The sequence below is a fragment of the Rhododendron vialii genome, chromosome 1a, assembly GCF_030253575.1.
Source record: "Rhododendron vialii isolate Sample 1 chromosome 1a, ASM3025357v1".
In the NCBI taxonomy this organism is placed as follows: domain Eukaryota; kingdom Viridiplantae; phylum Streptophyta; class Magnoliopsida; order Ericales; family Ericaceae; genus Rhododendron; species Rhododendron vialii.
The window spans coordinates 10,031,533-10,175,711 of record NC_080557.1 but is presented as its reverse complement, the minus strand read 5'-3'; the positions used below and the strand labels follow the sequence as shown (position 1 = coordinate 10,175,711).

Sequence of the window (144,179 nt, the reverse complement as noted above, 5' to 3'; positions counted from 1 at the left end):
ACTAACATTAATGGATATATAATCTGATGGGTTATATTATCCCTTCCAATTCGTAGTAATCGGATTATTGGTACCACATACACATTGTATTGTAAATGCACACTTTCGGGATTACGTGTCTGACTGACCCAGTCAAACAAACAGACCCTTTGTGGTTAGCGCAAAAACTGACATACTCCTGTTCAATTAAAAAGCTAGCACCATAACCCCTTGTGATCCAGGACAGAGTGTAACCAACTTCTTCAAGAAAATAATAGAGAGTGTGTCTCATGCGCCCAAAGCAATTTTACTTCTTCAACAAAATACAGAGACGAATTAATTAACAATAAGTAGGAAGAAGAAAAATTTATTCAGATAGGTCAAATAAAGTCAAGAAAGTCAACTCTGACCTCAGGTTCGGTCAACGACCAAGGTACACCAGGTATTGAGATCCTCAATTCCGACCTCAAGCTCGGCCAAAGTTCACCTCGGACATTGTCAAACATGAGGAGAGGACTATGTTCTCAGGCCATCAGTATTGTCACAACATTCAGGTTAGGGATCTCGGATGTTGTCCGAGGAGGTTGAAGGTTTAGACGGGAGTATTCTTGTTTAGCAGAAGGTCCGTAGTAACCACTGATATTACTTCCGTGAGGAATCACGCATATGCATCTCCGAAATGATTGTCAAACGTCCCGTCAGTCATCAGATGATTGAGGCATGTAGGTATCCGCATGTGCAAGTCAGACCCATGAGCTGAGAACTTTTGATAAAGATTGCAATGATGGCACTTAACCACAGTGAGGGGTCTGGTAACCGGGGGTAGCGGCTTAACTTCGACTAAAACTACCAGAAGTATACACACACCAACGATATTGGAAATCATATACTGTGAGTACTGTAAGCAATTCTACCGCTACATCTTCTTACTTTAAGAGTTCTCAGACTAGTGCCTGTAGTCCATTGTTTGCCCTTGAGTGAAAACTAACTTGATTGTGGAGGGCATTTTAGGCTGCCAACATCAGCTGGAGTGTCGCTAACGACCTCTTGTTTTGCAGAGTCAACAGGTCAGCATAGAGGTTCTGATCTTCAAAGCACGAGCTCAAGAAGTAAATCCCATCATAAAAAGGGAGTCCCAAACCCGGCCTCCACAATAGGCTACTACATTGGGAGAAACTTTTTAGTTGCCAACAAACGACATGAAAGATAAATTATAGCCAACACTTAACCTACGAACAAGGTTTCTGATGAAAGTAACCTTAGGCCCGGACGTTGTTTGAGGAGGTTCAAGGTTTGGCAGGAGGATTCTCGTTCAACAGAAGGTTGAAAGTAACCCCTGCTAATCACTTCCGAGAGGAGTCATGAACATGCATCTCCGAGGTGATTATCAAACGTCCCGTCAATGGTTATATGAATGGGGCAAGTAGGTAGCCGCATTGTTAAGTGAGGCCCATGCGCAAAGATCTCTTGATAAAGATTGCCATGATGGCACTTAACCACGGATGGGTCTGGTAATCGGGGGTAGTTGGCCAAACTTCGCCTATAAGTACCAGAAGTATGCACACAAGGGAGGTATCGGAAATCATATAAGCAATTCTACTGTTCTATTGCCTTTGAGAGTTCTCGAACTAGTGCCTCTAGTCCACTGTTTGTCCATGACTGGAAACTTACTTCGCTATCGGAAGGCATTTCTGGCTGCCAACACCAGCCCGAGTGTTGCTAATGATTTCTTCTTTTGCAGAGTCAACACTTCAGCAGAGTGATTTTCATCTTCTAAGTAGGAGCTCAAGGAGTAAATCCCATTATAAAGAGGAGTCCTAAACCCGGCCTCCAAAGTTTAGAAGGCTGAAAAGTCATTCATACCCTCATAAGTTTATCATAATGAACTACTAGAAAGAATCGAAGTTATAAGGCTACCTTGTGTTCTCTCACTCTTCCTTGATCTTCTGTAGGTGGTATGATAATTAGGTGGCAATGATACCTATTTCCCCGCTCGAACCATTTTATTTATTGTGCGGCTTTCTCTAAGTGGGAAACTATATGATAGATGGTTCTCTCCTTCCTATGGGAAAAGGCATTTTTTTTAACCCAATGGTTGATTTCAAGTTTTCAACCATCTTGGAGGTGCATTTGAGAGCAGTTAAAATTTGTGTGCTTGTATTAAGCATGTATTCTGCTAGTATATCTGCATGAGTGTGGTGTGTATTTTGTGTGTGGGAGATAACAATTTGGACATATTATGATTAATCAGGTAAAAGGACTTCTGAACGAAAAGAAGTTCGAAATGCTAGTTGACCCGGATATGCAGGGTAATTATGTCCATGAAGAGGTGGAAGAACTTATCCAGATGGTATTGCTTTGCACACAGGAATCCCCTAACGAACGTCCCAAGATGTCAGAAGTTGTCAGAATGCTCGAAGGTGATGGCTTGGCAGAGAGGTGGGAAGCATGGCAGAAAGAGGAGGTGTTCCGCCTAGAGTTTAGCAATACCTTACACGCAACTGCTAATTGGATCGTTGCTGATTCGACTTCCAACCTCCGCCCAGTTGAATTGTCTGGTCCGAGATGACCCTTCATGTTTTTGCTATCGCCTATTGCCACATAGGCAATTCTCTTTGTTTTGGTAATATCTTTATGGATATGATTCCCTTCCCTTCACTTCTGCTTTTTTTCTTTTTTTCTCGTTATCATTTTGTATATACAACAATTTTCAGGCGGTGGAGGCACTGAATACCTTACTTCAGTAAAATCAAGTAGACTCTGCACACTAATCATTAGTACTAGTACTGATCAATTATCACAAAGCTATTTTTATTTTATCCCAATCCTTTTTCCATTTATTTTAGTTTTGAGGAGATGCAAAAGGTCGAATTTACTTCCATTATAGGGCATGCTGAGGCAGTGTTGGTCTGCAGTTTCCTGGAAAAAGGAAGAAGCTTCATAATGTATGAGAAGTGAAAATTAATTTGCCGAAAAAACAGGGGGTTCCTGTGTACAGGAAGTTTGGAGTAGATTGGACCTTGTGTCATCTTATTTAAGAAAAAAAACATATAATAATGTGGTTGACTAGAGATGGTTAGGCTGCTGTTATTGGATTCTTATGATCATCTAGTCCAGCTAGTTACTAGTATAACTGCCAAATCAAGTGCTTGAGCTCTGGTGCAAGCTCTTCTACACTCTCTAATATGTATGCTTAAACAGCCCAACAGCAAGGCATCCGCCCTTTGCATCAAAAACAGAAAAAAAAAACACAGCGAAACAGATCACATAGCTACAAATGCGAACAAACAGTGAGCGAAGATCTCCGTGTGATTGTGAACTGCGATTTTTTCTATCATCAAAGAAGTTGCTCATAAATTTGTATGGAATTGAACATATTCATCTCATGGTTATTTTTTCAGGTAAGAATATCAGACATGTGGACATGAAAATTTTTGAATCTCGAACCTTTCCTGTAAAAGTGTCTCAGATGTCATCTTTTTTACACTGAATTTTTTGCATTCGACTATTTTCACTTTTTTAAGCATTTTCTTTTGCCCACAGGGTTAGGAGGTTGATCTTGATAAAAGCAAATATTAATTATATATTTTCCTGAATGTGGATTGTTAATTTAGTTAATTATTTGTTCCTTTAACATATTTGTATTCTTCTAACTCTTGTGATAAATAAAAAGAAATAAAGAAACGGATATACCTACACCATTTTGCCCGTTGTTGATAGAATTCTGTATTTGACAGAATTCACATCCCGTAAAACCCCCCCATCACTACAAGAAAAATTCAATTAGGTGACGAATGAAAATCGTCACAAATTGCATGTTTTTCGTCACAAATAATATAGGTGACGAAAAAAAATTTGTCGACTAAAGGTTGTTGAGGATCCCTACCTGGTGACGAAATATATTTTTCGTCAACTATAGTGCCTTTTGATGACGAAATATTTCGTCACCAAAAAGTGAATAATTGGTGACGAAATTTTTTTCCTCACTTATTGTGCTTTTTGACGACGAAAAAATTCGTCACCAATGGGTCACATTGGTGACGAAATTTTTTGTCACTAATATAAGAAATCGGTGATGAAATTTTTCGTTGCGAAAGATGTTTTCATATGGGAAAAGAAATCCATCTTTCTTGCTCCTGCTGGGTTTCGAACCCGAGTTCCTTGAATTTTTCGCGCAAGCTCCAACCAACTGCACTACACACACTTTTCAGTAAATATTTGAAATATCTAATATATAACACATATGTTTAACATGAACATATATTTCGAATGTAATTTTGGACCTTTAAACATTAAAATTATCAATTTTGATAAACATAAAAGTTGTAGGCAATTGAGTTATTGTTCAAACTCAATTTGAATTATCTCAATCGGAGATTTTAGTAAAGAGTTATGTTCGAAATACATTTAGTGACAAAGCGCAATTCATAAATTTCGTCACGAAATGTACCCATTTGACAACGAAATATATTTTTTGTCGTTGAAAGCGTTAAAATAGTGACGAAATTATTTTTCGTCACCAAAGTTAAGCATTTGGTGACGAAAAAAATATTTCGTTACTAAATTGCTCACATTTGGCGACGAAATATATTTTTTGTCACCAAATGATTATCTTTGGCGACAAAAAATAATTTTGTCACATTTTTTAAGTTTTCGGTGACGAAAAATGTATTTTATCGCCAAATGGGTACCTTTAGTGACGAAATATTTTTTTCGTCGCTAAACAGGCATAATTGGTGACGAAATTATTTCGTCACGAAAGTTATCAAAATAGTGACGAATTTATTTTTTCGTCGCCAAATATACTCATTTAGTGACAAAATTAAATTTCATCGCCACTTTTTCGTCACTAATTTTTATTTTTCTTGTAGTGCATATTTGACAAAATTCACACTCCCTAAAAACAGAATTCACCCATATTTGATAGAATTCAAATGCCACACAATTCACACCCCCTAAAAGCAGAATTCATATGCTGATAGAATTCACACCCTCTAAAAAAAGAATTCACCCCCCTAAAAATAAAATTCACATGCCCATAATTCACTCCTAAAAACAGAATTCACCGACCAGGACTTTGAACTTGAGATCCATGAGGACATCCAACTTAAAACTTTCCATCCACCAACTTCCAACTTGAGATCCACTAGGACTTCCAACATGAGATATAACAGGATCATCAGCAGAACTGATTATCAACAATAATAATTTGAATCACAACTCAATGATTATAATTTGCTCACCACTGCTTGGATTATAAAATATTTTGTTCGATCACCATTTCAATCGCCGTCGCTCCTCCTTGAGAGCCGTTGTAAATGAAGTGATCTAGAGCCAGCCGTCATCAACAAACGAAGTGATCCAGTAGAACAAAAATATTAAAATGAGGGCAAAATTATAAAAGCAACATTAAAAAGGGGCCGGACGAGATACTCTTACAAAACGGGTCCGCAAGGAATGACAACAAAAAAATAGGACCAGCCGGTAATTTCCCCCTATTTTTATCCACTTCCATCAAATATACAAAATTTGCAACAAGATACCATACAATGATTGTATTGAAGCATTTCCCAGAGCATAGAAATCATCAAAAAATACCAAGTAGAGGAAATAATGGGGTATGTGGTTAAGTGTATATATCGAATAGAGGAAATACGAGGCCTAAATTTTTCGTGACATTTTGGCACAGTATTTTTGGTTGGTTTCTCTTAATTTTTATACTAAACTTAGATGTATTACATCTTATTGTTTGTCTTGATGAAAGTTATAATCAGAAAAGTTATAATCGAGGAAGGCTGTCATTGATCCTATGGACTTTTAAACTTTTTCAATTCTTCTCTTTCGAAACAAACGGTCATATGCATGTAATGTAAAAATTGACCCAAATCTAGTAAAAAAATAAGATATAACAACAAAAAATACTGTGCCAAAAAATAAGAAAATTAAAGTTAGCCCAAGGGGCCCTAAATGCATGACATAGAAGTTAAATTGGAAGTCTAAACGTCCACCCCAAACACCACGGTATGCAATCCTCTCCTTCCACGAAGGGGAAAAAATATATATACTTCCTTATTGTCTTACTTTTGTGGCCTTTATTTTCTGAGAATATATATATATATATATATATATGAATTTTAAGACTGCTATATGATATATGAATTTTTCGCTCAGCAGAAGGTATGTCAGGCGATGCCTGGGTTGGGGATGAAAGACATCCATCGCCTCGTTCTTTTTCATTATGTATCAGTTAGATGATTAGTTTGGTTTTGTCTAAATTATCTGTAATGAATTCCGTTGTGTAAGTGCCATTGGGCTTTATCAATGCCGTACATCTCACTTTTGTAAAAAAAAAAAAAGAGGAGAAAAATGCATACCGTGGTATTTGGGGTAGACTTAAACTTACAAATATTGTACTTATTCTATATCATGCATTTTCGGCCCCTTTGGCCTAATATTTTCCTGACATTTTGGTACAGGATTTTAAGTTATTTTCTCTAAACTTTTACTAGAATTGGGTAGAATATTTACTTACATCACTACAAGAAATTTGAGATCTCCTAACGCTTTTTCTACGCATGGCTCGAAAGAGCACTACAATAGGAGATCTACACCCGCACTATTTCTAGCCACTGCTAGAATGGGACTTTCCCAATGACCTAAGCAAAAGCACTGGAATAGACTGACCATTTCCCAACGGCTCAAAAAAAGCGCTAGAATTGACCGGACATTTACCAATGACCCAAAAAAAGCGCTGGAATAGATCACCCCCCATTCCCCATAATAAGCAATATGGTAGACAATGTTACACTTTTTTACAGAGGAAAATGGATTGTGAAATTTTATATATATATATATATATATCAGAGCGGTTCCAAGGACACTCAAAAAAATACTTAAAAAAACACCTCATAGTTCCCGATCAAATTTTGATGATCCGAGCCGCTCAATGTGATCAGAATGTGATTTTAAGGGTACCCGCGAGAAATCAGCAAAAAAAATGACCGAGACAAAAAAAATGACCGTTCAATAAAAAACTGTTCGAAACTGTTCGGATCAAGCCCTTCCCGGTCATTTTTTTTGCTGATTTCTTGCGAGTACCCTTAAAATCACGTTCTGATCACATTGAGCGACTCGGATCATCAAAATTTGATTGGAAACTATGAAGTGTTTACCTGAACAATTGATTATCATAAAAAGAGAGAGTTATCTAACAAGCAATTAATATTGACGGAAAGAGTACTATTTAAGTTTGCCGCTGTGCAAAACACATTTCTATATAATGCATTTTGATAAAAAAATAAATGGAAACTTTTTTCTAGAAGTTAGTAGATAATATTGAGTCCTTTTAGTTTGTAGATAAATTTGAAATCTTTTCGCCAAAAATACATTATTTATTAAATTATCTATTTGTGTACTAGAGGCGAAGGGAGTAATAGACATGACAACCACTAAAACATAGACTAATCGTCAGGAAAGAACCAAACCTGACATGGACAGCCACTATACTTGAATCAATAGACTATAGAGAATCTAAGTTACGGTATACAGTAATTACCAATCACTAACACATGATACTACCACGTGTACTTCCTTCCAGAGAAAAATTATGATCCGAACTGTTCACATCGTAGAACATGCATGGAACTATAAGAGTACAAAACGATAAGTATAATCAAATTTTGAGAGATATATGAAAAGTATTACCTTTAATTATGAAAATTGTAAGGAACATATTTACCGTTTCATTTTGCATGACAATTTTCCATGTGTTTATGCGTCTATAAATATCCAATCATACTACTGTTTTGTAGATGTATAGTTCTTTGCGTGTTCTACGAGGTGAATAGTTCAGATCATAGTTTTGGGTTCGAGATGAAATAAAAAAATTGAGAGTTTGGAGGAGTATGGAGGGATAGAGTATAGAGAGGAGCTTGATCCCTGATGGAATTGACGCAAACAACTTTTTCCACGGCCAGGAGGCTTCCAAATTAATATTGACTTGACTTGAAAGTCTTGAGTCAATGAGGGAGTATTTGCTTATGCATTCAGTATTCTCCTTCTAAAGGGCAAGCTAGAGTACTACTCCCCTCAATGCCATAATCACCCAAAGCCAGTGCTCATCTTTCCTCTTTTTCTCAATCTGTTGTTTCTTCTTCATTTTGACGAAGGATGGGTGCATTACCTTGGCTATTTCTATTCCTTCTCTGTTTCTCGCAATATCTGCTTGCTTTTTCCTCATCATCTCTCCAGTCTTTTTCTTCTTCTGCATACCATTTGTGTCGTCGTGACCAGAGGTCTGCACTACTGCAATTTAAGCATATGTTTACAATAAACAGCAGCGGTTCTTCCGAATGTGATGATCAATATTTTTCTGGTGTTCCTTCTTATCCAAAGACCCTGTCTTGGGATGAGAATGCAACTGATTGTTGCAATTGGGATGGGGTCACGTGTGATGGGTTGACCGGTCATGTGGTTGGGCTTGATCTCAGTTGTAGCCGGCTTTATGGCAAAATCCATTCCAATAGCAGCCTTTCCCGACTCTCTCACTTGCAACGGCTTAATCTGGCTTACAATGACTTCAACGGCTCTCGCATTTCATATGTGTTTGGCAGCTTTGCAAGATTGACACATCTAAACCTATCCAATTCTGCTTTATCAGGTTCTATCCCATCTAAAATCTCCCACATGTCCAAATTGATTTCACTTGATCTTTCTATTTCTCAATTGAGACTTGAACCCCTCCATTTTGAAATTCTCCTGAAAAACCTGACCCAATTACAAGAACTCGCCCTTTCTAGGGTAAATATATCTTCTGGTTTACCTGATTCAATTGGCTATCTCAAGTCTTTGAAATTCTTGGATCTCACCTGGACGGGTTTATCTGGAAAACTACCTGACTCAATTGGTTATCTCAAGTCTTTGAATTACTTGTTGGTTAGATATTGCAAATTACGAGGTTCCATTCCTAAATCTCTAGGGAACCTTACGCAGATCCGTGTACTAGCTTTAGCGGAAAATGGTTTTACCGGTGAAGTCCCATCTACTCTCTCAAATCTCAATCAACTTAATGAGTTAGATCTTTCCGCCAACAACTTCCAAGGTAGAATTCCCGTTCTTGCTGAGCTCACAAACCTGGAGTATTTAGCTCTGGATGATAACAATTTCACTAGTGGGTTTCCACTCTGGGTTGCAAACTTGAAGCCCCTTGTTGTTTTATGTATATATAGTAATCAGCTCACGGGTCCCATCCCCTTCAATTTAAGTGGTCTTCAAAACCTACAATATCTCTACCTATATCGCAACTCTCTCAATGGGGTAATACCTCCATCTTTGTTTACTCTTCCGTCATTGCTATATATAGACTTGAGTTTCAATCATTTAACTGGTCAAATTCCTGAATTCCAGCATCATTTACCATTGTACTCCATTGACTTGAGTGACAATAAACTTTGTGGCCCCATTCCACAGTCAATTTCAACTCTTGTAAATTTGACTGAGCTCGATCTTGCATCAAATGATCTGAGCGGTGTTGTGGATCTGCAAATACCAAAAAATATTGAGGGCCTTTCTCTTTCCAACACTAATCTTTCGGTGGTCGCTAGAAGCAATGTCAACAATACCCTTCCCAACCTTAGGATTTTTCGTATGTCCTCTTGCAACATTGAGGTGTTCCCTTATTTCTTAAGAGCCTCAAAGAATCTTGAAGAACTAGATCTTTCACAAAACAAAATTCATGGACAGATTCCAAATTGGGTTGGGTTTGTCGGAAAGGCTTCAATGGAGCATTTGAATCTTTCACACAACTTTTTAAGAGGCATAAAGCAACTTCCTTGGGAGAAATTAGATACTCTTGATCTGCGTTCCAATTTGCTTGAAGGACCACTTCCCATTCCACCCCCGCTCGTACGATACTTTTTCATCTCAAACAACAGTCTTAGTGGAGAGATTCCTTCATTGATTTGCAATGCAAGTTCCCTTGAGATTCTTGATTTGTCTCACAACAAATTGAGCGGTGCGGTTCCACAATGTTTGGGAAATTTTAGTAGTATTCTCAAGGTGTTAAATCTGCACTCTAATGGATTTAAGGGAATCCTTCCCTTGGCATTTGCAAAGTCCAACGAATTACGAAGTCTCGATTTGAGTGAAAATCATTTTGAAGGACCACTTCCAAGATCTTTGACAAATTGTACGAGCTTGGAGTTTCTAAACATTGGAAACAACAAGATTAATGACACATTTCCATATTGGTTGGAAACTCTTCCTGAGTTGCAGGTTCTTGCCGTTCGATCCAACCAATTTCATGGTCCCATAAACACTTTGATGAGTAAATTTTCCTTTCCAAAGCTTCGAATTGTTGACCTCTCCTACAATGAGTTCACTGGCCATTTGCCAAGGAGGTACTTCGAAAATTTCCAAGCTATGAAGAACAAAATTATGCCGAGCAAACAATACATGAGTTGGGAGAGAAGTTATTATCATGATTCTCTCATAGTGACACTGAAGGGGTGTGAGCGTGAATTGGGGCAATTTTTAATTTTCGTCACAACAATCGACTTTTCATCCAACAATTTCAGTTGAGAGATTCCAAGTGCCATTGGAAAGCTCAATTCCCTCATACTGCTTAATTTTTCTCATAATAGTCTTACAGGCCATATTCCAGCATCTTTGGGGGACTTGAAGAATATTGAATCATTAGACATCTCTTCTAACCACCTCACTGGGAGAATTCCAAGCCAATTAACAAGTTTACTATTTCTTGAAATCTTGAACGTTTCGTGGAACTGTCTCGATGGACCCATACCCACGGGTAACCAATTTGATACATTTGAGAATAGTTCATATGCCGGGGACTCACGATCATGCAGGTTTCCATTGCAACCGGTGTTACAACATGAGGAAGATGATTCAGATTTTGATGGATTTACTTGGAAAATTGTGGTGATAGGGTACGGGTGTGGAATGACATTGGGACTCTTTCTAGGATCTCTCATGTTCTTAATTGGTAGACCTAGATTCTTTGTCAAACTTGCTGAAAGAAAATTGCCTAAGAAGGTTATAAGATTGAGAACGGTTGCGGACGCAGTGGCTAGAAGAAACTAGCAAACATCGATCGCAATGTCAGGTATGAGCTGTTGATGCTCTTGCATTTCATGACTTCTGAATTAGGAAACAGCTTTATTGTCGTGAATACTGTTTGTAATCTAGTATATAACTTTGCGGTACTTAGGGTATTTTTTTTCCGTAATTATAACTTACACATGGTATAAACTCTGTTGTGAATCTTCTGACAATCCTAAAACTTTTATCTATGTTAATCCTACTAGTTTTAGCTTAGTTTTGCGATGCAGCGATCCAGTAAAGTAGGAGTTCTGTGAAGTTTTGAAAATTTTGAATAGAAACATTTATCTCATATAGTACTTATTGTGGTCTAGGAAATTGAGAGCACATCATTGTCCCCTTGTTGTGAGATACACTTAGGCCCCGTTCCGCTAAGTTTCTTATTTTTTAAGTACTTATTTTCCGCTTTACAAGATAGGTCACTCTTATCTGTGGCTTTTTATTTCTTTCTTTAGCTTTTCCCATGAAATAAAGAGAGGAGGAATGAAATTATGCCACTCTCTTTGAACTTCAATACCTGATATTTGGGGTTTAGAATTCTGATATTATGTTGATTGTGCTTGTGAATTTGGTTCATCCATTTTGCCTTCATATTGATTCAAGTCCACTAAATATTATTGCTTGCTCACGAAAAACAAGACTCGCAGCAATTTACGACAAATAAACCGTACCTGTCAACTTATTTTTCACCAGGTAGGTATTACGTCAATAAGACATTAGATCATGTTTGATTGCTTTGGTTAAAAATTCCTTACTCTTCGATTCTGGCATGGATTGCTGCAATTGTTAGAGGAATCAAACCCCATCCCACAAAATTTGTGATTACAAATAACTAGGACAAGTGCTATTAGTAATTACCCTGATCATAAGCCGGCCCAATCGAATGGGCTCGTCACGTGTCAACAGGATTAGTCGGCATTTGTACTTACGTGTTTTTTTCCACCCTTGTAAATTCCCATTGCAGGTACAAGCTAGGAAGGAAGCTTTGTTGCTACATGAGATATCGTTGGAATTTAGGATGGGAAGATGAGCAAGAAACTGACAAGTTTGGGCTGCATTTCGTAGAATCGTATTACTGTAGTAGAGTGGGTGTTTGCTTAGGTAGCTTGTGGTTATTTGTGATTTTGCTTTGATTGTGGTATATGTACCCTTCTGCTCTAATGTTGCTCGTGGTGGGTTTTTCTTCACTCTTATCAAGAAAATCTATTAGAGCATCTCCATTAGACCCCTTTTGTAACAAATGTCGGAAACTTTTAAGAGATCATATATATTTTCTGGTACATCCCTCGAATTTTCTCTCTGTAAAATTTGTTGAATGCCTCTCACCCATCGAATATAACATTTGTCCTCTAGAGGAGAAATTATAGTTGAATCACAACTATAATCTCTTTTTGTAGACACCCCAATACGAAGGCATCATACAGAATCCTGGAAAAGCCATATTTCAGTTGAGCGATCAATTCTTAGGATTTTCATTCTTCTGTCTCGTAATACAAGCCATATTTCACTAATACCACTACTACCGGCTTTTTGCTGGAAATCTCATCCAGAATTACCAGTTCCTATTCTTCATTCCAACCTTTTCCATTGTCCTATATGCCTAAGAAGACTAAATTTTGTTTCCCTAAACCTCGCATCATAGACCTCTCCCGAAATGAGTTCACTGGGCTTTTGTCCGAAAGATAATCTCTGAATTTCAAAGGCATGAGGGACAAGCATGTAAGTAAAATAGACTTGAAATATATGCGGCAAAGCTGTTAGGGAGATTCAGTGGCAGTAGTCGTCAAGGGGGTGAAGGTTGAATAAATGTAAACTCTAAACCTTCTTCCCTACAATGGACTGAATTAAACGAAGTATTTCTAGGTAATGCCTAACTAATAGGTAAAAACTTGAAGGAAAAAAAAAATCGATGGAGTACTGAAGGTTAAATTAATGAAGTACCAACGCCTAAGTATTGTCACCTCTGTAATATTTGATTGTCTTTCAATTATTGAGGTTCTCCTTGAGTCGACCTGAACATTGTTTAAACTCGTTTTCCTTTTCCTTTTCCTTTTCTATAACTCAGGATGTCGGAGCTAGTCTATGCACATCTCGACTATTCCGTGATACAATTTACTGTATGGGCTGGCACCATAAGAGTTGATAGCACCTAAGATATTTTGAACCAGAGACCTTAAGAGGAAGCAAACTCTAAGTCCGCATTCATCACAAGGCCAACCCTTTGTTGTTTTTAAACTCGTTTTCGTTACAAATGGCAATTACGAACAATGGTGACTTTGTGAAATGAAAGAGGAAACCAATTACCAAATGAGGAGTAATTATATCGCCTTCTTCTATGGATGATTCTAAAGGGTTCAATGAATTGTTTCCACTGTGGCTTTTTATCAAACAGGTGGTGGCTAGTGAGGTATTGGACCCCTGTTTAGAAGGGAAAAAAACACTTCCTCGTTCTTTCTTTAGCACTCATTTTCTCTCTGCTTGTTATTCCAATGATTGAAAACTGTGACCTTCCATTCAAATCAGAAGAACTAGTCGACAACAACATTGTATGGTATCGATTTGTTTGAATGAAAGACATTAAGTGCTTGATTTAAAACTCCAATTATTGGCTCTTTAAAATCTTTACCAACATGCTAGGTCCCGAAACAATTCCATTTACATAAGAGAACAAACTCTCTCTCTCTCTCTCTCTCTCTCTCTCTCTCTGAACAGAACGAGTTTATTTCATGATTCAAACCGTTCATTTTGTAATCTTTTATGTTCGTCATCCATCCAATTCAAAGTAGCAAATTGTCGAATTGTATTTGTCGGAAGACAAATAAATTGTATCAGAGCATAATGGTCCACTTCTCTAATGGCAACAAATTAACGAATTATCTGTGCATATGACTCTCCAAAAAACTAATTCAAACAATGTCAAATAATACAGAACACCTTCTTAAAAAATAAGTACTTATTTCACATTTTCAAACTCAAAAATAATGTAAATGAAAAAATAAATTTTCAATTTTTTTTTACACCGTATTAAAAATCTCAATGAGATCTTTAAAACAATATTCATATTGATAGAAAAATATTTGCATAAGCACATGATTTTTGAGCTTAAAATATCCCGGAAAGGGAAATAAGTACTTATTTTTTAAGAAGACAATTTCAAGCTCAAAAATCATGTGCTTATGCAAATATTTTTTCTATCAATATGAATCTTGTTTGATAGATCTCATTGAGATCTTTAATACAGTGCAAAAAAAATTGAAAATTTATTTTTCATTTACACTATTTTTAAGTTTGAAAATGTGAAATAAATAGTTACTCCCTCCGTCCCAAAAAGGACGGCAATTTTTGAAATTCGTGTCATTTTTTATCGCTTATATCTTTCAATCTATAATATTTTTCATGAGTTTAAATTAAAACTTTGTATAATAGAACTAATAGAAAACTTATCAAACAATATCCATATTGCATATTTTTTGAGATCCATATTGAAACATATAAGGAATTGAAATTGGCAATGATATCAAAAATTGACATCCAATTTGAAATAGAGGGAGTATTTTTTAAGAAAGTGTTCTAGAACGGGGCAAGAAATCCTATAGTGGCAATTTATCATTTGCCTATTTCCAAAAATTTTGAATGAATATTAATTGTTCGTTGTTTAGGTGAATAGATTTAAACCAAAAGTTGTGTCTATTCGATTCAAATGAATCAATAGAACCAAAACAAAAGGTGCGATTGTTTTAGAGTCAACTAAATAAACACGACTATTGGAATAGGCATAACACAATCAATCGAACTCTCTCACTAAAACTTTTTATCTTAATCTCGTTCTTCGCGGCTTGAAAAATCCGAAGGTGTTCTAGTTCTTCATTTATTCAAAATTAACTTTTTGTCTAAGCAACTTAATTTTTGCATGAGCGATAAAAACAGGACTTGTACTTTGTTAGTCTACCGCAGCTTTAGGGGTGATGTGACCGACACATCGGGGCATAAATCAAATTACTTGAACACTTGATTATGATCGTAATGGATCTTATTTTTTGTCACAAGAGGAATGACCACCTTACAAGATTGATTAGTATGAACAAGATATTAAAACACTAAAATTTATTGATTAGTGTGAGTTGTTGCCCAAAAATCTCAGTGGGAACGCCCCCTAAGACTACATCTCTTGAAAGTTGAACCAAGGAGAATGACTACGACCTTATTCGGGTTCAGGTTTTAAAGCGTAATGAATGAAAAGAGATAAACAGAGAAAATTGGTTGGAAACCCTGCGGCAAGAATTTTGAGTCCCCCAAACGACAAGCTCACATCTCTTGAAAGTTGGACGAAGGAGAATGAATAGTCAAAGTCAACAAACAAAACCACCAAATTCAAAATGGAATATTTCTTCTCTAGATAGAGCTAAAATAATCAACGGTATGAAAGTTCCTGTCAGTTGCCAGCTTGTGAGTGAATAGCACTCCTTAATTGTAGTTTTGATGCCTACATCGGCTTTGGCCCATTAGGAGCATCTCCAATCAAGCTCATCTCCATTTTGGAGATGAAATGTCTACACTGAGGGAAGATTTTGTGATTTATTTCAACTTTAATTTTTTCAACCTTTTTGTACTTTAAATGAGAAATTTTAGAGGGATACATTATCATTTTTAAAGATTTGGAGACCCAAAAGTGTCTTTAGGTCTCCAAATCTCTAAAAAAAGACGATAGATCTCTCCAAAATTATCTACAAAGTAAAAAAGTTGATGACAAATTACAAAAAGAATCTTCAATATAGCAATTTGATCTCCCAAATGGACATATCGTGCTTGATTGGAAATGCTCTAATGTATCACAAATTTTTGGGTGCATTTATGGTTTTTTTTTTTTTTGTCTTTAGCCTAATGTCAAAGTGTCATTTATATCCACTTAAAATAACAAAAATACTATCTAGTTCATTTAGATAAAGAAAATGAGTTGTCTTGAATAGTGACTATTTTTTGAGTTATCTTGAATAGTCACTATTTTTTTACCTAAAATACCAAAAATACTATCTAGTCCATAGCGCGCGTGAACTCACCCTCACAATGATTACAAATAATATACTAGTGTGACGAAATTTATTCTCCTAACCTCCATAGTAATCATTCTACACCAAAAACAATATATTAAATAGTTTTTATTTAAAATGTACTTTATACTCTGATAAGCCAAAAATACTCTTGAGTTAACTGTTTTTATATAACTCAGATATCTTGGTTAACTTACACGTACATCAACTAATTGTGAGAGACCCATCTAATTGTCTACTCTTGAGGGCCCATAAAAATTGGAGCAAAACCTATACGAACAGGACTAAAGGAGTTGGTAGCAGCGGGTGAGACTTTAGAATTAATTTAGGAGGGAGTAACCCCAAATCCGAAAGCTAAACTGCCAGACAAATCCCCTTGGATTCTCTGAGTTAACTGTTGATTTCTATCAACCCAACCACTTGGGGTGGTGGCCTGGTGGTCGCTGGTCAGCGTGTCTTTGGTGGGATTAGTAGGTCACGGGTTCGAGGCGTGATATCGACCCCTGAATCATGGGGCAGTGGCCTTACAACTCAAGTCTTTGGACCCCTCTGATTCCACCCCCCCCCCCCCCCCCCCAGTGTTTTGGTCCCAAGCTGTGCAGTGCTCACCTTTGTGTTCAATCCTCTTCCGAGAACTCACTACGGTGACTTCTATTCGAATAAACCATATGTATACATTGCAAAAAAGAAATTTCTTCAATTTCCTAAACAAATACGTGCATACGACACACCTAAGGAATGTCGTAGTGGTTTGGGCGGATGTCCAAGCTTTGTGAGTACTCATCAAGAAGTGGGGTTCGATTTTCCACCGGATGAGTACCAGTAAGTGGGAAGCCATGACTAGTGTGGCCACGCTAACTCCCTCAAAGATTTGAATTGCGTAGTCGGATCATATAGTGGATTGATTGTAGGGTTAAGTTGTTCCTAAGTTATGCAAAAAAAATAATAATAATTGCGTAAGAAAATGGGACCTAATTATAAACAGAAATTTCTTCTTTTTCCTAAACAAATTTCTTCTTTTTTGTCGAGCCTTGTTTTGTCATCTAGTATGAACTTTTCCAACATGAGTAATGCTATGAGGACCGATAACTTGAACCGACCATATATTGGCTGAGCTGGCAAATGAGGGGCCCAATCCCACTCTCTCTCCCACACGAGAGATTTTTTAGTGCCGAACGGATATATTCTATGTGGTACCCGCTCGGCGTATCTGAATTGTCCGATACACTTTTGAATGACTCGAATTAAAACCCCATCTCTCTCCTCACCACAACACTTTCTCTCTCTTTTTTCTCTCCCCAAATCTGAGCTGTTCAAACACGAAATCGACGGCTCGGATACGCGAATGGACACTACATGATATCCGCTCGGCACTGAAATTTTTTCCTCTCACACCCCTCTCATCCCAGATTTGGCCCCAAAAACGCGGGTAAAATTTAGAAAAATTCAAACAAATTGTGTTTTGGAAATTCTGGGCCCACAATCCCATCCTTTCGGTTCTAAAAGATTCCTGCTCTCTCTCCCCTGCACTTTTTTCTCTCCAATTGAAGAGATTTTTCAGTGCCAAGCGAGTATATCCTACATGATATCCGCTCGGCACATTTGAGCAGTCGAATATAATTTTGGACAGCTCAGATTGAAACCATCTTTCTTCTCTCACCCTAACACTTTCTCCCTCATTTTCTCTCTCCAAATCTGGGCCATTCAAACACAGAATAGATAGCTCGGATGCACGAGCGAACACCACGTGGTATCTATTAAAGCATCTAACTCCAAACCAATTGTCAAAGTGTGGAGAAGCCGCCCAGGCTCATATACTAATTTTGGAGAAGATAATTAACCAATGTGGGACAAGTTCCAACACTCCCCCACACGTGCGACCCCCGACTCGCATGTGGAGAGGTAAACAAATGATCCATATAACACTTGGATCACAACAAATAACGGTGCACTTATGGCACAAACAAGGGAAATAAATTCTCCGAAACTCTAGCTTTGAAACCATGTTAAAACATCCAACTCCAAACCAATTGGCAAGGAATAGAGAGGCCGCCCAGACTCATACGCTAGTTTTGGAGAAGATAATTAACCAATTTGGGACAAATTCCAACCGTATCCGCTCAGCACTAATTTTTTTTTCCTGCAATTAGTTCTGCAGCTTCTCTTCTTCACCCCTAAAATCGACGCCCTCCCCCGCTCACCGCCGCCGTCACACCATCGCGGCCAGTGTCTCGTTATCCCTCTGGTAACGAAATCCCCAACCAATTTTGAAGGAAAGAGAATACACCCTGCAACTGTATTAGCCTTCAATCTTCATTGCTACTGAACTCTGTTACTCTCCCCACACCTCTGTTTCTACTGCCTATGTTTCCTTCTAGTGTATTAATCCAGAAGCGTCTTCTTTACGTCTCACTCGCCTATTTATTTCATTTTCTTCTATCTGCCTTTGAATGCAAACTTGGTCTTGAAAGAAACAAAGAACCGAAGTTCATTGGGGGAAAAAACAGAGCACATGCCATTGGAAAGAAAAAAAAAAAAAAACAGAGTACATATATATAAAGAGAGAATGCAGGTAAACTACCACCACAATGGCCCAAATTAAAACGCATACAAAAAATCAACAGGAAGCCGGAAACGCGACCAACACCCAGGGCTCCGACCAAACAATAGGGGGGGAAATTTGGAAGTTTTTGTTTCAAAATTTTGTGAGATGTTAGCAACAAATTTGGTGTTCTCCATTCTATTTCTTGAATAGCAGCTCTTTTGTTTGAAATGAAGAACACCGGTAAGCAAGCAAAATGGAACAGAACTAGTAGAGTAGTACCAATTAATATTTGGTTTGCGAATGGAATCAAAATTCAAGTGAAAAGGTAAATATACTGCAGAAGACATGTCTTGAATGGTAAATGTCATAATCTGTACTCTGAAATAATAGCAACAATAAAAGGGGGCTGCCGAGCAAAAACAAGATCAATGAAACTGGGTTTGGAAAGGCATGATTCCAGTAATGCTAGAAGACCTTCAAATCTAATTACCCATTTTGGGACTACCACTTATGCTTGTTCTGGCATGTGTTCTCAACTAAACTTAAAATGAGAAGTGGTCTGCAATTGCAAAACCTTATCTGGCGAGTCAAGCTGCATTTTTTTCACAACGTAATCAACTGTTTAATTGATAGCTCAAAAAAAAAAAAAAAGCTGTAATCATTAAGAAACCATTATTCACCCATCAAAAAATGGATGGTGTTAGAAATGTTTAAAATACAAATGATTGTTACATCCATGAAATCCGTAAAGTTTCACAAACAATAACGCAGACTAATGTTGAAACTTTGTTCTTGTCTTTTGCAATTGAATCAAGGCGGTTCTCCCGATTAAGACCACATTTAAAAATCCAGCTAAGCTTCAAACTTCACCAGGACCATTTGTTTCTACCCTTGGATGTCACTGCACTTTCGGCACTTCGATTTGGGTCAAGCAGAGCTCGGATCTGTGATGCTACAATATGCCCTAGTAGAAACAAAGCACGGACTTGTGTTAGTTTTGGTAGAAATTGGGAGGTTCCACTCTTTGATTGCGGTCATAACAACGAAATGGGAGGTGATTTCACATTCTAAGTAGATCGAAAGGGGTAGAGCGAGAGATGAATAGAGAGGAAGTGGGTAGAAATTTGGACATAATAGAATTTTATTTCATTCCCGTGCATAGAACTAGCATGATGCTTGTTTTGTTGTATTTAATTGTATGTTTCCTTAGAAAATTATGTTCTCGGTACCCGATTCGCATCCAAAAATTTCTCGAGGAAAAGGGTAAAATTCAAAATAGGTAAGGAAATGGATATGAAATTGAAGATGAGTTTTAGGCTTTTTACTCAAATTTTGGGTATGAATAATAAAATAGGTAAGGATTAGAGATGCTCTAACAAGTTGGATTAAAAAGTTGATAGTGACTTTTTTTTGTTCAGTTAAAATCCTTCCTATCTTAGGTGGAAACCCATTCCACCCCATGGGGTTTCCACCATGCATTGTGGACTCCACCATGCATTTTTTCAAAAAGAAGTGTTATCCAACAAGCAACATTGGAGTCCGCACCGCAAAACACATTTCTATTAGTAGAGTTGACTAGTTCTTTTAATTTGTAGATACAATTTGAAATCTTTTTGCCAAAAGTACATTACATGGACAAACGAAAGGACCAAAATGCGGAGGGATTATTAAGTGCTTTTGGAGCAATGCTTCACACTAATAATCGCAAACGAGATGCCATTTTGTTTCCTATATATTTTATCAATTAAAAAGTTATAGGTATGCAGTATTTACCAATCACAACACATTTGGAGTACCACATGTAATTGCTTTAAGAGCAAAATTATGATCCGAACCGTTCATCTCGTAGATTGCAAGGTTAAATTGTAGAAAATATTTACCGTTCATTTTAATTACATGACAATTTTCCATGTGTCTGCGCGTCTATAAACATCAAACCACACTAATATTTTGTAAACTCATATGTTCTACTAGATGAATAATTCGGTTCTAGATATAACAAAAAATCGAGTTTATTTGGAGGAGTACAGAGAGATGGAGTATGAAGGGGAGCTGATCCCCGATGGAATTGATGAAAATATCTTTTCCCATTGCCAAGAGTTTTGTTCAACATATTGACTTGACTTGGAAGTATGAGAAAATGCCATAATCCCACCAATGCCATAACCCCCTAATGCACGAGTCCATCAATGGTACACAAATCTCTTTTTGTGTATGATATTCAAAAGGTTAATTTACTGGTAAGTATTTTAAATTGAGTGGTAAATACTCTACTGTCTTTGCTCTTTTTCTCAACTTGTTACTCCCTCTGTCCAATAAAGTTAGTCCCCTAAAAACTACGTGCAATTTTAATCTTAGAAATAATGTATTTATCGAAATAATTTTTTTTACAACATAAATCTTATTTGATAGATTTGATGAGATCTTTTGAATAGTGTAAAAAAATCAAAAACTTATTTTAGTAAATATATTATTTTTAAATTTAAAAATTACACGTAATTTTGTAGGGTCTAACTTTACGGGATGAAGGGAGTATTTCTTTTTATTTTAACACATGATGGGGGCATTAACCTTGGCTATTTCAAATCCTTCACCACTACATTTCGTATTCAAACACCATAAAATTCGTAAGTTTGACCAAAAAAATTCAATAACGTCTGCGCCAATCTTTCTTGATTTGTGCCTTTTTTGAACCGCAAAATTCGTTAGTTGGACCGTCAACATTTATGAATTGGACTACAAAATTCTGAAATTGGACCACAAAAATTTACATGGAGGGCCACAAAAGTTCGGTTTAAGTGAATAGTCATGACCAAACCAAAAGTTATGACTACTATGATCAAATGAACAGACATCGCTATTGAAATAGACATGACTATTACCTTTAAACGAATAGGTGTGCGACCATTGGCCAACGTTGGGTCACACATCCATGCCTATATAAAGGGTAGGGGTTCCACCCAAAACGTAGGGAAGAAAACATAATCAATCGATCTCTTAGAGTTTTTTTCCTATTCTCATACTTGGAGACTCAAAACTTCGTCAGTACATGACGCAATTGGCCAAATAGTTAATCGGGATTGGGCTTAATTTATTGTATTGTGGACGCGAATTCGCAGTTAACTCGGTTCACACCAAATTTAATTAAATAGGACAGGGTGAATATCGTCTTAAGGATAACGTTGTGATCGAGGTGCCTTGAAGCTACCATTTATTTCCTCTATTTTTAACAACTTCCATCATATATACAGAGTTTGCACCCATATAACATACACCCCAACCAAGAAAGTGTGTATTGAAGTATTTTCCAGGTCATAGAAATCGTCAAAGGAAAATACCGACGAGAGAAAATATTGGGGTATGTTGTCAAGTGAAAATATCTGGCCTAACTTTTACATTAAATCGTTCGTCTCGATGTATGCCTAAGTATACTTTTTTCTTGTCTTGTCTGAGTTTGTGGCCTTTTATTTTCTGAGGATATATAATTTCACAGTCTATTGTGCACAGCGTAACTTTGTCTATCATTCTTAAAAAACAAAAAAAAAAAAAGGCGTAACTTTGTCCACTGAGTAGACAAAGTTGAAAAGCGCATTTCAACCATTAATTGTCGAAATGAATAACTTAGATTGTACAAAACTGTGAATTAGCTATTCACGGCTCCTTTCTCTCATGCAATTAAGCTACAAGCTGTAATTGCAGCTATCATCTGTATTAAAAGGGGTGAGCATCAGCACTCCCATCATCACCAAAATCCACTCATCATTTCTCTCTCTCTCTCTTCCGTTGTTTCTCTCTTGATTTTAAAAGAATGGGGGCATTAACTTGGCTATTTCAATTCCTTCTCTATTTCTTGCAATATCAAGTTTCTGCTTCTTTTATCGGATGTCCTCGAAGGGACCAAGTTTCTGCTTCTTCATCATCACCTCTTTCTTCTTTTGCTTCTTCTGCACACCCCTTGTGCCGTCCTGATCAGAGGTCCGCACTACTGCAATTTAAGCATATGTTTACTCTAAACAACGATGCTTCATCCGAATGTTTTGATTCTGCTATTCCTTCATATCCAAAGACCCTATCTTGGGATGAGAAAGCAACTGATTGTTGCAATTGGGATGGTATCACGTGCGATGGGTTGACTGGTCATGTGGTCGGGATTGATCTCAGTTGTAGCCAGCTCTATGGTACAATCCATCCCAATAGCAGCCTTTTCCTGCTTTCTCACCTACAACGGCTTAATCTGGCAAACAATTACTTCAACAAATCTCGCATTTCAGTCGCATTTGGAAACTTTGCAAGTTTGACACATCTAAACCTATCATTTTCTGCCTTTTCAGGTTCGATCCCTTCTGAACTCTCCCTCCTGCCCAAACTAATTTTACTTGATCTTTCAAATGATGATTATTCTCGACTGAGAATTGAACCCCTCCATTTCAAAATTCTCCTAAAAAACCTGACCCAGATACAAGAACTCATCCTTGTTGGGGTAAATATATCTTCTGGTTTACCCGAGTCCTTGACGAATTTGTCTTCGTTAACAGCTTTAGACCTGTCATCGACCGGGTTGCAAGGGTACTTACCTGAAAGCATTTTCGACCTACCAAACTTGCAGAGGCTCGTTTTATATGGCAACAATGATCTTGATATCAATTTACCAAAATCAACTTGGCGTAGTGGTAGTTCTCTAAGGGAGTTGGATCTTTCTTATACGAATTTGTCTGGAAAATTACCTGACTCAATTGGCTATCTCAACTCTTTGAATTTCTTGATTCTCGACGGGTGCAAATTACAGGGTTCCATTCCTAAATCTCTAGGGAACCTTACGCAACTCACTCTGTTACAACTTTCCAACAACCATTTCAGTATTGGTGGATTTCCGTTTGGGTTGCGAACTTGAAGCCACTTGTTTATTTAACTATAGCTCGTAATCAGCTCTCCGGTCCCATCCCCTTCAATTTAAGTGGTCTTCAAAACCTAGAAGTGCTCCACTTATATGGCAACTCTCTCAGTGGGGCAATACCTCCCTTGTTGTTTACTCTTCCATCATTGGAAGATTTAGTCTTGAGTTCTAATCGTTTAACTGGCCAAATTCCTGAGTTCCAACATGATTTACCATTGCGCTTCATTTACTTGAATGACAATAAACTTCGTGGCTCCATTCCACAGTCAATTTCAACTCTTGTAAATCTGACCAAGCTCTCGCTTTCATCAAATGATCTGAGTGGTGTTCTGGACCTACAAATACTCAAAAATGTTGAGTACCTTTCAGTTTCCAACACTAATCTAATGGTGGTCGCTAGAAGCAATGTCAACAATACCCTTCCCAATCTTAGGTATTTCTATATGTCAACTTGCAACATCGAGGTGTTCCCTTATTTCTTAAGAGCCTTAGAGAATCTTGAAGTGCTAGATCTTTCTAACAATAGAATTTATGGACAAATTCCAAAATGGGTTGGGTTGATCGGAAAAGCTTCACTGCGGTATTTGAATCTTTCTCACAAACGCCATAAAGCAACTTCCTTGGGAGAAACTAGATACTCTTGATCTGCGTTCCAATTTGCTTCAAGGACCACTTCCCATTCCACCCCCGCTCATACAATACTTTTTCATCTCATACAACAGTCTTAGTGGAGAGATTCCTTCATTGATTTGCAATGCGAGTTCCCTTAAGATTCTTGATTTGTCACACAACAAATTGAGCGGTGCGGTTCCACAATGTATGGGAAATTTTAGCAGTGCTATCTCGGTTTTGAATCTTCGCTCCAATGGATTTAAGGGAACCCTTCCCTTGGCATTTGCAAAGCCCAACCAATTACGAAGTCTTGATTTGAGTGAAAACCATTTTGAAGGACCACTTCCAAGATCTTTGACAAATTGTAGAAGCTTGGAGGTTCTAAACGTCGGAAACAACAAGGTTAATGACACATTTCCAAATTGGTTGGGGACTCTTCCTGAGTTGCAGGTTCTTGTCGTACGATCCAACCGATTTCATGGCCCTATAAACACTATGATGAGTGAACTATCCTTTCCAAAGCTTCGAATTGTTGACCTCTCCAACAATGAGTTCACTGGCCAATTGCCATGGAGGTACTTCGAAAATTTCCAAGCTATGAAGAACAAAACTATGCCGGACAAACAATACATGAGTGGGGAGAGTAGTTATTATCATGATTCTCTCGTAGTGACAATAAAGGGGCTTAAGATCGAATTGGTAAGAATTTTGACTATCTTCACAACGATTGACTTTTCATCCAACAATTTCAGTGGAGATATTCCAAATGCTATTGGAAACCTCAATTCCCTCATACTACTTAATTTTTCTCATAATAGTCTTACTGGTCATATTCCAGCATCTTTGGGGGGCTTGACAAACCTTGAATCATTTGACATATCTTTTAACCAGCTCATAGGGAAAATTCCAAGCCAATTAACAAGTTTGACGTTTCTTGCGGTCTTGAACCTTTCATGGAACCATCTCCATGGACCCATACCCAAGGGTAAACAATTTACTACATTTGAGAATGGTTCATACGCTGGGAACTTGGGATTATGTGGGTTTCCCTTGTTGAAGGAATGTCAAGATAATCGAACAGAAGTACAGACTCCGGTGTTACAACATGAGGAAGATGATTTAGATTTTGATGGATTTACTTGGAAAATTGTGGTGATTGGGTACGGGTGTGGAATGACACTAGGACTCTTTCTAGGATCTCTCATGTTCTTATTTGGTAGACCTAGATTCTTTGTCAAACTTGCTGAAAGAAAATTGCCTAAGAAGGTGATAAGATTGAGGTGAATGGTTGCAGACACAGTGGCTAGAAGAAACTAGCAAACAACGGTCGCATTGTCAGGTATGAGCTGTTGATGCTCCTGCATTTCATGACTTCTGAATTAGGAAATAGTTTTATAGTTTGTGGAGTATCTAGTTTGTAACTTCGTGGAACTTATAGTATTTTATCTGGTGTTATAACATACACATTGTATAAACTCCGTTGTGAATCTTTTGACAATCCTAAAACATTTACATATGTTTGTCCTACCAGGTTTTAGCTTGGTTTTGCGATTCAGCGATCCAGTAAACTAGGAGTTCTGTGAATTTTTTAAAAATTTGAACATATCTATCTGTGGAGGTTTGTCAATAAAAAGTAACTAAAAAAGCAGAGACTTCTTATTTTGGAGAGAAACAAAAAAACGAACTCTTTAATTATCTGTGGCTTTTTATTTCTTTCTTTAGACTTTTCCCATGTAATATAGAGAGGAGGAATAAAATTTTGTGTCTCTCTTTGAACTTCAATACCTGATATTTGGGAGTTAGAATTCCGATGTCACATCATCTTCAAAATTCCGTTTGGAAATCTGTTGCTCGCTATCCCATTCCGATATTATGTTGATTGTGCTTGTGAATTTGGTTCATCCATTTCGCATTCATATTGATTCAAGTCCTCTTAATCTCTTAATTTTATTGCTCGATCATGAAAAATATAAGACTTAAAGCAGTTTACAACGAATAAACCGTACTTGTCGACTAATTTTTCACCTGGTCGTAGCTAGGTATTATGTCAATTTGACATTAGATCGTGTTTGATTGCTTTGGTTAAAAATTCCATAAACTTCAATTCTGACATGGATATATTGCTGCAATTGGTAGAGGAATCAAACCCAATTCCACAAAATTTGTGATTACAATAGTAATTCCTGATCATAAGCCGGCCCAATCGAATAGGCTTTTCATGTATTTAACGTGTTTTCTTCGCCCTCGCTCATAAATTCCTGTTGCAGGTATAATAAGGAAGGAAGCTTTGATGCTAGTGAGATATCGTTGGAAGAAACTGAGCATGAAACTGACGAGTTTGGGCTGCATAATTCGTATTACTGTCGGACAAGTAGCAGTTTGGTGGTTTGGGAATAAATTTCGAAACTTGGAGAAACATATCTGGGAGGTATGCCTTTTTGCAACGCTCTGGTCTATTTGGCTAACGAGGAATGGTTGTATCTTCAACGGTGCAACAACATGGGCTTCGGAAGTGGTGGATTTGATCAAAACCAGAGTAGCCATGTGGATGAAGACTAAGTTTGACATCAAGATCTACACAATGGAGGATTTCAAAGGGTATTTGGATGGGATTCGAAAAGTGAAGTTGTGAAGTGGTTAAGTAAGTAAGTGAGGTGTTCTTATCCAACCTTGGTTGGAGGTTGGATATAGTGCCAGAGTATAACTCTCTGTAGTAGCTGTGTTCTAACGTCAAGATTGTATTCGATGTACCCCTTCGAAATCAATAAAAAGTTTCGTTTGCTGACCAAAAAAAAAAAAACTTCTTATAGTATAGTGGGTGTTTGTTTAGGTAGCTAGTGGTTATTCATGATTTTACTTTGATTGTGGTGTATGTTCCCTTCTGTTTTGATGCTTTGCGGTTTGCTTTTTCTTCATTCTTATCAAGTAAATCTATTAGAGCATCTCCAACCAACCCCTTAGAGTAACAAATGTAAGAAACTTTTAAGAGATCAGGTATGATGTATGTTTTTCGGTAAATCCCTCAAATTTTATCTCTCTGTAAAATTTTGAGAATGCCTCTCACCCATCGAATATCAACATTTGTTCTCTAGAAGAGAAACTATAGTTGATTCACTGCTATATTCTCTTTTTTTAGACACCCCGATATGAAGGCATCATACGGAATGCTGGAAAAGTCATATTTCAGTAGCGCGATTCTAGGATTTTCATTCTTCCATCTCCTAATACAAGCAATATTTTCCCCAGGGACCACAACCGTGCAACTAGATTGCCCTTGTCACTCTTACCACAAGCCAAACAAACTAAGCATTCAAGCACCAAGGACTTTGAAGCTATATATTAAGGTCCAGGATTTATTCCATTGTTCAGAATTGGACGCCACAGCCGATCCAAGAGTTCCTGCATCTCCATCATCTTAGTCGATTTAGTAAATTCATTGACAACAATGCCCAGACTTTTCGTTGAAATGCAGCAGTTCCATGAGAAATATATTCATCTTAGACCGTATATAAGAAATTTGTTCTAGATGTTTCTTTGTAGGCAATTCCGGTCACGAAGTCCCAATACTTGGGACACAATGGCCACGATTATTGAAGCCCTAGAATATACTTTTGCAACTAATCGGCATATTTATCCTTCACAAACACAAACAAAGTGCAATACGATCGATGATGCAGGAGGCGTTACATTTAAAGGGTCATGTAACCATAGCTCAAAATTGTCCTGCCAAGCTAAATGAAAACAGGTTTCAAAGGAAATCATCGATCTTACAGAAAGAGAAACAACGGAAGAAAAAAAATGTAAATAAAAACAGAGAGTAGTGAGTACCAATTTGATTACTGGTTGCAAGTTGCAATAGAAAGTTACTCAAAACTCTTGGAGTATACTCCCTCCCCTCATAAAACATGTGGGTCTCACACGGGACCTACATGTAGACCCCACATTAATTCAAAGCAGCGAGTTGTCGAATTGTATTTGTCGGAAGAAAAATAAATTGTATCATAGCATAATCGTCCACTTCTCTAATGGTAACAAACTAACGAATTATCTGTGTCTATGGCTCTCCAAAAAATTAATTCAAACAACGTCAAATAATACAGATTATATATGTATCATGTTGCATAAGTACAATCTAAATTCAACCACTAATGTAGACAATGTTGATCCATGGAAAATACAATTGGAAAATTTGAGAAACGAAGTTGGAAGGGACGAACCCCGGGGACCCTGTTGTCCCCATCTGGACCATCCAATTTTGGCAATGGACGGTTTAGATTTCAAATTGGTAATGTACGGGATGGATGACACAGTTGCCACTATCGCACACATCTCTTAAAAGGAGCATAGGGTATGCACTTTTGTAACTAGATTGCCCTTTTCACTCAAGACCACAACTCAAACAAACTAAGCATTCAAGCACCAAGGACTCTGAAGCTATTAGTACAATTAAACTCCTCTTCCATAGAGAAAGGTCCAGGATTTATTCCATTGTTCAAAATTGGTCGCCACAGCCGGTCCAAGAGTTCCTGCATCTCCATTATCTTAGTCGATTCAGTAAACACTACAAGAAAATTTCAATTGGGTGATGAATGAAAATCGTCACAAATTATATGTGCTTCGTCACAAATAATATAGGTGACGAAAAAAAATTTGTCGACTAAAGGTTGTCGAGGATTCCTACATGATGACGAAATCTATTTTTCGTCACCTATAGTGTCTTTTGATGACGAAATATTTCGTCACCAAAAAGTGAATAGTTGGTGATGAAATTTTTTTCCTCACTTATTGTGCTTTTTGATGACGAAATTTTTTGTCATCAATTATTCCTTTTGGCGATGAAAAAATTCGTCACTGATGGGTCACATCGGTAACGAAATTTTTCGGTGACGAAATTTTTCGTTGCAAAAGATGTTTTCATATGGGGAAAACGGTGACAAAATTTTTAGTTGCAAAAGATGTTTTCATATGGGGAAAAAAATATTTCTTTCTTACTCCTACTGGGTTTCGTACCCGAGTCACTTGAGTTTTTCGTACAAGTTCCGACCAATTGCACCACACACACTTTTTAGTAAATAGTTGAAATATCTGTTATATAACACATGTTTAACATGAAAATATATTTTGAATGTAATTTTGAACCTTTAAACATTAAAATTAGCAATTTTGATAAACATGAAAGTTGTAGGCAAATGAGTTATTGTTCAAACCCAATTTGAATTATTTCAATCGGAGTTTTAGTAAAGAGATATGTCCGAAATACATTTAGTGACAGCGCAATTCATAAATTTCGTTACAAAAGGTACCCATTTGACAACGAAATATATTTTTCGTCGCTAAAAGCGTTAAAATGGTGACGAAAAATAAAATGGTGACGAAATTATTTTTCGTCACAAAAGTTAAGCATTTGGTGACGAAATAAATATTTAGTTACTAAATTGCTCTCATTTGGAGGCAATATATTTTTTTTGTCACAAAATGATTATCTTTGGCGACGAAAAATAATTTCGTCACCTTTTTCAAGCTTTCGGCGACGAAAAATATTTTTTCGTATTTTTCGTCGCTAAACAGGTATAAAGGGTCACGTAAGAATGGCTCAAAATTGTCCTGCCAAGCTAAATGAAAACAGGTTTTCGGAAGGAAATCATCGATCTTGTAGAAGAGAAACAAAACAAAACAAAACAAAACAAAAAAGTAAATCAAAAAGAGTAAAGTTGATTACTTCTTGCAAGTTGCAAGAGGAAAATTATTTAACAGTCTGGGATACTCCCTGCCCTCATATAACATGTGGGGCTCACACGAAGCCCACAAGTTAGGGGGGAGTATATCCCCGGAGTATACGTGGATTGGAAACCAAACATATTTTCCTTCTTCATGCTATTAATTTTACAATAGTTGGTTAATTGTACTATTTCTCTTAGTAGTTGGTTGGAAGTTCTTCTCATTAAGGGAAGGGATTTGTTTCGCATATTTTTGGTAGCATTGAGATATGTGACCGAACGGTCAAGATCAAATCAACACTGGTGAGACCGAGTTGAAATCGACTCCCTATGGCTATGTGGCTTAATATTTTCCTTTTTCTCAAACTTTTGCAGGAAAAAATCATAAGTTGGATGCTACAACAAGTACTGCAATAACGTCTCGCCCTATTGAACTCATGTATCATAAGTCTTCAAATAACTTCTTGGACAATGAGGCCAATCGGTCAATGATCGTTTAGCAAAGAATGTATGTATAGATCAAGCGAGTTGATAGCACCTGGGCCTACCTAAGTATTGTCACCTCTGTAGTATTTTTATTGTCTTTCAATTCTTTGCGGTTCTCCTTGAGTCGACCTGAACATTGTTTAAACTCAATTTCGTTTTTCTTTTCTATAACTCAGGGCGTCCGAGCCATTCTACTCACACCTCGACTAATCCATGAGACAAAGAACCGTATGGGTTGGCACCATCGGAGTTGATAGCATCTGGGAGATTTCGAATCAGAGACCTTAGGAGGGACCAAACTCTAAGTCCGCATTCACCACAAAGGCCAACCCTTTTGTTGTCTTTAAACTCATTTTCTTTACTAATGGCAGCTACGAACAACAGCGATTTTGTGAAATGAAAGAGGAAACTAACTGAGTAAATATATCTGGGTAGTCCTATGGTACACACCCCTTATTAGGGGGTGTACCGTACGCACCATGATTTTAAGCCATTGGATTTCAAAATGAATAATCCGGACCACCCATTTATTAAATCAATTAATAAAATAAAAAAAGGGCTTAGCAGGTAACAAGTTGTTCTCTCCTCCTTAATTTTCTCTCTCTCCCCCTCATATCTAAAATACTACAAATTATATAACATAACCATAATTGTTATGACAACACAAAAAATTGGCAATTTCTTACGATAATGTGTCGTACCAAAAGAAATCGATCAAAAGATACTAGATACAAGACCAAAATACGTCGTAACACAATCAATAATTATTATACCTCCTCATCGGCTCCCTAATTCAATAAAAAAAGAATATTTTCATCCGATTAATGGTCTAACGATAAGCGATGAACTTCATTCTTGGTACATTTGATCGAATTCATATTCTATAAAAGATAGACGGGTCCGATCGAACAAAAACGGCTTACATGAGGCTCAGTTGGTACATTATTAGATATTAATATGCATTTGGATACATTAAAAGTCTTTCGATTACGTAGTTGTCAATATCCGATAATCTCTAATTTTGGTGACAATGCTGAATATCGTATAACTTGACATCCTAACAGTCCTGATCGATCATTCTAAAAATACACTCACTAACGACATTTAGATTGTACGTTCAATTTCTATTTGATATGAAACCTAATCATCTGTTGTAGTTGAATGTAAGGTAGCCATGTGACCGTGACACAATAATGACGATTAATTTGGGTATAGTTCTTACTTTTTGGTGAATTTCTTGGATGAAAAATTTGAGCGAGAACATCATTTTTACTTTAAATTATTGAGGCATTGTGTAGGGACAAATAAAAATTTGAAAAAATAGTGTGGAGGGAATCGAAAATTAAGATAATATGGTGGAAAGTTTAAAATTTGAAAAAATAATGTGGCAGGAAGTGAAAATAAATAGTGGTATGGTATTTTGTTGATTATAACTATCATTAACTGAACATTTCGAATTGAATTTTTTTTTATATGATACGTTATGAGTATGAAAACGTCAATTTATGGTATTGTCATAACAAATTTGATTATATTACTGAATTTGTGGTTTGATATTTTGCTGATTATAACTATCGTTAACTAAACATTCCGATTGAATTTTTTTATACGACACGTTGTGAGTATGAAAGCGTCAATTTATGGTGTTATCATAACAAATTTGGTTATATTACAGAATTTGTGGTATGGTATTTTGCTCATTATAACTATCATTAATTGAACATTTCGATTGAATTTTTTTATACGACACGTTGTGGGTATGAAAACGTCAATTTATGGTGTTGTCATAACAAATTTGGTTATATTACAGAATTTGTGGTTTGGTATTTTGCTGATAATAACTATAGTTAATTAAATATTCCGATTGAATTTTTTTTATATAATACGTTGTGGGTATGAAAACGTAAATTTATGATGTTGTCATAACAAATTTGGTTATATTACAGAATTTGTGGTTTGGTATTTTACTGATTATAACTATCGTTAATTGAACATTCCGATTGAATTTTTTTTATACGACACGTTGTGGGTATGAAAACATCAATTTATGATGTTGTCATAACAAATTTGGTTATGTTACTGGATTTGTGGTATTTTACAAATGTTTTTTGTTTAGGTATAACAATTGTTGATTCCGGTACGACATATTTTGATTTTATTACGGAATATCATACGTGTCAAAGAATTTTTTGTACGACTCATTGTGGTAAGATTATGCCAATTTATGGTGTTGTTATAATATTTGTGGGTAGCGTTATTTAATTTGTGATATTGTACACATATATTTGGTTGGAATACAAGTATTATGGTTTCTGGTACGAATAATTATGGTTTTATAATAACAATATTTTTTAATTATGGATAACTTGCTAATGACCTGTTCAACAGGTAAATTTTAAAGTAAAAGTCGTACCTACAATCAAAAATATGCATTAGAAAACCACAAATCGTCATAATAAAAATCACAAATTGTCATAACTTAGACATACGGTATACCCTGTGTACCATAGCTTCCTCCAATATATCTGCTTCTTCTATGGATGATTCTAAAGGGTTCAAGGAATTGTTTCCACTGTGGCTTTTTATCGAACAGGTAGTGGCTGGTAAGGTATTGGACCCCTGTTTACAAGGGAAAAAAAACACTTCTTCGTTCTTTCGTTAGTACTCATTTTATCTCTCATTGCTACTCCTATTATAGAAAATTGTGACTTCCCATTCGAATAAAGCATAATTATACATTGCAAAAATGAAATTTCTTTTTTTCCTAAACAAATTAATACTTGCATACGACACACCCAAGAGTTGCCGTAGTAGTTCAGGTGGACGCCCCGGCTTTGGGAGAGTACTCTTCAAGATTTGAGGTTCGATTCCCCACCAGATGAGTATCCTACAGAAAGTGGGGGGTCATAACGGGTGTGGTCGTACTAGCTCCATTGGAGGTTTGGGTTGTGTAGTTGGGTTCACATAATAGCTTGACTGTAAGATTGTTCCTACGTTACCCAAAAAAAAATTACTTGCATACGAAAAGGGGACCTAAACAGAAAATATTTCTTCTTTTAACAAGCCTTGTTTTGCCATTTTTTATGAACTTTTTCAACATTGGTCTATATTTTTTAATTTTTTTTAATTTTAACTTCCTTCGAGACTAATAATGTGATGTAAAAAATTAATCCAAGTCTATATCCCTCTCTCTCTGTCTCTCTGATTTATCCTTCCTGATTTTGGCGTGCCCCTACGTTGACGGAGCCGATTGTCGTCAGAGCAGTCTGCCTGTGTACTCCTTTGTCTGATCTTCCTCACCGTGTGCTCTTCTTTCCGATCATCCTACAGTTCCATCGACGTTATCAGGCTGGCCCCATTCTTGTCGTTTTGGGCATCGCATAAGTTTGCACCCTGATGAGGGCGTAGTCTCTTGGGACGGAGATAGCAGTTGGAGGTGCTGTATGGTGGAATGTGGTTGCTATGGTGATCAAGGTTCCGTTCTGTGGTCTTTACTGTGTCTTGGCCGCCCTTGTGGCAGTGAGGGTCTTGATCAAAGTTTTTGGGTGTAGTCGACCCTTATGAGTGTACGTAGATCTGTTGTTTGAGGTTTTGCTTTAGTTTTTATTTGCTATTTTTTAATGATTTTCTTTTCCTGCATGAGATTTTTTCTCACTCCTTGAGGATGATTTTGTGGTGGGTTTTCTATGCCGTCTTGATGACTTTTCGTGGTCAAAGACGAAACTTTTCTGTGTGAGGTCCTAGATGTTCGTTTGTGAGTTTAGGCCTCATTTGTTGTTGCTTTCCTCCGCGGTGGCTACCCATTTTTTTATGTATGGTTTTCGTATTATAACACTTCTAAACTTTGACCAAAAAAAAAACAACCAAAATTACTGTGCCGAAATGTCGGGTTAAAATTAGACAAAGGGGACCTAAATATGCATGATATAGAAGTTATATTGGAAGTCAAAGTCTACTCCAAACACCACCGTATGCATTTCTCTCCTTCCAAAAAAATATACTTCTATCTTGTCTGGCTTTTGTGGCCTTTATTTTTTGAGAATATAAATGCATGATATAGAAGTTCAATTGTAAGTCTAAGTCCATCCCAAACAACACGGTATGCATTTCTCTCCTTTCATGTGGAAAACAAAAATATACTTATATCTTGTCTAGATGCCATTTTGTTTCCTAGCTAGCTAGTCTATCAATTCAAAAGTTATGGGAATGCAGTATTTACCAATCACAATACATGTACATGGAGTACCACATGTAATCGCTTCAAGAGAAAAATTATATATGATCCAAATCTTACATCTCGTAAATTGTAAGGTTAAATTGTAAGGTTAAACTGTAGAATATATTTACCGTTCATTTTGAATGACAATTTTCCATGTGTCTACGAGTCTATTAACATCAAATCACACAAATATTTTTTAACTCTTATATATTTGCATGTTCTACAAGAGGAATACTTCATATCATAGTAGTTTTGGGCTCGTGATATGGTAAAAAATTGGGAGTTTGGAAGAGTACGGAGGGATGGAGTATGGAGGGGAGCTGGCATGATCCCTGGTGGAATGAGAAAAAATTTCAGTATCCGGTGGGTATATTCCACGTGGTACCCACTCAGCACATCCGGGCCGTCCAATAAATCTTTGGACGGCTCAAAAAGAAACCCTAGTCTCTCTTCTCTCACTCCAACACTTTTTTTCTTCTTTTTTTCTCTCCAAATTCGAGCTGTTCAAAAATGTAATGAACGGCTCGGATGCGCCGAGTGGACACCACATAGTACCCACCCGCCACTCAAAATTTTCCTCGTGGAATTGTCGAAAATATCTTTATTCTTGGCCGAGAGATTTCCACGTATTGACTTGACTTGGAAGTCTGAGTCAATGAGGGGTATTGTTAGACTACCCCACTGGAGTGAAATAAATTTATGCGAGAGAGAGAGAGAGAGACAGAGACAGAGAAACGTACTCGGTAACTTCCACCAATGCCATAATCACCCTAAGCCACTGGTCATCTTTTCTCTTTTTCTCAAACCTGTTACTCCTATTTCTTTTCATCGTGACAAATTATGGGGCATTAACTTGGCTATTTCAAATCCTTCACGTACCACAACAATTTGTACTCAAACACCATAAAAATCATAAGTCAGACCACAAAAATTCGACAACTTTTGGACCATCAGCATTTATGAATAGGACTAGAAATTGGAGTACAAAATTTATATGGAGGGCCATAAAAGTTTCAGACAAATTTACTTTGTTTTAACCGTAAAAATCTAATAACACGAGTCTTAAAAATTCATATGTCGGACCACAAATATCAATATCATGTTGGATATTTCAAAAATATCTAATGACTACTAAATGCTATTATTTGTGAAAAGGTTTAAATCAAAACGTGTGTCTATTCAGTTTAAATGAATAGACATGACAAAATCAAAAGCTATAACTATTATGGTCAAATTAACAAACATCACTATTGAAATAGAGATTGTATAGACATCCGAATTTGGTTTAACAAGTATTTAAGATCTACCTTGGGCATTTTCTGATGATGAACATGTTGTTGTGACATATTTGGCTAAGAGTATGAAGTCCCGTTTGAATAGTTGTAAACCCAAGTTGTTGGAACATCTTCCAAAACTCCTTTCTAAGCTTAATCACACTCATTCATTATGTTCGCTTTCTGAACTGATTGCCACTTTTAAAAGTGACGATCACCACTAACTTCTGTCGATCGCTAGATATACAGTTTGATCACCATTTTCCTTCTCTGCCTTAACTATGTCGATAGCTAGATAAACAGTTAGTGTCACCATAAATATTTTTATGAAGGATTTGGAGATGTAATAGGATATGTAATCTTGTGGGGTCGGTGAATCCGATGTTTGGGTCACCAACTGAGAAAGAAAATAAAAAATCCCTACCTATTGTTAATTGGTTGTAGAATGAAATCCTTCAAGCAGTCTAATATGGTATCAAAGCTAGGTTTTGAGTGGCTTCATCACACGTGGTTGAGTCTCTGACGCCAGAGTCAAATCTCATGGTCTTCTCAGTTCGTACCTCCACGTTCATCCGGGCTGCATGTGAGGGGGAGTGATAGACTTTATCTCATATCGTTTATCTAAGCCCCCAAGCTTGGGTTAATAAAATCTAGAGGCTACTTCACCTATTGTCGATTGGTTTTAGGTTGGAACCCTCTAAGAAATCTAATAGCTATTTGGTCATTTTGAAGAAGCTAAATTGTGGAAATGGTGTCCCCAAGTTAGAATTCTATGTCCAAAAAAAATTAAGCTACTTAGATTCTAATTGGGGGACCTACTGGGATGCATAAATGAGCCCATCTCCAATTCGTAATAGCCGTGCCAAAAATCACACTGATCCGAGACAGGGTAGAGGCACGAACGACACATTATTGATTATCTTGAAGTTTTGTCTCAAATGCATAATAGTCTTTAAAAAAATTTCAAGACAAACATTGTTCAATCATGCCTATATTGATGTCTAATTAGTGTGATTTTATACACTTGCACCACAAACCAAACAAAATGAACGGCTTGACTCACTTTTTCAGATCCAGAATAGGGCCCATTTGTGCCGCTGCTCAGAAAAGACCCAGGTCAACTCACAAAAACCTAATTCAATAACTCATTGCTTGACTCTCAGGTCGATTTCAGTCGTTCACAGCTGCTTGGTTGAATCCAATCTCCAACAAAGCCAAACGGTACAGGGCAAAAATTAAAAAAAAAAAAGAAGAGACATCCAAAAAAACTTATGCATGTGAAGGATTCATACAAGGTCCACAATCCACCCCAAATAACACGGTATGCATTTCTCTCTTTCCATGAAGGAAAAAAATATCTCTTTCTTGTCAAACTAATTTGTGGCCTTCATTTTCTTAGAATATAAATGCAGGACATAGAAGTTCAATTGTAAGACTAAGTCCACTCCAAACAACGCGGTTGCATTTCTCTCTTTCCATGCATGAGGGGGGAAAAAATACCTCTTTCTTGTCAGACTAATTTGTGACCTTAATTTTCTTAGAATATATAGTTTCACAATCCATTTTCCTCAATGAAAAAGTGTTACATTTTCTACAATATTGCTTATTATGAGAATAATTTCGTTGTATTTAATTATTTGTTTCCTTAAGAAATATGTTCTCCGAACACCTAGTGGGCGAAAATTGACTCAAATACCTAATTGTCAATAAAAATAAGAGTTATCCAACAAGCAATATTGGACGGAGGGGGTACAATTTATATTTGTCCGCTCTGCAAAACGCATTGCTATGTGATACATTAAATTTGGCAAGAAGCTAAATTGAAACATTTTTTTTCCATGTTAGTAGATAATACCGACTTCTTTTAATTTGTAGATAAATTTTGAAATCTTTTTTGCAAAAAGTATATTATTTATTACTCATAAATTTGCCTACGAGAGACTGAGGGAGTAATACACATGGACAACCAATTAGATGTACCCTAAATGTGACATGGACAACCACCATACTTTGGATGTGTTGGGAATTAAAGACCCTAAATGTGAAGGGATTATATATTGAGTGCTTTTTGAGCAATGCTCCACACTAATATTAACTGTTTGGAATCCAGAAAATTCAAACCAAAGAAGTAAGCAGACATTAAGCGTGGAATGTATTACTCCAATTGAAGTCTACATCTCAAATTCCATTGGAGGAGATTTTAATAAGAGGCTGGGAGGGCTAAGAGATGGCAGGGTTATTGACGGTCTCAGCATGTTTTACCTTTCAACAGCTGAGGTTCCTGGTGGTTTTGGACATGAATGACCAATAAGTTGCTGCAATATTGATGATTCTTGCTGGAAACTAGTTTGTTGGGTTCACGATTTAATGGGACTGTTTTTGAGGCTTTTGCTGCTAATGGGTCTGAGCTGAATGAGGAGCTGATCTATTGATATTCAGGTGTGTTTTACTATCTCTTTCCAACTCCCAAGCGTGGGGAGGGCTAAGAGATGTTGGGTTATTGTCGTTCTGAGCTTGTCTATTTGTTTTCCAAATGCTAAAGCTTCTGTTGCTATTGGACATGGCTGCATTATGAGATGAGCTCTTACTGCTATTTTGATGAATCTTGCTGCAAATCTGCCGATGGAAATGAGCTGGATGAGGAGCAGATCTCGACAAAGTTTTTGGAAGATCCTCTTGTTAAGTTTCATGTTATAATGAGGATGCTCTGAAATGAGTTAATCTGACTGGTGGATGCCATTCAATTTTCATAGAATATTTTTTTCTTTTCTTTTCTTTTCTTTTCCTTCAGTCCTATACAGTACTTCTTCCTCAGTGGTCTGTATTTGGTCTCTCCTTGATATACCCCCTTGTCGAGTTTTTAATAAAATTTTGTTGCCTATAAAAAAAATAACAAATTAGATGCCATTTTGTTTCCTAGTTTATCAACAATAGTTATGGGTATGAAGGATTACCAATCAAAACACATGTGGCATACCACATGTAATTGCTTCAAGACCAAAATTATGATCCAAACCGTTAATCTCTTGAAAATTGTAAGGTTCAAACTTTAGAATATATACCGTTCATTTTGCATGACAACTTAATTTCTATGTGTTTGTGCGTCTACGTACAAACATCAAATCACACTCATATTTTGTAAACTCATATATTTTTGTTTTGGGTTCGCAATATGGTCAAAAATTGAGAGTTTGGAGGAGTAGAGTATGGAGGGGAGCTTTTCAAAAAAAAAAAAATTATGGAGGGGAGTTGATCCCTGATGGAAGTGACGAAAATATCTTTTTTCGTGGCCAAGAGTTTTCCACATATTGACTTGACTTGGAAGTTTGAATCAATGATGGGGTAATGCTAGAGTACTTAGTTATAAAGAGCAAAATATTATAATTTTCTTAATATTATTATTAAGAAATAAGTTTTTTCGTCACAAATAGTATGAGTGAGAAAAAGTTATTTGTTGATTAAAGGTTGTCAAGGATACCTAGTGACGAAATCTGTTTTTCCTCACCAATAGTGCCTTTTGATGACAACATTTCGTCGCAAAAACTAAATAATTGATAACGGAAAAAATTTCCCCCACCTATTAATGCTTTTTGACAAGGAATTTTGTTGTCACCAATTTCTACTTTTGGCGACGAAGCGGTGAAAAAATTCGTCGCTAATATAAAGAATTGCTTCGTCCCAACCTAACCATTGAAATAGGTTGATTTACCCCGAGCGTAGGGCTAGGTTGTTGTCAGCATAATATCCGGAAGTCCGGTATCGTTCCCACAGGAATGGTCTTTAAAGCTAGCTGGGATTTTAAGATGTAAGGGTTTGCAGTGTTTAGACGGCCAACTTTTGATTTTGCTTTGAAAGGTGGAAAATGCTCTTATGAAAAAGACTAGAAATGAGTTTTAACTAGATTAAACAAGCGGCAAGGCGTAGAAGTTCATAATGCCCGTAACTTAGGCCAACTAACCATTCTCAACGAAAACACGGTTGAATTGCACGGCATAGGCTATCAACCGGAAGATTTTGCTATGAAACCATTAAAGACTAGAAATTAAGTATGGAGAACAAGCGAGCTCTTTTATTCTCTTGGTAAACACGAGGCGAGACATAGCTCACGGAACCATATGTGCAAGCATATGGTCACCGGAGGTTAACATCGACAAGTTTTGTTACTTAAAAAGTGAACCACGCTCATTTTCCATACCGAACCTCAAGTATTTAGTTGAGAAAGGTAAGATTAACATAAGTCACATGACGTTAATCACTCCGTGGCCAAGCCTAATCAACTACTCATGCATATTAAGAAGACTAGAAAGCATGCTAGACTTGACAAACATTTTTTTAACCAATAGAACCGGAAATAAACTTGATTTTATAAAGGATCCAAAGCATACGAACAACTTTAATACACGAGAAATTAACGTAACGTAAATACCTTAATGGTTCTTGAGAATTTACAACTTGAAAAGCTTAAGAAGACATTAATGGAGAAAACCTAAAAGTAGTAATGTCCTAGATGATAAAAGAGGGAGAGAGGTAGTCCTATTTATACACAAAGGACTTTCTCTCTCCTCAAAAGTCAGGAAAACCCCCAAAAAGTAACCCATAAAAAGAAAGTTTCCATAAGTGGAAAGTCTGAAAAAGTAAGAAAAATATCTGCAAGGACAAAAGGTTATCGATAACATTGAGATTGTTATCGATAACATTACTTTAATAGGCACCCAAGGAAACAATGTTATCGATAACATTGATCAAAAGTTATCGCTCTCCTTGCTTCTGGACAAATTCTGGACCAAAATGGTGAAAAGGTATCGATTACTTGAAAAGAGTAATCGATAACTCAGGGTCAAGAGTGCTTGGTAGAACAGGAATGGGGCAATGTTATCGATAACTTCACTCTAGTGATCGATAACATTCTGCAAAAATGAAGATCTAGCTTGCTGAACTGGTTGAGCTTCATATAAGACTTTGTCTCAAGGTCCAAGGATTTGGCGGCACCACTTCTATGGCCTCGAGTGGTTGGACACCAATGTACTACCCGAACATCCTTTGGCACGCAAAACCGCCTTAATCGCTCGTTTTACCTGAAAGGCTTAGCAAAACACCTTACGTGCAAAATTTAACTTTAGCGATCAAATGAGCATAGAAACGTTGCAAATCGAAGGATTTGAGCACCCAAGATCTTACAATCTTGTGTGCGTATCACACCCCCCAACTTAAACATTGCTACGTCCCGAGCAATACAAACGAAACAGTAACATAACTAACAATCCTTTCGACAAAATAGCTAAAGCACATGCTCCCCAACTAAACAACTTAGCAAGAGTTCCAAAAACAAATTTTATTCAAACTTGCAACTAACAGCTAAAAACCAAAGTAAATTACTAGCACCGAGCACGTTCAGAGCAAATTACAAAAGACCGCATCCAAATTCAAAAGAGAGGACACGGCTATCACGAATGCAATCACATGCTACGAACCACATCCCAAGGAATAGTGCTCGAAAATGGGCAAAGGGGGAACAAAAAATACCCTGCCTTTTACGAGGAGAGCACCTTGAATAGAATTTTCACAATCATAATGTCAAAAGCTAAAGTACCGAAAGAAAGCATGCTATGAACTAACTATGCACAACGTCACAAAACGAATCAAGACGAAATAAAGGCGTACTACGGATCAACTAAGGACTTAATAGCATATATTGACCTTGGTTTAAAGAAAGAACGGTTAGCAAAATGGGGTTGCGGCCATATACTAGCATGGTTCAACTACCCTTTTCGCCGCCACCAACTCAAACCACCAAGTCAAAGCCACAACACGGCCTAAACAAAAACTTAACAACTCCTAAATAAAAGTTCAACTACTTAAGACAATAAAAAGATAGAAAGGTGGGCTGTCAACCACCAAGCACCCCGACCAAATAGAGGGATTTCAACCTACTACTACGATCATCGACGCTCAACAACCTCCTTACTGCCCGCCGGGATCAACGCCCGGTCCAAACAACACCTCTTCCTCACTCTCGACTTCCGCAGCCCTAGGTGGTGCCTCATACTTCTCATCCGTTGTACTTTCAATGTACTGAGTGTGCCAACGCAGCTCGTGCTTGAGTTCCCCAACCTCTCTTGCCAACTTTCTCCTCTCTTTCTTCTCCTTCTGAATGCAATTCCAAATGGCTGTGTTCTGGCAGCAAAGCTTCCGCCAGATACTCTCCTTTGATGCCTTAGGATCAGGAACCGACCATAGAGATGGCTCGGGCGGAGCAGAAACCGACTGCCCTGTTGATGTTCCTGCTGCAACTGCCTTGGATTGAGACTTGCTCTTCACAAGCACAGCCTTGGTGATGATGCCAGGAGATGGTTCTTCGAGTTTCTTATAGACCCCTTTAGAAATTCCTTTCTGCCTTAGGAAGGCGGTGATCATGGATGGAAAAGGACAACGGGCCGTGCCGAAAGAATCCCCCTTGAAATCCACAATCTGCCCAAAAATGAACTTCGCCCAATCCGCTATATAATCAGCATCATTCATGAACACATACATCACCTCCGCACTTTTCCTCGAAGGTTTATTCTCTGCCCCACGGGGAAAAAGATTGTAATGCACCACTTGATTCAAAACCCGATAAGTATCTCTAAACTTCCCCGGTTTGTGCGGAGGGACCCTAACATTAGGAACGGTAGGATAAAGATCTCCGATAACCACATCCGAATCAATCGGATCAGTACGAGGGTAGTTGACCATATCTCCATCGGGCCTCTCGTAGCGCAAGTACGTAGCTATGTCAGCAACATCAACCAAAATAGTCTTACCGTTTACTTTAGACTTAATTCTCTCTTTGGTCAACGCCTCACTAGTATCCAATTTCTGGTAGAATTCGATGACACCTTTGGTATTATAACCCTCAAGAGCTCTAGTCCAGAAATGCAAACCTTGATTTTCTAGTTGAATGATGATATTGCTGTCATTGCCAAAACTTCTCCGGCTAACTTGCCGCTCACTCTTGAAACCTCTGCCTGGTATTGACTCCACCCAATCTAACTTAGCATCCGCCTCCATCTCCTCCGGCATCCTACGCTTGCGACGTTTCTCACGCTGGCTCGTTCGGCTCTCCAAAGGAGCAGAGTCTTCCTCACTAGTATCCTCCTCCATCGAATCATGTTCACTCTCTTCCACAATGTCATCCTCATTCTCCTGGCGAGATGTGGAAGCAACATTTTTGCCCTTAGCACTTGCGCTCACCTGCTTTGTTCTTGCCATCGAAACAGACAGCCCCTACAATAAACAGAGTTTCGGATCTGTACAACACAACTTCAGTATCCAAGATTCAGTACAACAGGGGTAACAAAACAGTGCCTTACCAGTACCCAATGCAACCGAAAATTCAAAAATCCAGGATAAGAGTCATGGGTGATTTCAAACTGGGGGTTAAGTAGTATGGTGAACTGGTTCCAATTGAAAATGGATGGAGGTATAAGGTGGGAAGAATTGAAAGAAAATGAGAGGAAGAGAAAAGTATATTTCGGATTTTATCTTGGTCTGGAAGATTCGGAACCGGCAAAACTTGTAAATTCTTCAAAACCCTTGATTAGATGGAGAAATCATGTTGAATGTGGAAGGGGATGAGAGAATTTACAAGTTTATGGAGGAAATGGAAGATATTGGGAGAGGTGTGAGAGTTTGGGATTGCAAAGGGTGGGAATAGGAACGGTTATGGCCGTGTAGAGAGAGAGTGGGTATGTATCAGTATGTTTTTATTCGTGCCTTTTCAAATTTTAAAACCACCCGTAATGCACAGGTATCGATAACTCCAGTGTAGTTATCGATAACAATGATCCTGGGACCCCACTGAACTCAGAGTTATCGATAACTTAGTAATTGTTATCGATAACTAAAGGCATTTTCTGGGTAAACAGCAGCTCTTCACATGTTTTCCATTTCCAAACACCAGACACATCCCATATTCTCCAAAACAGCTTCTTAACATTGAACACAACCTCCAACAGCCCTCCAAGCATCCAGTTTCCTAGGTTAATGAACAAAAAGGGAGGACACGAACTAGGATACAAGATAGGACAAGGGAACAAATAAGTGGTATAATCACGCAAAGAATGCCTTGTATCACCTCCTAAGTACGCCATATATTCCTTAACGATTCAATAAAGACATCAAAGCACACTTAGGCATGACATGAGATTATTTACCTAAACTAAGAATGTAAGGAATGAGGATGGGATATGGACAAAACTTGATCAAAACATACTCAGATATCGTGAATTCCACCCTAGTCCATTCATGCAAGTTGCAAAACACAAAATTTCCGTAAAACGAACTCTTGCCAAATACCACTTAATGAGCATGCGCCAAGCTATTTCAATCCACTAACTTTGTAATAACGGAAGGATTGCACTACTAAGAAAATGAAAAATTTAAACAAAAAGCATAAAACATAAATATCCGATTTATGTCCCTCCCCCCAACTTGGAATATGCTATGCCCTCATAGCATGGAGAACAACAGTAGGGAAAAAGGAACAAAAATCGTACCTACGGGGGAATGTCAACCCCCTTATACCTCGACCAAGTTGGAGGCTTTTGCGTCACTGCCTTCTTTCGTCATCCGAACTGCTTCCAAGGTCAACTCCTTCGGCTCTTCCAACGGAACCATAGCTAGTCACACAGGATCATGGCCAAAGCTTTATTGGACTAACAACCGCGACGCGTAATCGCACCCATGCTTAGGGCTCCTGAATGCCTCAATCACTCCGACGTTAGATCCAAACCACCAAGGCTGGTGTGGTAGCATGTACCCCTGTAAAAGACTGAAGCTCGAACTACCTACTAAGGAACAAATGACATTAGAACCGCCCGGCTTGTGTTATCCGGGCGCCAACAATAGGTAAACACAGGAGAACAATCAGAGAACACCACCCGATTTTTACGCAATCTCACAAGTCATACTTTTCTCCCCGTGTCGCACCAAGTAGACAAGACACGGGTGGCTATACTAGACTGTCGAAACTTGTTACATCATGCCCGAAGTAAAATTCACCGCTTGACCTCGCCAAGCAATTAAGCCCAGCGTTCCCTATGATCGAAACAAAGTGAGGCAAGACAGAGCCTTGTGCCAAAGCACGAGAATATCAAGCCTCACCCAAAGACCTAAATTGCCCCCGATAGGGACATATCTGGTGAGCATGGATCATTAACGGCGAACTACGACAAAGAAGGACTAACAAAAGCCCGATACAATGATGTATTAGTGAAATCTCTTGGTGTGAAAATCCCAAAACTAAACAAGCATGCAAATATGTACAACAAACGAAACATTGCCCTTACTAACCGGAGCTGGGCACACGATCCTTTTTTCAGTAGCGGTGTGCGAAGCTACAAATACCCAAGTCAATGGATGGTACCCCCTACCTGGGGGCCGGGTCCGACAAACAGTTAAGTTCAGCGGTTACGCTTTCGCTCCCCGTGCAAACATAAATAAAACAGCCAAATCAAATAACAAGGTCAACCGGATACACTGGTGCTACCAATTCTTCTTCAATTTCCACTACCGAAAAGTTTTCCAAAAATGGCTTAAGCCTTCGCCCATTGACCGTAAAAATATTTCCATTCACGGGATTAACAACTTCAATGGCCCTATGCGGGAAAATGTGATGCACAATGTACGGGCCAATCCAACGGGAATGCAACTTGCCCGGAAAAAGATGAAGTTTTGAATTATACAAAAGAACTTTTTGGCCAACTTCAAAATTTTTCCGTTGAATGTGCTTATCATGAAAATCCTTTACCTTAGACTTGTAAACGTTAGTGTTATCATATGCATCTCTACGGATTTCCTCAAGCTCATTCAATTGGAGTTTACGGTGAACTCTGGCGTCGGGCAAACGATAATTTAATTGCTTAATTGCCCAATATGCCTTATGCTCTAATTCCACCGGAAGGTGGCATGCCTTACCATATACAAGCCGATAGGGCGAAGCGCCCAAAACGGTCTTGTATGCGGTACGATACGCGTAAAGAGCATCAGTCAATCTTAAAGACCAATCCTTCCGATTGGGATTTACCGTTTTCTCAAGAATACGTTTTACCTCAAGGTTGGCGAGCTCGGCTTGACCGCTGGTTTGAGGATGATATGCGAGGGAGACCTTGTGTGTTATACCATATTTCATCATCAAGGCGGCGAATGGCCGGTTGCAAAAATGAGAACCTTGGTCGCTAATAATGGCACGAGGGACTCCAAACCGAGACAAGATATGCTCCTTAAGAAACTCAAGCATTACTTTGTGATCATTTGTACGAGTTGCAATGGCCTCAACCCATCTTGACACATAATCCACCGCCAAGAGAATATGCAAGTTGCCAAAAGACATCGGAAACGGCCCCATAAAGTCGATACCCCAACAGTCAAATACCTCTACAACAAGAAACTTGGCTTGGGGCATTTCATTCCTTCGGGTCACACTGCCCAACTATTGGCAACGGTCACACAATTTGCAGAAGGCATAAGCATCTTGGTTCAAAGTTGGCCAATAAAAACCACATTGTTGGATCTTGGCGGTGGTCTTCCTTGCAGAAAAATGTCCTCCACATGCTTCGGTATGGCAAAATTGTAGGATTCCACGTTGGTCAGAATCAGGAACACACCGGCGGATGATCTGGTCAGGACAGTACTTGAACAAATATGGATCATCATAAGAAAAGTGTTTCACTTCGGCAAGGAATCGTCGGCGCTCATGAGAGGACCAATGGATTGGAATCAAGCCCGTAACCAAGTAATTGACAATGTCAGCAAACCACGGGGCTTGGGATACACTGAAGAGTTGCTCATCGGGAAAAGTGTCTACAATGGGTATGTGAGAAGTACGGTCTTCAAAATCCAAGCGTGACAAATGATCGGCCACCACGTTTTCTACCCCTTTCTTATCTTTGATGGTGATGTCAAATTCTTGCAACAGAAGGATCCACCGAATCAAACGTGCCTTTGCATCCTGCTTAGTGAACAAGTATTTCAGTGCCGAGTGGTCAGTGTAAATTGTGATTGGGGCACCAACTAAGTAAGAACGGAATTTATCCAAGGCAAACACTATGGCAAGAAGTTCCTTCTTCGTAGTGGAGTAGTTCATTTGAGCATCATTCAGTGTCTTGCTTGCATAATAAATCACCCACGGATGCTTGTCCTTCCTTTGGCCAAGAACGGCCCCGACGGCATAATCACTTGCATCGCACATCAATTCAAATTGAAAATTCCAATCGGGCGTTTGAACAATGGGCGGCATGGTGAGACTAGCTTTGAGCTTAGTGAACGCCAGCTCACATGCAGCAGTCCATTCAAAGGGAACATCTTTGGATAAAAGGTGGCAAAGCAGTCTTAAGATTGCACTAAAGTCCTTGATGAAGCGCCGATAGAGACCGGCATGGCCAAGGAAGGAGCGAATGTCTTTAATGCACTTCGGAGTAGGGAGATTGGAAATAAGGTCAATCTTGGTTTTGTCTACCTCGATACCCTTGGCCGATACGATATGCCCGAGCACAATCCCCTGAGTAACCATAAAATGGCACTTCTCCCAGTTGAGAACCAAAATTTTCTCCTCGCATCTTGTTAAGACCTTCTCCAAGTTGGCAAGACATGACTCAAAAGAGTCGCCAAACACAGAGAAGTCATCCATGAAGACTTCAACAATTTTCTCGACCATATTGCTGAAAATTCCCATCATACATCTTGAAAAGGTGCCGGGAGCATTACACAAGCCGAATGGCATGCGTCTATAAGCAAAGGTCCCGAATGGGCATGTGAACGTCGTTTTCTCTTGGTCGGACAAGGCCACTTCTATTTGGTTATAGCCTGAATAACCATCAAGGAAGCAGTAAAAGGCATGACCGGCTACTCTCTCCAAAATTTGATCAATGAAGGGGAGAGGAAAGTGATCTTTGCGTGTGCTTGCATTCAACTTGCGATAGTCTATGCATACCCGCCACTTTGTAGTCACACGAGTCGGGGCAAGCTCACCTTTGTCATTTTGCACCATGGTTACCCCCGCCTTTTTAGGGACAACCTGAATGGGGCTCACCCATTTAGAATCGGCGATGGGATAGATAATCCCAACGTCAAGCTATTTAAGAATTTCCGTCCGGACAACATCTTTCATAATTGGATTGAGCCGGCGTTGAGGTTGGCGCGATGGTTTAACATCCTCCTCCAAGTAAATGTGATGAGAGCATAGAGAAGGAGAGATGCCTTGAATATTCGCGATAGTCCATCCTATGGCTTTTTTATGCCTCCGCAAAATTTTCAACAATTTCTCTTCTTGGAGTTTCTTAAGGAAAGACGAAATGACCACTAGAAATGTATTACTCTCGCCAAGGAACGCATATTTCAAAGTATCCGGTAGTGCTTTCAACTCAAGTTTAGGCGGTTCGACGCTAGAGGTACTGTTTTACGCTCAAGAGGAGGCAACTCTTCAAACTTTGGAAGCCACGGTGCAACTCCGCAAATTCCCTCATCGCCATCTTCTCCATTGAGCAAGGAAAAGAGAGACTCCATCTCCTCGGATTCAAGAAAGGCGGCCTCTTCAAAGGTCAGAGCTACCTCCAAAGAGTCCGTATACAAGAATTCACCTACATGCTCTTGAACCAATGTATCCATAAGATGGACATTTTGACAATCGTCATCGTCACCCATTTGAACTCCAACGTGGAACATATTAACCTCCATCTTCATGTTACCAAAAGACATGTTCAATAGTCCATTCCGACAGTTGATTACGACATCCGAGGTTGCTAGAAACGGCCGACCAAGGATAACAGGAGTAGACAATGGTGATGAAGACGACGGACAAGTATCCAAGACAACAAAGTCTACAGGGTATACAAATTGATCAACTTGGACCAGTACATCTTCCACCATACCACGAGGAATTCGGACACTCCTATCCGCCAATTGTAGAGTAACTCGCGTAGGTTTCATCCCCCCCAGCCCGAGTTCTTGGTATACCGAGTACGGTAGCAAATTCACACTCGCTCCCAAATCCAAAAGAGCTTGCTCCACTCTCTTACCCCCAATAGTAATTGCAATTGTAGGACATCCGGGGTCTTTGTATTTAGGTGCAAGACCTGTTTGGAAAATTTGGCTAACTTGCTCGGTGAGAAGCACCTTCTTGTGCACATTGAGCTTGCGCTTCTGAGTGCATAGATCTTTCAAGAACTTAGCATAATAAGGAATTTGCTTGATAGCATCCATCAACGGGATGTTCACATTGACCTTTTTGAACACGTTAAGTATATCGGCTTCCTTGGATGGAGAAACCGGTTTTTTCAATCGGAAAGGATAGGGTGCCGGAATGGGAGAGTCCTGTGGGCTTGTAGTGGGCTCAGCTTCCTTTGAACCTTGCACGGGAGATTCCCCGTCTTCCTCAACAGCTTGCTCGATATGTTCCTCCGTTGAAGTAGAACCTGTTGATGTCGATGATGGCTCGAGAATAGGTGTAGCCGGCGGATTGACAACTAGATTGTCAACCGCCTTGCCACTCCTCAAAGTGATGATCGCTTGAGCTTGCTCAGGCAGAGGTCCCGAAGAACTACCAATGAGAAGTTGACCTTGTGGATTAGCTTGTGGCTGGGTCGGAAACTTGCCCCTTTCTTATTGGAGAAGCCCTATAGATGTGGTTATCTTTCCCATTTGGTTCTTCAACTCCCCCATCATCTGGGTGTTATTTTCATTGTAATTCGATTGAGCTTCCATGAAGGATTGGAGAGTATCCTCCAAAGATCGCCTTGGCGGGGGTTGATATTGGTTAGATCCTTGAAACGGGCCGGACGGTGCGAAACCTGGCGGTCCTTGTGGAAAACGAGGCTGCCCTTGGCCTTGAGCAGGCCGCCATGGTTGCATTTGAGAACCGGGAGGTGCTTGAGATGGTCTGCCTTCAATCTGATTGTTCCAACGGAATCCCGGATGTTGTCGTTGACTTTGGTTGAAGTTTTGGGGAAAAGATTCAAATCGTTGGTTTACCGCACTAACTTCTTCGAGCGGAAGGTTGAGGTTACTGTAATGTTGCCTGAGAGTGGGAATAGACAAGCAATTGTCGGTGGAATGGCCCGATGTTTCACATATAGCACACATCTCCTCTACCGCTCGCAATGCCTTAACTTCCTTTACCCCTTTCAACTCCAACTTCTCCAACTTTTGTGCTAGTTGCTCCATCCGTGTTTCGATAGCATTGTGCTCATTTATGGAGAACTTTACGGAGCCACCAGGACCTTGGGCTAGCCATAGCTCTATCACCAGCATCCTCATAATTCCAAGTCAAAGACTTCTTGGCCAACTCATCTAAGTAATCCCAACCATCATCGGGTGACTTATTCATGAATACTCCGGAGCACATGGTGTCGAGCAGTTGCTTGCTTTGTTGCGTGCAGCCCATATGGAAGTAGTGAATCAGTTGATACAAGGCAAAATTGTGGTGAGGAACCGCAGAAAGCAAATCCTTGTAACGCTCCTAATACTGGTGGAAAGCTTCTCCCTCACGTTGCTTGAAACCCTGGATTTGATCCATCAAGACCTTTGTTCGGCTTGCTGGGAAGAATTTCTTATGAAATACATCTTGCACTTCCCCCCATGTGTTCAAAGATTGAGGCTTCAAAGAGTGAAACCATGTCTTAGCCTTATCTTTCAAAGTGAAAGGGAAAAGCCTCAATCTTGCTTGGTTGAGAAGCACCTCCTCGCTAATGAACGATTGGAGAACTTCCTCAAATTCCCGAATATGTTGGTACGGATCCTCACGCTCCATACCGTGGAAGAATGGAATGCAACGATGATAGTCTGATTTGAACACGAATGTGTTTGCAACAGTGGTGGGCCGTGGAAAAACTATCGGTGACAATTGAGTGACCCATTCCGGATTCAAATAGTCTTGAAGAGTCCTAACCGGAGCAGCTTCCTCATCTGCCATTGATGTTCTTGATGGAGAATACGGCCGAGAATATCTACTTGGTGGAGAGTAAGCTCGGAGATTTCTGTTTCTTACGCGAGGTGGTGAGCTAGAGCGATGCAGTCGGTTTGAGCGAGGACTACGATAAACCACAAGCATGAACCTCTGCTTTTAACGATTAAGGACTATGGAACCGCTCTGCAATAAGAAAAACAGACTGGAGGGGCTATGCCGCCACCTCTCTCTCAAGACAATTTTGAAGGGCTATGCCGCCGCCTCCATATACATGCACAAGAAAAGAAAACAAAAGGCAGTAGATACCAACACTAGCTTCGTTACACCTCAAATTGATAGTATGATCGGTTAGAGGTATCCACTAGAATTAGTATGCAATGCACAAAGGAAAATTAAATGGAATACTTACAATGGTTTGTCGAACCTCCCAATAAACTATATAAGAAAAATCCCCGGCAACGGCGCCAAAATATGCTTCGTCCCAACCTAACCATTGAAATAGGTTGATTTACCCCGAGCGTAGGGCTACGTCGTTGTCAGCATAATATCCGGAAGTCCGGTATCGTTCCCACAGGGATGGTCTTTAAAGCTTGCTAGGATTTTTAGATGTAAGAGTTTGCAGCGTTTAGACGGCCAACTTTTGGTTTTGCTTTGAAAGGTGGAAAATGCTCTTATGAAAAAGACTAGAAATGAGTTTTAACTAGATTAAACAAGCGGCAAGGCGTAGAAGTTCATAATGCCCGTAACTTAGGCCAACTAACCATTCTCAACGAAAACACGGTTGAATCGCACGGCATAGGCTATCAACCGGAAGATTTTTTGCTATGAAACCATTAAAGACTAGAAATTAAGTATGGAGAACAAGCGAGCTTTTTTATTCTCTTGGCAAATACGAGGCGAGACATAGCTCACAGAACCATATGTGCAAGCATATGGTCACCGGAGGTTAACATCGACAAGTTTTGTTACTTAAAAAGTGAACCACACTCATTTTCCATACCGAACCTCAAGTATTTAGTTGAGAAAGGTAAGATTAACATAAGTCACATGACGTTAATCACTCCGTGGCCAAGCCTAATCAACTACTCATGCATATTAAGAAGACTAGAAAGTATGCTAGACTTGACAAACATTTTTTTAACCAATAGAACCGGAAATAAACTTGATTTTATAAAGGATCCAAAGCATACGAACAACTTTAATACACGAGAAATTAACGTAACGTAAATACCTTAATGGTTCTTGAGAATTTACAACTTGAAAAGCTTAAGAAGACATTAATGGAGAAAACCTAAAAGTAGTAATGTCCTAGATGATAAAAGAGGGAGAGAGGTAGTCCTATTTATACACAAAGGACTTTCTCTCTCCTCAAAAGTCAGGAAAAACCCCAAAAAGTAACCCATAAAAAGAAAGTTTCCATAAGTGGAAAGTCTGAAAAAGTAAGAAAAATATCTGCACGGACAAAAGGTTATCGATAACATTGAGATTGTTATCGATAACATTACTTTAATAGGCACCCAAGGAAACAATGTTATCGATAACATTGATCAAAAGTTATCGCTCTTATTGCTTCTGGACAAATTCTGGACCAAAATGGTGAAAAGGTATCGATTACTTGAAAAGAGTAATCGATAACTCAGGGTCAAGAGTGCTTGGTAGAACAGGAATGGGGCAATGTTATCGATAACTTCACTCTAGTGATCGATAACATTCTGCAGAAATGAAGATCTACCTTGCTGAACTGGTTGAGCTTCATATAAGACTTTGTCTCAAGGTCCAAGGATTTGGCGGCACCACTTCTATGGCCTCGAGTGGTTGGACACCAATGTACTACCCGAACATCCTTTGGCATGCTAAACCGCCTTAATCGCTCGTTTTACCTGAAAGGCTCAGCAAAACACCTTACGTGCAAAATTTGACTTTAGCGATCAAATGAGCATAGAAACGTTGCAAATCGAAGGATTTGAGCACCCAAGATCTTACAATCTTGTGTGCGTATCAAGAATCGGTGGCGAATGTTTTTGTCACATTAGCCATTTTCATATTAGAAAAAAAAATTACAGTTCCTTGCTCTTGTTGCGTTTCGAACCCAGGTCAGTGCAAGCTTCGACCAATTGCCAATATTGTATACATCAATGAGAGTTAGTAGGGTGTTAGGTACACGCTTTTCAGTATATATTTTAAATATCTAATATATAGTAATATATACGTTTAACATTAAAATGTATTCCAAACGTCATTTTGAACATTTAATAGCATAACATATATATACGTCATTATGGTAGAACATAGACAATATATCCATATAGATAGTTTTTTTTTTTCGAACGGAAATTTGCCTTCTCGGCAGCTCCCTTCAAATTGAAATACTAGCTCCATTTTCCGATTTTAAACTCTTAAGTTGAGTCATAAATGAGTGGTGCGGAAGAGTAATTTCAAGTTTTTTTATGTCAAGTCAACTTTGAAAAACCAATTTCAAGGTATTTTTTTTATTGTTTTTGAAAAAGGAAATCCAATTCAACTTGAGAAACCCTTATTCAGAAGTACTAGTTGTACACTGACTCACTTGTATACCAGTTTATATAACCAAAGGCACCCATCACTTTTCCACTCTCAATCCAAAAACCAAATGGAGAGGTTGATATGGCTCTTCCATTTTCTCTTCCTTTTTTTTCAGTATCAATCTGCTTCTTCATCCCCTCTCTCTTCATCTCCTTCGTCGACTAGGAGGATGACAGCCTTTTTTTTGTCGTCATATATATATATATATATCGGGGCGGTTCCGATGACACCCAAAAAACACCTAAAAAAATTATCTCATAGTTGCTGATCAAATTTTGATGATCCGAGCCGCTCAATGTGATCAGAACGTGATTTTAAGGGTACTCGCGAGAAATCAACAAAAAAAAATTACCAGAATGGGCTTGATCCGAACAGTTTCGAATAGTTTTTTATTGAACAGTTCAAATAAAAACTCCTCAAATCAAGCCTTTCCCGGTCTTTTTTTTTGCTAATTTCTTGCGAGCACCCTTAAAATCACGTTCTGCACACATTGAATGGTTCGGATCATAAAAATTTGATCGGGAACTATGAGATTGAGATTTTGGGTGTCCCTTGAACCGTTCCGTATATATATATATATATATAGAATGAGATTCTAATAAGGGCGCCCTTACCGTATTACGGTAAGGGCTTCCCTTTCCCGATCAATTTGCGATGATCCGAGTCGCTCAATGTATTCAGAATGTGATTTTACGGGTACTCGCGAGAAATCAGAAAAAAAAAAGACCGAAAAGGGCTTGATCCGAGTAGTTTTTTTTTGTATTTTATCTAACGGTTCAATTAAAAACTGCTCAAATAAAGTCCTTCCAGGTCATTTTTTATTGCTGATTTTTCACAAGTATCCTTAAAATCACGTTCTGAACACATTAATCAGCTCGGATTATCAAAATTTGATCAGAAAATGGGAGAAAAGGAGAAGCCCTTACCGTAATACGGTAAGGGCGCCCTTATTAGAAGCCTACTAATATATATATATATATATATATATATATATATATATATATATATATATATATATATATATATATATGAACTTTTTCAACATTGGTATACATTTTTTATTTTTTATTTTAACTTCATTCAAGATGAACAATTTGATGTAAAAAATTTATCCAAGTCTAGTAAAATTTAAGAGAAAACAACCAAAATATTGTGCCGAAATGTCAGGTTACAATTAGGCAAAGGGGCCCTAAATATGTATGATATAGAAGTTAAATTGGAAGTCTAAGTCGTCCACCCCCAACACCACGGTATGCATTTCTCTCCTTCCATTAAGGGAAAAAAATATATACTTTTTTATTGTCGGACTTTTGTTGCCTTTGTTTTCTGAGAATATAAATGCATGATATAGAAGTTCAATTGTAAGTCTAAGTCCGCCCCAAACACCACGGTATATATGCATTTCTCTCTTTCCATGAGGGGGAAAAAATATACCTCTTTCTTGTCAGACTAATTTGTAGCCTTTATTTTCATAGAATATATAGTTTCACAATCCATTTTCCTCAGTGAAAAAGTGTAACATTTTCTATAATATTGCTTATGATGAGAATAATTTTGTTGTATTTAATTGTACGTTTCCTTCAAAAAATATGTTCTCCGAACACCTGGTGGGCGAAAGTTGACTCGAATACTTGATTGTCAATGAAAAGAAGAGTTATCCAACAAGCAACACATTGCTATGTGATGCATTAAATTTGGTAAGAAACTAAATTGAAACTTTTTTCTACAAGTTAATAGATAATACCGAGTTCTTTTAATTTGTAAATAAAATTTGAAACCTTCTTGCCAAAAATACAATATTAATAACTTTAAATTTGCATACTAGAGACAAAGGGAGTAATAGACATGGACAAACACTAAAACTTAGACGTACCCGTCAGGAAAGACCAAACATGAAATGGATAGGCACCATACTTGGATGTGTTAGGAAAGATCCTAAATGCGAAGAGTTTATTGAGTACTTTTGGAGCAATACTGATTTATGGGTATGTAGTATTTACCAATCACAACACATAGAACTACTATATGTACTTGCTTCAAGAGCGAAACTTTGATAAGTTATGGGTATGCAGTATTTACCAATCACAACACATTTGGAACTACTACATGTACTTGCTTCAAGAGCGAAACTTTGATCTGAACTGTTCATGTTGTGGAATACACATATTTACCGATCATTTTGCATGACAATTTTCCATGTGTTTATGCTAGCTTCTATAAATATCCAATCATAATAATATTTTGTTGATGTATAGTTCTTTTCGTGTTCTACGAGGTGAATAGTTCAAATCATAGTTTTGGATTCGAGATGGGATAAAAATTGAGAGTTTGGAGGAGTATGGAGGGATAGAGTATAGAGAGGAGCTTGAGGCTTCCAAATTAATATTGACTTGACTTGAAAGTCTTGAGTCAATGAGGGAGTATTTGCTTATGCAATCAGTAATCCCCTTATAAAGGGCAAGCTAGAATACTACTCCCCTCAATGCCATAATCACCCAAAGTCACTGCTCATCTTTCCTCTTTTTCTCAATCGGTTGTTTCTTCATTTTGACGAAGGATGGGTCCATTACCTTGGCTATTTCTATTCCTTCTCTGTTTCTCGCAATATCTACTTGCTTTTTCCTCATCGTCTCTCCCGTCTTTTTCTTCTTCTTCTTCTGCACGCCCTTTGTGTCGCCATGACCAGAGGTCTGCACTCTTGCAATTTAAGCATATATTTACTATAAACAGCCGTGCTTCTTCCGAATGTGATGATCATTATTGTTCTGGTGTTCCTTCTTATCCAAAGACCCTGTCTTGGGATGAGAATGCAACTGATTGTTGCAATTGGGATGGGATCACGTGCGATGGATTGACCGGTCACGTGATTGGGCTTGATCTCAGTTGTAGCCGGCTCTATGGCAAAATCCATCCCAATAATAGCCTTTCCCAACTCTCTAACCTGCAACAGCTTAATCTGGCTTACAATGACTTCAACGGCTCACGCATTTCATATGCATTTGGCAGCTTTGCCAGATTGACACATCTAAACCTATCCAATTCTGCTTTATCAGGTTCTATCCCATCTGAAATCTCCTGTCACGCCCTCAATTTTCGACATAAATAATAAACACTTTTAATAAATAAAGTCCTCACTGTAATACAAATAATACCCCAAAAGACCTTTCTGTTCACTGTTCTCAAATAAAATTCAATGAGTACATCCCTAGCTCGAGGCCCCAAGTTATCGAAATACCAATGTCCGAAGAAAATAATATTACAGTTCTAACAAATGTCTTTCCAAAAATACTCCTTTCGAATCAAATGCAAATAATCGCCTCTTTTATACCTTTGAAAGACATGATCAATAAGCACGATATGCACGCCATGCCAACTTCCTTATTTTTTTGTACCTGAAAATGATAGGGTTTGAGCATATACGTGCCCAGTAGAGAAATCTATACGCAAGTTATATGCAAATGCGATGAATCATACACCTAGACTGAGTGATGCGACGAGATACCACAAAGAAACGTGAGTTTTCCATCACAAAAGAGCATACTACAACCAGGGGATCATAATTTCATAAAGGTATTCCTAACAGCTCATACGTCAAACTAGAAGCATAAACCAACTCGAATTATCCTAATTAGACCACAACTTATCCTCAACCGTCACTTGTCCATCGCTATGCAATTACTCCATTTTGCGTCGATCTATACGAATATGTGATGATCATGCACCAACAGTGGTAGGTGAGCAACATTATATATGTACAACGAACCCCAAGAAGCTAATGACAATGAGTATATCTATCAGCAGGAACAACACAAACATATCATTGGATTTCCTTTTTGAACATAATTGATTTATCTTTCATTTCTCAAGTATTAGCCACTCCATGCAACAAGAACTAGTTTCCTTGATTTGTACCGAACAAGAGGCTCAATGAGAAAGGATAGTAATCCAAGATACAGTTCAAAGTCGAACGACAAGCCAAACATTAGACCAACAACTTTATCTCTCTTTTCATTTCTCAAGCAACACAGGTCATAAGTCTAGCTCAACCAATCAACAATGCGTGATATGTGATGCAAAGCAATGCACCGGTCAATGTTGGGCCCCGTAACCCTCGCCAAGGTCCCACCAAGAAGGTGAACCGGGCTCCGTCCATATTGACATGAATTCCGGGCGGTGCTGGGTCCCGTAACCCTCGCCAAGGTCCCACCAAGAAGGTGAACCGGGCTCCGTCCATATTGACGTGAATTCCGGGCAGTGCTGGGTCCCGTAACCCTCGCCAAGGTCCCACCAAGAAGGTGAACCGGGCTCCGTCCATATTGACGTGAATTCGGGGCGGTGTTGGGCCCCGTAACCCTCGCCAAGGTCCCACCAAGAAGGTGAACCGGGCTCCGTCCATATTGACGTGAATTCCGGGCAGTGTTGGGCCCCGTAGCCCTCGCCAAGGTCCCACCAAGAAGGTGAACCGGGCTCCGTCCATATTGACGTGAATTCCAGGCGGTGTTGGACCCCGTAACCCTCGCCAAGGTCCCACCAAGAAGGTGAACCGGGCTCCGTCCATATTGACGTGAATTCCAGGCGGTGTTGGGCCCCGTAACCCTCGTCGACATCCGAAGTTGGATACGACTCCATCCATTGTCCATATGCTATGACATGCCACACCACGATACATACAAAGTTCAATGTCACACGTAGCCGTAACACTCGAATCATAGGTCCATAAACATCCTTCATTATGCGCAATCCATCCATAATCAATCTCACACCCACTATCGAGTTAAAACGATTTTACAACATCATTAAAAATTGCATACTCAATATTTTTCAATGATTCCAACGCCAAATTATCACCAACTTACTAATCTTTAAAACCTACAAGGACCCATAACCAATAGCGTCATTTAGCCATAACAAACAATAAATAAACAAAACGCAGCCCGATACCCTGCCCAGATTTTCAGATTTTCGTTCAATCTTCTAAAAATTACAATAAATTGAGTTCTTAATATTTTTGAGTGATTCCAGTCCCAATAGTTGCGCGATTGAACGAAGCTTAAAAGTCACGAGGGAACCCTTGTCAAATCTGCCCTCAAAGGGTGGTTAAACAGGGGTTTTCCCAGGCTACACGAATCTGTCGCGCAGCATGACAGATTGATACACCTCCACTCAAACGAACATAACTTTCTGTGTACTAAGAGTGTTAAGACGATTCTAGTGGCAAATGAAAGCTGACTTCAAGACCTTCGAATTGATATAAAGTTTGCATGAAACGGACATCGGACGAGGAAGTTATGGCCATTCGAAGTGGGCTGAAATCCAGAACACGAGACAGATTGCAGACCAGTATTCTAGATATCACCATAAATTCAATTCTCAACGGTTTCGAGTGATCCCAGCGGCATTAGAACGGGCTCTAAGTCTACTCTATTTCATACGAAGGAACCAAAATTCAATCATGAGTTTAAGAAGGCGTAAAACCCCAAAAACAAAGACCCTGTTTCTGCAGAATTTCGGAAATGGAACAAACAACCTCAAACAACGAAACAAAGCACGATCTAGGTACATAAACACCGTATAAACGCATAACAAGAGTAAGAGATCCCTACCTCATGGGTTTTGAGCAAAACCCGAACCTTTGACCAAGTCAACCAAGCTCCCACGCGGTCCGATCAAGATTTTTCTTGGATATTCGGAAAGCCCGTGCTCCGTATAGCAATTTTAATTCTTGGACTTCGTCCGGAATCATGCTCTAAAGTGTTGAGATCGAAGAGAGAAGGGAGGAGAGAGTTTCGGAGGAGAGGAGAGAGTTTGGCCGAGAGGGTGAGAAAAAAAGAAATGGGAGAAAGTAGTCTCCTGGGGAAATTATTGGCATGGGGAGTAATCCCATGCTCCCACCCCACACACACACATGCGCACCTCTCGCACAATTACCCTTATATCCTCCCACGAGGACGTCACACCGAATATCCGAACCGTCTATCTCAACGGGCGGTACATTAACAAAGGAAAAAAAAAATACAGCCTAAAAAAAAAAAAAAAATCACGGGTCTCTACATCTCCTACTTGTCCAAATTGATTTCACTTGATCTTTCTTCTTTTCAACTGAGACTTGAGCCCCTCCATTTCGAAGTTCTTCTGAAAAACCTGACCCAATTACAAGAACTCGCCCTTTCTGGGATAAATATATCTTCTGGTTTACTTGATTCAATTGGCTATCTCAAGTCTTTGAAATTCTTGGATCTCACCTGGACGGGTTTATCTGGAAAACTACCTGACTCAATTGGTTATCTCAAGTCTTTGAATTACTTGTCTGTCGGAGGTTGCAAATTACGAGGTTCCATTCCTAAATCTCTAGGGAACCTTACGCAGATCTATGTACTAGGTTTAGCAGAAAATAGTTTTACCGGTGAAGTCCCATCTACTCTCTCAAATCTCAAGCAACTTATTGCGTTAGATCTTTCCGACAACAACTTCCAAGGTAGAATTCCCGTTCTTGCTAAGCTCATAAACCTGGAGGAATTAGCTCTAGAGGATAACAATTTCATTGGTGGATTTCCGCTTTGGGTTGCAAACTTGAAGCCACTTGTTTCTTTAAGCATGTATAGTAATCAGCTCGCAGGTCCCATCCCCTTCAATTTAAGTGGTCTTCAAAACCTAGAATTTCTCTACATAGAGAGTAACTCTTTCAGTGGGGTAATACCTCCATTGTTGTTTACTCTTCCGTCATTGCTATATATAAGCTTGAGTTTCAATCATTTAACTGGTCAAATTCCTGAATTCCAGCATCATTTACCATTGTTCTCCATTGACTTGAGTGACAATAAACTTCGTGGCCCCATTCCACAGTCAATTTCAACTCTTGTAAATCTGACCAGTCTCTCTCTTGCATCAAATGATCTGAGCGGTGTTGTGGATCTGCAAATACTAAAAAATATTGAGGAACTTTCTCTTTCCAACACTAATCTATCGGTGGTCGCTAGAAGCAATGTCAACAATACCCTTCCCAACCTTAGGATTTTCCGTATGTCCTCTTGCAACATCGAGGTGTTCCCTTATTTCTTAAGAGCCTCAGAGAATCTTGAAAAGCTAGATCTTTCTCAAAACAAAATTCATGGACAGATTCCAAATTGGGTTGGGTTTATCGGAAAGGCTTCATTGGGGAATTTGAATCTTTCACACAACTTTCTAACAGACATAAAGCAACTTCCTTGGGAGAAACTAGATACTCTTGATCTTCGTTCCAATTTGCTTCAAGGACCACTTCCCATTCCACCCCCGCTCATACGAAACTTTTTCATCTCAAACAACAGTCTTAGTGGAGAGATTCCTTCATTGATTTGCAATGCGAGTTCTATTGAGATTCTTGATTTGTCTCACAACAAATTGGGCGGTGTGGTTCCACAATGTTTGGAAAATTTTAGTAGTGTTCTCTCGGTTTTGAATCTGCGCTCCAATGGATTTACGGGAACCATTCCCTTGGCATTTGCAAAGCCCAACCTATTACGAAGTCTCGATTTGAGTGGAAATCAATTTGAAGGACCACTGCCAAGATCTTTGGCAAATTGTACAAGCTTGGAAGTTCTAAACGTCGGAAACAACAAGATTGATGACACATTTCCAAATTGGTTGGAGACTCTCCCTGAGTTACAGGTTCTTGTTGCACGATCCAACCGATTTCATGGTCCCATAAATAGTTCGCAGAGTAAATTTTCTTTTCCTAAGCTTCGAGTCGTTGACCTATCCTACAATGAGTTCACTGGCCATTTGCCAGGGAGATACTTCGAATATTTTCAAGCAATGAAGAACAATACCAAGCCTTACAGACAATACATGAGTGATTTTGGGAGTAGCTATCATGATTCTATCGTATTGACAATAAAGGGGCATGAAATGGAACTGGTGAGAATTTTGACTATCTTCACAACAATCGACTTTTCATCCAACAATTTCAGTGGAGAGATTCCAAATGTCGTTGGAAAGCTCAATTCCCTCATATTGCTTAATTTTTCTCATAATAGTCTTACTAGTTATATTCCAACATCTTTGGGGAACTTGACCAACCTTGAATCATTAGACATGTCTTTTAACCAACTCACGGGGAAAATTCCAAGCCGATTAACAAGTTTGACGTTTCTTGCGATCTTGAACCTTTCGTGGAACCATCTCCATGGGCCCATACCCAAGGGTAAACAATTTGCTACATTTGAGAATGGTTCATATGCCGGGAACTCAGGATTATGTGGGTTTCCATTGTCGAAGGAATGTGAAGATAATCGAACAAAAGTACAGATGCCGGTGTTACAACATGAGGAAGATGATTCCGATTTTGATGGATTTTTTTGGAAAGTTGTGGTGATAGGGTACGGGTGTGGAATGACACTGGAACTCTTTCTAGGATCTCTCATGTTCTTAATTGGTAGACCTAGATTCTTTGTCAAACTTGCTGAAAGAAAATTGCCTAAGAAGGTGATACGATTGAGGAGAAGGGTTGCGGACACAGTGGCTAGAAGAAACTAGCAAACATCGATCGCATTGTTAGGTTTGAGCTGTTAATGCTCTTGCATTTCATGACTTCTGAATTAGGAAAAAGCTTTACTGTGGTGACTACTGTTTGCAACCTAGTCTATAAGTCCGTGGTACTTGTAATATATTATGTAATATATTATCCGGTATTATAACATACACATGGTATAATCTCTATTGTGAATCTTCTGACAATTAATCCTAAAACATATGTAAATCTTAAAACATTTACATATGTTTTGCGATTCAACGATCCAGTAAACTAGGAGTTCTGTGAATTTTTGAAAAATTTAAACATATCTATCTGTGGAGGTTTGTCAATAAAAAGTAACTAAAAAAGCAGAGACTTCTTATTTTGTAGAGAAACAAAAAAATTCCGTGTCTCTCTTTGAACTTCAATACCTGATACGTTGGTGATAAGCACCCGAGAATGTAATGCAGGGTGCGCTAGTATTTAGTTTTAGTTAAATTTAGTTACTTATTAGTTATTATTAACGTTGTTTGCTCGTATAGTGTCTAGTCCTATTTTGTAGGTAAATCGCCAAAAAGGGAGCTTTCGTTGCACTAGACAAGGTTTTGCCCGAGCAGAAGTTGACTTGCCAAGGCGGAACCTGTCATCGCCCGAGCCGAAGCAGATTTGCCCGAGCAGAAGCCCGATGGCCAGAGCAGAAGTTGAAGTTGCCAAGGCAGGAACTCATTTGCCCGAGCAGAAACCCGATGGCCAAGGCAGAGGCAGAGTTGCCCGAGCAGAACCCATCATTGCCCGAGCAAGAAGCAGATTTGCCCGAGCAAGAGGAAGGCGGCCAAGGCAATGACCCACTATTGGCCTCGGCAGCGATGTAAACTTTTACATCCCATCGATGCCGAGCCCCTTAGTGGCAAATACCCCTTAACCACTTCGGCAGCGATGGGACAAATCATCTTCCATCGATGCCGAACCCCATAGTAGAGCATTCTAAGGCCGTTGCCATCGATGCCGAGGGGCTTAAGAGCGGATTTTCTGAGCATCTTGGGAATATTCCAGGCGCGGACCTTCGGAGTATAAAAGCCTTTGTTATTATTTTGTACAAAAAAGTAGACTTAGATTTGCTTACCTAATTTTAGATCTAGAATTAGATTCAATTTGCATTTTGAATTGTTCTTGCTGTTCTTCATTTTTCCAGCACTTATATTTTAATTTTCTGCCCTTAGTTGTTAATTTTTGTTATTGTTGCCTTAATTAAAGTTGTTTATTTTCTCCCGATCTATCTTAGTCTCTAGTTTAATTCAAGTCTTGTTATTTCATTATGGTAGCTAGATTTTTGCTTGCTCCTATCTCTCTAGATATGGGTGAGTAGTTTCAAGGGTTAGGTCATGGGATGATTAGCATCTCATGGCCCGGGCGAAAATTGCATTTTACACCCAATAAAGCTTCAAACTTTGATTTGAAAATTGATGTGGGGTTCGGGTTTGTTTGATAAATCACCGAGGTGTTAACCTCTTTGATCTTGTGTAGGTGGGAGCGTCGACTACCCACCACATAAGATGCTTAGAGCTCTTTCGCACGAGGTATTTGTCAAATGAATTCTAGAGCTAGCTTGGTTCTCAAATCATTCGATTTTCCGACTTGAGAACTTTAATCAAGTATCTTAAATTGTGTAATTGGGTGAAGAGTGTAGTTTAGCTCGAGTCTTGGGTGTTAATAATTCCTAGACCTAGCCTATCTTTTCCCTAGTTAATTCGCTTTAATTTAGCCCTTTTATTTCCACCTTTCAAAGTAAAACAAAGTTGGCCGTCTAAAGGCCGAAAGCCCTTACTTGCATCTACAAATCCGACCAAGCCATATAATATTTCCCTTGGGTACGATCCCGGATTTCCGGTTTATTATGCTTCAACCGACGTGTTAAGCCCTACGCTTGGGGTATTATTCCGCATTATTATTATCATCGGAGCGAACGAAGCAGTTGGTTGTTAGAATTCCAATGGCACGTCACCTTCAAAATTCCCTTTGGAAATCTGTTGCTATCCCATTCCAATATTATGTTGATTGTGCTTGTGAATTTGGTTCATCCATTTCTCATTCATAATGATTCAAGTCCTCTTAATTTCTTAATATTATTGCTCGCTCATGAAAAATATAAGACTTAAAGCAGTTTACAACGAATAAACCGTCCTTGTCGACTAATTTTTCACCTGGTCGTAGCTAGGTATTATGTCAATTTGACATTAGATCATGTTTGATTGCTTTGGTTAAAAATTCCATAAACTTCAATTCTGACATGGATTGCTACAATTGGTAGAGGGATCAAACCCAATCCCACAAAATTTGTGATTACAATAACTAATTAAGATACGTGGTATTAGTAATTCCTGATCATAAGCCGGCCCAATCGAATGGGCTTTTCATGTACACGTGGTATTGATATATGTTTTTCGGTAAATCCCTCAAATTTTATCTCTCTGTAAAATTTAGAGGATGTCTCTCACCCATTGAATATCAACATTTGTTCTCTAGAAGAGAAACTAAAGTTGATTCACTGCTATATTCTCTTTTTTTAGACACCCCGATATGAAGGCATCATACGGAATGCTGGAAAAGTCATATTTCAGTAGCGCGATTCTAGGATTTTCATTCTTCCGTCTCCTAATACAAGCAATATTTTCCCCAGGGACCACAACCGTGCAACTAGATTGCCCTTGTCACTCTTGCCACAAGCCAAACAAACTAAGCATTCAAGCACCAAGGACTTTGAAGCTATATATTAAGGTCCAGGATTTATTCCATTGTTCAGAAGTAAGGAAAATTCACTAGCCGATCCAAGAGTTCATGCATCACCATCATCTTAGTCGATTTTGTAAATTCATTGACAACAATGCCCAGACTTGATGGACCCTTCAAAAGTAAGGAAAATTCACTAGTCGCCATCTTCATTTAGGCAGATTTTTTTGTCCAAGTGGTGCCAGAAACCACCGCTTGACACATGGAAGCTAACCCATTTTTAACTCGAACCAATATATTTTGTGAAATTTAACCATGAGAATTGTACATTTTTTGGTAAGCCTGTTTATTGCAATACACCGTTTAAAACGTCTATTTGTAACGATTCGCGCCAGCTGACCTGCTAACCTTTAACTTAACCACGTGGCTTAAAAGGTTAACCTAAGGTTATACAGTAGCTAGTCAGGATTTGTTATAGATTTGTTATATTATTAACTTTACTTTTCCTTTCTCCCCGATGTGGGACTCCAAACTATCAAACTTCGATACAACTCCACCTAAAACTAAAACTACTTTATTACCAATTCAAGTTAGAATACTACATCTGTAAAGGATGAGTTAGATCACCACTACCGGCTTTTGGCTGGAAATCTCATCCAGAATTACGAGTTCCTATTCTTCATTCCAACCTTTTCCATTGTTCCATATGCCTAAGAAGACTAAATTTTGTTTCCCTAAATCTCGCATCATAGTCCTCTCCCGAAATGAGTTCACAGGCATAGTTTTAAATATCGGCCGGTTCGTACCGGAATTTGAGGGTTCCGGTTCGGATATAGGCCGGTATAACGGGGAGACTGAAAATCACAGGTGATAGCACCATAGGAGTTGATAGCACCTAAGATATTTTGAACCAGAGACCTTAGGAGAGAGCAAACTCTAAGTCCGCATTCATCACAAGCCCAACGGTGACTTTGTGAAATGAAAATATCATACCAATTACCAAATGAGGAGTAATTATATCGGCTTCTTCTATGGATGATTCTAAAGGGTTCAATGAATTGTTTCCACTGTGGCTTTTTATCAAACAGGTAGTGGCTAGTGAGGTATTGGACCTCTGTTTAGAAGGGAAAAAAACATTTCCTCGTTCTTTCGTTAGTACTCATTTTATCTCTCCTTGTTATTCCAATGATAGAAAACTGTGACCTTTCCATTCAAATCAGAAGAACTAGTCGACAACAACATTGTATAGTATCGATTTGTTTGAATGAAAGACATTAAGTGCTTGATTTAAAACTCCAATTTTTGGCTCTATAAAATCTTTACCAACATGCTAGGTCCCGATCGAAACAATTCCATTTACACAAGAGAACAAACCGTTCATTTTGTAATCTTTTGTGTTTTTCATCCGTCCAAACTACGCCAAATAGCCCACATTAATTCAAAGCAGCAAATTGTCGAATTGTATTTGTCGGAAGAAAAATAAATTGTATCATAGCATAATCGTCCACTTCTCTAATGGTAACAAACTAACGAATTATCTGTGCCTATGGCTCTCCAAAAAATTAATTCAAACAACGTCAAATAATACAGATTATATATGTATCATGTTGCATAAGTACAATCTAAATTCAACCGCTAATGTAGACAATGTTGATCCATGGAAAATACAATTGGAAAATTTGAGAAACGAAGTTGGAAGGGACGAACCCCGGGGACCCTGTTGTCCCCATCTGGACCATCCAATTTTGGCAATGGACGGTTTAGATTTCAAATTGGTAATGTACGGGATGGATGACACGTACAGTGGCCACGATCGCACACATCTCTTAAAAGGAGCATAGGGTATGCACTTTTGTACCTAAAGGCTAGAGCCACAAAATTGATGTTTCAACACGAAAAAATTTGTAATCCAACACCATAAAATTCGAGTTAGACCACTAAAGTAATAAATTTTCTGCCCCCTTTTTTTTTAGCTGCGCCATTTTTTTAACCACAAAATAATACATTGGACTACAAAAATTGAAAAATGAACCGAACAAATTAAATGTTAGACCATAAAAGTTCAGATAAATATTTATATGCTTTTGCCCACAAAAATCTCATAATACGAGCCACAAAAATTTCATATGTTGAACTAGTAAACTTCATATTTATATCATGTTGGAATATTTCCAAGGGAGGAGATAACGCCACAACACATTACATTAGTGCCACTACAACTTTTGGGGTTCTGACTTTTGTGCACCTCCACGAAAGAAGTTCTTCTCTCTCTCCCTTCTGATTTTTCTTTCTTTAGATCTCTCTTACCAGACATTAACCATAACCGGAATTATCATCAGATGCCAATTACAAGAGCTTCAGAACTGACATAGACCGAGATCTTTCTCTTGTGGAGCTTTAATAGTATTGGCGCACAGTTAGGCGGTGGTATTTCGACTTCGTTAAGGTCATCAATTGTAGAATTTTGGTTGATGTACTCAAGAAGAAAAATTAATTGGTAGTCTTTGGGCCTTATATATATTCACCATATATTTTTGTGAGTTTCAGTACTCAACGTATGGACTCCACGAATATGGATGGTGATAAGAGTATTGAGGCACCATGTGGTGGTGCCTATGGAGTCCATATGCTGAGTAATGAAACTCATAGAAATATATGGTGGATATAAATAAGACCCAAAGACTGTCAATTAATTACTAAGGAAGTGAGAACCCGTCGAAAGGAGATGATTGGGTTTCAATTTTCTGTTCAACTTCTGGGTGTTGGCAATTTGTTCTTGAATTTAGGTGTAATTTGAAAACTGAGATTATATGGTACAATAATTAAAAAATTTAGATAGTGATCATGGGTCCATTGAGAGAGAGAAAGGCTGGAGCTTTGCTATTTTTTGACAGTTCTTCAATTCATTTATGGTGTCGTCTACAAAAATTTGGTTGTTTGGAGATTTCAGCAAGGACGACAATTCATCGTGGGACTGTGGTAGAGAGTGAACGTTGTGTGGATTGAAGGGTAAAAATGTAACATGGTTACAATCTTCGTGGCACTAAGGCCCTGTTCCAGAACACCTTCGTAAAAAATAAGTACTTATTTTATATTTTCAAACTAAAAAATAATGTAAATGAAAAATAATTTTTTAATTTTTTTTGCACCATATTAAAGATCTCAATGAGATCTATCAAACAAGATCCATATTGATAGAAAAAATATTTGCGTAAGTTCCCGAAAGGAAAATAAGTACTTATTTTTTAAGATGATAATTTCAAACTCAAAAATTATGTGTACGCAAATATTTTTTCTACTAATATGGATCTTGTTTACTGTAATAGTACACCTCTTTACAAGTCTATCAGAACTCCTTAACTCAACCCAAAACTAAAACTACTTTATTACCAGTTCAAGTTACAAACTACTATGAGTTAGATCACTTATACCATTGTCCTATATGCCCTGTTTACCTAAACATCGAATTATAGACCTCTCTCACAATGGGTTCACTAGGCTTTTTACCACCTCCAAGATATTCTCTGAGTTTCAAGGCCGTGAGGAATGGGCGTGGAAGTGAAATGGACTTGAAATACTTCAAAACCTTCTTCAGAACAATCTACTTCTCAGAAATCAGCCACTACAAATGAATTACAAGAAGTACAACTCTGTAATGCCTAACTAAACTTGAAGTCAAGCATACCCAAAAAGAAACTGAACGGAATGAAGGTTAAATGAAGTACCAAAGCCTACCTCAGTATTGTCAACTCTGTGTCGACCTAAACTTTGTTAAAACTCGTTTTCGTTTTTCCTGATATATAACTCAGGGTGTCCGGGTCTGTCTACGCACACCTCAAGAGTAATCTGTTGGACAAAGTCTTGTATGGACTGGCCTCATAAGAGTTAATAGCACCTAAGAGATTTCAAACCTATGACCTTAGCAGGAAGCATACCTTAACTCCGCGCGCATTGACTACCACGCCAACCCAAGCGGTTTCTAAACTCGTTTTTCGCTACTAATGGCAATTACGAACAACGGAGACTGAGAACCGAAAGAGGAGAGTAAACGAGGAGTGATTGCATCTGCTTCTTCTATGGATGATTCTAAAGGGTTCAATGAATTACTTTTTTTCACTGTGGCTTTTTATCAAACAGGTTGTGACTAGTGAGGTATTGGAGGACTCCTATTTAGAAACTAACACTTCCTCCCTTCCGTTAGTACCCATTTTATAACTGCTGTTCAAATTCTTGAAAATTGTGACATACAACTTATACATTCAAATCTCTACTAGCAGAATATTCGAATAAAGCATATTTATACATTCCAATTTCCAGTGTTACCATTTCCCAAACATAAGTCTTCTTCTAAATTAGAATTCCCACTGTTGAGATTCAGCCTTCCTTATTAACACAACACTAAGAAGGTCCTCCTTATTCGTTATCACTCTGAATAAGCTATAGATGCACATGCACTCATCCACCTAATGAAATGGGTTCTCCTTTACGTCGATATAACCCGAAAATCCTTTTTCATTTATTTTTTACCACTCAGGTTTCCGGGAAAAATACTTTCTCATTTACTTGTACATATCATGGGATCTAGGGACCTTGTTACACTACAGGGGAGTAGAGTGCCATCTTAGCCGTGTAAATTTGAATCATTGGTCGGAGAGATGGACGGCTTAGACCGTGAGCTACAGGGTCCAGTTTCCGATATCATGAAACTTGATTTTATGCTTTACCCAGGCAAAGGGAATGTGTAATCTGCAGAATAAACAACCATGCATCTTCCTAGTTTGATCCAAGTCATGTTTTCTAACGTCTCTAGTTATGTACAGTGGTGGTGAAGCAAAACAAAGACTACTCGAGCTCGACTTCTTTTTGGGTCGTTGAAAATTCGTCCATGGTCGTTCGTTATCTGAACAAACCATGCTGGAATGCAGTATGAAACACATTAATTTTCTGGCCTTTTGCTTCATAAGCTTAATTATTCCGTGTGAAAAAAAAATCAAGCTACTTAAAATTCCAACTGGGGACCTGCTATATATGGGTAGGATATTGCAAGCCCTGCTGTGATACACAAATGAGCTCCATCTCAAATTCATAATAGCCGTGCAAAAAATCACACTGATCAGATATAGGACTGAGACACGAATGAAACACGCTCCATAATTCGTGTACATACCAACACATGCAATACTAGTTCTTCAGATTTTTCGGGCCCTGCTCCCCTAATCTCACCCATGAGACACAACCGAAGTGTATCCCATGAGCGGAGGGAGGGTGTGACCTTAATCTTAGATATCACTAATTAACCTTATTCCGCCTTTTTTTTCATTTGATGTTCGTGTTGAAGACGATTGCCAAAAAGTAAAAATTTGAAAGCTCAAAACATTGAGAGTAGGGGAAAAAGATCGAAAGCAAAGCTAGATCACGACTCAGACTTTTGAGATTGCAACCATAGAAAACAGACAAAAATGAGAAAAATGTTTAACTACCATAAATAATTTAACATTTCTCAACAACTTATTCACTATCGAAAACAGCCCTTAACAGCCAGGTCTTCATTCGTACACTGAGGTATATATCATCCACTAACTTGGCTATGGATAGCCTCTAAACCCCCGTTGACTAACATACTAACACCTCATTAACCCCCACCAACGTATATCATCGGGAAAAAGAAGAAGAAAGAACCCCATATCCTTGTCCCAATTAGCATGTAAATTCATGTCTCAAAGCAAATACTTTTGCTTGTGGTTTCAAAAAAAAAATTAAAGACCAAACCATGTATCCCTTAAAAAAATCTAACAGAGTGGTTGATTTCACTCTTTTCTAAAAAAAAAAAAAAAAAGCATGGGAAGTTCAGAATCGAAAAATTCATATAAGCTATTGAAATGTAAGGTTCATTAAATCTAGAACCAATTGATGGACCCTTCAAACGTAAGAAAAAATTCACTAGTCATGATCCTCATTTAGGCGGGGGTTTTTCCCCAGTAGTGCTTGAAACCACCATCATCTCCTCAACCGATAACTGTTCTAGCACCACTTGACAAAAATAATACTCCAAAAGAAATATTTCATGGAATTTATCAGGATTGAGAATAGTACATTTATCGGTAAGCCTTGGTTATTGCAATACACAACTTTACAAGTCTACGAGACAGTCCAGTACGTACCTCGTTACGACTCAACCTAAAACTACTTCATTATCGGTTCAATTTACAATACTACATCTATAAATAATGAGTTTGATCATTAATAGCATTACTATCCAATTTTTTGGTTGGAATCTTATCCAGAACTACAGGCACTTATTCTGCATTACAACCTTTTCCATCGCCCTATATGCCCTCGGATGACTAAAGTTTGCTTCCCTAAACATCGAATCACAGACATCTCTTTCAATGAGTATGCTTGGGATTTTGGTCGCAAGATATTCTCGAAATTTCAAAGCCATGAGAACTGGGTATCAAAGTAAATGACCTTTCACGTACAGGTCATCTCTTTTTATGGTCCTGCAAGGACAATTCAGTTGTGCCAATATATTTAGAGGTTTCAGGCCTTTTCTCCTTGGGTTAGGGACAACTCTAGTGATTTGTTTTTTTTTTTTTTTTGGTGTCGTCCTCTGGCCCAATTGTAGTTCAACTTTTGGGTCCAAAAAAATTTGAAAAGTCTGTAAACATGCACTGATCTCAATGTGGGGCCCATTACAGGTCCCACAAAAATGATCCAATCCGTACATTAAATTTAAAATATTTTTTCAGGAGCCCCCACACAAAATTAGCTCAATTCGATATCAAAAAGTACTCGATTTAATCATCTAATTTTTCATTCAGTTCCGAAACAAAATGAAAAATTAGATGGTTAAATCAAGTATATATAGATATCGGATTGATCTGATTTTTCATAAGGCCTCCTGAAAGAATATTTTAAATTTAATGGACGGATCGGATCGTTTGTGTAAGACCTGTAGTGGGCCCCACATCGAGTTCAGTGCACAATCAGTGCACGTTTTATCTGTGTCTAGCAAAGTTGAAAAAAAATCAAGCTACTTAAATTCTAACTAGGGGACCTGCTGTATGATGCATACATGAGCCCCATGTCGAATTCGTAATAGCCGTGCCAAAAATTACTCTGATCCGAGCTAGATAGGGTAGGAACACGAACGACACATGATTGATTATCTTGATCGAAGTTTTGTCTCAAATGCAAAATAGTCTTTAAAAAATTCTCGAGACAAGCATGGTTCGTTCATGCCTATATCGATGTCTAATCAGTGTGATTTTACACACTTGCACAACAAACCAAACAAAATGAACGACTTGACTCACTTTTTTCAGATGCAGAATATGGCCATTTATACCGCTGCTCAAAAAAGAACCATGTCAGCTCACAAAAACCTAATTCAATAATTCATTGCTTGATTCTGGTCGTTCATAGCTGCCTGCTAGAATCCAATCTCCAACAAAGCCAAATGGTACTGGAAAAAAATTCACAAAATCACAAAACAGAGACGTCCAAAAACGTATACATGTGAAGGATTCATACAGGGTCCACAATCCACCCCAAACAGCATAGTATGCATTTCTCTCTTTCCATGAGGGAAAAAAATATCTCTTTCTTGTCAAACTAATTTGTGTTCTCTATTTTCTTATCTTAGAATATAAATGTGTGATATAGAAGTTCAATTGTAAGACTAAGCCCACCCCAAACAACACGGTATGCATTTCTCTCTTTCCAGGAGGGAAAAAAAATATCTCTTTCCTGTCAGACTAATTTATGGTCTCCATTTTCTTATCTTAGAATATAAATGCATGATATAGAAGTTCAATTGTAAGACTAAGTCCACCCCAAATGACACGGTATGCATTTCTCTCTTCCATGAGGGAAAAAAATATCTCTTTCTTGTCATACTAATTTGTGGTCTCTATTTTGTTATCTTAGATTATAAATGCATGATATAGAAGTTCAATTGTAAGACTGAGTCCATCCCAAACAACACGGTATGCATTTCTCTCTTTCCATGCAAGAGGGGAAAAAATATACCTTTTTCTTGTGAGACTAATTTGTGGCCTTAATTTTCTTAGAATATATAGTTTCACAATCTATTTTCCTCAATGAAAAAGTGTAACATTTTCAACAATATTGCATATTATGAGAATAATTTCATTGTATTTAATTGTTTGTTTCCCTAAAAAAATATATTCTCCGAACACCTGGTGGGCAAAAGTTGACTGGAATACCTAATTGTCAATAAAAAGAAGAGTTATCCAACAAGCAAATTGGACAGAAGGGGTACAATTTATACTTGTCTGCTTCGCAAAACGCAATGCTATGTGATGCATTAAGTTTGGTAAGAAACTAAATTGGAACTTTTTTCCCCACGTTAGTAGATAATACCGAGTTCTTTTAATTTGTAGATAAAATTTGAAATCTTTTTTTGCCAAAAGCACATTTTTTATTAGTCATAAATTTGCCAGTAATAGACATAGACAATCAATTAGACGTACCCCTCCAGAAAAGAACCAATCATGACATGAACAACCACCATACTTTGGATGTACTGTTGGGAAAGACCCTAAACGTGGAGGGATTATATATTGAGTGCTTTGGAAGCAATGTTCCACGCTAATAATAACAAACTAGATGTCATTTTGTTTCCTAGTTTATCAATATAATAGTTATGGGTATGCAGTATATTATCAATCACAACACATGTGGCATACCACTAGTAATTGCTTCAAGACCAAAATTATGATCCAAACCGTTAATCTTGTAAAATGTAAGGTTAAACTTTAGAATATATTTACCGTTCATTTTGCATGACAACTTAATTTCCATGTGTTTTTGCGTCTATAAACATCAAATTAAATCACACTCATATTTGGTAAAGTCATATATTTTTGTGTGTTCTACTAGATGAATAGTTCAGATCATAGTTCTGGGCTCAAGATTAGGTAAAAAATAGAGAGTTTTGAGGAATACGGAGCAATGTAGTGTGGAGGGGAGCTGGTCCTTGATGGAAGTGACGAAAACATCTTTTTCCGTGGCCAAGAATTTTCCACATATTGACTTGACTTGGAAGTCTGAGTCAATGAGTGGTAATGCTAGAGCACTTCGTTATAAAGAGCAAAATATTAATATTTATTAATATTATTACGAAACATTTTTTTTCGTCACAAATTATATGAGTGAGGAAAAATTATTTATCGACTAAAGGTTGTCAATGATTTCCGCCTAGTGACGAAATCTATTTTTCGTCACCAATAGTGGCTTTTGATGACGAAATATTTCATTGCAAAAAATGAATAATTTGTCACGAAATTTTTTCCCTCGCCTATTAATGCTTTTCGACTATGAAATTTTTTGTCACCAATTAATACTTCTAACCACGACAAAATTCATCGCCAAAGCCCAAAGGTGATCCATCACTGAAAAAGTTTATGTTGCCAATATAAGGAATCGGTGACGAATTTTTTCGTCACAATAGACATTTTCATATGGGAAAAAAATCCTAGTTTCTAGCTCTTGCTGCATTTCGAACCCAGGTCAGTGCAAGCTTCGACCAACTGCCACTATTGTATATACATTAACGAGGATTAGCAGGGTGTTAGCCACACACACTTTTCAGTATATATTTCAAATAGCTAACATATACGTTTAACATTAAAATGTATTCCAAACGTCATTTTGAACCTTTAATATAACATATACGTCATTATGGTAGAACGTAGACAGTATATCCATATAGATAGGGTTCTGACCAAATAAAAAATGGAGAGACAGAGTTGAAATTGATTCTCTAATGCTTTTTTAATATTTTTCTTTCTTCTGAAATTTTGCAGGAAGAAACAATAAGTGGGATGGTTACAACGAGTACTCCTATAATGTCTTGCCCTATAGGACACATGTTTCATAGTTTCCAAATAACTTATCGGTACAGAGGGAGTTCCTCTAGTTCATACGTGTTCGTGATTGTCCTTGTTACACGTTCTTCTTTTTCGACACACCTTCCTGCATCAGTTTCTAGAAGGAAAATAAAAGCTAATGGCAACTACTATCAAGATCCTTTTCGTTAATCTAAGATGCAACACAATTTTAAAGAAACAGATTTAATGCTTTCACCATGTTCAGCTTGAAACTTCGACCTACGCTCAGGCTTAACACTTCCCATATGACTCCTAATTCCCGGTGGTGACCAAGGTTTGAGTCATATGGGGAGCAAGTTTGGGGTTTCAAGGTTATGGATAACTTCTGAACCCCCCGTTGACTAACATACTAACACCCCGCTAACTTCCACCGATGTATATCATCTGGAAAAAAGAAGAAGAAAGAACCCCATATCCTTGTCCCAATTAGCATGTAAATTCTTGTCTTAATGCAAATACTTTTGCTTCTGGGATTCAAAAAGAAAAATAAAGACCAAATCATGTATCCTTTAAAAAAAATCTAACAGAGTGGCTGATTTCACTCTTTTTTAAAAAAAGGCATGAGAAATTCAGATAGATATATCGAAAGATTCATATAAGCTAATGGCTGTGTCCTTGAAACGTAAGGTTCATTATATCTAGTACCACTTGATGGACCCTTCAAACGTAAGAAAAAATTCACTAGTCGTGATTCTCATTTAGACGGATTCTGGTCGTTCACAGCTGCCTGTTTGAATCCAATCTCCAACAAAGCCAAACGGTATTGTGAAAAATTTTACAAAATAGAGACGTCCAAAAATGTATACATGTGAAGGACTCATACAGGGTCCACAATCCACCCCAAACAACATGGTATGCATTTCTCTCTTTCCATGAGGGAAAAACTTATCTTTTTCTTATCAGATTAATTTGTGGCCTTTATTTTATTAGAATATAAATGCATGATATAGAAGTTGAATTGTAAGACTAAGTCCACCACAAATAACATAGTATGCATTTCTCTTTTTTGGTACCCGCTCGGCGCATCCGAGCTATCCGATATACTTTTGAATGGCTCAGATTGAAACCCTCTCTCTCCTCTCACCCCAACACTTTCTCTCTCTTTTTTCTCTCCAAATCTGGGCCATTCAAACATGGAATGGACGGCTCGGATGCGCGAGCGGACACCATGCGGTACCCGCTCAGCACTGAAATTTTTTTCCTCCAATTGGTTCTGCAGCATCTCTTCTTCACCCCCAAAATCGACGCCCTCCCCCACCTCACCGCCGCGGGTCCGACACACAACCATTGCTGCCGTCACACCATCGCAGCCAGTGTCTCGCCATCCCTCTGGTAACGAAAGCCCCAACCAATTTTGAAGGAAAGAGATTACACCCTGCAATTGTATTAGCCTTCAATCTTCATTGCTACTGAACTCTGTTTCTACTACTTATGTTAATCCAGAAGCGTCTTCTTTACATCTCACTCGCCTATTTATTTCATTTTCTTCTATCTGCCTTTGAATGCAAACTTGGTCTTGAAAGAAACAAAGAACCGAAGTTCATTGGGGAAAAAACAGAACACATGCCATTGGAAAGAAAAAGAAAGAAAAAAACACAGACTACATATAAAGAGAGAATGCAGGTAAACTACCACCACAATGGCCCAAATTGAAACGCATACTCCGACCAAACAATCGGGGGGGGGGGGGGGGGGGGGGGGGGAAGCAGGAATTTGGAATTTGGAAGTTGAAATTTTGCGAGACGTTAACAAATTTGGTGTTCTCCATTCTATTTCTTCAATTGCAGCTCTTTTGTTTGAAATGAAGAACAAGGGTAGTACCAATTAATATTTGGTTTGTGAATGGAATCAAAATTCAAGTGAAAAGATGAATATACTACAGAAGACATGTCTTGAATGGTAAATGTCATAATCTGCACTCTGAAGTAATAGCAACAATGAAAGGGGGCTGCCGAGCAAAAACAAAAACAATGAAACTAGGTTTGGAAAGGCATGATTCTAGAAGACCTTCAAATCTAATTACAACTAAACTTTAAAATGAGAAGTGGTCTGCAATTGCAAAACCTTATCTGGCGAGTCAAGCTGCATTTTTTTCACAACGTAATCAACTGTTTAATTGATAGCCCAAAAAAAAAAAAAAACTGTAATCATTGAAATCTGAATCATTGAAAACTGTACTCATGAAAAAATGGATGGTGTTACAAATGTTTAAAATACAAATGATTGTTACATCCGTGAAATCTGTAAAGTTTCACAAACAATAACGCAGACTAATGTTGAAACTTTCTATTAGTTGAGTTGACGAGTTCTTTAATTTGTAGACACAATTTGAAATCTTTTTGCCAAAAGTACATTACATGGACAAAACGAAAGAACCAAAATGCATAGGGATTATTGAGTGCTTTTGGAGCAATGCCATTTTGTTTCCTAGTTTATCAATTCAAAAGTTATGGGTATACAGTATTTACCAATCACAACACAGGTGGAGTACCACATGTTAAGAGCAAAATTATGATCCGAACTATTCATCTTGTTAATTGTAAGGTTAAACTGTAGAAAATATTTACCGTTCATTTTGCATGACAATATTTCCATATGTCTGTGCGTCTATAAAACTCAAACCACACTAATATTTTTTGTAAACTCATATTTTTGCGTGTTCTACTAGATAAATAGTTCAGATCATAGTTTTGGGCTCAAGATATGGTAAAAAATTGGAAGTTTAGAGGAGTACGGAGAGATGGAGTACGGAGGGGAGCTGATCCCCGATGGAATTGGCGAAAATATCTTTTCCCGTGGCCAAGAGTTTTGATCAACATATTGACTTGACTTGGAAGTATGAGACAATGCCATAATCCCACCAATGCCATAATCCCCCTAATCAACGAGTGCATCTATGGTATACAAATATCTTTTCTTATATATCATCAATTTTTCTATTTTTGTTGCCCTTGCCCAAGGTTGCCCAAGCCCAAGGGCTTGCTGGACTCACCCCTGGGCCGGCCCATAATACTAACTTCTAACACTCCCACTAACTCCCGCTGTTATGTACAATATTGACAAAACCCCTGGGCCGGCCCATAATACTAACTTCTAACACTCCCACTAACTCCCGCTGTTATGTACAATATTGACAAAAAAAAAAAAAGAACTCCGTCCCTTAGCCCAGTCAACAGTTTCGGTCAATTTTTACATTACAGCATTAGTTTCGATGAGAGAAATTGAAAAGAATAAAAATATGCACCGAAGTTTTAAAAAATCCATATAAAGCCAGTCTTTTTTTAGTCATTTTCGTCATCTTAAATGAACTTTTTCCAACTTTAGTTTTATTTTTGGGAGCTGCTAATGCCGCGAGACTTTTGTTTAATGCCACGACTAATTAGTTGTAATCGCCATTATACCCTTGAAAAGTCAGAGCCAAGAAAGCCTCTCTCTCACCTCACTTCACATCTCTCTCTCTCTCAAGTTACCACTTTCCTGACAACCCACTTTCGCCCTTCCCTTTCACCCACTTCTCTCTCTTTTTTTGATCTGCACTTTTCTCTCGTGTCTCCCTCTCTTTGCTATAACCAAGGGAACATTCAGAATTTCAATTTCTATACTCCAATTGATACATAGAAGAGATTGATACGGATTGTGCTTGATTCCCCATCAGCGTTGCAGTAATTGTTAAATCTAGTCGGGCAAAGAGGTTGGGTTTGAGACTCCGAATCCGACAATGGTCTCAAATAGCATACCTGCAATTTCAAGCCCATCACTTTCCGATGGTCTCTTGTGGAAATAGAAGAGAGGACTTGAATTAATTCGATGTGGTGAAAGATGAGAGTGAGAGGAGAAGAATTCAGCCACGCAGAGAGAGAGAGAGGGGCGAAGAATACAGACCCCTATGGCTGAGGGCAATATTGCCACACTATATGACTTGTCGTGGCATTAGAAAAACCCCTCGTGGCATTATCCCCACCCTTATTTTTATGCTTTTCTAATTGTTTTCATCGAGGCGAAAAATGTGATGTAAATATTCTACCCAATTCTAACAAAAGTTAAGAGAAAATAATTTAATGAGTGAGTATTTGCTTATGCAATCAGTACTCCGGCCGTTATAAAGGGCAAGCTAGAGAGTACTCCCATAATCACCCAAAGCCCCTTCTCATCTTTTCTCTTTCTTCTCAACCTGTTAGGCGTATTTCTTTTCATTTTAACAAATGATGGGGGCATTAACTTGGCTATTTCAAATCCTTCTCTGTTTCTCGCAATATCAGGTTGCTTTTTCCTCATTGTCTCTCCGGCCGTCTTTTGCTTCTTCTGCAAACAACCCCTTGTGTCGTCATGATCAGAGGTCTGCGCTGCTGCAATTTAAGCATATGTTTACTATAAATAGCAGTGCTTCTTACTATTGTGATTATATTGGTATTCCTTCATATCCAAAGACCCTGTCTTGGGATGAGAATGCAGCTCATGATTGTTGCGAGTGGGATGGGGTCACGTGCAATGGGTTGACTGGTCACGTGATTGGGCTTGATCTCAGTTGTAGCCAGCTATATGGTACTATCCAACCCAATAGCAGCCTTTTCCAGCTTTCTCACCTCCAACGGCTCAATCTGGCTCTCAATCACTTCAATTTCTCTCGCATTTCATATGCATTTGGCAGCTTTGCAAGTTTGACGCACCTCAACCTATCCCGGTCTGCTTTTTCAGGTTCAATCCCATCTGAACTCTCCCTCCTGTCCAAACTGATTTCACTTGATCTCTCTTCTTATCGGCTGAAACTTGAACCGCTCCATTTCAAAATTCTCGTAAGAAACCTAACCCAGTTACAAGAACTCGTCCTAAATGAGGTAAATATATCTTCTAGTTTACCCGAGTCCTTGACGAATTTGTCTTCTTTAACAGCTCTAGACCTGTCATGGACCAAATTGTTAGGGAACTTACCTGATAGCATTTTCCACCTTCCAAACTTGCAGAGGCTCTTGTTACAAAACAACGAAGATCTTATTGTCAATTTACCAAAATCAACTTGGGGTAGTGGTAGTTCTCTAAAGGAGTTGGATCTTTCTTATACTAATTTGTCCGGAGAACTACCTGATTCAATTGGCAATCTCAAGTCTTTGAAATCCTTGCATCTCTATGAGACGAGTTTATCTGGAAAACTACCTAATTCAATTGGCAATCTCAAGTCTTTGAAATCCTTGGATCTCCATTGGACGAGTTTATCTAGAAAACTACCTAATTCCATTGGTTTTCTCAAGTCTTTGAATTACTTGAATCTTGCTTTGTGCAAATTACGGGGTTCCATTCCTAAATCTCTGGGGAACCTTACGCAGATCCGTGAACTAGATTTGTCGGGAAATGGTTTTGACGGTGAAGTCCTATCTACTCTCTCAAATCTCAAGCAACTCACTCTGTTAGGACTTTCCTCCATCAACCTCGAAGGCAGAATTCCTCTTTTTGCCGAGTTCACAAAGCTGGAGACTTTATATCTAGGGGATAACAATTTGATTGGTGGATTTCCACTCTGGCTTGCGAACTTGAAACAACTTAGTCTTCTATATATATCTTACAATCAACTCACAGGTCCCATCCCTTTCAATTTAAGTGGTTTTCAAAACCTGCGAGCGCTCTACTCATCTTATAACTCTTTTAGTGGGGTAATACCTCCATCGTTGTTTACTCTTCCGTCATTGATTGATTTAGACTTGAGTTCCAATAATTTAACTGGCGAAATCCCTGAGTTCCAGCATCATTTACCATTGAGATCCATTTCCTTGAGTGACAATAAACTTCGTGGCCCCATTCCACAGTCAATTTCAACTCTTGCAAATCTAACCTGGCTATCTCTTGCATCAAATGATCTGAGCGGTGTTGTGGATCTGCATATACTAAAAAATGTTGAGTACTTTGATATTTCCAACACTAATCTTTCGGTGGTCGCTGGAAGCAATGTCAACAATACCCTTCCCAACCTTAGGGGGGTCTATATGTCGTCTTGCAACATTGAGGTGTTCCCTGATTTCTTAAGAGCCTCAGAGAATCTTGAAGAACTAGATCTTTCAACCAATAGAATTCATGGGCAGATTCTGAACTGGGTTGCGTTCATTGGTAAGGCTTCACTGCGGTATTTGAATCTTTCTAACAACTATCTCACACACATAAAGCAATTTTCTTGGGAGCGACTAGAAACTCTTGATCTTCGTTCCAATTTACTTCAAGGACCACTTCTCATTCCACCCCCCTCTATACAGTACTTTTTGATGTCAAACAATAGTCTTTATGGAGAGATTCCTTCATTGCTTTGCAATGCGAGTTTCCTTCAAATGCTTGATTTGTCTCACAACAAATTGAGCGGTGAGGTTCCACAATGTTTGGGTAATTCTAGTAGTATTCTCATGGTGTTAAGTCTCCGCTCCAATGGATTTAAGGGAACCCTTCCCTTGACATTTGAAAAGCCCAACCAGTTACGATGTCTCGATTTGAGTGAAAATCATTTTGAAGGACCACTTCCAAGATCTTTGGTAAATTGTAGAAGCTTGGAAGTTCTAAACGTCGGAAACAACAAGTTTAATGATACATTTCCAAATTGGTTGGGGACTCTTTCTGAGTTACAGGTTCTTGTCGTACGATCCAACCGATTTCATGGTCCCATAAACACTGGAATGAGTGAATTTTCCTTTCCTAAGCTTCGAATTGTTGACCTCTCCTATAATGAGTTCACTGGCCATTTGCCAATGAGGTACTTCGAAAATTTCCGAGCTATGAAGAACACAACTATGCCGAGCAAACAATACATGAGTGTGGGGGGTAGTTATTATCATGATTCTCTCCTAGTGACAATAAAGGGCCTTGAGATCGAACTGGTGAGAATTTTGACTATCTTCACAACAATTGATCTTTCATCCAACAATTTCAGTGGAGAAATTCCAAATGCCGTTGGAAAGCTCAATTCCCTCAAAGTGCTTAATTTTTCTCATAACAGTCTTACAGGCCATATTCCTGAATCTTTGGGAGACTTGACGAGCCTTGAATCATTAGACATCTCTTCTAACCACCTCACCGGCAGAATTCCAAGCCAACTAACAAATTTGACATTTCTCGAGATCTTGAACCTTTCGTGCAACCGTCTCCATGGACCCATACCCAATGGTCGACAATTTAATACATTTGAGAATGGTTCATATGCTGGGAACTTAGGATTATGTGGATTTCCATTGTCGAAGGAATGTGGAGATAATCAAACAAAAGTACAGCCACCAGTGTTCCAACATGAGGAAGACGATTCAGATTTGGATGGATTTACTTGGAAAATTGTGGTTATAGGGTACGGGTGTGGAATGACAATGGGACTCTTTCTAGGATCTCTCATGCTCTTAATTGGTAGACCTAGATTCTTTGTCAAACTTGCTGAAAGAAAGTTGCCTAAGAAGGTGATAAGAATGAGGAGAACGGTTGCAGACATAGTGGCTAGAAAAAAATAGCAAACATCGATCGCATTGTCAGGTATGAGCTGCATGTTAACGCTCTTTCATTTCATGACTTCTCAATTAGGAAATCAGTTGCTACCCCATTCCAATATGTGCATTGAATTTGGTTCATCCATTTCGCCTGCATATTGATTCAAGTCCACCTAATATTATTGCTTGCGCGTGAAAAACAAGACTTACAGCAGCTTACAATCACTACAAGAAAATCGTTCTATAGCAACGGTCGAAAGCGTTGCCAAAAAACCCAAAAACCGTTGGTAGAGACCCGTTTAGGCTATACCAACGGTTCAGCCAAACCGTTGCAATATATCCGTTGCTATAGAGGTATAGCAACGGTTTTGACGAGCGTTGGTATAGATTTTTTTTTACCAACGGTTTCATTAGCAACGGTTATAACCGTTGCTAAAGGCAATTTTCATTTTTTTTAAAAACCAACCACTGTGTGACGTAAGCCTCCACGTGGCGCTGACGTGGCAGTCACATGTCGCCCGCGTGGCGCTGACGTGGCACCCTTGTGGCGGCCCACTTGGCGGGCGAAATATTCTTGCTCCTCCTGAGAATCGAACCTTCGACCTCGTGTGTGCGCGCGCGTGCGCGAACCAACTGTGCTAGCCAATAAATTGTGAAAAATTATACACCTTTTAATATTTATACTATACTAACCGGTTTTTTTTAATTTATTTTTTAAAAATCCGGTTTCTAGTAACGGTTAAAGAAAACCGATGCTATAGACCAGTTTATAGTAACGGTTATTGAAAACCGTTGCTAAAGGTCAGTTTTTAGCAACGGTTAATGAAAACCGTTGCTATAGTCCAGTTTTTAGCAACGGTTAATGAAAACCGTTGCTATAGTGTTGTAATCTACTAACGGTCACATGAAAACCGTTGCTATAGTCCTGTTTCTAGTAACGTTTTGGAAACCGTTACTATACACCATCTATACCAACGGTTTTTTTAACCGTTGCTAAAAAACCGTTGTTAGATCCTAAATTTCTTGTAGTGAATGAATAAACCGTACTTATCAACTTATTTTTCACCTGGTAAGTATTATGTCAATAAGACGTTAGATCATGTTTGATCACTTTGGTTAAAATTCCTTACACTTCGATCCTGGCATGGATTGCCGCAATTGGTAGAGGAATCAAACCCAATCCCACAAAATTTGTGTTTACAAAACTAGGACAAGTGGTATTAGTAATTACCCTCATCATAAGCCGGCCCAATCGAATGGGCTCATCACGTGTCATCAGGGTTAACCGGCATTCGTACTTATGTGTTTTTTTCACCCTCGTAAATTCCCGTTGCAGGTACAAGCTAGGAAGGAAGGTTTGTTGCTACATGACATATCGTTGGAATATAGGATGGGAAGATATATGGGCAAGAAAATGACGAGTTTGGCCTGCATTTCATGTTATTATTGGAGAACTTCTTGTAATAGAGTGGTTATTCGTGATTTTGCTTCAATTGTGGTGTACCCTAGCCTTCTGGTCTGATGTTGTTTGTGGTTTGTTTTTTTTTGCATCATTTTCATCTAGTAATGATTTGGCTTCAAACATTTTCTTTGGGTTGTATTTGTTGAAGTGTGTGGATATTGTGGAATATGTGAAAGTGCATTTGAAATGTATGAAAATGTCTGCCTAAAAGCGTGTTGAGACTTTGGAAAGCGTAGTCTTATTGAAGTAGATAGACAACTCTAAATTTTCCTCTCAATATCACCTTGACTTTCTATAAATCGAGAAAATGAGACCTCATCAACATATGGGGACAGAGGTAGAGATGGTGTTGTAAGGTGGGGTGTGGCAGCTGTGGTGATCAAGGTTCCGTTCCGTGGTTTTTGCTGTATCTTGACCGCCCTTGTGGTAGTTTTTGTTTGCTGTTTTTGTTGGTTTTCTTCCCCTGTGTGGGACTTTCTCTCTCCTTGTGGGTGTTTTTGTGGTGGATTTTCTACGTCATTTTGATGGCTTTTCAAGGTTGGAGCCGAGTCTTGTGTGAGATCTTGAATGTTCGTTTATGAGTTTAGGCATCCTTTGTGGTTGCTTTCCTCCCTCCTTGAGGCGGCCACCCTTTATCGATGTATGATTTCGTATCAATGAAAGCACCTTTAAGCTTTGACCAAAAAAAAAAAAACATACAGGGAGACCTATGGTACTAACCAGTTATTAGGTACGGTTGTGAACCGTATGCACCATGATTTTAAACGGTACGTTGGTTTGAAACTGAATAATCCAATCTATCAATTAACCAATTACCCATCTCTCTCCCTCTCCCCGTCAAGCAATTCAGCAAAAACTGACGTTCTCTCATCTGACTCTCTCTCCCTCCCTCTTGCCTCTCTCCCCCCCTGCTTGTTCTGGTCCGATGACCTCATTCTGGCGATGACTCACTCCGACGTCCTTGCTAGTGTGACGGTAAGTCTCTTTCTCTTTGAGTTGATTCCATCTTGTTGCGTTTAATTGACTCCATTCAATGTGAGGCTAAATCGTTGGAGGGGAATATCATCTTCACGAATCGTAGTGCTTTCAGATTTTGCACCAAGAGAGAGCTTACGAAAAACTCAAAGGAATTTGAGAGTATTCACCAGAGTAGGCGTTTGCGTAACTGTTGCTTTCTTCTATTTTGCTCTGTTTTTTCTAGAACGAAATAGAAAGCTACATTTTCGAGTACCATTTGTGTTTGTAAATTTTTTATACCCCACCACGTGTTTTATAAAAATCAATGCAGTGTGGCACTTTAGCTCAATTGTGTGTTTAAAGTCTCTACAATTCAATAACGGAATGAAATTTCAAAACACCTTTTTTTTTTTTTTTTAAAGGCACGATGACACAAAAAATTATATAAGGTTAACGGTCAAGTCTGAGTTGCTTTCTTGTTTTTTTATACCCCGCCAAAAGTTTGATGAGAGGTCGATATGAAAATTCTCAAGTGCAGAGCGATTTATAGTTGTGCTTATGATGAGGTGTTCCAAACTGTATTGTTACCATAATTTGTGGGCTATATAGCGAACTAAATTTTCCTAAAATGTGAGGCCCCCAATGGACATGCGTTTTGCTCTTCCCAAGCAAACTAAATGAAATAAGGGAACCAACTACCCAACCTTTTTCTCATGAACTTGGCTATTACGAAACTGTTAAAACATCATTTTTTGAATTCCTTAAGGGTTCAATGAATGGTTTCCACTGTGGCTTTTTATCAAACAGGTAGTGGCTAGTGATGTATTGGACCCCCTGTTTAGAGACAAACACTTCCTCGTTCTTTCGCTAGTACTCATTTTATATCTCATTGCTATTCCAATGATAGAAAACTGTGACCTTCCATTCAAATCTGTACTTGCTGAATATTCGAATAACGCATAGGTATACATAGCAAAACAGAATATTTCATTTTCCGAAACAAATACTTAATACACAACGCAGAAGAACTAGTCGACAACTTAATGAATGATCGACATCCATAGGTGTGACTGTTAAGGTCAAGTGAATAAAGACGACCATTGGAATAGATATAACACAATCAATCGGTCTCTTTGACAAAAACTTTTTCCCTTATTCTAGTTCTTGGCATCTTGAAAAATCTAAAGGTGTTCTGGTTCTTGTAGACACCCCATTCTGGACTGTCCAGATAGCATTATTTGTCGATCTTTTATTTCCCCAATGATGATCTTAGTCGAAAACAGTTTAAGGACAAAGGTGTGGTTGAGCTTTGAGCGTCCCGAACCTCTCTCAAAACCCCTTTCAAACCCTTCAAACCAGAGCCAAACAGCCCCAGCAAAACCCAATTGGCATACGCCAGCGTCCTGAAGGCATACGCCAGTCATCTGCCACGTGTCAGTCATCGACCAGTGGCCCATCTTTTATTGGCGCACGCCAGTTAATAATGGCGCACGCCAGTCAAACCCAGTCAAATCAACTTTATTCAGCAACTTGGGCGGGACTTTTGTGCCACCCTGACGTCGGCTACAGCGTCCCTGATGATTACTTTCGGCAGAGACGTTCCCTCTCTCTCCTACACCCCCCATCAAGGCAAGTCCCATGCATTTAATGCATGGGAGGCTCCAACCTTGCTTTGACCAGCCAAACAAGGCCCTAGATCAAACTGATCTCAGCCTTCCCCCCCCCCCCCCCCCCCCCCCCCCCAATAAATACCCCCCCTTGCATTCATTTGCAAGGGGTTGGCCTCATTAAGAAGAAGAAGTTCTCTCCTTCCTTTCCTTCTTGCTCTCCATTTCTTTTCTTCCATTGAAAGAGAAAAGAAAACAGTCCACTTCCATACATCCCACTGTCACCCAGTCACCATCAAACCTCCATCTCCAAGCTTTAAAGTTCAATACCACCTTCAATCCTCAAACAAAAAGGTATACCACCTTTGTATCCCTTTCTGTTCTTGACCCCTGAGGGGAACCAGTGAGGCCCAGGCTAGTAAGTAATACTAGCCCTAGCCTCAAACTGGCAAAATACGACCAACGTATGAGGTGATACATGGCGCACGCCAGTAACCATATGCCGTACGCCAGTCATGGTAGAACGAGCACTACTAGCGTGGGGATCATGGACTACCATTTCTGTCGTTTTATCTTCCTGTTAGTCACCCTTGCATGCTAAATAACCAGTTTACCGCTTTCTGTATATTTAGAAATGTTTAGATGTAGTAGTTAATACTTGCTTCTTATCTGCTTAAAAGGCCCCTGGGATCCTTCTGGTCATGCTCCAGAGCCCAGATGATGCAAAAATCAAGCACTGGATTAGGGTCCAACGTGCGTACGACAGTCTATGACTGGCGTACGACAGTTAAAGCTAGGATCCAGTGGCTGGCCCTTTGCATCTTATTTCAGTCTTGGCCTCTTTTCTGTCCCCACATTGTTTAGGGGGTTTCTTGTCTTTTTTTCATGGCTTCAAGCGATCTCATCTGTCTGTAAATGTATATATCCTGCTTATTTAACTGCATGGTTTGTCCTGGGTGTGCGCTGGTCCTTTTCCAGAGCCCAGAGGGTTGCAAACAAGGACTGTGAAACCAGATGAGTGGAGTACGCCAGTCTCCCTGTGGCGTGCGCAGGTCATATCAACATGCGGTGGCTCAGCCAGTGCATGCTGGTAGAACTTACTCACGCCCTTGCGGGGCAGCGTACTGCGATTTGTCCAGTTTGCTCAGTGCTTGTTCTCAATCTATATTTTAGCATTGCAATCAAGCCATTCATAAGCATTTTTGTCATAAATCACAACTTGTTAAAGTTTTAACCCCCATTAACTGTTCCCCCGCCCTAACTGGCTAAAAAAAATGATTAAATGAGAGAAATGCAAATGTTTTGTAAAATGCCCGAGTAGAGACCGATCTCCGGATTGGGCGAGAGGGGTGCCATAAAACCCTTCCCCTCTCGTAACCTGGCTCCCGAACCTCAGATATCGAAGGTGGCGACGGACCGGTCTATGCCTTTTTCAAACTCAAACAAACGTGGCAAACGTTTTTCGAGTTCGGTTCCTTGGGTGTTCTTACCGCTAAAACCCGAGTGGCGACTCTGAATCGAGGCGTTTCGCCGCGCTTTTCCAACAAAAAGGGCCGCACCCAATTTTACAAACAAAATTTCCAGGGCGCGTGCCCACAGTGGCGACTCTGCTGGGGATCTATTGCGTTGATTGATATTTGGCGATTAATACATAATTGAACAATTTTCAAAAGCTTGTCAAAACAGTACGCTCCGCGCTACTGAAGAACGGAATGGTAACGTAACATGATCTCAGCGTCCGACCAATCCGAACTGGGGCTTTTACTATTGTTCTCTTGTGTAGTTTTCTACAAGTATCAATTAACAAAAGTGGGCCAAGCTTCAAAAGGCATTCGTTTTCAAAAGCGTTGCATTTCTCTCTCATTTGGTCATTCTTCGGCATTCTCCGTTCGTATCGATGGTTGGTCAGCCCCGTTGAGGTGTTTTGGGTAACCGGCACAGTTTACTGGAGCCCGGGGTCCTCGAACGCCCAACAACCTTGGACGATGATGAGTCGTACTACCGTTCGACCATTGCTTTGCTCTACGCGTTGCAATGGGAGGTATATCGCGGCTCTAGTCAAAGGAACCCCTTTAAGCCAAAACCGGCCTCTACAGCGTGTACAATGCATTAGAACCTTTCAACATAAGACAGGAACCCGCAGGGTAGGATTACTTGTTTCTAACCCCATGTCCTGTTTATGTGTTACCGCTTTTCCTATCTCATGCTTGTACATACATCCATGATCGTTTTGCGTAGGAGCATGCTAGGGCGGCTTTTAGGATGTCTTTTGTCGAGTCTGTCTTGCGCCCACTCGGCGTTTGCCTTGGACCAATGACGAGTCGTGCATCTCGATGTTGCACGTTACCAGATTTTTCAAATCCTTAATCAATGAGACTTCGGGAAATCGATACTTCCTAAGTCCTTGTCTAAAACCCCATCGAGGTTTCAAACCGAAAACTAGGAACAACGGAGAAAATGGCATGATGCTTAGACCACTCAGGTTAAAAGTTCTAATCACTTACACCAGGCTCCGGCACAGTGCTGCTTACGCCATTTCGGTTACGGTATCATGACATCTACACCGAGTTGTTCCAAAACCAAACTTTGAAACTTTGAGAAAGGAGGAAGTCAAAGACTTAGGCTGTTTTGCCATCCCTTAGTAACATTGATTCAATCAAGGATACACCGTCGAAAAGAAAATCCGAGGATTCCATGGCAACCGTCCGAGTGGCGTGAAGCAGACTCCTCATAGTTCTAGAGTCTAGGAGGACACCGACGACGTTGGCATGATCATTTTTCAATTCCCGTCTATTCTTTCAAATAAAATGACTGCAGGCTGTCACTGAGCTCTTATACTTTGCCGTCTAGTCATGCCGATGTCAAAGCAGAATTCCGAAATCAAGAGCCAAACCTACTTGGGACTGTCCGTCGAGTCTGTTTGAGGATCTGATTTGGGGTTCGTCTTTCAGTCGACCGCAACGGAAGCTCTGGCCTGCACTGTGTCACGAGAGGACTCACCACCGACTACTCCGCACGAGTCCCCTCCGTCTATTCCATCTCCACCAGCATCTCCCAAGCTTGTTAAAACAGAAGTACTAACCATGGCGGGTGTCCCACCTCCGAATCTTGCAACCGTCCTAGCCGATCTACAGCGCAACCTGGCCATCATGCAACAGAGAGCCGACCAGGCCGACGCCTCTATGGCCAATCTTCAAACCCTAATCGAGGAGCGACTTCCCCTGGTAGCAGGAGGGGAAGGAGGTGAAAGGCGTGAACAGGGAGCCGCCGGCCAGGAGGAACCGCTGGTTGAGAATCCCGCTCCAAGCCCAGAAGTGGCAGCTTTGGTCGCCAAAATGGCCAAGTTGGAAGAAGCTGTCGCCAAATCTGAAAGAAAAGGGTCGGGAGTACTAGACATGGACCGCCTCTGCCCATTTCCGAATGCCCGGCTGCCCGACCGGTTCAAATGGCCCGACTTTGCAAAGTTCGACGGTACTGGAGACCCGAAAACTCACTTGTTGGCCTATCATGGAGCCATGAAATTGCATGGCGTCGAGGAGGATGCCATGGCTCAGCTATTTCCGCAAACTCTTGCCGGTCCCGCCTTCCAATGGTTCCTTTCGCTCGACATCTCCAAGAGACGAACATGGGAGGACATTGGCACGGCCTTCAATGCTCAGTATAGCTACAACGCCCAACTCAAAATGACCACTCGGGAGTTGGAATCCACCAAGATGACTGCAAAGGAGTCCTTTGCAGACTTTATCCAAAGATGGAGAGCCAAGGCCGCTCTCATGCCCGACCGCCCAAGCGAGAAGGATCAGATCCGCATCATCTCCCGTAATCTGCAACCCGACTTCGCCAAAAACCTTGTGTTGGTTCAGGGCGCAAACTTCGAAACCTTCTATGACTCCGGGCTGGCCATCGAAGAAGCCCTTCAAACCGGCGTTCTGCCTAGGAGTGACAATTCCTCCTCCACCTCAGCCTCAAAATCAAAGCCCCGTGCATACACCGGGAACAGCACTGCTTTGTTCGGTGGCAACAGCTACGCCAACGCGAACTCTGCCAACAACCCCTCTACCCAAAACTCTAACCACATTGCCGACATTAACCAGGTTCAAACCCCTCAAAGACCCCGAAATCGCAATCAACCCCGTAACTTTGCCAACTTCGAGGCGCCTCTCTCCTCGGTGTTGGAAAAGCTAATCAAAACCGGGCACCTCAGACCTCTAGCCCCAACTCCACTTCCTTAAAATCCACCCCCTAGCCATAACCCCAACGCTTTCTGTGCGTATCACCAAATGCCCGGCCATTACACCGATTCCTGCTATCGCCTCCGTCATGCGATACAGGATTTGGTGGACAATGGCACCCTTCCGACTCCACCCACAAAGCCCAACGTCATCTCCAATTCCTTACCCAAACATGACCCTAACCCTCAAGTGAACCAGATAAACCTCAGCCCCACCATATTCAACCCCACCGACCATATTACCTCAACCTTCAACCCAAGACCAGTCATACCCTTTCCCTCCGAACCAAGCATTAACATGATGGCGGCCGGTTGGGCCATGGAGGACAGAGCCAAGGAATGGGAAGAGCTTTGCAGTGATTGGACTGAACAGTATAACATGGGGTTCCCCGCGCACCCTCAGGTCAATCAAATATGGCTAGACCAGTGGCAGGTAGAATGGAACGCGGCGCAGGCTGACCCTCTGGATGGTCTCTCTTTGTTCGCGCTCTTTTACCAGCCCGAATTAAACCCAGTCGAAGTGGAAGCCGAGGAATACATGTGGGATCCACAGCCTGGTGGATGGCAATTGGGTCAAGGTCTCGAGACTGATGTGGACCAAAACGACTTCGATGAGAAGTACTGGGACCAGTTCCAAGAGGGGGAGATTGTGCCCGACGTTCGTCGCCCACTAGGCGCCATGTTACCCTTGGTAAATGCTATTGCTGACACACTCGACCGACGCATCCATGAATTCGATCCTACTCTCGACTTCGTCTCTGTGGAACAGCCTTGCCCTATTGTTTCTGCTCCCGGGGACGACTGCTCAATCATGGTTCTAGATGCGCTTCCGGCCGACCTCTGGGATGCGGAAGAAACCGTTAAGACCTCACCGCCAGCTGATATTTGGGACGTCGACAACATTGTCGACCTAAACATGGGGAACGAAGTGTGGACCGTCAATGCTGCTCTCGTCGATGGAGGATTTTGGGACGTTCCGTTCGTCACCAACCCGGGAGCGCCATTTGAAGAAGAGGCTGCACAGGATCCCGCCTTTTGGGAAGGTCTAGTGATGGAAGACTTGGAATAGGACACCGCTCTGGGGACAGACTCGGCTGCAACGGTGGCATCAACGGATAGAGGGAAGCGCAAGCCGGAAGAAGTACCGGCCGATCTGTGGGATTCTATTGACTCATCATCTTGGTGGGATGTGGCCAACGTCACTAGGAGCGGCCGAGTGTTTCAGCCATCCAACCTCCAGGCTGGGAGCTTGTCCAATCCGCCCGGTCAGAAAGCCACTGTTCCCGCTGCTCAGAGAACTGATCCGCTCTTTCCAAATGGGGTTCCAGAAGAAGACGCCATTTTGAAACAGCTCGAACGGATTCCGGCCGCTGTCTCTATCTGGGGCCTAATTTCGTCATCAAAGGAGCATCGAGAGAAGCTATCCTCCGCGTTGGCCCGGCTCACGGTACCGATCGACATCACTCCCGAGGCCATGATTGCCCTCGTGCTGCCACTCCTCTCCAAGCACTCCATTACTTTCACCGAAAGGGATCTTCCCGTTGAAGGAACTGCTCACAACCGCCCGTTGCACATCACCGTCAAGTGCCGGGGACATTGGGTGCCAACCGTGCTAATTGACAACGGCTCGGCCATCAACGTTTGCCCGATGAGGGTTGCCTACCGTTTGGGATTCTCAAAGAGTGACCTAACGCCATCCAATCTGGCCGTCAAGGCATACGACAGCACTCGCCGCATGGTGGAAGGAACTCTGATGCTGAAACTGGATGCTGAGGGCTTCGAAATGGATGTAGAGTTCCACGTGGTCGACGTCCCCGCCACCTTTAACCTGCTGCTGGGCAGGCCTTGGCTTCATAGGGCCGACATTATGGCTGTACCTTCAACCCTGCACCAGAAAGTCATGCTGGGGCTGCCTACCGGAACCTTAACAATCTGCGCGGACTCTGGGATCCGCCCGCTCGCGGATGACGGCACACCTGTCTTGGGCATTATGCACGGGGAAGAAGACTCGGACTTCGGAGGTTTCTCTTTCGACACATCTGGCTCAGTCCTCGCCATTGCCATGGATGATGACTTCACCATAAGCTCAACTGTCCTCGAAATGATGAGGAAGATGTCATTCATGCCGGGCCTAGGACTCGGGGTCAACCAACAAGGGATCGCTGAGTTCCCTGTTTTTCCTTCCAACAAAGGTCGTTTTGGTCTCGGTTATACTCCACCGGCCAAAGACGCCGAAAGGAGGAAAGACACGGGAAAACCTCGAACCCTTTTTGGTAACCCTGACAGCTACTTTGTGCGAGAGGGAGGAGGCTCTGCTTATTCGGGACAGATAGAGCCGTTTTGGGATCCGGAGACTTCCACTTGGCTACCGGGATTTGAAATCTTTGTTGCGGACACCTGGTCCGATGAGGAGAATGCCGAAGAGAAACTGGCCAAACAGGAGTTCGAGAAGCAGCTGGGTCAGACCAAGGGAGAGTTTGACTGGCTGAAGGCTTTTGATCAAGGGGATCTGGAGATGCTGTTCTCCCAAGTAGGTTTGGTTGGCAAGGGCGAAGAAGCTGAAGTGCTGATGCTCGAGCCCGACTCCTCAGACGCTTTCGAGGATCCTACCTCTCTCATCGTGAAGGCACAGGGAAGTCTCAATAACTGCATTTTCACTCCGCGTCTAACATGCATTGACGATGAGTCTGAGTCTGACACGGAGTCTGTCAAGTCTAAGTCTAGCTCAGAGTCGGAGTTTGTGCCTCTTGGCCCTCCACGTCGTAGCTTTTACTTCGAGTTCGAGTCTGTTGTACTTGGCAACCCCGTGGGGTTTTATGAAATGCATGATCCTACTTCTGACTACTTGGCTAGCTTCTATATAAACTGTGTCGACCCTGACAATGAAGGAACAGACTTCGACGGGGACATCCCGGCTGAGTTGCGTTCCCTCATCGAAAAGGAAGACGAAAGGCGTGCTCAGCCTCTAAAAGAAGAAGTAATTTTTGTAAATTTGAAAGACGAGGATGACCCCCGCATGATGCAAATCGGTGCAAATCTATCCCCGGAAAATCATGCCGGAACGATCGAGCTTCTCAAGGAATTTCCCGAGGTTTTCGCGTGGTCTCACAAGGACATGCCCGGCATCGATCCTGAAATAGTGCAGCATCGGATCCCGTTGGAGCCTGGGGCTGTCCCCGTCAAACAGAAGCTCCGCAGGATGAGGCCGGATTGGGTTCAGAAGATCAAGGAAGAGGTTACAAAGCAGATTGATGCAGGATTCATAAGGGTTGCAGGATACCCCAAATGGGTGGCCAATATCGTGCCCGTTCCTAAGAAGGATGGAAAGATCCGAGTCTGCGTCGACTTCCGGGACTTAAACAAGGCAAGCCCCAAAGACATTTTTCCCTTGCCACACATTGACGTGCTTGTGGACAACACGGCGGGGCATGCCTTGCTCTCTTTTGTCGACGGATTCTCCGGATACAACCAGATCTCTGTGGCACCCGAGGATCAAGAGAAAACAACGTTTGTCACGGAATGGGGCACTTACTGCTATGTAAAAATGCCGTTTGGACTGAAGAACGCCGGGTGCACTTTTCAACGGGCTCAAACGACCTTGTTTCACGATTTTATCCATAAGACCGTCGAGATCTACGTCGATGACATGATCGTGAAGGCAAAGGAGGAAAAAGACTATCTCCCGACACTCAGGCAATTTCTCGAAAGGCTCCGCAAGTACAATGTGCGCCTGAACCCACCAAAGTGCACGTTTGGGGTCACGTCAGGCAAAATGTTGGGGTTTCTGATCACCGCGAGGGGAATTGAAGTGGATCCTTCCAAGATCAAAACAATTCTTGAGATGGAGCCGCCCAAGTTGGAAAAAGGTGTGCGAAGTTTTCTAGGGAAGGTCCAGTTCATCAGCAGGTTTATCTCCAAGTTGACTCTAACCTGCGGGCCGTTATTCCATTTGCTCAAAAAAGGGGTCCCATTCGAATGGACGGAGAAATGCCAGACCGCTTTCGAGTCTATTCAGAGGTATTTGCAGAACCCACCGGTACTGATGCCGCCAACGCCAGGTCGACCTTTGATTCTCTATCTGTCCGTTTCTTCAACAGCCATGGGATGTCTGCTAGCACAGGAAGGAAGCAATGGGGTCGAGAAGGCTGTGTACTACCTAAGCAAGAAGATGGTCGGATCTGAGGAGCGCTATACCCCTCTGGAAAAGACGTGTTGGGCGCTAGTTTGGGCTACAAGAAAGCTTAGACACTACATGCTAGCCTATTCGGTGAGACTGATTTCTCGGATGGATCCTATCAAGTACCTGTTCGAGAAGCCTGCGCTCACCCATAAGCTAGCACGTTGGTTGCTTCTGCTGGCTGAGTTCGAACTCCAACATGTCACGAGGAAGTCTGTAAAGGGGCGCGCTGTGGCCGAATTTCTAGCCGATCACCCGATCGACGGCCCGGAAGACGTGGATTTCACATTCCCCGACGAAGAGGTCTTAACAATGGTCGAGGAAGTATGGACGCTCTATTTTGATGGGGCTGCTAACCAGAGGGGGTTTGGGATTGGAGTGTTGTTGATCACGCCCGCCGGTGCTCACATTCCGCTCGCCTTCAAGCTGAATTTCGATGTCACCAACAATCAAGCCGAGTATGAGGCCTGCATCGTCGGAATGGAAGCTGCTATCGCTTTAGGAGTCGAGAAGTTAGAAGTAATTGGCGATTCGAACTTGGTGGTTTCCCAAGCCAATGGAGATTGGAAGGTTCGTGAAGAAACGCTGAAGCCTTATCACCAAGATTTGGAAGAACTGATTCTTCGCTTCAATAAGGTGACTTTCACCCATGTCCCACGCTTGAAGAATCAGTTCGCCGATGCCTTGGCGACTTTGGCTTCAATGATCGAACTTCCAATAGGTGTTAAGTTGCGGCCGATCGTGATTGAACAGAGGGACCTGCCCGCTTACGAGTATATCAACGCCATTGATGATGTCGATGATGGCCTACCATGGTACCATGACATTTGGAACTTTGTGGAGCGTGGGGAGTTTCCTACTGAGGCCACGAAAAAGGATCGGATTGCTTTGCAGAGGTTGGCTTCTCAGTACATCATCCGTGGAGGGAAGCTGTATCGAAGGTCGCACTGCGGAATGCACAAGCTCTGTGTCAACGGCGTCGAGGCAACAAAGATAATGGAGGAGGTTCACGAAGGAGTCTGCGGGCCCCACATGAGCGGCGTCATGCTCGCTAGGAAAATCCTCAGGCAGGGTTATTACTGGTCTACAATGGAGACACAGTGCATCGACTATGTCCGGCGCTGTTACAAATGCCAAATCCAGCAAACTTGCAGCATGTCCCTCCATCTAAGCTGTATGGCATGGCTTCACCATGGCCGTTCTCTGTTTGGGGCATCGACGTTATCGGGATGATCAGACCGTCTGCTTCAAACGGCCATAAGTTCATACTAGTGGCGATAGACTATTTCACCAAATGGGTCGAGGCTGAGTCTTACAAGACACTGACAACGGTTCAGGTTGCTCATTTCATTCGAAAGAACATCATTTACCGGTACGGAGTTCCTCAGGCGTTCGTATCCGATAACGGAAGTCATTTCAAAGGGAGGGTTCTGGAGCTCTTCGAGGAATTTGGCATCGAGATCCGCCATTCAACGACCTATCGCCCGCAAACAAATGGGGCGGTCGAAGCTGCGAACAAGAATGTCGAGATGATCATCAAGAAGACTGCCGAGTCTGCAAGGGATTGGCACGAGCAGCTGCCTCTCGCCCTCTGGGGGTACCGAACATCTATCCGCACTTCAACTGGTGCAACTCCTTTCTCTTTAGTCTATGGGATGGAGGCAGTACTTCCCATCGAGCTTGAGGTACCGTCGCTGAGAATCATGGTCGAAAGCGGTCTTAAGGAATCTGACTGGTTAAGCGGAAGGTTCATCGAGTTGATGTTGTTTGATGAGAGAAGACTCCGGGCTTTGTATCATGTTCAGGGTTATCAGCGTCGAGTTGCTCGAGCATTCAACAAAAAAGTGAAGTCCAGGGGCTTGGTCTTAGGAGACATGGTCACAAAGGAGATCCGGGCTCCAGTGTTTGATCCCCGCGGGAAATTCAGGCCGAAGCGATCCGGGCCATACATCATCAAGACCATCCTATCCGGGGGTGCTGCTAAGCTCATCGACCTTGACGGCAATGAATTCAACACCCTGGTCAACCTGGATCAGCTCAAACGTTATTTTCCTTGAGAGATGCTCGTTGGATCGAAAACCACAAGGGTGGGCGATTCCAAGCAAAAGTTAGAGCAGCCTGCTAGACCGGAAACCTAAGGAGGCGGTTCTAGGAAAAAATAAATAGGCAAAAGTCGAAAGCTCGCTAGACCGAAAGCCTGAAAAGGCGGTACTAGGCAAAAGTACGAGCGTAAAAGGAGAGGTAAAATACACGAGCGAACCTTAGCCTGAACTACGTTCTGACCTGATTCCCTGAAAAAGGGATACGTAGGCAATCTCACCTTGAGATTCGGTCACATTCCATCAAAATTTCGATCCAGGTTTGACATTTTTGGGTCCACATCGCAGTTTGAGGAGGTCGATCACAAGTCAAAGGCAGCACTGAAGCGAATCAAAAAGGGGGAAACCTGTTGTCTTTCAACTTTATTGCAAATTACTACTTCTAATACATAAGCTGAGCATAAAAGCCTTAAAAACAGTTGAAGCATGAAAAACAGAACAAAATGCTTAAGAAGCCTAACGGCTCGCAGTTTATTCTAAGCATAGCAAAGTGGCCCGGAGTCAGTCAATATTTTCCGGTGCATGCACATCTGCTCTCAGCCACTGTCTGTAGCGGCTCCTCAACCCTGTTGAAAAATCAAGCATCTCAGCCTGAAGGGCTCTAAGGCCCCAGCGCCGTTGGTAACCATTTAGTGTTTGAGCGTTGAAATTCGGGACACGGAAATCCCCAATGCTGATGCGGTGGTTCTCTTGAGAAGCGCCCAACTGTCGAAGAACACGGCCGGGCATGTAGAAAGTAAAGCTCAACAGTCCCGCGATCACCACCCTGTCGAACCCATCGGAGTAAGCGGCCATGTCCGGGAGATCCAGCCAGGGGCACCTCCAGGCAACCTCGTCAGGCTGCATTTGCCGCATGAACTCGTACCAGCCTTCTGTGTCCATGTCAGGGTAGCGCATCTCCCTTTGATGAATCCTCTTCGGAAAGAGATTCCAACCCGCCACCGGAGGATGCAGTAGGTTCAATTTGTCCGACAGCCATAACTGCATGAGAGGAAAAGACAAGTAAGAAGCCAAATAAAACCTGAGCGAAAAGACAAGTAAGGAGCTAGGGAGCAGCCTAGGCTGAGCGTCGAGGTAAAATGAGAACGTGAGAAAAATCGGAAAAATGTGAGCTGAGTGAGATTACCTGAAGCAAAAGAGGGCTACCGCTGAAGACGGCCGATTGGCCCGTATACACCAAGTCCAAACCCAAGAGAGTTTCGGCCAGGACCAAAGGGACCACATTCCTTCGCGCCCCCATCTGTGCAGCAACGCTCACAAGCGAGGGGCTGACCTGCCCATGGGCCGGCACGAGCAAATAGGCGGCCAGCAAGCAAATTACCAAGGCGAAGCGGCGGCGCGCCTGAGCGTCATCACTATCCAAATCGCCGTCCGGGCTGTACATTTCGATCAGCCGCATGGTATTCAATTGGCCGCCCTCGAGGATAGTATTCGCCAAGCCCCGGGAAATGTTGAGTGAACTGGCCAACAGTTTAGGCATGCTCGCTTGGTAGGGCGAAACTACAAGCGTAGGGGACGAGAAGGTCCGAAGATACGCCTGGAATTCCTCAACAGTGGGGCACATCTCGTCGTCGCCAAAGCGAAAGACATGGACGTCCGGATCCCAGAATCTAAGAGCAGCCTGCAGGAGCGCTGGGCGGAGTGGCACATGCCGCAGAAAACGGAACGAGGCAAGGCCGTGATATTGAAAATTGAGCCAGTCAACGCTTAGAAATTGCACGAACCAGGGCCTAAGTAAAGTGGGGAGGGGGTTATCCATGGAAGGCGTAGAGGTATACTGGAAGAAGGGGAAGCAACTCAGTCCTGGAGACTACAGTACTCATGCCTCTGCTTTATAGGCCTTAGCCTCGCTCTTTCATCACCAATAAGCCACCAAAGCATCATGCTAACCTCCAAACCTCCCCTCTGCAAAGGACACTGCCCCCTGAGAACCCAAAAACCGTGTGTAAACCGTGTGGGAGTAAAAACAAAGTGGCCCCTGAAAAAGGACAGTTGGTCAGTCAAGTGGATCTGGCGTTCAAGAACCTGGCGTACGCCAGTTTATAACTGGCGTGTCCGTGTCCTCCACTTACTGGCGTACGGCCCTCAACTCCTGGCGTACGCCAGTAGGTTTCACCAGAAACCAGTTTGCAGCAGCTACTGCCTCCGCATGTTCGTTTTTTATTCTGGGGTTGGTTTTTGCCATTTGAGGATTCATACAAGTCACAAACATCATTTAAGGTTATGGCAGTGCGTCGGATTCTAAAAGCCATGCCCGATAAAGATCTTGGACCCCCGGTGGCCCGTGTCAAGCTAAAATCAAGGATACGGATGGTCAAAACTCGTTTCCGGGGCTCTTACCAAGATTTGTCATACCATACATGTTACATAGGCCTTGTGTGACTGTGTGGGGGTGTCGGTTTCAGTCCGGGACCATATCGAGTCATCTTTGGCGTCTTATGTCCATTTTTGCGACATTTTTAGCTTTTTCTTAGTATTTTTCTTGCACCGGGGCAATTTTACCGGTTTTAATGGCTCGTGCAAGTCATTGTACATCTATGTTACCTTTCAAAAGGGTCAGTTTCTTTCCCCGGGGAGAATCTTGGAATTTGGCCTACCGGCGCCCAAAACTCCCGTATCCCCCGCGTGTCTAGGATACGTGTCGTATCCTAGGACTTTTCTGTCCATCTTCTCTTCGAGCTAAGTCAATTATGTGCGTATTCAAGTGTCTGTTGTCGACTCAAAGAATTCATCAATGCATGTTAGATATTAGCGGATGTTTTGTTCTTTTCCTTTACCAAGTCTCACCAAAGTAATGGGAAAGCGATAAAACAGAAAATGCATATGTTATATACTACTGTGTCAAAGCTAACGGTGGAAATGTATCAAGTATCAAACGGCGCAACGGCCCGGGCAGAGCTAAATGTATCAGGGCACACTCGCCCAAAGGTAAAAAGGCACGCAGGCCCCATCCAAAGTATCCAAATGTTTCCAAGTATCAAAGTACCGGCAAAATAGACTAAGGCTCGGTGATAGCCCTCAGTCATCAAAAAGGTCTTCCTCATCGTCGTCGTCCTCACTGTCCTCTACCTCTCGAGGGTCTATCCGGAACCTGGGGTCGCTCGCTGAGTCAGAGCCGCTGCTGAGGGACGTCCCCTCTTCCTCTTCTTCCTCTGCCTCCTCTTCTTCTCTCCTTTTCTTCTGCGAGGGTCCCTCGGCAGGCTTCTTCTCTGCAGGCCTCTTCCTCAGCTCCCGGCGGAACTGGAGCTCCTCGCTGGCCGGAGTAATTTGCACTCCCTGTTCCACCCTTGCCGCTAGCCGGGAGGAGCTCGAAGCTGCTTTCTTTGCTGGGGGAGGCCGCACGCTCTTCCTCCTAGGAGCCGCCCTAGCATGTCCCTGCATAGTCATTCAATTCAGTTAACATACGTTGTGCATATTGTATATATTGAAATGCCGAGTGCAGGAAATGTCAAAAGCAATCCTGATCAAAAGTAAAAGGAAAAGTTATACCTGAGGCTGCTCAACGGGAGCTGGAGCTGGTGGTGGGTACTCCAACTGCAAAGAGGCGCCGCCGGCTATCCTGTGGAACTCTTTCTCCATGGCCTTCATCAGGCGAGCTACCTCCCGTACCCATTCTATCGGAGCCTGTGACATATTTCGGGACAGAATCAGAATGCAAGCCAAATGTACATACTGAGAGCGAAATACGGGAACTACAAAAGGGTAAAGGAATGTCTTACCGGCCCTGTGATCTCTGCTGGGTCTGTCTTGGCGGGCTCGAACCGAACTACGGCCTCCTCTCCTGCCGTGTCCCGCACAGCTAGGGTCCAAGAAAGCAGAGGCAGCCCCGTCGCTGTAGCATAGTCGCTCCTCTCTCTCGGCTGGGCTGTCCTGCTCTCCCGGCTCCGCCTCTCCTCGCCAGCCTCAAGCGCCTCGCTCTGCACGGCAACATGCTCCAGCACTCCAAGCGGCCTAGCCAAGCGCTGCCTCCGGTAGACAGCATAGTCACGCCCAGGCCTCAGGAAGGCAGCAAGCCCGGCCGGAACAGTGAAACGCCTCAGCTCGTCCAGCGTGTACCTGTCCGTATGAGAAGCGTGAAGAGGCAGTGGCCCAGGCACCTGGTACTCAAGAGAGCCCAGTGACTGCCGTGTCACCCAGTCACCCAAGTACCACCGCCACCCGAAAGCAGACTCCAACAACACCCGGCTTGCTGTCACCACCCTGCTCTGTGCTAGGTACTCAGGCTCAGGCTCGGCGCTACTCCACGGGTTCCAATCCACCTGTAGGACAATGGCACAGATTTTAAAACATCAGCGACAGCATTAAAGCAATTCTAAAGGGCAGGATGATCAGTTTGGCATGTTACATACCTGAGTACCCGACAGCTCGTCCAGGTACGACCGGAAGGCTAGGAGGCTCCCTCTCGACTTCTTCTTGCCGCTGTACATGGGACCCCAAATCATGGCACGAGGGAGCATCCTCAGGTTCGGGCACTTGTTCTCCGGTGGGTACATCTTCAGCACTTCATAGGCCCACAGCTGCAAACGGTTAGGCAATCAAAGCGTCAGAATACAGTTCATAGGCAAATTAAAGACAAGTGCAAGAAATAGAAAAACGGGAAGTAAATGACAAGCTTTGTTTCCTACCTCCCACACTCTCTAGTAGCCGGCCGTCGCCTTCTTTCCGCGCGAGAACTCTCCCATGAAACTGTAGCAGGCACCCAGAGCCGCTCCTCCCCAGTCAAACCTCGAAGCTGCTCCTAAATCATGGAGGGCCGGTAAGTAGGACAGGTGCACCGTGGATCGTTTGTTCGGGTACAAGGTAGCCCCGAACAAGTACAACAAGTAGGCCCTCGCCATCTGCTCCGCCTCCAAGTCTGACTCCGGCTCCCTCCCGTGCAAATACCGCTTAAACTGGTCATAATGGACGGTCTCCGCCTCACCCGCCGGCGCCTGCCCCAAAAACCACGCCAGAGCCTCGGGATCCCTATAAATCTCTGAGTCAAACGGGATAGGCTCTCCACCTACCCTCAAGCCTGTGAGCGCTGCAAAGTCAGACGGGGTCACTGTCATCTCCTCGATCGGCAAGTGGAAGGTATTTGAGGAATCCCACCACCTCTCGGCCAATGCTGTCAGCAGGGCGTGATCGCTCTTCACGGCCGTCAGAGTAAGGATAAACGGCCGGAACCCTACAGCGTCAACCAAGGCCCTGACTCGCTCGGGCAAGCTCCTGTACAACTCAAGCGAGCTCGCCGGACCTCCGTGGCCCCGAGTGCTGGCTGCCCCCCTCTGCACAACAAAGACAAACAGCAGAAAGAACTTCATCAATAATTGCAAACCACACAGTTAGTCGAATTCAGAATTTCAAAAGTAACTCTACAGGCGAAACAGGTAGCATAAAGGTCGAACAAAACTACCGTGCACTTGTATTCTCCTGTCCAGTTCTGCTATCAGTCGAATCAGTTCAAAGGTATTTCTTAGTCAGGTTCCGAGCTGCAGGGCCTCTCTTTTCTCAAGGTACATCTCTCAGTCGATTGCACGAGTTTTCAGTTTATCAATATGGTCGATTCAAGCTATTGGGCACGCCATCCGGGCGTCCGTCATGTCATGGCAATCTACTTAGTCAAATTCGAGTTCAAAGGACGGTCTTATTGATCAAAGCCACTTATGGTCGATTCTAGTTTGGCACTAACCGTTTTGTCGAGGTCAATGGGCATCCTACAAGTCGATTCAACTACTTCGAGTGTTCTATCATTCAAGTTAAGTTTCAAAAGTCGAGGTACGCTATTCGAAGTTCTACTTACTCTATCAAGTTACAGTTCAGGGTTATAGTCACAGGCATTGCGAACTACGCTACGACAGTTCAAAGCTATAATTGGATTCAAATGACAAGACATGCATATCAAAGGAAAAGTTCAAAGGAATACCTGTGCCCAGTTCACGGACAGGTGTCTCTGAGGGTCTCTCAGAACAAGCTCTGCATCGTAGCTCTCCTTCAAAGGTGCCAGGCTATCAACCCCAGACGGAATGAACACGTGTGGCTCGGGCAAGGCATAGGTGGCCGCGTCAAACTTAGAACGGGGTGCCAGCCGTGCGGACTCTGCGAGCGTCACCGCTCGCTCAAAGGACCACACCTCCCCCTGAGCCTCCTCCGCTGCCTCGGTCTCGCTCACGAAGGCCTCCTCCTCGGCCCTGGCCCTCTCAGCCTCCTCCCTCAAGCGCTCCTCCTCCTGCGCCCTCTCGACCTGCCGGGCCCTATCCTCCCGCGCAGCCAACACAGCAGCCACCACCCCTGGATTCTCCCGGAGCAACCGGCCGAGTTCTTCCTCGGACACAAACTCGGCAAAATCTCCCCGAGTGATGGGTACGTGCACCGAGGACCCCACTGCAGGCCGAAACTCAGCCCCTTCCACGGGTGCCTCTCCGGATACGCCCTCCTCAACCACGGGACCTTTGCCCCTCGCCGGATCTCTCACTGGCGTCTCCGGCCGATCACCATCATCGCCACTACCACTACCGCTGCCGCCGGCTCCAGCCGAGCCCAAACCGGTAATCACCACACCTTCTACCCCACTGCTTGGATCCAATCGACGAACCTGTGGACCCACTATCACAACAGAGCCTGGCGTACGCCGTATCCCTCCTGGCGTACGCCCCTCATCGCCACCACCAACCTCCGCTACATGGCCATCGCCACCGCTCAAACCCCCAGGAGCCTCTGCACTGATCGCCGAAGGGGCTTCGCCTAGCGTTTGATCATCGATTTGAGGGCTCTCGGGCTCGCCCCTTTGCCGAACCTCGTCACCACCGCCTCTGTCACCGCCATTGCCGCCTCCACCACTGGGTTCTGCCATTGATGAGTAAGAAAGCGTGGGTTTTGGAAAGAAATCGAAGTTTGAGTGAGATTGAGGAGTTTTTTTGGGAGACCCGGGAGGATTTCAGAGTTTCAAAACCGACTGAGAGCGGTTTTCTGCACCCATACAGAAGTTTATACGACGTATGGAGCGATTGGGCTGGATCTGGGCCGGGTCTGGGCTCGGATCTTTCGCAAAAGTGGCGCACGCCAGTATTATGATACCGTACGCCAGTAAGTCCTGGGCCTCAGGCCCAATTCACTGTGTGCTAGATTTCATCCTCAAAAGAAAAGCCCAACTCATTCTGGAAAGTTTTGGACCCATCCCCAAGCAGAGGCCCGTCCAAATCAACGGCGATACACCGTCCAATTTCAAATCAACGACGATCCACTCGTCCAATTTCAAATCAACGACGATCTATCCGTCCAAATTCAAATCAACGACGATCCATCCGTCCAAATTCAAATCAACGACGATCTATCCGTCCAAATTCAAATCAACGACGATCCACTCGTCCAATTTCAAATCAACGACGATCTATCCGTCCAAATTCAAATCAACGACGATCCATCCGTCCAAATTCAAATCAACGACGATCTATCCGTCCAAATTCAAATCAACGACGATCCACTCGTCCAATTTCAAATCAACGACGATCTATCCGTCCAAATTCAAATCAACGACGATCCATCCGTCCAAATTCAAATCAACGATGATCTATCCGTCCAAATTCAAATCAACGACGATCCATCCGTCCAAATTCAAATCAACGACGATCTATCCGTCCAATTTCAAATCAACGACGATCTATCCGTCCAAACTCAAATCAACGACGATCTACCCGTCCAATTTCAAATCAAACGACGATCCACTCGTCCAATTTCAAATCAAACGACGATCCACTCGTCAAATCAACGACGATCTATTTCGAAATCAAAGACGATCTACCCGTCCCACAATCTGCTTTCCCCAACAGAGTCGGTGCTCTTGCAAAAGGATCATTCCCCAGGAGAGTCCACATTTCTGTGATCTGTCTATCAAAGACAGCGAAGCAGCGGTCTATCCGCCCCTACGTCGAATCAAACAGGTTCTTCAAAGTTCTTGCATTCTGGATAGCCTTGAAAGAGGGTGTCTAGGAAACCTTTGACGTTACTTGTCTCCAGTCAATGGTGCATCAAGTGCCGTCAAAGGGGGGCTTCTGTAGACACCCCATTCTGGACTGTCCAGATAGCATTATTTGTCGATCTTTTATTTCCGCAATGATGATCTTAGTCGAAAACAGTTTAAGGACAAAGGTGTGGTTGAGCTTTGAGCGTCCCGAACCTCTCTCAAAACCCCTTTCAAACCCTTCAAACCAGAGCCAAACAGCCCCAGCAAAACCCAATTGGCATACGCCAGCGTCCTGAAGGCGTACGCCAGTCATCTGCCACGTGTCAGTCATCGACCAGTGGCCCATCTTTTATTGGCGCACGCCAGTTAATAATGGCGCACGCCAGTCAAACCCAGTCAAATCAACTTTATTCAGCAACTTGGGCGGGACTTTTGTGCCACCCTGACGTCGGCTACAGCGTCCCTGATGATTACTTTCGGCAGAGACGTTCCCTCTCTCTCCTACACCCCCCATCAAGGCAAGTCCCATGCATTTAATGCATGGGAGGCTCCAACCTTGCTTTGACCAGCCAAACAAGGCCCTAGATCAAACTGATCTCAGTCTTCCCCCCCCCCCCCCCTATAAATACCCCCCTTGCATTCATTTGCAAGGGGTTGGCCTCATTAAGAAGAAGAAGTTCTATCCTTCCTTTCCTTCTTGCTCTCCATTTCTTTTCTTCCATTGAAAGAGAAAAGAAAACAGTCCATTTCCATACATCCCACTGTCACCCAGTCACCATCAAACCTCCATCTCCAAGCTTTAAAGTTCAATACCACCTTCAATCCTCAAACAAAAAGGTATACCACCTTTGTATCCCTTTCTGTTCTTGACCCCTGAGGGGAACCAGTGAGGCCCAGGCTAGTAAGTAATACTAGCCCTGGCCTCAAACTGGCAAAATACGACCAACGTATGAGGTGATACATGGCGCACGCCAGTAACCATATGCCGTACGCCAGTCATGGTAGAACGAGCACTACTAGCGTGGGGATCATGGACTACCATTTATGTCGTTTTATCTTCCTGTTAGTCACCCTTGCATGCTAAATAACCAGTTTACCGCTTTCTGTATATTTAGAACTGTTTAGATGTAGTAGTTAATACTCGCTTCTTATCTGCTTAAAAGGCCCCTGGGATCCTTCTGGTCATGCTCCAGAGCCCAGATGATGCAAAAGCCAAGCACTGGATTAGGGTCCAACGTGCGTACGACAGTCCATGACTGGCGTACGGCAGTTAAAGCTAGGATCCAGTGGCTGGCCCTTTGCATCTTATTTCAGTCTTGGCCTCTTTTCTGTCCCCACATTGTTTAGGGGGTTTCTTGTCTTTTTTTCATGGCTTCAAGCCATCTCATCTGTCTGTAAATGTATATATCCTGCTTATTTAACTGCATGGTTTGTCCTGGGTGTGCGCTGGTCCTTTTCCAGAGCCCAGAGGGTTGCAAACAAGGATTGTGAAACCAGATGAGTGGAGTACGCCAGTCTCCCTGTGGCGTGCGCAGGTCATATCAACATGCGGTGGCTCGGCCAGTGCATGCTGGTAGAACTTGCTCACGCCCTTGCGGGGCAGCGTACTGCAATTTGTCCAGTTTGCTCAGTGCTTGTTCTCAATCTATATTTTAGCATTGCAATCAAGCCATTCATAAGCATTTTTGTCATAAATCACAACTTGTTAAAGTTTTAACCCCCATTAACTGTTCCCCCGCCCTAACTGGCTAAAAAAAATGATTAAATGAGAGAAATGCAAATGTTTTGTAAAATGCCCGAGTAGAGACCGATCTCCGGATTGGGCGAGAGGGGTGCCATAAAACCCTTCCCCTCTCGTAACCTGGCTCCCGAACCTCAGATATCGAAGGTGACGACGGACCGGTCTATGCCTTTTTCAAACTCAAACAAACGTGGCAAACGTTTTTCGAGTTCGGTTCCTTGGGTGTTCTTACCGCTAAAACCCGAGTGGCGACTCTGAATCGAGGCGTTTCGCCGCGCTTTTCCAACAAAAAGGGCCGCACCCAATTTTACAAACAAATTTTCCGGGGCGCGTGCCCACAGTTCATCATCATCAGTGCATAATACAGTTGGACAAATTGTCAATCGGGACTGGGCTTCATTGTATTTGGTTGGTTTCTCTTAATTTTTACTAGACTTAGGATATATAAAAATTTTAGATCTTATTGTTTGTGTTGATGAAAGTTATAATCGGAAAAGTCATAATCTAGAAAGGCTGTCATCCTATATGTCCTTTCAAACTTTTTCAATTCTTCTCTTCGAGACGAAGAGATCATGTGATGTGAAGATTGACCCAAATCTAGTAAAAAATAAGACATAACAACAAAAAATACCGTGCCAAAAAGTCAGGAAAAAGTTAGCGCAAGGGGCCCTAAATGCATGATATAGAAAAGTTAAATTGGAAGTCTAAGAGCATTCGCTTCACGATCTCTACATTTTGGACCAAATTACACCTTAAAAAGTCACTTTATTCATTAGCTACTCACTTTTAAAATATCTACTACATTAGACCCATTGCCAGCGATCAAAGAATGCGTCAAAGGCCCGCTGATCAAAGAAGGCCCCTTGCTGGCGTCGATCAAAGAAGGCTCATAGCTGGCGATCAAAGAATTCATCGAAGACCAGTCGATCAAAGAAGGCCCGTTGCAGGCATCTATCAAGGCCATGTTGTCGGTGACATATTTTTTTTTGGGTGCATGGGGTGAGATCTGGTAAAGGTAATAGATAAAGTAATAAAATATTGTCTACTGAATGAACAGTGACTCACAGGAAGACACGAGACACTATAGTAAAACTACAAAATTGTCGAAGTAGCAATGGTAGTAAAGAGTCTGGTGCTGGCAAGTTTTGCATGATTTCCTCACTAGTATAGTTGCAGAGGGGGTATGACGAGGGAGATGTGGATGCTCTAAGTCCACCCCAAACACCACGGTATGCATTTCTTTTGTTCCATATGCATGTGGAAAAAAATATGCTTCAATCCTTTCCGACTTTTGTGGCCTTTGTTTTCTAAGAATATAAATGCATGATGTAGAAGTTTAATGGTAAGTCTAAGTCCACCCCAAACACCACGGTTTGCATTTCTCTCCTTCCATTAAGGAAAAAAAGGGTATACTTCTTTATTGACTTTTGTGACTTTATTTTCTGAGGATATATAGTCTCACAATACATTTTCCTTAGCAAAAAAGTGTAACATTGTCTACCATATTGCATATTGTGAGATTAATTTTGTTGCATTTAATTGTATCTCCTTAAAAATTAAGTTCTCCATACACCTGGTGGGCGAAAGTTGACTCGAATATGAAAAAAAGAAGAGTTATCAAACCGGCAATATTGGAGGGATGTAGTACTATTTAAGTGTGTCCACTCCGCAAAAAGCATTTCTATATAATGTATTTTTAATTTGTCAATCTACGCATTAGTGGATAATACCGAATTCTTTTAATTTGTAGATAAAATTTGAAACCTTCTTGTCAAAAATAGCTAGAGTATTTAATAACTATAAATTTGCGTACTAGAGACGGAGGGAGTAATAGACATGGACAACCACTAAAACTTAAAGGTATCTGTCAGGAAAGACCAAACATGACATCACTACAAGAAATCAACCTTTTTGCAAGGAAATTTTTAGCGAGGATGTCTATTTCCTCACTAAAGGAAGAGTTTTGGCGAGGAAGTTATTGTTTCCTCGCTAATGGTGTTTTTTTGCGTGGAAGGCATATTTTCCTTGCTATTTACTTGTCGCTAAAGAGTATTTGCGACGAAATTTCAAAATTCCTCGCTAATTGTTGTCGCAAAAAATACAGTATTTTGTCGCCAAAAGCCTGTAGTGACTTTTTGTGGCAAACTTATTGGGACGCTAAAGTTGAAAACCTTTTGCGATGAATTCGTTTTCTCGAAAAACATTGGTTATTTGCGAGGAAATAAAGAATTCGTCGCTAAAGACTATGGTTATTTTTTGCAGGAAATTGTGTTCCTCACAAAAAACCAATTTTTTGTGAGAAAATAATAAATTGTTGCTATAAGTCTAAACTTCCTTTTTGTGGCTATGTTAGTCCAAGCAACAATTAAAAGCATAGTTTGCGAGGAATTGGCGTTACTGCAAGAAGAAATTAATACGTCCAAAGAAATTAAAGTTTTATAGTGCACCGCATGATGCCATCTTTTACGATCAAAATCGTCTGTTTTTTACGTAATATGGACTAAATCACTTTATACCATGAATGAAGTTAATCATGTATCGTTAGACACTTGATCAGACTTAAAATTTTAATTTTAAGAGTTAAGACGAAAAGCCCCAAATCCTGATTTCTTTCTAACCGTTGTCAATCTCTCACCGGCATCTTCACTGGTTGTCGATCTCTCACCGTCCGTCGCAGGTACACACGATCTCTCTCTCTCTCTCTCTCTCTCTCTCTCTCTCTCTCTCTCTCTCTCTCTGTTTAGTCATAATGCGATTTGGAGCACACACATGCACAGAGTACGGTTAATCTCAAGTTCTGGGTTCGATCTCTTTGAAACTGAAGCTCTTCTGTTGCCGCCGTTGCTAGAGTTGTTTGGCAGCATGAAGTACGGAGTTTTTGAGCGAATATCCAGAAGTACTGAATGTCGATCCATCCGTGGTTTATACAAGTCCTCGAAGCCGGTGTGTGTCAGTAGACTAAACAGGTAGAAGATCTAAAGCAAAACCCCAAATTGGTTGTTCGAATAAGAGGATAATCTGGTTAGTATTGACAATTTCTCCTGCGTGGGCTAAATTACTGCTCTCTCTCTCTCTACGTTCGTCTTTTTGAACACATTCCAAGTGTTTGATTAAATGCTGGTGTTGCTACTAAGTATATCATATCTGAAGCTCAACAGAAAAATATGGAGAATTTTTTATTGGATTCCTAGATTCTGGTAATTGGTTGTTTGCAGTTCTGATTTTAGAATGTGCCAAGGATATTTTAGAATTTGCCAAGGAATGCTTACCTATTTCCAATCTCTGTAGAACAACGTGCATTTGGAATGTATTATTTCGGGAATTAATTATAATACATTTGATACAGAATTATATTTTTTTGGAAGTGCTTAGTTGTAGTAAACTCACACGTGCAAACCAAGTGGAAACTAAAAGATCTTAATGTGTTCATTAACCTCACAGTTTGTTGAGCTTGGATGTGTGTCCTTACTATATGTTTTTCAGCATTTCTAAACAAGTACTTCAATTGCCTACTAAGTGTTTGATAAAATGTGCCAACTACAATAGCCTTATGGTTTTGTTCATTTTTTGGTGTAATTATTTTCCAAAATCTTCGGCAGAATCGGTCTCTCACTTTAAGCCAATTTCTACCAAAATCTTATGAACTCGAGGTACATAAAAACCATTCTTATTTAATTGCAAGTCCAATGTGTGACGTTCCACTTTTTCAGTTAAAAAATAATAATAATAATATTTTTGACGAAAATAATTAAATCTTTCAGTTTTCTTTTCAAACTTCTTGCTACAAAAAAAAAAAATATATATATATATATATGTTGGGCTGCCTATTTTTGGCATCAGTTACACGTATCGCTTAAAATCCTACGTTTTGTTACTGGGAATGGGTCCTCGCAAGTGATTAGTTAACGTAAAGAATAATGTTGGGTTGATTGTGTAATTAGACTAGATAAGTTTTAAGTTTGAACGTGGACAGCTATTGGAGTGAGGAAACGTTTGAGGTAGGGTTATATTTGTGAAGTGGGTGCTACAGCTTAAGAGAGAAAATTGAGATAGGTTTTCTTTTGCTTAGACGGCGAGGTAGAAGCCGCGTGGTTTGATCGAGTTTGACTGCTAATCAGGTAATCAATATTCATTCTGTTTCATCTCTTTTTTTTCGTTTGGTGGTGAATGAGTATCCATGACAGTGGGATTACTTGTATATGAGGATTGGGTTACTGTATGAGAGAGAGAGAGAGAGAGAGAGAGAGGTGTGCGTGCATGTGTGGTGCTCTGTGTGTGTGCCGTGTGTGAATTAGGAAGGAGAAATTGGTGGTGGACAAATGGTGTGATGATGCTACGTGGTTAGATGCTGGAGGTTCTACTGACTTGGTTTAGATCTAGGTTCATGTACATAATAAATGGTATTGCTAGGTTTGTATTGTCACGCCCTCGATTTTCAACGTAAATAAAGATAGCTTTTCATAAATAAAACTCCTCACATTATCTTACATAATACTCCAAAAGAGTTCACCAAGTCCTAATCATTAAATTACAGATCCAACTCCAAGAGTTTGAATATATTACATCATAAAATTAAAAAAAAAAAAAATTTAGGTTCCATTACATTCCCAAAATGCGTTTTATCAAAATGTCCATAGGTCTCTTTTACCACCTCTTTCGAGAATATCACTTGAATGCATGCACTTCGCTCTATGTTACTGCTCCGGGTTCATACCTCAAAAATGATAGGTTGAGCTACACTAGCCAAGCAGAGAAATCTACACAACCATTATATGCAAATGGGATGACAGGTAGAATGAATAACGGAGACAAGGTAAGGCATCTCAAAGTAGAAACAAAAAATGATTAGTGATTGTCCCAATATCGACGACATAAATGAAGTACCGTGACTATCCATCAAGACTATAGGCTAACCATAACACCCTATTCCGAATACTCTATCCGCTCCTCGACTTCGCTTTAGTCATAACGTCACATGTTTAAAGAAAAAGACTTGTTGATACATGACTCTGTGGTATTGTCTCAGCAACCAATCACTTCTCTCGTATATTCATCAAATAAACCCTTACGTTTACTCATATATATCACCGTTGCAATCCCACATCACATGTCATAAACGAGTGCTCCTTCCGGGCTATTTATGGAGTCCCGCTACTCCCTACAAATACCTTCCTCACTAAAGGAACTAAATCACATCACGTAGTATAAGTCACTGTACCACAATTCCTCCAACAAACCTCACAACTCAACCATTCATCTCAATCACATATAATGAATTCACAACAAAGACTTACTCACAAAGAGGTGGTACGGACAACTTCATCTCAATCAACTCGCGATCATCACGTTATTAGTTTCTCATCACCATACAAGCACTCACATATCAAAAGATATTCTCTCACAACGATTCATAGATTTTCACCTTGCAACTCGTAAAATCGTATAAGTTACACAAGAGGTATACCACATATCAAACACAAAGAAATGTCTCACGTGTCCACGCCTAGCGTTGTTTAACTCAAAAGAGTGTTCTACGTGTTCGTTTTTCACATCGTATGTCAACACATATAACCTTCGCCCACCTATATTCCTTATATCCTCTAAACCCTCGTTTCGGTGTCAAACGACTCATACGGAACCCAATGACCACTACCAAGCGTTAAACATACCACTAGCCTCGTCAACTCATTCAACTAGTACTCAAGAGAACCTAAGAACACCCGTGCCTCACCCAAACGATTTTAAGGAAAAGGATTTTGTAACATATACGAACAAATCCATCTTATTGGTTAAGAATTAGGAGACGAGACCACCACCATTGGAAAGTAAATTTCCGGTACATGAATTTCGATATAAACTTTGCCCAAAACGGAGTTCGGATGAAAAAGTTATGCCCGTTCGAAGTTTTGCCAAAATGCTGAATTTTTCATTTCCTACCGGTAGGACACATTTTCCTACCGGTAGGAGACCACAATTTCACGAAAATGACATTACTGGACAGCTTTTCTACCGGTAGGGCCAAAACTCCTACCGGTAGGAGTTGGGTTTTCAGTCCACGACTTTTAACTTTCACCAAAACAATTCCAACAACGAAACTAACGATCTAGGGCACGATTCAAACACCAAATCAACACATAAACATATAATAGAAGTGAGAAATCCCTACCTCGAAGTCGAAGAATGAAATCCAAGCCCAACCAAGCAAGCCCTAGCTTCGAAAACTTCGAATCATCCGAATACTCCTCTCCGAGCTCAAACCCACGAATTTCCAAGCTCTAGAACACTTGAATGCGAGAACTTTGCGGCGGATTGAGGTGGGTTCGAGGTATTTTGGGGTGTTAGAGTGTGAGAGTTTGAGAGAGAGAGAGAGAACGAGAGGAGCTGAGAGAGAGAGATCGGGAGGAGAGAGAGAGAGGGTTGGAGATTTTGATCCTCTACACCCTCACACACACGCATATATACTAGGACACACACCAACCACACTTGCACTCCCTCCACTTTTAATCCTATCACATTGACCCCAAATCAAATAAATTCAACAAATTTCACATTTACTCGATAGTCTAACATTAATAAAACCTTTAAACGATTTTTCGAAAATACGGGTCTCTACATGTATAGACATTGTTATTATATTTCAAATAGGCAGTGACTTCATACGTTGCAATTTTGTACAGGTTAATTCTTTTTGCGTGCTCGAGTTGTATTATCTTTGGGCCCAGGTGAGTGGTTAAGCATGTGATCCCTTCTTTTGGAATCCTCTTCAGCCTATCGATTCTTTACAGTTCGTTATTGGTTGTGATTCGATGATAATTATTCCTATTCGTTGCTCTCATAATTATTGGCAATTGACGTACCCTTTGGCATACAAGGTTCATTGATAAAAATTAATAGGATTGTTGGATTGCCCATATTTTTCTTGTTGCTCCATAATATTATTGTGACTCTGCAACGGCACGGAGAATAATCCTGGTGCAGGTGCCTCCGGCTCGCCGTTGTTCTATTTGTGTTTGGGACCATAGACTATGTTGATATTTATTAAAGTCCAAGGAAAAGACCCGTGAGATATCGCGGTGACTTTGGCCACTAGGGAAAAGACTTGTGAAATACCCTGTGACTCTAGTGCTCAACGGATAGGGAAAAGACTTGTGAAATACCCTATGACCCTATTCCGGATCGGCTTAGGGAAAAGGTCCCAGGCGCCATCCTGTGGTGACTCTAAATACGGTGTTGGATCCAACGGGTGAAGCCCTGAGAAAGTACGGTGTTGGATCCAATAGGCGAAGCCCTGAGAAAATATTTGGCATTTGGTAATTGGAACTTGGTAATTGGTGGATATGGTTCCCACTTTAGTTTAGACTCCCGTTTTGTTGTTGTTCATCATTCAGATATAATTGGACTCATTGTTTGGTATAATTATTGTGGTGATTTGATTATTGTTCTTATTATTCATTAATCTGTATTCGTCTAGTGGATAATATTTGTCGAGCCATTGACTTCGTTAGTTTGTTGGTATGATTCGTTGAACCTTCGACCTTCCTTAATTTGACACCATATCTTTGGAACCCTCATTATCGTTCATTTGAAAGTATGCCACTTTGTATTAACACCCTTAGCATGCTTAACTACTCACTGAGCTCGTCAGCTGACGGATTTATTCCATATTTTTTTTCAGGTTAGTGCATGGGGCATTGTAGTGGACTCTGCGGCATTGTCGGGACCTTCTGTTTGGACCTCTAGGACGTCTGCATTTTTATTTCTTTTCTATTGTCAAAAAGCTTCCGCACTTTTATTTATTGGCTTCCGCACTTTTATTAATTGGCAGTTCATTATGGAGTTGGAGATTGAAAGATATGAGTTTTTGTGTCTTTTGCTTAAGAAAAATATTGGTTTGGAATCGCGCATTTTATTGTAATAAAATATCCAGTATTTCTTTATTTGTTTCAAGCTACTAAAAATATTTTTAATTAGGCTTCGTGTCCCATGATTACTTCGTGGTACACGGCCGGTCATGCTCTCGAATTTGGGGCATGACACAATGTTACAGCTGTGAACCCTTCTTTCATAATGGAAAGACAACTTTGCATTGCTGGGATCCTATAGCTATAATCCTTCCTTTTGCTTTGTTACTTTTATTCCTTTAGTGTTGAGGGTGCATGAGAGAATAGTTGGCTAGTTGTCGAACACTTTGTTTTTTTACTTTGTAAACTGTTGTATGATTTTGGGATCATGTTTGAAGCATTTTAGAAAAAAACGGTTTCTTAGAGAAGTTGGATTCATTGATAGAATTGGTCAGTAGCAAGGAAGGGTAATTTATTTTCATTGTGTTTAGAATATGTTGCGTTGTGCCTTTAGGCACAAATAATTGACTAGATAGAAGGTAGAGAAGGATAGCCGTTGGAAAGCTCCATTCCCTTAAAGTGCTTAATTTTTCTCATAACAGTCTTACAGACATATTCCAGAATCTTTGAGAGACTTGACGAGCCTTAAATCATTAGACATCTCTTCTAACCACCTTAACGGGAGAATTCCAAGCCAATTAATAAGTTTGACATTTCTCGCGGTCTTGAACCTTTCATGGAACTGTCTCCAAGGACGCATACCCCATGGTTCACAATTTAATCCATTTGAGAATGGTTCATATGCTGGGAACTTAGGATTATGTGGGTTTCCATTGTCAAAGGAATGTGAAGATAATAGAACAAAAGTACAGCCACTAGTGTTACAACATGAGGAAGATGATTCAAATTTAGATGGATTTACTTGGAAAATTGTGGTGATAGGGTATGGGTGTGGAATGACACTGAGAATCTTTCTAGGATCTCTCATGTTCTTAATTGGTAGACCCAGATTCTTTGTCAAACTTGTTGAAAGAGAAATGCCGAAGAAGGTGATAAGATTGAGGAGAAAGGTTGCAGGCACAGTAGCTAGAAGAAACTAGCAAACATCGATCGCACTGTCAGGTATGAGCTGTTAATGCTCTTGCATTTCATTACTTTTGACTACTTTTTTTAATCCAATCTATAACTTCGTGGTACTTATTGTATTTTATCTGGTGTTATAACATACACATGGTATAAATTCTGTTGTGAATCTTTTGAGAATCCTAAAACATTTTACATATGTTTATCCTAATAGTTTTAAAAAATTGAACATAATCAGTTACCTCCTCCTCTTTCGGAAACCGAGGTTAAACCGAATGACGCCAATGTGGGTTCCCCCCAACAGCCATTGTAACCATCTGATCGGTTAGGACGCCAATCGCATCCATCACTCGCTACTCAGTTGTTGGAACTGCACCTCTGTTCGCGCCTCCTGCGCTACGTCATCTCTTTCATAGACTTCGCTCACAAAAGCCATACGACCACTACGTGCCCCTCGACCTCCAACACATCTCGCAGCCATAGTCGAGATCGGAACTTGTGCTCTGATACTAACTGATGCAGGGTGCCGTATAACTACAGAAATGATCGTGCAACGAGGAGATACACAAACAATATAGGTTTAGAGAAAACGATATCTAGAATCTCTTCATTCAATAATAATCAACTACTGTCTTGCCCAGAAGGCTTAGAACTTATTAAATAGGTAGAAAACCCTAACCCTAATTGAGCCTAATTCTTGTAGAAAACATAAAATAGGAAACTAAATAAACTATAATTGAAAAACTGAATACTCTAGAACACTTATTCCTAAAATTAAAACACCCTAACATTATTACTAAAACATAAAATACGAAAAACTAAATAATGCTATTTATTTATTTTCAATTCCCATTTTGCATCAAATACACTAAGGTTAGTCAATAAAAAGCCATTACAGAGGAGGAATGAAATTCTGTGCCTCTCTTTGAACTTCAGTATATACCTGATATTTGGGAGTTAGAATTCTGATGTCATGACGTCAACTTCAAATTCCCTTTGGAAATCTGTTGCTATCCCATTCCAACATTATGTTGACTGTGCTTGTGAATTTGGTTCATCCATTTTGCCTCCATATTGATTCAAGTCCACTTAATATTATTGCTTGCTCATGAAAAACAAGACTTACAGCACTTTACAAAGAATAAATCGTACTTGTCGACTTATTTTTCACCTAGTAGGTATTATGTGAATAAGACATTATATCATGTTTGATTGCTTTGGGTAAAAATTCCTTACTCTTCGATTCTGACATTGCTGCAATTGGTAGAGCCATCGAACTCAATCCCACAAAAGTTGTGATTACAAATAACTAGGACAAGTGGTATTAGTAATTCCCCTGATCATACGCCGGCCCAATCGAATGGGCTCGTCACATGTTAACAGGATCAGTTGGCATTTATACTTATGTGTTTTTTTCACCGTCATAAAATACCATTGCAGGTACAAGCAAGGAAGGAAGCTTTGTTGGTACAAGAGATAACGTTGGAATAAAGGATGGGAAGATGATCAAGAAATTTTTGAGTTTGGGCTGCATTTCGTATTATTGTTGGAGAACTTCTTGTAGTATGGTGGGTAGGGGTGTTTTGTTTACCCTTCTGGTCTGATGTCGTTTGTGGTTTGTTTTTTTCCAACATTTTCATCTAGTAATGATTTGGTTTCAAAAATTTTCTTTAGGTTGTATTTGTTGAAGTGCGTGGATATTGTCATATGTGAAAGCGCATTTGAAATCTATGAAATGTCTACCTAAAAGCATGTTGAGACTTTAGAAAGCTTAGTTTTATTGAAGTAGATAGACAACTCTCAATTTTCCTCTCAATATCAACTTGTCTTTCTATAAATCGAGAAAACGAGAGCTATATGGTAGGGTGTGGCTGCTGTGGTGATCAAGGTTTCATTCTGTGATCTTTGTTGTATCTCATCTGCCCTTCTGGCGACAATGGCAGCGGCAGTGAGGGTCTTGATCGGTGTTTTTGGGCGGTTGGAGTTAGGTTCGTGGATCTATTGTTTTCTTACAGGTTTTGCTTTAGTTTTTGTTTACTATTTTTGTTTGGTTTTCTTTTCCTATGTGGGGCTTTCTCTCACTCCTCGTGGGTGTTTTTGTGGTGGTTTTCTACTTCGTTTTGATGGCTTTTCAAGGTCAGAGCCGAGTCTCTTGTGAGATCTTCAATGTTCGTTTATGAGTTTAAGCATCCTTTTTGGTTGCTTTCCTCCCTCCTTGGGTCGGCCACTAGTTATTGATGTATGATTTTGTATCAATGAAAGCACCTTCAAGCTTTGACCAAAAAGATATGGTACACACCAGTTATTAGGTTGTGTACTGTATGCACCATGATTTTAAACGATTGGTTTGAAACTAAATAAAACAGTCTATCAATTAACTAATTACCCATCTCTCTCCTTCTCCCTGTCAAGCAATTCTGCAAAAACCGACGTTCTCTCGTCTGACTCTCTCTCCCTCCCTCTCGCAGCTCTCCTCCTTGCTTGTTCTGGTTCGACAACCTCATTCCGGCGATGACTCACTCCGACGTCCTAGCTAGTGTGATGGTAAGTCTCTTTCTTTTCGAGTTGATTCCATCTTGTTGCGTTTAATTGACTCCATTCAATGTGAGGCTAAATTGTTGGAGGGGAATATCATCTTCACGAATCGTAGTACTTTCAGATTTTGCACCAAGATTGCTGCAATTGGTAGAGCCATCGAACCCAATCCCACAAAATTTGTGATTACAAGTAACTAGGACAAGTGGTATTAGTAATTCCCCTGATCATACGCCGGTCTGTAACACTCCGTCCCATATCGGAAGTCTACATGGGTGATCTTGGACATATAACAAACCTTGTGGGCTACTACTAGTACCTTGTGCTTAAGCTTTTGGGCCATGTGGTGTGGCTCATGGATCAAAATCAAGGTACTGGGCCAGTGGTCTGCTTGGGGCGTTACAGGTGGTATCAGAGCAATTCATGTACACGACCATGTGGGCCTTGGAGTTTGGTTTGGTTTGATTTGGTTGTTGGTTTGATTTGTATTGGTGATTATAGTGCTCAACCCCTCGCGAGGGCCCGAGGGTATAAAGTTGGGGAGATTGTAACACTCCGTCCCACATCAGAAGTCTACATAGGTGATCTTGGACATATAACAAACTTTGTGGGCTACTACTAGTACCTTGTGGTTAAGCTTTTGGGCCATGTGATGTGACTCGTGGATCAAAATCAAGGTATTGGACCAGTGGTCTGCTTGGGGCGTTACAATGGATATTGTGTCATATGTGAAAGCGCATTTGAAATCTATGAAATGTCTACCTAAAGCATGTTGAGCGTGTTGAGACTTTAGAAAGCCTAGTTTTATTGAAGTAGATAGACAACTCTCAATTTTCCTCTCAATATCAACTTGTCTTTCTATAAATCGAGAAAAGGAGACCTCATCAACATACAGGGATGGAGGTAGCGATGGTGCTATACGGTAGGGTGTGGCTGCTGTGGTGATCAAGGTTTCGTTCTGTGATCTTTGTTGTATCTCGGCTGCCCTTGTGGTGACAGTGGCAACGGCAGTGAGGGTCGTGATCAGCGTTTTTGGGCGGTTGGAGTTAGGTTCGTGGATCTATTGTTTCCTTACATATTTTGCTTTAGTTTTTGTTTGTTATTTTTGTTTGGTTTTCTTCTCCTATGTGGGACTTTCTCTCACTCCTCGTGGGTGTTTTTGTGGTTGGTTTTCTTCGTCATTTTGATGGCTTTTCAAGGTCAGAGCCGAGTGTTTTGTGAGGTCTTGAATGTTCGTTTATGAGTTTAGGCATCCTTTGTAGTTGCTTTCCTCCGTCCTTGGGGCGGCCACTAGTTATTGATGTATGATTTCATATCAATGAAAGCACCTTTAAGCTTTGACCAAAAAGAAATGGTACATACCAGTTGTTAGGTTGTGTACTGTATGCACCATGATTTTAAACGATTGGTCTGAAACTAAATAAAACAGTCTATCAATTAACCAAATACCCATCTCTCTCCTTCTCCCTGTCAAGCAATTCTACAAAAACCGACGTTCTCTCATCTGACTCTCTCTCCCTCCCTCTCGCAGCCCTCCCCCCTGCTGGTTCTGGTTCGACAACCTCATTCCGGCGATGACTCACTCTGACGTCCTAGCTAGTGTGACGGTAAGTCTCTTTCTTTTCGAGTTGATTCCATCTTGTTGCGTTTAATTGACTCCATTCAATGTGAGGCTAAATTGTTGGAGGGGAATATCATCTTCGCTAATCGTAGTACTTTCAAATTTTGCACCAAGAGAGAGTTTACGTAAAAATCAAAGGAATTTGAGAGTATTCACCAGCATAGGCGTTTGCATAACTGTTGCTTTCTTCTTCTTCTTTTTTAATTTGCTCAGTTTTTTACAACGAAATAGAAAGCTACATTTTTTAGTACCATTTGAACTGTGTTTGTGCATTTTTTATACCCCACCACGTGTTTGATAAAAGATCTATATGAAAATCCTTAAGCGCGGGTTGATCTAGCAGTGCTTATTAATGCAGTATGGCACTGTAGCTCAATTGTGTGTTTAAAGTCTCTACATTTCAATAACGGAATGAAATTTCAAAACACCCTTTTTTTTAAAGGCAGGATGACACAAAAAATTATGTAATCTTAACGGTCAAGTCTACGTTGCTTTATTCTTTTTTTTATACCCCACCACAAGTTTGATGAGAGGGCGATATGAAAATTCTTAAGTGCAGAGTGATTTATAGTTGTGCTTATGATGAGGTGTTCCAAACTGTATTGTTACTATAATTTGTGGGTTATATAGCGAACTACATTTTCCTTAAATGTGAAGCCCCCAATGAACATGCATTTTGCTCTTCCCAAGCAAACTAAATGAAACATGCGTTTTGCTCCACCCAATGAACTTGGCTATTACGAAACTGTTAAGACATCATTTTTTGAAATATTCCCTAAGAACTTGCCAATATACGAGGAAACGAAATGACGAGTAATTATATCAGCTTCTTCTATGGATGATTCTAAAGGGTTCAATGAATGGTTTCCATTGTGGCTTTTTATCAAACAGGTGGTGGCTAGTGATGTATTGGACCCCCTGTTTAGAAACAAACACTTCCTCGTTCTTTCGCTAGTACTCATTTTATATGTCATTGCTATTCCAATGATAGAAAACTGTGACCTTCCATTCAAATCTGTACTTGCTGAATATTCGAATAAAGCATTGGTATACATAGCAAAACAGAATATATATATATATTTTTTTCAAAACAAATACTTACATACGCAAAGCAGAAGAACTAGTTGACAACTTAATGAATGATCGACATCCATAGGTGCGACTGTTAGGGTCAAGTGAATAAAGACGACCTATTGGAATAGACATAACACAATCAATCGATCTCTCTCACTAAAACTTTTTCCCTTATTCTAGTTCTTGGCGACTTGAAAAATCCGAAGGTGTTCTGGTTCTTCATCATTGGTGCACAATACAGCTGTACAAATAGTGAATCGGGACTGGGCTTCAATGTATTATGGAGGCGAATTCGCTATAAACTCTATGCATGCAAACCAAATTCAGTTGAATAGGTTGGAGCGAATATCATTGACATGCCTTGAAACGACCATTTATTTCCTCTATATTTATCCACTTCCATCAAATATACAGAATTTGCACCAGGATAACATACATTAATTCCATACAATGATCGTATTGAAGCATTTCCCAGTGCATAGAAATCATCAAAATAGAGGAAGTATACGGCCTAATTTTTTCTGACATTTTGTCATAGTATTTTTAGTTGCTTTATATAAAATTTTTACATCTTATTGTTTGTGTTGATGAAAGTTATAATCGGAAAAGTGATAATCGGACGGTTTCCATGATGCAGACGCTTGAGATATATGTGCATGATTCAAAAACCGACATTTCACTCCTCGACTCTTTGGCTACTCTTTGGCTGCAGGGTCGAGTGACTCGAGCTGAACATGGACCGAGCTTTCTATGACGCTCTGTTTGTTTTACAGGGAGACAGGAAAATTTAGGAATGAATTGCATCCATTTTATCTCGCGAAAACCAAATATCTCGACCATTTTGCACTGGCTACCCAAGGCCTTTGGAGAGGAGATCTATGCCGTGAAGAGTGCTCGTCCAAGCCCGTGAAGCATTAGCGCCCTTCAAGAGCCTTGCCCTTTATGCTTGAGGGTTCATAAGTAATCTCCAACCTTGCCAAGCAAGAAGAGCCTCATTAAAGTCTCAGAATTACGGAAACTCATACCCCCTATTAATATCGATTAATGAATTACGGAAACTTAGACCCCCTTTTAATATCGATACTGGCACGCGACATGACAACGTACTCCGATACTTAAATTAGTGGTGGCTTATGATTTCGTATATGGATTATTAGTGGTTTTATGCTACAATGTAAGGATGGCTAAGTTGCATCATGATTTGCAATTTTGCATCCAAGTCTACAATAGTTTGATTTTTGATGAGTTAATGTCAAAGTTGCAAAAAAAAAAAAAGAATTTACTAAAAAGGCTCGAATAGTTGAGTTTCTAAAAAATAAAAATAAAAATTAGAGTTTCTAGAATAGGGTCCATTTGAGCAAAAAGACTCAGGTCAACTCACAAAAACTTAATTGAATAATTCATTACTTGACTCAGGTTGATTCCGGTCGTTCATAGCAGTCTGGTTGAATCCAATTTCTAACAAACCCAAATAGTACTGGGGAAAAATTCATAACGTCCGAAAAGCTTATATATGTGAATGATGGATTCAGTGTCCACAACTTTTGACTTACGAGGAAGGGAGTAGAAGACCATCCTTTTCACAATTTCTTCATTTGTCCAGATTTGGTAATGCAACGTGAATTGTATTTCTGTGGATCAATTACATTTGTAATCTCTTTAGAAATTTCTTGTCCTCCATTTTCACCCGAGTTTGAACCATTGTATTTTAGGTCTTTTCGTGTCTTAAGTGAACCTTTTTCAACTTTCGTTAACATTTTTGTACTTTTCCATTTCTAGTCCAAAGGACGGACTAATCCAACAAATTTTACCTAAATCTAATAAAATTAAGAGATAGCAACAGCCAAAAGAGTAGGTCAAGAGATCAAAAAATCCAGGCCACAGGCAAAATTCCATCCACATTCTCACTGTAATTTTTTTCTACCTTTCGTATATTATGAGACTCAACTTTGTGGTGTTTGTGGTAGGAGATTCCATGAAATTAATTATGAACCATTGTGGTAGTAAGAATGTAACACCCCGAAAATTCGGAGACATTAAGAAAATATTGAAAAGAGATTTCCAATAATATTTTTTTCCTTTTCTTTTTTTTTTGCTTTAAGATTTCCAAAGACAATTTTCCCAAGGGAAATTCATAGATTTACTACGTCATCATTTCAAAAGGATATGTCATTATATTACAACCGTTTTGAATAAATCAAAATATTACAATTTTCAAAGCTTCCAAAGTTAAAATAGACTTAAATTAATCAGAGCGACTATGCGCACGGAAACCAAGGTTTTCAGCTTCTTCCTCAATAAGATTGAACTCGATCGAATCGTACGACACTTCTGCTCCGTCTTCGGTACCTGGCGTTCGAGTTACCAGGGCAACATAGTACCGTGAGCAATGACGCTCAGCAGCCAAAACCCACCCGAACCCATAACTTACAAGCAACAAGATATATAATAGGAATGCAATAAGAATAACATCAAAAGAGAACAATCCATTATTTCATTACTAATCTTTAACCTAAGTGAAATTTCGGATCTTATCCACAGATCCGTTCCTACCCATAACCTTTGGCACAAACATTGGTGTGGTCCGACTTCCCTTTTCCAAATCCAGATGAAAGATACCTAAGTTATATACCCGGTATCCCATCCGCGACCATAAGTTCGGATAAAACTTCACCGGATGCGCACGCGAGCACATTCGAGCCCGGGTTGTGACACAAGCACAATGCCTCCCTTATGACCCATCCTAATATCCGACAGCCGACCACCACCATGCCGTACCCAGGGTTTCGAAAACCAACAATTCACAGATTCACCACCAATCAATATATCGCCACGGGTTCCAATCCCGGAATCCAAAATCTCAGCCTCTCACTTTATTCTCTGTCCATTAATCTTATTTTCACGTCTAATATGTTAAATTCGCACATCGCAACCAATTCTGGGGACCTATTTGTTCATTCTACAAGTACAGTAAAGTATCATGCAAACCAACATTTCAAATAAACATAATTATCATGCTAACAATGTTTAATCATGTGATAAAAGAAATCATGCGACAAAAACAAATAAAACACTTCTTTTTATTTTCTCTTTTCCTTTTCAAATCTAAAATCAACGTTTACCCTTAATCATCTCGGGTGTATTGTCAGCACCAAAATATTTCATGATCGCAATAAAACTAGGATTTAATCGAAACTAATTAACTTTGAGACTAACATTATTAGACTTTAATACTCAAGGGTTGGATTTATAAGATAAACAAACTCGGGGGACCAAATTGTAATTTTTTCTAAAACTAATTTAAACATTTCCGATTTTCCAGTGACTGTTGTCAACGGAAATAGTGGGCTCCCGCCGGACTTCGACCGGCGACGTCGGATTCAATTAATATCATACTGTAATGCTAAAATCATTGTAGAAACACGACATATACTTAGGGAGATGAGTTCCGAACTACCTCTCGTCCGGCGGAGCGGGTTTTGGAGAGATTTTGGCGATGGTGGCGCCGTGGCGGAGCTCGGTCGGATGGTGATGCTGAGCACGACAGGAGGTGATGGTGTCCGGCGGAAATGCAAGAGGTTCGGGGAACGGAGCTACAGCGGTGAGGTGAGCTTCAGGTGGTGCTGACTGGTGGTGCTCGGCCGTGAGGAGGTGGGCTACGGTGGTGATGGTGACCCGGCTGGTGGTGGTGGTTCGGGTGCTCCGAAGGTGGTGGTGTTGTCCGATTGGGAGGAGAATGGAAGAGGTGGTGAAGGCTGCTTCTTCTTCTTCTTCTTCTTCTTCTTCTCTCTCTCTCTCTCTCTGCCGAAGGTTGCTGGAAATACAGAAAAGAAAGAATGGGAAAGGGAGGTACAAGAGTGGGTTGCATGGGGTAATGACCCATGGGTGCTTATGTGTTGTCCAATTACGAGGGAATTAGGGAGTAAAATGGGGGACTTTGTCTCCCTTCCCTGCCGAAAATGAAATGGAAAAAAGGCTGGGTTTGCTCCAGCGCAGCACACGCACACACTAGGAAAATCACTTACCGGATACACACGCACACGATTGATTATAGAAATAAAATCGGCATGACGACATAAAAAAATTTCGCATTAAATGAACTACCAAGAAAAAAATAATTTTTTCTTTTTTTTAAAATTTTTTTTTTTTTTAAAATACTGGGTCTTTACAATCTATCCCCCTTAAAATAATTTCGTCCTCGAAATTATGATGTACCTTCGATTTGAAACAGCCGTAGATAGTTGGCTTTCATTATGTCCTCGCGTTCCCAAGTTGACTAGTCCAATCCTCGATGTCTCCATAAGAGCCTGATTAATTTGATTGTTCGTCAACGGGTAATCTTTTCTCCACGATCTTGAACTTCAACCGGCTACTCTTCAAAAGTCGTATCCTCATCCGGAGTGACTTCCTCCCAATTGAGCACATGAGTGGGACGAGCTACGTATTTTCGTAGCATAGAAACGTGGAAGACGTTATGCACTTTGGCGATCTGCGGCGGTAAAGTTAGGCGATCGGCTATTTCTCCAATTCGCTCCAAGGTTTCAAACGGGCCAATGTAGCGAGGTGATAACTTTCCTTTCTTGCAAAATTGGATGATCTCATGGCGCGGCTTGATCGAGAAAGTACGTTGAAAGTTTACGGCCTTAACCTCTTCTTGTTGTAACTCTTGTACAAGTTTTGAGTGATCATAAGTCATCACGGATCTTCCTTGGTCAACTCTTGAAAGTTTGGTCCTTGTCTCTTAATTATAAGGTCAATGATACTCTTCTCCCAAAAAGAAATGAGAAAAATCCAATACTTTTCAAGCGGTTTCAAACATGAGTCAAAAGTTTGAAGGTTAAAGCACCAAATAAAAGTACAACAGATCGATCCTCCTCCAAGAATCAAAGGTACGAGAAGTTTTGAGGATCAACAGCGGCTACCATCATGTTAATCATAGACAAAGATGGAATAAAGAGTCACATTGTTATGATAACAATGTATTATTAAGTTTAAATGATTAACTGGAACCTGACTTGCAAAACATTGCAATGAGATGACTAAGGGTTCTCAAGAAATGGTCGAATCTACAGAAAATAAGTTCGAGGTTAAGTGATGGGGACTGAACAAGATATCCGTTTTGATACTGCATTGGTCACATGTTTTTCAAATCAAACACCTAAGCGTATTAACATGAGAGGGTTTTCAACTTACAAAAACGTTCAAATGGCTCAAGAGATTATTCCTACTATTGAGATTTCAAGGATTTATTCTCAGTGGCTCATAGAAGTTAGCACGAAATGATTCCCGAATCTGAAGGACTGTAAAGAAAGAAGACAAATTTCGACGTACTAAATTAAATAAATAAATGGATAAAGAAGAGTTTCTCAAGAATTTAATAGCTTGATTGCACAAAAATTTTACAATTCAATTTCGAATTTGATTCACAAATTAAAGAATCTGGAGAGAACAAAATGATGTTAAAAACATTTGAGAGATATTAAAGATATGCAGTGAATGACCACAGGCAATTAAAGAACAATTGAGAATATACACAAAGCTGATGACAGTACCAATAATTTAGTATGCTATTGAGAATATAAGAATATGATCTAATGAGTACAAGGAAGTTGAACATTTTTTTTTTCTTTCAGGGCACACAACTCCCAAACGAAAAGAGTCGTGAGATTAAAATGTTTAGAATTCACGAGAATTTCAACGATCTCAGTTCTCGTTATAACTTTACGAGTATAGAGTCATTGATAGAACGACGATTGGATCTTACTAGCTCAAGACAAAACACAAAGTCTAAAGAAAATGAACATAGCAACAATATGTTGTCAAGGACTTGACAGCTCCAACATTGAAAAGCAAACTAGGTTTGCGAATTAGAGTTTTGAAAGGTCAAAGACATATCTTGATGGGCTATCAAAAGAATTGAAAGTTGTGAAGTATCCCTATACGACAAGTGACGAGAATTACTTAAAATCGCCGATAGTATATTGGCCAAATTAGAGGAGGATTGCTCTAAGCATGTAGTATGCGAAGATCGGGAAGGATAGACTCATAATTGAGTAAACTGTTGACTTCACAATCAAATCTAGTCAAATTAAGAAAGGTTGGAACATGATGATCTTTACGAATAACAACTCACAGAAACAAACAAAAATGTTACAGGAATTTGGTGTTCGGAATTCACAAGGAGTTCAACGATTCGGGGTTGAGTTGAATTCATATTTCTAACAATGAAGAGTCACAGTGTAGGTGATTGTAAAACGAGTAAAGAGAGATAAAAAAAAAAATATAGTGAGCGGTTATCACTTGACTGAGAAGTAAAGTTTATATGAATAACTGGCAAAAGCTCTCCTATCCCCCTTAAAAAAAATAGAGCCTCCATGCAAGAGAATGGTTGCCGCTTTCTCGGATATTCATGACCTTGAACTCTTCTCGATCTGTTTGAACTATGATGGTGATGTCGTTGAATTCAGTTTGCATAGTATGTAGCCGAGTGACGATTGTGAATCTCTGATAGTATCTTGCTTTTATTCGTTGATCTACTATTTTGAGGGGTCTATGACACTTGAGATTGAGTGTCGAAATAGTCCATGTAGCACTTGTAGAAGTTGCATAACCTCCATGTTACTTGGTATCACATTGGGCTTCGTATTGCATTAACCACGAGGTTGATGTAAGCATGTTGATGACGTGGGCGGCATTGACGTTGGCATTAGCGTTCATGTGAAGTTAGGGTTAAGGGGTTTCTAATTATAGGTTAATGGCAAGGATTCTGAAGTTGCAAAAGTGAAAGAAATTTTAAAATTTTAATATACAATGGCATGCAACGTTCCTTCCCTTTATTTTTTTATTTATTTTTAAAAAAAATTGAAAAAAAAACCAATGAAAGTATTAATGTAGAAGTACCGCATATCTCTGCAGAAAGTGCACATGGCTACACATGTTCTCTCCCTACAATTAGCCCAACTACTAGTCATACATGCAAGACTTAAGTTTTCTCACGGTACGTTCACGCCATGACTCTACCCTTTCCAACTTATCTTTGATCATAGCCTAGATGAGGAAGGAAAATCATCTTTCAAGAGGTACTTAATTTCCTAGGTAGTCTCTTCGATGGCCTCGATCTCTTCTCCCACGATTGTCAAGATCTATCACATAGTCTTCGAACGAGAGCTTTTTAACCGTGTTGATTTGCTTACATACACAATAGGAACGTGTTCTTCCATCTCCTTCTTGGAGTTGTTGACTTCAATACTTTGACGGAGTCAATTCGAGCGAAAGCTACGAACACATTTACATGCTACTTCTTACAATAAAATATCGTATAGTATCTAAGATAGTAGATAGGTTGAGCGGTTAACTACCCAGGATAACACTCTTGGAAAGTGATCTACCCAATTTACCCAAGGCCGAGGGCTGAACCTAAAGCTCTGATACCATTTGTAACGCCCCGAAAATTCGGAGACATTAAGAAAATATTGAAAAGAGATTTCCAATAATATTTTTTTCTTTTTCTTTTTTTTTTTGCTTTAAGATTTCCAAAGACAATTTTCCCAAGGGAAATTCATAGATTTACTACGTCATCATTTCAAAAGCATATGTCATTATATTACAACCGTTTTGAATAAATCAAAATATTACAATTTTCAAAGCTTCCAAAGTTAAAATAGACTTAAATTAATCAGAGCGACTATGCGCACGGAAACTAAGGTTTTCAGCTTCTTCCTCAATAAGTGTAACGATCCGGATTTTTGACCCAAATTTTTTTTCTAAATATAATATTATTATAATTATTTTCCTTAATGCAATTCTTTTTTTTAAATACAATTATGCATACAATATATTCATGCTTTTTTTTTTAAATTTTTCTACACATACATGCGTACATGCACACTCCTTCTCCTCCCTCACCTCAAACTCTTTTCGTCTCTCCGTCTCCTACTCAGTCTCTACTTCCTCCCTAACCCTATAACCAAGCCAAATTCGTCCATTCCAAATCCCTTGAACCCAACCCCATTAAATTCACTCTTATTCTCTTTCACCAAAATTCTCCTATAAATACCCCACCTCATTGACCCACGAAATTTACACCACAATATTCCCCACGCCCCACCAGTCTAAAAGAGAGAGAAAAAGCAGAGAAAATCAAGTTTCAATCCATGGAATTTTAGAGAGAGAAAGAAAGAGAGAGAAAAGTGGGTTTCATAGCCACGACCAACCGAGACCCAAATTGATCATTCCAATCACTTCCCTCAACCCCAAGCATCCCCAAGCATTATTCAATTCGAGCCCAAGATCCCCCGATCGCCAAAACCGATGTTGTCTTCTTCCTCAAAATTCAAGATTCGTTTTTAAATCAATTCGATCCGATTAAAGGTACTATAATCCTATTCAACCTCTTCTCTAAGTATATTAAGTGTTTATATGCATAACCCTATGTCCCGAACGAAAAAAAATATAGTTTTCCGCGCGTTTTCTGCCGTATTCACCAATTTGATATTATTTTTGAGCCCGACACTCTATTTGTAATTATTTGCGAAAAAGATAACCTTTCTGATATTTATTGTACAATCCGTCTGATATTAATATTATGAAAAACTACTGATCTGATATTATCATCTTAGTACAAAACGTATTAATTATATCAGTTTAATTTATCTTGTAGATTGAGTTGGTTTTAAATATTTCGAAACAACTTTGCGACCTTCCAAACTTTTTTTTGACGCCCGAACTATATTTTCCAGGCTTTTCACACCTCAAAGATCATAACTTGTTAATATCATATTTTTTTTATTTAATTATCTATTTATTGAATTATTTATTAGTTATCTTTCAAAGTTTACAAACGAAAAATCTTTGCGACCTTCCAAACAACGTTTTAACACCCAAACAAATTTTTCCCAGACTCCTTACATCTCAAAGATGATATCTTGTTGAATTAATATTTTTTTAATTTAAATTACTATTTATTGTTATTATTATAGTGTTTCCAATTAAAATTACCTTACGACCATATAAACCTTATTACCAATGCCCGAGTAATTTTATTTAGACTCCCTACATTCTGTAGATGAAACTTTGTTAACCTCAACATATTTTAGTTAGTAAATTATTTATTATCTATTTACTTCACTTTCGGCCACTTTATTTAACGTCTTTATTTAAAATAATCCCGCGACCCTTCGAACCCATCTTTCGACACTTAACTGGTTGCGTAGGATCTTTAGGACTCTTATTTAGGTCATGATAAATATTTCAACATTTTTATCTAATTAATGTATTTAATTAGTTTTTAATTAATCTATTATCTTAGAATTAATTAATAAGAACCCATAAAATTTTCCTTTAAAACTCTTACTTGATTATTGACATTGTGACCATACAAGATTAAGGGCAACGGCCCATCCATAAAAAGTTGCGTGATTTCATTATCTAGTAATTGTTTTAATTATTATTGATTAATCGCATATTGTGCCGATACTCGATTTGGATGCTAGATTAGACCCTAGAGACATGGGGTGGTATCGCGAAATAGAATTCATCTAGATGATGCTAGATAATGGATAAACTGGAAAGTTTTTATTTTTTTTTAGATTGCCTGCAGGCGGGATTTTGAGATGTGATGAGTTGGATGTGATGGTTTGAAACTGGCAAAGTAAGCCCAGTATTGATTGATGAATTGAAACTGGCGGGAGTCCAGTGATGATATAAAACCTGGCAAAGTAAGCCCAGTGATGTTTTGATAAAACCTGGCAGGTGGTCCAGCGATATTTTGCGACAGTAAAACCTGACGGTTGGTCAGTGATGTTTGTGATGATAAAACCTGGCGGTGGTCCAGTGATATTTTCTGATGATAAAACCTAGCGGTGGTCCAGCGTTGCTTGTGATGATAAAACCTGGCGGTGATCCAGTGATATTTTCTGATGATAAAACCTGGCGGGTGTCCAGTGATGAGTTGAAACTGGCAAAGTAAGCCCAGTGATGTTTTGATAAAACCTGGCGGTGGTCCAGCGTTATTTGTGATGATAAAACCAGGCGATGGTCCAGTGATATTTTCTGATGAAAAAACCTGGCGGTGATCCAGCGTTGTTTGTGATGATAAAACCTGGCGGTGATCCAGTGATATTTTCTGATGATAAAACCTGGCGGGTGTCCAGTGATGAATTGAAACTGGCAAAGTAAGCCCCGTGATGAATGTGATGAATGATGATTGGCAAAGTAAGCCCAATGATGAATGATGAATTGAAACTGGCAAAGTAAGCCCAATGATGAATGTGATGATTGTGAAGTGGTGTATAAGATAAGCAAACCCTAGTTGTGATTCAGGCATGATAAGCTTTCCCCTTGTTGTAGTGATTGGGGTGCACACGCTCGGTATAACTGCGACAGCAAAGGGAAGTGATCTCATGAGACCGAGCATGGCTAGCGGTTAGGGAGGAAAAATCCCGTGGATGAGATCTTAGATCGCACGATAGGATAATGGATAGTAATAAATCAAGTTATGTGAAAAATCTTTGTTTTACTTTTCGTACCATATTTATCCTACTGCGTGCTAACTGTAAAGTAAGGGGGGTAGTTGGGTTGGATTATTTTACTGGGTGATTTATCCTTCACGGATACGTCTGTATCCTGGCAAATCGTTTGCTTCGGCGATCAATTTGCCAGTGGGCGCAGAATTCAATGGAGATGATTCAAAGATGTTGCAGTTCAACACGAAAAGAATATCAAGAGCGAAGATCGAGTATGTTTCGGATTTGTATCCAGCCTAGAGTCAGCTCTGAAATTAATATATTTTGAATCAGTAAATTTATCTTGTGACTGTAATAGCTAAATTTTATTTTGGAAAATTATATTTATTTAGCAAATTTTCTTAAAATTTTATTTTATTTTGCTTCCGAAGAGTCGGGGCGTTACAATAAGATTGAACTCGATCGAATCGTACGACACTTCTGCTCCGTCTTCGGTACCTGGCGTTCGAGTTACCAGGGCAACATAGTACCGTGAGCAATGACGCTCAGCAGCCAAAACCCACCCAAACCCATAACTTACAAGCAACAAGATATATAATAGGAATGCAATAAGAATAACATCAAAAGAGAACAATCCATTATTTCATTACTAATCTTTAACTTAAGTGAAATTTCGGATCTTATCCACAGATCCGTTCCTACCCATAACCTCTGGCACAAATATTGGTGTGGTCCGACGCCTCTTTTCCAGATCCGGATGAAAGATACCTAAGTTATATACCCGATATCCCATCCGCGACCATAAGTTCGGATAAAACTTCACCGGATGCGCACGCGAGCACATTCGAGCCCGGGTTGTGACACAAGCACAATGCCTCCCTTATGACCCATCCCAATATCCGAGAGCCGACCACCACCATGTCGTACCCAGGGTTTCGAAAACCAACAATTCACAGATTCACCACCAATCAATATATCGCCACGGGTTCCAATCCCGGAATCCAAAATCTCAGCCTCTCACTTTATTCTCTGTCCATTAATCTTATTTTCACGTCTAATATGTTAAATTCGCACATCGCAACCAATTCCGGGGACCTATTTGTTCATTCTACAAGTACAGTAAAGTATCATGCAAACCAACATTTCAAATAAACATAATTATAATGCTAACAATGTTTAATCATGTGATAAAAGAAATCATGCGACAAAAACAAATAAAACACTTCTTTTTATTTTCTCTTTTCCTTTTCAAATCTAAAATCTACGTTTACCCTTAATCATCTCGAGTGTATTGTCAGTACCAAAATATTTCATGATCGCAATAAAACTAGGATTTAATCGAAACTAATTAACTTTGAGACTAACATTATTAGACTTTAATACTCAAGGGTTGGATTTATAAGATAAACAAACTCGGGGGACCAAACTGTAATTTTTTCTAAAACTAATTTAAACATTTCCGATTTTCCAGTGACTGTTGTCAACGGAAATAGTGGGCTCCCGCCGGACTTCGACCGGCGACGTCGGATTCAATTAATATCATACTGTAATGCTAAAATCATTGTAGAAACACGACATATACTTAGGGAGATGAGTTCCGAACTACCTCTCGTCCGGCGGAGCGGGTTTTGGAGAGATTTTGGCGATGGTGGCGCCGTGGCGGAGCTCGGTCGGATGGTGATGCTGAGCACGACAGGAGGTGATGGTGTCCGGCGGAAATGCAAGAGGTTCGGGGAACGGAGCTACAGCGGTGAGGTGAGCTTCAGGTGGTACCAGGTGGTGCTGACTGGTGGTGCTCGGCCGTGAGGAGGTGGGCTACGGTGGTGATGGTGACCCGGCTGGTGGTGGTGGTTCGGGTGCTCCGAAGGTGGTGGTGTTGTCCGATTGGGAGGAGAATGGAAGAGTTGGTGAAGGCTTCTGCTGCTTCTTCTTCTCTCTCTCTCTCTCTCTCTGCCGAAGGTTGCTGGAAATACAGAAAAGAAAGAATGGGAAAGGGAGGTATAAGAGTGGGTTGCATGGGGTAATGACCCATGGGTGCTTATGTGTTGTCCAATTACGAGGGAATTAGGGAGTAAAATGGGGGACTTTTTTTTTTGGTAAAGAGAGATTTTATTACCAAAAAGGAAACAAGAAACACAAAATCTTAGGGGCATACCCCCATCAAAAACAAACAGTCCATCAGGAACTGGAGACAAAAAACAGAAACAAATACAAAGAAACAGGCCTAACTACTTCTAGTTACAAAATTTTCTCAGAGAAGTTCCAAGCTCTACACAAAGCTCTATTCACAGAGCTACGGCCACAGTTCCTCCAAGAGAACACCCTATCCCGCACGTCCTTGACAATCTGCTCATAAACGAGACACGGAATGTATTGCTTGTTACTAAAAATAAAGTCATTCCTGGCCTTCCACACGTAATACACTGTACCAGCCAGTGCTAACTTATAGAGAGCAGAAAAGAATCCTTTCTTCTTGAGATGTTGAACAGCCCAAGTAATTTCATGCTCCCACTCCCCTGGACTTCTGGACATGCCAAACAAAAGGAGGATTTTGCCCCAAATACAAGCTGAGAACAAACAGTGAAAGAAGAGATGCTCATGGGACTCATGCACATTATGGCAAAAAACGCACTGAGGGTCCACTCTCATCCCCCAGGAAAGGAGCCTATCCTTTGTAGATAGCCTACCCCAGCAAACAAGCCACATGATAAAAGCCCACCTTGGAATACTTTGCTTGAGCCAAACAACATGAGCCCATGGAACTTTAGGAAGAGGGTTCCTTAGGGCTTCCCAAGCAGTTTTAACTGAGAAGATACCATTAGGTGTAGGTACCCATGTCACAGAGTCTTCCACAGCTGTATAAGGCCTAAGAGTTGAAGGTGTACTCCTTATAATTTGCATGATTGCCCTATTCCTCTGCCTGGGCCAGTGCCAATCCCCATTTTGAATAATAGATGAGACTTTTGCAAGGAGGGAGCTACCAACATTGCGAACTATATTTTCACCAAAAAGATTGTAAAGAGGGCCTACAGCATGCCAATGATCCAACCAAAGAAAAGTAGTGTTCCCATTACCAATCACATACTTAATTAGGGGCTGCGCTTCCTCTCTGAGTTTAAAAAGCTTTCGGATGGTCCAAGAAGAATCATGAGGCAACCTCATCTGCCAAAGACACTTTCTCTTTATAATGTATACATGCACCCATTTGACCCATAAAGAGTCAGATTTTTTACTTAAAGCCCACAAATGTCTGATCATGGTAGCTTTTATTCCATACTGTGAGAGGTTTGAAACCCAGACCACCTTCATCTTTTGGAGTACACACCCACTCCCATTTAATTTTTGCCCCAGTCTGCCTAAGTTGGACCCCTGTCCACAAAAAAGCTCTGAGAAGACTTTCAATTTCCTTAAGCAGCTTCTTGGGGAGGATAAAGATAGAGCACCAGAACACTTGCATACTCCATAAAACTGAGCTAATAAGTTGAGAGCGACCCCCAAATGATAACAGCTTAGTGGTCCAACTATTAATCCTTTGTATGATTTTGTCTTTAAGTTGCATACAATCAGAGTAAGAAAGTCTAGAAGTGATGAGAGGGACCCCTAAGTACCTGACTGGAAGACAGCTGTGAGGAATAGGAAGGATTGCTGCCAAGACCTCTTTAAGATCATTGCTTACACTAGAATAAAAAACAGCACTTTTTTGGAGGTTAGGACTGAGGCCAGAGAAAGAGTGGAACTCATCCAAAGCATCTTTGACAATGGTAAGAGACCCCTGATCAGCTCCAGAAAGAACAAACAAATCATCTGCAAATGATAAGTGGTGAATCTGCAGTTCTTTGCACTTGGGGTGGTAGATAAAAGAGGGGGTAGTAGCTTTAGAATGGAGGATAGAATAGAATCCTTCCATAACTATTAGAAAAAGATATGGTGAGATTGGATCCCCTTGTCTCAAACCTCTTTCACCTTTAAAAAACCCTTCAAGATTCCCATTGAGAGACACGGAAAACCAGGCAGTTGAAACACAATACATGACCCATTGAATAAACTGAGTTGGGAACTGCATAGCAACCATCATTTCAGACAAGAACCCCCATGATACAGAATCGTAGGCTTTCATGAGATCAATTTTGATGGCACACCGAGGGGGCCCCTCATCTCTATGGTAATTCCTGACTAATTCTTGCATAAGCAATATGTTATCAGCTATAGATCATCCTTTGAGAAAAGCAGATTGACCATGATTAATAATACGAGGCAGAATACCTTGCATCCTTTTTGCCAGAACTTTTGTAATGCATTTGTAAAGGACATTACAACATGCAATAGGCCTATACTCTTTCATGCTAATAGGAGCAGCAACCTTGGGAACCAGAGTTAAAACTGTGGCATTCCACCCTTTAGGCATCCCTCCAGTAACAAAAAAGGACTGAACAACAAGAACCACATCTGGACCAACCACAGCCCAGTTTTTCTGAAAAAAAGCAGCATTATATCCATCTGGACCAGGAGCTTTATCGCCTCCAATAGAAAACATGGCACTCTTAATTTCCTCAACAGAAGCAAGGCTAGTAAGGGCATCATGGTATTCCATAGGGACTTTGGCCACATCAAGTTCATTCAGCACATCTGTAGCTTCAATACGATTAGGAAATCTGGTACCTAACAGACACATATAAAAAGAAACAACTTCCTGTTTGATATCCTCTGGGTCGTCTAACCTTACCCCATTACCATCATGAATGGATAAGATTTTATTACGTAATCTATTGGCAGCCATCTTCTTGTGAAAATACTGAGTGTTGTTATCCCCTAACTTCAACCAATGAACCCTTGATTTTTGTTTCTTAAAAGCTTCCTCAGCAGCACTAAGGGTACGATAAGCAAGCATGGCCTCATTCTCTTGAGCAACCAAATCTGTAGTTACATTACCCAAAGCAGCTTCCACCTGAATACTAGTTAACTTGGCCTTTGCATCAGCCACTCGAGCACTAATTTGACTGTAGCAAGTAGAGTTAAGCTTCTTGAGCAAACCCTTCAAAAAACTAAGTTTGAAAAACAGTCTTGTCATAGGATGAGATCCTTTATCCTGCCTCCAAGCTTCCTGAACCAAGTTTGAAAACTGGGGGTGGAACATCCAGAAGTTAAAGAACTTAAAAGATTTTTTTTTACGCTTGTAAGGGAGAATAGACAACAGAAGAGGGCAGTGGTCTGAAAGACCTGGAGCTATAAATATAGCCTCAGACTCAGTGAAAACATCCTGCCAAACATGGTTAACCATAGCCCTATCAATCCTGCTTTTTGTATGACCCATGCCTCCACTCTTATTAGACCAAGAAAACCAAAACCCTTTGACTGAGAGGTCATCAATCTCAATATCTTCAATACAGGAGTTAAAAGAATCTGCAGCTATGTAATCAAAATGATCAATACAACTCCTCTCATTCAACCTTCGAACAGCATTAAAATCTCCCAATAAAAGCCAGGGTTCAGTTCCCAGAGAATCATGAAGCCCTCTCAGCTCATTCCACAAAACAGTCCTCTCACTAGCATGATTTAAGCCATAAACTAGAGTGATAATGAAAGAATGTAAGGAATTGACATGTTGGAGTCTACAAGTAATATGCTGTTCACTAGTGGAAATTAAATCTCCCTTGGCTAAAGAAGAATTCCAAGTAAAAATAGCCCTGGCAATTAATCCAGAGCCTATATTATGAATATACTTCCAATTTGCAGGAAGACAGTTTTGTAAAGTAACAAGAAGGTTTTGAGACCTGACCTTCGTTTCCACTATCCCACATAAGGACAATCGATTATCAAGAATAAATTTTCTAACCTCCAATTGTTTGGAAGGATCATTCAAGCCCCTGATATTCCATGCACCAATTTTGATCATCGCTTTTTATTTGGTTTTTTAGGCTTATTCCTAACCCCAGGGGGTGCAAGACCCTCATCCAAGTCCTCAGCAGCCAGGCCAAAACCTTGGGCTACCTGTCCTGTACCCTGAGCATTGACCTTAGTTAGGGGGATAACAACATCAGAATTTGAACTGCAAACATTAGGAGGACTAACCAACTTTTTATCCTCATAAGACTGTGAACTTTCTCCAACAATAAGAGAAACTAGTTGAGGAGGAACCACAAATAGGCCCTCAACTGCAGTAGAAATAGGAACGAATTGAGAAGAGGGATCATTATTAGAGCACACAAGAGTCTCAGAAGTCTGATCACCATGTTGAATTATCACTGGCTCAGAAGAAGCACTGATCACATTCACCACCTCAATAGGTTCCACAAAACCTAAATTAACATCAGAGGTGAGATCAAAGTTTTCCAAAGCAGCAAATCTGTTACTTGGGCTCCCAAGCTGCCCACCATTCTGAAGAAGCACCTTCGGCCCTGAGTTAGGGCAGCCCACAGTAGCCACAACCTTCCCCTTGCGTGGCATCCAAACCTGCTGAGGAACCTGAGGGGAAGCCTGATAAGTGACTTCAGGCTGAGCATTCTTGGGACATCCAATCCCATTATGACCAAAAACCTTACAATCCAAGCACTGAAGAGGCTTCCAAGGATATTTTGCTTTAATTTCAACTTCCTTCCCATTATCAAGACGAAGCCAAAAAGAAGATGGAAGGAAGGCACCAACCTCTATTTCAACACATACCCTGGCATAACTAAGTCTTTTGCACTTTTCAGTCATTGAATCTGCATATAGAGGCCTCCCAATAGCGCTTGCAACATAGCTAAGACCAGGAGCAGTCCAGTATTCAAGGGGAATATTATAGAACTGAACCCAGATAGGAATCCTATTCAATTGATCCTTAACCAGACACATCTGAGGTTCCCACTTCTTCAGAATCATCAAATGACCACCAATATGCCAAGGACCAGAATCCAGGATACGCTTATATGCATCATCATTGTTAAACAAGAAAAAATAGAAGTCATCCTCATTGGAAAGGACATCAGTGACCCCAAATTTCTCCCAAATTTTGCAAACAATGGATTTAACAGTCATATAATTGACTTTTCTATCTAGGAAATAGCCCACAAGACTAGACTGCCATTTTTTCGCACCAAGCTCCCCAATTGCAGGGGGAGGGGTTACAATAAGCTTCCCACCTTCCTCAGAAGGAGGAAAGAACTGAAGTTCCAAAACCCCATCCGTATTACTCTCATTAACCAGCAAATTCTTCCAAGGGGAAGACGAAATAGAAATAGGATCTGGAGATTTACCTTCAAGTATCATGTGAGAGGAAACAGAAGCCCTAGGCCCACTGTGAGCTGCACCCGGCTCTGCTGCCCCAATTGAATCCTTAGGGTTAGGGCTACCACGCCCACCAGAGCCCAAAGGAGGAAAATCGACGACCGAAACAGGCGACTGGACTGCCATGGAAGGAGGAGAAGAGCTCACGTAGAGGAAACGAAGAGGAAACGAGAAAAGAGAACTAATCAAATCAAGGAGACAGATGGATTATAGAAAGAGAGAACCCAGGACTCGAGAATCGCTGCAGAGCCTCTCTCTCATCCTCTCTCTCTCTCTCTACCTAAATGCACTTAGTATAGAGGCACAGAGAATTTTGGTACAAATGATTTGTTTCTTAAAAATGGGGAACTTTGTCTCCCTTCTTTGCCGAAAATGAAATGGAAAAAAGGCTGGGTTTGCTCCGGCGCAGCACATGCACACACTAGGAAAATCACTTACCCGATACACACGCACACGATTGATTATAGAAATAAAATCGGCATGACGACATAAAAAAATTTCGCATTAAATGAACTACCAAGAAAAAAATAAATTTATTTATTTTTTGAAATTTTTATTTTATTTTAAAAATACTGGGTAAAGACAAAGAAAAATGATTGTGATAGCTAGTAATAGTCCAAAAGTTAATAAACGACATGGACAAGTCTCCTTTTTCTTTTTTGAACATCAACTTTAGTCTCCTTTTCCTTTTTTGAAGATCAACTTCAGTCTCCTCTTTCCTTTTTGAACATCAACTTTAGTTTGATCAGTTTTTCTAATAATTCCATACACAAATTCGACTTTTAAAGGGGGGTTTTATGGAACAAATTAAATTTTCGTGTCCTTAGGTCGAAGTGTTGTGAGGGAGATAGAGAGAGATGGAAGAAATGGATAACTGGGAGGTGCATGTGTAGGGATCCAAACCCCCGGTTGCACCCCCTTAGTCCTCCCCTGCCTAAGACACAATATTTTACTAGCACTTTTTATCATATAACCATAGTTATTAAAAACTTACGGTATGTGATACATATCGTCCAATTTGTATTGTCTTCTTCCGAAAAATTATACATATCACATCCTATATCCTTTTTGTGTAGGAATCCTACGATATTTTCACTTATCCTCCTTCGGTACGTATTCTAGAATTGCTTATCAAGAGAAACCGACTAAAATCCCCCTTGGACCTCTTGCTCTAAGGTATGGTGATAGGCTGGGAGGGATACATCTTAAGTGGGTCTGCCAATGCCAAAGTTGCCTCTGTTATTTCTGGTGGTGCATACTTGGAGATGGCCAAGAAGTCGTTCTGCTGCGTTGATGGAAGACTCAGTTCGTTGGGTCTATCTCTCCACTTTGTTCTAAATTATCACAGGAAGGGGTCCAATTTGAAACATCTACTGTTTAAACGCTCACGTTCAGCAACCATATATCTACCATCTTTGGAGAGAGAGAAATTATCGCATTTTCCAAACGTATAAGAGTTCTAGTGCTCATCTGGTTATGGAGGCGATCAAATCTAACATTCGGGGATTTGTTAGCTCTTGGAGAAGGATTTGAAGATCCGATGCGAATAGACTGCTATGTCTTGAATGGAATATTTCTCCTTGTGTTTTTGAAGCTTGTTATTTCTTTTTTCAGCTTTGTTGTTTAGGTTGTTGCGAAGTAGCATGATGACATTTCCAACAAATTTTGTCATAGTCATTGACACATACCCTACAAAAGACCACCACCATTGTATCTCACAGACCAAATCATCTTCAAATAGCACGGCCATGCCTCCGGATTCTGGTGATCATTTCGAGTAGACCTAACCTCTGAAATGACGCAGGGCTTAGAAACCGTTAGATGAGTTGTTTAGCGATGATGGAGACTACTGATTGAAAAAGTTGGGGTGAGAGTGGGGTAGACCAACCTCCAATACCCTCCAAAGTTGGGTAGACCAACCTCCTCATGTGCCTTTCTCGTGCTCCCAAGACCCTCCAAATTTACCCTCTAATGTTTTAATCTCTCCACCTCAGCGGTTTCCGTGAGCAAAGTGACAGATTGAGATGGTAGGGGTTGATTGAATAACAGAGTCGTAGTTCAAGAGTGTAATTGAAGTTAATTTATGGGAAAATTTCAAAACAACACCTGAACTTTGGACCCGATGTCCCATAAACACTTGAACTTCATTTTATTTCAATTAGACACCTGTACTTTACAAAACCCTCAAATTCAGGCACCTAGCCTCATTTTCCGTTCATTTTGTTACGGCATTTGCTGATGTGGCGACCTTCGCCGGTTAGGAAGCCCATGGGCACATGACCTGGGTTAATTAGGGAAAAGCACATTTGGTTCGGCATCTCTTATGGACAGTAATGGGGAGAGAGGGAGAGAAGGAGAGGAGGAGGGACGAAGACCACACCACCACCACCACCGCCGGAAGCGACTCAACCTCCACCTCCAGCGACCACCGAGAATGATAACTCGCCGTACATGCGCCAGTTCGAACGGCTCGTGATAACTCTGTGCTACTCCGATCAAGATGGGTCTTGCACCGATCTCTTCGTTTCTTTGTTCCTCCGAGCCGCACAAGACTTAAGGATCCGATCGATTTTACGGAACAAAACCTCAAAAGAATCAAAACCCACCTCTCAATTTCTCACACAATTGTATGTACGTATGTATGTGTATATGTTTCTCGCTTTAGATCTCTAAATCTCGTATTTTGCTACGTACTGATTCTCTCTTTATCCCAAAGTTACTTCTTGGATAAGTAATTTCTCACAATTTTGATGTGATTTGGTGGTTTTGGATTGGGTTTGTTGGGGTTTTGTTGTTAAACCCCAAACCATTTTCGAGTACATCGTCTCCGTTTAGGTGAAGGGAGGGCAAGGGGTGGGGGAAAATGAATATGTGCAACACACATGCTAAGTCATGTGCCTATGGGCCACTTAAGGGGAGCAGGTCACCATGTCAACGCATTCCGTTACAAAATTGACGAAATATGAGGCCAGGTGCCTCAATTTGGTGCTTTTGTAAAGCACAGGTGCCTGATTGAAATAAAGTGTAGTTCAAGTATTTATGAGACATTGAGTTCAAAATTCAGGTGTTATTTTGAAATTTTCCCAATAATAAATATTACAAGCAACTACGAAGTTGCCGAAATTCAAAAAATGTATAGATCGAACCAAAATAAAACATATTGTGGCCAGAGCCGAAAGAAAGATAATTGAAGCAAGAGCTTGCTGATTGGACCTTTTTCTTTTCTCGGTTTCTTCTTTTATAGACGTTGGGCGTGGGCGGCTATCACTCGTTCTCAGGATCATGCATGGTGCACAGCGTCCATAGTGCTTGAAATCATGAAACATTTTGTGCTACTATACTGGCCATGGTTTCATGGCGACAAACATAAACATAATTTTTGAACCCACGTTTTCACATTCTGGAAAGCAATTCACTGCAACCTTGGCAGGGAAAAATTTATGCTCTGCTCCCCTTTTGTTACCAAGTACCCGCATGGTGGCATGTTTTATTCGACGGTATTTTTGGGTACAAATTAATAGTGCATTAGTTTGTTGGCTTTTTTTGGGATATTTTGTCGTAGGATATATACAACTTTGTGTCTTTAACTTTGGTAAAAACTTTAACCACTGGTTTCGGGGAAAAATCGTACCGAACCGGTAACCGTGGTTTTGGTTATGGTTTAGATAAAATAAAAACCACCGCCGATTTTGGTTGGTGTTTTGGTTTTAATTTGGTATATGTTTCGGTTGTCTCAATAATCGAACTGCACCGTTGCCATCCCTATCGTCAGTACGTGTGTGACACAGTTGGACAAATAGTTTAATTGGGACCGGCTGGGCTAGCTTTATTGTATCCTGGTGGCAAATTCTTTGTTAAATCGGTGCACACCAAATTCAGTTGATAGGTTGATGCAAATGTCGTTTTAATGAAAGCATTTTTCAAACGTGCCTTCAAGCGACCATTTATTTCCTTTATTTTATTTATTTTTATCCACTTCCATCAAATATACAGAATCCAAGATACCATACACCCCATGCAAAGAGTGTATTGAAGCATTAATTTCCCAGTGCATAGAAATCATCAAACAAAAGTAGAGGAAATGTTGTGGTATGTATATATCTAGTAGAGGAAAATATCTGGCCTAACTTTTTCTTGAATTTTTTGCGCGGTATATTTTGTTGTTATCTCTTATTTTTTTACTTGATTTGGGTCAACCTTTACTTTACATAGTTCGTCTCGATCAGAGAAACTGGAAATGTTTGAAAACATGCACCAAGGTTGAAAAAAAGCACATATAAGAGGATGACAGCCTTTTTTTGTCATCTTATATATATGAACTTTTTCAATATTGGTATGCATTTTTATTTTTTTATTATAACTTCCTTCAAGATGAACAATGTGATGTAAAAAATTTATCTAAGTCTTGTAAAAGAACCTTGCTACTGACACAGCAAATTTGTGCACAAATCTTGCACAGATTGCATTGTGGGGCCCACTAAAGGTCTCATATAAATAATCCGATCCGTTAATTATGTTTAAAACATTTTCTCAAGGGCCTCCGTGAAAAATTAGTTCAATCCGATATCTATAAGTGTTCGATCTAATCATCTAACTTTTCATTCAGGTTTTTAGAGAATGAAAAGTTTGACGATTAGATCAAGTATTTATAGGTATCGGATTGAACTGATTTTTTGCGAGGGCCCTTGAAAAAATGTTTTAAACATAATGAACGGCTCGGATCACTTGTGTGGAACCCATAGTAGGCCCCACATAGCAATCTGTGCACAATCTGTGCACAGATTGGCTGTGTCCACAGACTATCTGCTTGTAAAATTTAAGAGAAAACAACCAAAAATACTGTGCCGAAATATCAATTTACAACTAGGCAAAGGGGCCCTAAATATGTATGATATAAAAGTTAAATTGGAAGTCTAAGTGGTCCACCCCAAGACCACGGTATGCATTTCTCTCCTTCCATTAAGGAAAAAAAAATATACTTGTTTATTGTCTGACTTTTGTGGCCTTTATTTACTGAGAATATAACTGCATGATATAGAAGTTCAATTGTAAGTACTCTAAGTCCACCCCAAACACCATGGTATGCATTTCTCTCTTTCCATCGGGGGGAAAATATACCTCTTTCTTGTTGGACTAATTTGTGGCCTTTATTTTCTTAGAATATATAGTTTCACAATCCATTTTCCTCAATGAAAAAGTGTAACATTTTCTACAATATTGCTTATTATGAGAATAATTTCATTGTATTTAATTGTATGTATCCTTAAAAAAATATGTTCTCCGAACACCTGGTGGACAAAAGTTGACTCGATTACCTGATTGTCAATAAAAAGAAGAGTTATCCAACAAGCAATATTTGATGGATGGAGTGCAATTTGTATTTGTCAGCTCTGCAAAATGCATTGCTATGTGCTGCATTAAATTTGGTAAGAAACTAAATTGAAACTTTTTTCTACATGTTAGTAGATAATACCAAGTTCTTTTAAAAATTTACCTACTAGAGACGGAGTACCACTATTGGTACCGACCATTTTTATCCCGAAATCGTACCGATCGGCTCGCCGGGTCCACTCCGGCCACCGGACGGCTGATCCGAGCCGTCCAAAAATTCTAAAAAAAACAAACGAGGGGGTTCTCGCGAAAATCAACGGCATCCGACACGTGTAAGGTACTCGATCTAAACACCCCATTTTCGTATATATGTGTACAATATCATTAGCGCTAGAGACGGAAGGAGTAATAAACATGGAATAGACATGAACAACCAATTAGACGTATCCTAAACGTGACATGGACAACCACCATACTTTGGATTGATGTGTTGGAAAAGTCCCTAAACCTAGAGGGATTATATATTGAGTTCTTGCGTTAATAATAACAAACTAGATGCCATTTTGTTTCCTAGTTTATCAATACAATAGTTATGGGTATGTAGTATTACCAATCAACACACATGTGACATACCACATGTAATTGCCTCAAGATCAAAATTATGATCCGAACCGTTAATCTTGTAAATTGTAAGGTTAAACTTTAGAATATATTTACTGTTCATTTTGCATGACAACTTAATTTCCATGTGTTTGAGCATCTATAAACATCAAATCACACTCA

The 144,179-nt window shown here is 40.3% G+C and overlaps 10 protein-coding genes across 12 annotated transcripts in view; 7 read left to right on the top strand and 3 right to left on the bottom strand.

Annotated features, from left to right (window-relative positions):
• The window catches only part of LOC131300935 (receptor-like protein 9DC3), a 10,201-nt gene extending 7,451 nt beyond the window's left edge, over positions 1-2,750 (top strand). Inside the window, exon 6 of the mRNA XM_058326999.1 lies at positions 2,231-2,750. Coding sequence (XP_058182982.1) covers positions 2,231-2,548 — 318 coding nt within the window. The 3' untranslated portion in view covers positions 2,549-2,750. The remainder of the gene's footprint in view (positions 1-2,230) is intronic.
• A 5,548-nt stretch (positions 2,751-8,298) lies between these two features.
• On the top strand, positions 8,299-11,079 carry LOC131327821 (receptor-like protein 6). The gene is made up of 2 exons (XM_058360953.1): positions 8,299-10,376; positions 10,620-11,079. The coding sequence occupies exons 1-2, from the start codon at positions 8,299-8,301 to the stop codon at positions 11,077-11,079; spliced, it is 2,538 nt and encodes an 845-aa protein (XP_058216936.1).
• An 11,419-nt stretch (positions 11,080-22,498) lies between these two features.
• On the top strand, positions 22,499-24,228 carry LOC131327813 (receptor-like protein Cf-9). Its single transcript, XM_058360947.1, has 2 exons — positions 22,499-23,552; positions 23,606-24,228. Exons 1-2 carry the CDS (start codon positions 22,499-22,501, stop codon positions 24,226-24,228), a joined length of 1,677 nt encoding a protein of 558 aa, XP_058216930.1.
• A 175-nt stretch (positions 24,229-24,403) lies between these two features.
• On the top strand, positions 24,404-26,828 carry LOC131327805 (receptor-like protein 43). The gene is made up of 4 exons (XM_058360939.1): positions 24,404-25,476; positions 25,635-25,727; positions 26,464-26,550; positions 26,666-26,828. The coding sequence occupies exons 1-4, from the start codon at positions 24,404-24,406 to the stop codon at positions 26,826-26,828; spliced, it is 1,416 nt and encodes a 471-aa protein (XP_058216922.1).
• Positions 26,829-48,285: 21,457 nt separating this feature from the next.
• On the bottom strand, positions 48,286-50,181 carry LOC131327784 (uncharacterized). The gene is made up of 2 exons (XM_058360917.1): positions 49,580-50,181; positions 48,286-49,465 (listed from the first exon to the last, which is right to left on the bottom strand). Exons 1-2 carry the CDS (start codon positions 50,179-50,181, stop codon positions 48,286-48,288), a joined length of 1,782 nt encoding a protein of 593 aa, XP_058216900.1.
• A 5,582-nt stretch (positions 50,182-55,763) lies between these two features.
• LOC131300928 (receptor-like protein 9DC1) lies at positions 55,764-56,780 on the top strand. The gene has a single exon (XM_058326976.1). It carries the CDS (start codon positions 55,950-55,952, stop codon positions 56,496-56,498), a length of 549 nt encoding a protein of 182 aa, XP_058182959.1. The 5' UTR covers positions 55,764-55,949; the 3' UTR covers positions 56,499-56,780.
• Positions 56,781-56,880: 100 nt separating this feature from the next.
• On the top strand, positions 56,881-61,906 carry LOC131327777 (receptor-like protein 34). The gene is made up of 2 exons (XM_058360912.1): positions 56,881-56,905; positions 59,520-61,906. Exons 1-2 carry the CDS (start codon positions 56,881-56,883, stop codon positions 61,904-61,906), a joined length of 2,412 nt encoding a protein of 803 aa, XP_058216895.1.
• Positions 61,907-78,592: 16,686 nt separating this feature from the next.
• LOC131300879 (receptor-like protein 53) lies at positions 78,593-116,954 on the top strand. Of its 3 annotated transcripts, XM_058326910.1 has the most exons (3): positions 78,593-82,015; positions 83,306-83,324; positions 116,569-116,954. In XM_058326910.1, the coding sequence occupies exon 1, from the start codon at positions 78,727-78,729 to the stop codon at positions 81,991-81,993; it is 3,267 nt and encodes a 1,088-aa protein (XP_058182893.1). In that variant the 5' UTR covers positions 78,593-78,726; the 3' UTR covers positions 81,994-82,015; positions 83,306-83,324; positions 116,569-116,954. The 3 variants fall into 3 exon arrangements, with proteins under 3 accessions (XP_058182893.1, XP_058182885.1, XP_058182879.1); XM_058326902.1 differs by lacking the exon at positions 83,306-83,324 and having other exon boundaries at positions 116,550-116,954; XM_058326896.1 differs by lacking the exon at positions 116,569-116,954 and having other exon boundaries at positions 83,306-83,764.
• Positions 116,955-124,708: 7,754 nt separating this feature from the next.
• LOC131327768 (uncharacterized) lies at positions 124,709-125,035 on the bottom strand. The gene has a single exon (XM_058360902.1). The coding sequence runs from the start codon at positions 125,033-125,035 to the stop codon at positions 124,709-124,711; it is 327 nt and encodes a 108-aa protein (XP_058216885.1).
• An 11,656-nt stretch (positions 125,036-136,691) lies between these two features.
• LOC131327750 (uncharacterized) lies at positions 136,692-138,191 on the bottom strand. The gene has a single exon (XM_058360888.1). It carries the CDS (start codon positions 138,189-138,191, stop codon positions 136,692-136,694), a length of 1,500 nt encoding a protein of 499 aa, XP_058216871.1.
• Positions 138,192-144,179: the final 5,988 nt, after the last annotated feature.

What these genes read in the sequence shown, in the direction of transcription:
- LOC131327821 (XM_058360953.1), top strand. Translation starts at nt 8,299, where the DNA reads ATGTTTACAATAAACAGCAGCGGTTCTTCCGAATGTGATGATCAATAT. An exon ending in ACTGGCCATTTGCCAAGGAG is followed by an intron (nt 10,377 to 10,619) that starts GTACTTCGAAAA and finishes TTCTCATAATAG; the next exon opens with TCTTACAGGCCATATTCCAG.
- LOC131327813 (XM_058360947.1), top strand. Translation starts at nt 22,499, where the DNA reads ATGGGGGCATTAACTTGGCTATTTCAATTCCTTCTCTATTTCTTGCAA. An exon ending in CAACAACCATTTCAGTATTG is followed by an intron (nt 23,553 to 23,605) that starts GTGGATTTCCGT and finishes ATTTAACTATAG; the next exon opens with CTCGTAATCAGCTCTCCGGT.
- LOC131327805 (XM_058360939.1), top strand. Translation starts at nt 24,404, where the DNA reads ATGGGAAATTTTAGCAGTGCTATCTCGGTTTTGAATCTTCGCTCCAAT. An exon ending in AAGAAGGTGATAAGATTGAG is followed by an intron (nt 25,477 to 25,634) that starts GTGAATGGTTGC and finishes TGGAACTTATAG; the next exon opens with TATTTTATCTGGTGTTATAA. An exon ending in GAGTTTGGGCTGCATAATTC is followed by an intron (nt 26,551 to 26,665) that starts GTATTACTGTCG and finishes TTGGCTAACGAG; the next exon opens with GAATGGTTGTATCTTCAACG.
- LOC131327784 (XM_058360917.1), bottom strand. Translation starts at nt 50,181, where the DNA reads ATGAGGATGCTGGTGATAGAGCTATGGCTAGCCCAAGGTCCTGGTGGC. An exon ending in AACACCCAGATGATGGGGGA is followed by an intron (nt 49,466 to 49,579) that starts GTTGAAGAACCA and finishes TCTCATTGGTAG; the next exon opens with TTCTTCGGGACCTCTGCCTG.
- LOC131300928 (XM_058326976.1), top strand. Translation starts at nt 55,950, where the DNA reads ATGGGTCCATTACCTTGGCTATTTCTATTCCTTCTCTGTTTCTCGCAA.
- LOC131327777 (XM_058360912.1), top strand. Translation starts at nt 56,881, where the DNA reads ATGCGACGAGATACCACAAAGAAAC. An exon ending in ACGAGATACCACAAAGAAAC is followed by an intron (nt 56,906 to 59,519) that starts GTGAGTTTTCCA and finishes TCCATTTCGAAG; the next exon opens with TTCTTCTGAAAAACCTGACC.
- LOC131300879 (XM_058326902.1), top strand. Translation starts at nt 78,727, where the DNA reads ATGATGGGGGCATTAACTTGGCTATTTCAAATCCTTCTCTGTTTCTCG.
- LOC131327768 (XM_058360902.1), bottom strand. Translation starts at nt 125,035, where the DNA reads ATGACTTATGATCACTCAAAACTTGTACAAGAGTTACAACAAGAAGAG.
- LOC131327750 (XM_058360888.1), bottom strand. Translation starts at nt 138,191, where the DNA reads ATGGCAGTCCAGTCGCCTGTTTCGGTCGTCGATTTTCCTCCTTTGGGC.